Source organism: Liolophura sinensis, chromosome 1, assembly GCF_032854445.1.
Source record: "Liolophura sinensis isolate JHLJ2023 chromosome 1, CUHK_Ljap_v2, whole genome shotgun sequence".
Lineage (NCBI taxonomy): Eukaryota > Metazoa > Mollusca > Polyplacophora > Chitonida > Chitonidae > Liolophura > Liolophura sinensis.
The window spans coordinates 67,659,726-67,803,904 of NC_088295.1; the positions used below are offsets into that span (position 1 = coordinate 67,659,726).

Consider the following 144,179-nt stretch of genomic DNA (forward strand, 5'->3'; position numbering starts at 1 on the left):
GTAATTATTTTGTCAATCAGGTTCCCTTCAGAGTGATTGTCCTTTTGTGTGCACATAATAGCAATATTTACCAGGGTCAGAGGAAGATCTGGAAGAAAAAAGAGGATTAGATATGTAAGCTAATTTGTCCTTGTCAGACCATTAGCCCTGTTGAATAATTTTGTGGCTCAGCTGTCAGATGAGTGTTATTGAAATCCTCTCAAGACTGATAAAATCAATCAGCTGTTGACACGTCTGAAAGGTATCCATGATTTGCTGTGGAGGCATTGATGCCTAAGGACATGGGCGATATCCGGATTGATGGCCCCAGGATCGATTTGAAGCCTTTCATCATTGTATGATTTCTGTCTCTTCCCAACAACAAGCTATAATGTGGTAACCAAGACCATGGTGGTGTCTTTGGGTTTCTTCTGAAGGTTTTTTTTTTTTTTCTTTTCTTTAGAAAAGTTACCATTATGCGTTGGAGTAGAGTAAGTTTTATTGGTCTTCTGAAGACAGCTCTAGACACAGGTAAAGATGTGACCATTTGATGATAGCTTAGTGTACATATGTGGTATGGACCATACTATTGATCCCTCTCTTGATCTCTCTGTGCAGATCCCTGCCAGCTGTATGAAGTAGCGAATGGGAGACACAAGCACCGACCACTGGTGGGTATAAACGCTAGCGTGTTCCTCTGGATCAGCGCATTACACTATTTCCTCTAGGACAAAACTTTGCGGCGTGAGCTCTGTCGTATCTTCAACTTTGGGAGAAAATCGTTACTGGTGCTGTGGTCACAGTGGTGCCGGATCTGTCCAGAGTTGATGTGTGAACCCTGTGCGAATGGTGGCAGATTTACTACATGTGCTCTCATTTGTCACATCTCTACCCAGACTCCTGTCTTCTGTGCTCATCTGTACATGTATTCACACAGGAGATGTTTCTTTGAGAAAATTCAATAATGCACATGCAGACCGCTTTTACCCTTTCTCCTTGGCATCTACCCACACCTCATTTATACATAAGAATGTGTGCCAGTGAATTTGCCCTGGGAGCTGCGGCAGAGCGCCTTGACTGACGCTCGATGACGTACATCGGGTGTTGTTGGTTGAGGATTAACTAACCCCTTACTCTTTGTGTAAGTGCTATTGACATCATACGGGCTAGCAAAGAAAAATTGTCTGTGATAGAATTGGATGTATCGATACGTTTGCGAGGAGCAAGGCTGCGGCCAAATACATGGTGAATGAAGATTAAGGTGGGAGCTAGCTGACTAATATTCCATGCATGTTCCTCGTGTAAACAACATTTTTATTCTAACCTCGAGTGTATGTGTGGAGATACAGGTGTAAACTCAATACCTGTACTTGTCTTGGCCAGCCTTACCTGTGTGACTTACCCGAGCTGACCCACCTGGAAATACCTGTGCGTTGCTCAGTAAATCTCTACACCTGTAGGTAAGTCATGCACTATGGTACAATCACTCACTGTAGTTTCTAACATGGTGGTAAGAGTTGATCAGCTATATTGTTTATTCATGTGCCTGAGCATTACATTGCATGTAGACCTGGAAGCCTCATATTATAGACCATGTTGTGGTAGGCACATCCGTCAGATATGAAAATAGGATATTTCTGGGGTTTCCTTGGCTGCCTGTAATAACCATATTTAACTGTAAGCTTCTATTTTACCATCCTTTTTAACATACCTGACAAAACTTATTCAATGAAAATTTTTTTCTTTGGCTATTCAAAAGACAACTTTGATATTTATCTACAGTGTATTGTGCTAAGATAAAGAATTGTTACCAGATCACAGAATGGCTCTGCTACAGTGTACTTTAATACATCATGAACTGTAGGTGCTGCATTTGTTCTGGTTTTTTTCTTGGATTAAACCCAACTCTTATGAAATTGTTGCACGTTGATTTGATTTTGTGTTTATTAGCCAGTGACAAAAGCCATTGTACCTGTTACTGTACATCATGTATACACAACTGTATGTTATGATTAAGTCTATGAAATTTTGGGGGGCTAAAAGAGGATTGGAAAATAAGCAAGGACGTTGTCAGGCAAAAAACCGCATCTGGTCAGGTGGCAACTATACGTACTACCTTTGGTAGTGGTACCTATCATGGTACATACATGTGTATGTAGATAACTTTAATCCTCCAAACATTAGTTGGATGAGATGGGCTATAAAGCGTGTCATCCATGCATTAGTTAGTTATTTGTTGGTCAGCTTGTTAAACAAGTGACTTTCTTATCTCTTAAACCGTTAAAATTTATATATGTGTGTGTGTATACATGTATATTACATAGTTGTACAAGTGCCGTTTATACTTGTACCTGAGCTTAGTATAAGCCACATGTATGTACACATACATTTGTTTGTATTATGGATATATCAGAACGCGAATATGTGATATAGTCTCCCTGTATTCGACATTACATCATACAGATGTGCTGAGAAGTATGGGTTTATTTCATAGATATATGTACTTAACTTCATGTACGATCATGTAGATATCAGTGAAAAGATTGGCTACAGTTGTACACTTTTAGCTTTAGAAACGAGGGAGAGCTAGCAACTATTGTTTCCTATTTCACAACATTTAATTGAAGAATTCTTTACCTGGATTCCTCCCACCATAACGTAGGTGTCCATTGTATAAATGAAATATTCCTGAGTACAGCATGAAACACCAATCAAATTAATAAATATATGAAGCAATTGCTGCATGTTTATTGTCAGCTTAGTGAACACTTTTTCTGAATTAAAAGACTTGATCCCATGTCACCACTAGTTATTCAGCACATTCAATTCTGTTAAAAGCATTGTCATGTTTGTTTTTATACTGATATGCAGTTATTCAATCTTCAGTTATTATTAAGTGACCTTATCTTTCTTTATTAGAGTATGTGTTTTCAAAACTCCGGCAATCCTTTAAAGTTTTTCTTCCTCAGCGTTTTTGTGAGCTTGAGAGTACCCATTTGATTATGAATTACTTTGGAATTGTGAGAAATACTGGCCCGGGATGACAAAGCGATTTTAGACTTAAGTCAGTGTTTCCGTTATTTAACATGAAATGTTTCTTTCCTTTATTTTTGCTGAAATTTGTTTTACAATGACTTTCTCAGAATTTACATCATAAGTAATATTACAAGTAATATGGTTCTTGTGGTAAAAAATAACATTTTTAATGTGATTTAAAATTTTTACCTAAGTGTAAGATTGCTTTGTGATCCGAGGGTAGGTGAATTACTAAATTTTTAACAAAAACTCAACTCTCATAGTTAGCTACATGTATATAACTTCCATGTACACTGCATGCATATTTGCATGTCGGTACTTGTATGCGTGCAATATTAATAGAGCAGTATTTGTGCTAAAACACCATTTGTATAATTTAGTGAATAAATCTCTGTGTACTGACAAATTTTCACCATCTTGCACCACTAGGTGATATTTGCACACAATTCTACTATACGTGTACATAGCTGTTTGGTGTTTTTATGACATTAGAGAGCAGAATCGTGTGAAAATTAAGAAACATTGTGATGAAAATTGAGGCAATAAAGACTATCACCCTGCTTGCTGCAAATAACATTTCCATTTTAGTACATGTGTTTCATCCCAAGAGAGCCACATTGCAATAGGCTGTTCTTCAGATGTGACCTCTATCGTGATATTGGGGAAGATTCAAAATTTTGATAATTTCATTGATTCAGCTAGAGGGCTTTCAGTGGCGTGTGACTACAGATTGTTGTTATCTCAATGTCATTACCAGCATCAGCAGTATTGTAATGTACCTCACTGTTAGCTGCAGCCTTAATTGTTTTCAGCTGGCCTGTATGAATTAATGTGAGGTATGTAAGAGTTGAAGAGAAATTGGTATTGCTCACGGTTGCCATAGAGGTGGTGACGGTTTTGTGTTTAGCTGCTTAACAGCTAGGTTGAGGCCATCCCTAAAAAACTTATTTGTTGGATGTAACCTAATCCTCTCTGAAAAAAATAGTCTGTCCGTAGGGAATTCCTTTGTTTCGTTTTTTTTTAATTCTGGCTCATGAAAATGAAAAATCAAAATCCCAATAAAAGCCCTTTTTTGTGAAGTTGGTCGGATTACCTCAATGGACTTACTTTTAGTGATGGTTGTTACTCCCCACTAGATAAGGTAAGGATTTAGTTTGATGAATTGACTGATTGATTGATTATGCTCAACATCCATGTCCTATGAGTAGAAAGCTGTGAAGTTAACAATAGCAGATTTCATTACACCACCTGTTAAAACAATCATGTATAAATTGCAGCTGTCAAGAACTCCATGTTTCCAATACTTATTGAGAAAGATCAGGCAAGGGGAAATTGAGGATTCTCTCTCCTGGGTGGGTATTAATCTATAGTCTACATCTTGAGTGTCTTAGCGGATTTGGTGAACGTTTGAGTTTTAGACCACCATTACACTGCTGAACATCATTCTGAACAGTTGGTTGTTTGGAATTGAAAATGAGTACGTGAATCGAGTTTCATGTTGGTTTGACCATTTCATACCAATTGACGACTTTTTGTTCCTTGTGTGTGTTTTGAGCATGTACATGTATCTTATGGCTAATTTTATTCTGTTATAGACTGTATTTGTCAGATAGCTCTATCTGATAGGGGGCATACATCATCAGACAGAGGGGTGAGGGTATTGTCTGCATGACTCTGTGATGCATTTACTTAGACTACTGAAATACTTCTCTCTGTTTAAATAAAGCCTTACATAATATTAGACTAATGATGTTATTAACTTAAAATTAACTTTAAACTTGAAATGTCACAACAATATATACAGACAAATTGCCTGTCTAAGTGAATGTTCATATTTAATGACTACTTACATGTACATGTATGTGTACATCATGAAGATGGCGGTGAAAAGAAGATGTAAAGAAAATTCATACGTATTCTTTAACATGCAGGTTCTGATGATATGTACTCAAGCATGTTTATTTAGCTGTTGTCACCCATCTTGGATGCAGTCCTCATGGATATTTAATTTTATATTTACCCACAGAAAGATAAATTTCCCTGTTGAAAACTGATCTGCCCCATGATTGCATTGAGGTGATCTTGTATTAGTCATCGATGTTTACAACATGATGACATAGATTTATTACATGTTGCATATATAATGTCATGGACCATTATTATTTCTGTCATACCATATCCCGTTATTCTGTATATATATTTATTAACTTTTATCACACAGCCACTTTAAATTTATTTATTTGGAAATTGATCTCTTAGTGCAATTTGAAAAATGAAAAGGAAGTTCCCCAGAAAATGCTTCATGCTGACAATTTCCGCTAGGACAAAACTTTGCTATTTTTTATTGAAGCATGCTTAGATGTACATGTAAGATGACACTTGGTTTTGAGTTTTTGATGGCGTAAATGGTACTACATGTAAACAATATATTTGATTAGTGCTTTAAAATATTTCTGAGAAACTGTTTGTAATTAATGGCTAACATATACGTATTGAATTGTAAAGAAAACTATAAAACATACACCAAGTTTAAGACGTACGTGGACATGTAAGAAATAACTCCTCGCAAACAGCTTAATCTTTGAAAAGAAACACATCTGTGAACTTATCAATATACTGTATTGAGAGGTACAAAGAATAGAAATATATAGCTGTTGCAAGCATGCGTAAACTTACTCACCAGTAATCCTCAATCCTCTTATATCTCTGGAGTAATTATTTTAAAGTGGAGTAAGATTATGCTGTCAAGAAAGCTGTGCAGCATTGTAACACTGCTTTAATTGACACCAATCTATCTGTCATCACCTTATGAAAATGGAATGTAATTACTTAATCTGACAGCCTCTGTGGCCCAGGAACCTCTCACCAATGCAGTCGAGTTCAAGTCCAGCTCATGCTGGCTTCCTGAGACTCCTTCCTGAGGTCTGTCAACAACCTGCAGATGGTCGTGGATTTCTCCTGGGCTTGACCCGGTTTCCTCTTGCCATAATGCTGGCACTATTAATATAGTGAAATATTATTTATCAATACGTAAAGCAATCAAATAAATAAATAAATTACCTGTACTTGATCCTGTCAGTATAGGAGACCAAACTAGGAGGATATTTAGCAGTAATAGTGTATAAAGAAGAACCACAATGCTTTATTACTACATGAGGTCTTCACTTGCACATGTACATGAAGTTCATGGCAGCTACACATACATGTACATGTACGTGTAGTTTACAAGTTTGCTTTTCATCAGTATGGCATGAAACTTTCAAGTTTCCAGTAAAAGATCAGTTACATGTACCATGAAGTTACCACAGCTCCACTGTAGCTTGATCCTAGCTCTACTACATAAAACTGATTTAGGAAAATTAGTATGACATTATAGCAAATAAATGATTGTAAAGTGTTGCTTTTTTGGTTCATTGCCCCGATCTGTTGTCAGTTAGTATTGTAGCTGAGGATTATTGGCTTTCTGATGGATGTTCTCTAGCCTATTTAGAATGATCAGTGAGATCACAGTGAAAGGTTCAAATCCAGCTCTGGTCGAGTGGTTTAGCAGCTACCAGGAGAAATTTATTTTCAAATAAATGAAATAAATGTATTATTTTTCCCCATTTCCCTTCCCCCATAAAACTGATCACCTTTAGAGAAATGATGGAATTCTTGAGTACAGTTTGAAACGGCAAAGAAAACTTTCAAATGAAGTATATGTCAGACTACAGACCATTTAAACTTTAGGATTCAAAACACGGGATTTTATGGTGGTCTGTTGAGAGTATCAGTGACATCACACTTGAAATAGTTTGTTTCAAGGTTCATCAGTGACTGCATCCCAAATGTAGATCTACATGTTAAATTTGGTAGATGAAATCAAGCATTGGATTTTAGGTTGAGAAAGGTTTTTACATGTACAAGTGACGTCACTGGTCCCAATAATGCCGGAAAAGGCCATTGTAGAAACTATGAAATGCAATTTACTAGGTTAAAAAAGAAAAATCTAACTACTTTCCTCAACATTTTTTAAGGGTCATTCATTCAGCTGACATATACTTCATGTTAGTATCTTCTTTGCTTTTAATCAGCAATCAAATGTATAAATATGTACAATTTTGTATACATTGACATGTACGTGACTTCATACAGTGTTTTAGCACATCGTCTCTTCCTCATGCTACCTCATTAAATATTCCATTCCTCTACTGGTATATGTATGATTTAATCTATACAGCTAATGGCTATAGTGTTCACAGTTGTAATAATGATATCAGTGGCTATTAAGCCTCACTACCTGACCTGCTATTTAAGTAGAGCAACCCTTGGGTGACAAATCTACTCTGGCTGGACGTTAAGTCCCTATCCTATCAAACGTCAATATCACCTCTGTGCCACCGTAGAGATTCCTGGATCTATACACTGTCCATCATGTGACTATCATGCAGCAAAACGCACCGTGCTAGCTCGAATCATGATTTGTTCACTTCAGACTGTCAAATCCTGCGAAAATGTGCTGAATTAACAGTAATGAGATTATTGAAGGCCCTCGTTGACATGACTGATCGCTGGAGGTTTATTGAGCGACTGCGTGGCTGGATATTCTGTCAGGCATGTCTCCTTGTGCAAGTGTTCTCGCTGGTGTCCAAAAGCAGTAAATAATTGATACACTTAAACCTGAACTTCTTGGAGAGGGCAGCGGTCAATTTGCCTATAGTCCAACGTTAGGTCAGCTTTGGTTTATTCTTCAAAAGCGTGCCTGGCTTAGTTTGGATACATTTAAGACACCATTGCACCATCAAATAAGTGGGCAGCATGGTTAGTTGTCATTAGTTGCATCTGTCCACTTCTCCCAGTTGTGGTCACAGAGTGAGTCCTTAGAGGTTTCCGCCCACAGCTAAAGGAGCCGTGTTGGCTGAGTGATTGTAAATGGTTTTCAGATTGCCTGTGACCAAGACGGCTCCCACTTCTGAGACTGGAGATGGAACTTAACTCAGGATTAGCCGTTAGTTTGATTATAGCCTACATTATAGGACGTTCGGCTGGGATGTCTGTTTTTGTGTACATTTACAATACTAGGCTGCTGTGTGCAATGAGCTGGTTCCCACATCACACTAAAGCAAAAAAAAACTACAAAGAAGACCCTTGCCAATTAATCAATCAATATAATACAACTTGATGCAGTTGTATCCCCCGTTTCTGTTTTATGGAAAAATCAATCTATTGATGTTCATGTACATTTAAAGGAATGTGCGTTGAGAATTGATGTTTGCTCTACATGTACATGTATTTTGGTTCATAATAAATGTGTCCTCTAGTTTTTGTGCATGCCATTTTGTTTTTTCAAGTCAGTTTTACAACATAAAATACTAAAAATGAATGAGATTAATTTTGGGATTTTATGTAGATGTTTCCTGAAATTGTAGCACTACTCGATCATGGCACGGTTTACCCAGAGCACTCTTTTTCCTTCAACCATAAGCCTGACTGCCAGCATATAAGTCCTGGTGAAAACTTCTTGAACATTCTTGTAAATATTAATTGATCTGTCAGTCAATATAATAATCAGTCAGTCTATCCTACTTTTGTCATGAGAGAATTGAGGAGCTGAACATTTGAAGGTGGCAGACCTTCCCACATAAGGCCCGAGAGAAAGCCAGCATAAGCTGGACTTGAACTCACATTGACCCCATTGGTGACAGGCTTCCGGGTCATTCTACCACCCTACTCGTGATACCTTACAAAATCTTGAATGCTATCTATTTTTGTATGGGCCTTGGAAGGAATGACACAGGACAGTTTTCTTGAGTTTTGAGTGTTTTCTACGTAACTGGCATTATTTGTGCTTCGATCATATCAGTAGTTTATTGGAAAGAGCAAAACCTGATAAAAGATAACAAGTCCTATTTGTTTTGTTATCTATGTACCCAAGTACATAATGTCCTGATTTATTTACACTCTACCTCAGGTCATAAAATCTCTTCAATAGAGAAAACAGAGTGAGCCCTGACAAGCCTTGGAACGTACACATAGATGGCTTTTGTAAGCCTTTAGAAATTAACCTTGATTAACCTTGATTAACTTTGTTGTATGTGATATTCAAGCTCACATGTGATATTGGTGCTTGTAGTTCATGTCATGTACAAGTAACTACTGCTGTTGAAATCAGTTCTCTGTAGGAACGTACACCTGGTGTTATCCCTATACTGTGATGCCCTTTTTAGTACTAACCATAATTGATGCGTGAGTGCATGTTGGGAGTCTTCTTAGAACTCGCGGATATAATGGACAATTAGTGTGAACTTGGAAATCTCACAGTGCATTGCACTTGAACGTACTTATATTTACGTATTGTTTGTTTATCGATTTCACTTTATTAACAATTGATCTTCCTCCAGGGATGACATTTACATGTGCAGTTTGTCAACTGCTGATGGTTCACCATAGACAGTGTGATGTATTAACAGTTCAAGCAGTAGGACGTAGTGAAGTCTAGCGTAAATATTTGGGAACAGGTTAACCAAATACATTATAATATACCTGCTGGGTTACAGTATACAGTTCTGATAGTGTAAATGTACCTACATGTAGATGAATGTGAACATGATTTGGTTCAGTTATATGCATGTAGTTTATTTGTGACCACTTGAATATAAACATGGTACTTGTTGCCGCCTCATTTTGCACTCAGCACTAGGTGGTTGGAGCTAGGAGACAGCCATTCTTGACCTGGTGTCAGTATAATGTGTCAATGTGAGGTGTCATGTCTGGTGTCTTCGGCATGATATATCAGTGGTGGCAGCACTTCAGTGGCATGGACTATGGCTGTGCCACAGGAAGATAATGTACATGTATACATACACACACGCCTAATGAATTGACCTGTCGTCATATGACTGACCAATTGTTAACTACGACACAAACCCCAGCCATACATATATGTACATATACATGTGCCACTTCAGTGTAATGCCTTTTACACACCAATTGCGATTTCCGTCAATTCAGATCAGTTTGCATTCATTTGGAATAGATATTCTGTTAACACACCTCTTTCCAATGCACATCTATGCAGATTGATGTGGACACATTGCATTCACTGCAGTGCGGTTTCAGAAGCAATGTTTTGCGAGAGTTCCTTCCTATTGACTTCACGGTAAGTTATACCTCTGGTTTATCTCTTGGAAATTTGTGTTTTATACACATGTGCAGTGATAATCAAATTTAATTTAGCTGAATGGAACTCTCTACATAACCAAAGTGAACTGAATTGAATAAATTTTTTCAAACCACACACACGTGTAGGTGTAAATCAATGTGCATAAAAAGCACATTTAAAACCGAATATGATGTTTCCACAACCCTATTAAATGCAAATCGACACACATTGTATTTTGGTGTGTCTTGTTATGAGTATTAATTACCATTATTATTTATAAACATTATCTATTGTTATTTATTTAACAGCATTACATACAGTACTTCATAAATATTTCACCCACATGTATGATGACTTTATTAAATAGCAGTCTGGTTTATTGGTGTAGGAGACCAGGTACATGTAGAAATTCAAAGTCAGCTTTCAGAAATACGAATCTATTCTCTTCCATTCATTTTTACGATTGTACATTTTTTGATTGCAGAAAACTAGGAACAAGGAAAATCAATAATGTATTTCCGATTGATTTGTTTTTAAAATGTACTGTTTGGATGTACATGTACATGTGTACTGTTTGGATATACATGTACGAGTGTACTTTTTAGAGGTACATGTACATGTGTACTGTTTAGATGTACATGTACATGTGTACTGTTTGGATGTACATGTACATGTGTACTGTTTAGATGTACATGGACAAGTGTACTGTTTAGATGTACATGTACATATGTACTGTTTAGATGTACATGTACAAATGTACTGTTTAGATGTACATGTACATGTGTACTGTTTAGATGTACATGTACATGTGTACTGTTTGGATGTACATGTGCATGTGTACTGTTTAGATGTACATGTACATATGTACTGTTTAGATGTACATGTACAAGTGTACTGTTTAGATGTACATGTACATGTGTACTGTTTGGATGTACATGTGCATGTGTACTGGTTAGATGTACATGCACATGTGTACTGTTTGGATGTACATGTGCATGTGCATTTGCCCATGCATGCACATACATATACGTTGACATACGTGTACATGCATACAGTATGTGTGTTCAAGCGGTATCATTCAACTCAACTGGTGAATGTGTATTCCATGCCACTAATTTAATTCTTTGTAATTGGTCACTGTCTCGTAATTGCTTCATGCTGGTCTATATCACTTCCATCTGTTAATTAAATCAGTAATTATACCAAAATGCAGTGTGTCTTTTTTTTTGTTAGCCTATTTTTGAAACCGTGCAAGCTGTAGGGCTAAAGATATGGTTAGCTGCATCATGTTTCCAACTCACCCTCATAAATTATATCTGCGTAAACCAAGTTCTAATGAACTCCGAAAACTCTGGGGCTGAGGAAAATTCAGGAGAGAGGAACCCAATAATGTGATAGTTGTGAGGAATTCTGACATTTTAAGACCATGATTAGAGAGAATTGCCGCGCTGACAACCTTAGAAATGAAATTGGCCGTGGTGATGAGGGTTGACCCAGCCAGGCCAGTGTTCTTTATTCTCTGACGTCCACACACCACTAACTCTACTAATTCCACGCTTATAGATTTCCTAGCAAATTGGACATTGCCAGTTAGAGTGTTCTATGCTCTTGGATGTCCCACGTAGGAAGCAGTAGACTCCCATAAGGTCTTGTTCAGCAAAGATTCATTAGAAAAGGTAAATGGAACTTTATTAGGTCATGTCTGTGTTGCAGATCTTTGTAATTAGTGCATGTTTGTAAAATGTGTTTGTATTGGGCTGTGTGTAGGAAGCTTTTCTGTCTTGTCTTTGCTGTGTTACACTACTTTCAAGTACATCAATCAACATTTGTTATTGGATCTGTGTCAGTTTTAATTTTGGTCCTGGTAGTTTCAATTAGTTAGCCTGAAAGAAAAAAGAAAGAAAAAAAAAAAAAACACTGAGAAGTCTGCCAGATCTGGCTGACATCCATGAGTGTAAATGCATGTAGCTGTTCAGCACTGTACAAGGTACACTTTGTGATGAATAACAAAAAGGTACTAGAAAGTGATGTGCAAAGGTTTACTGCCTGCATGTGTATATCCACAGTTCTAAGTTGATATTACATGCTGTCTTCCTCTCCAGCCATATGTGGGAAGGTCTATCCGCTGCCTGCAAATGGTCGTGGGTCACCCTCTAGCTCTGCATGGCCTCCTTCCACCATATTGGTGGCCGCCGTCGTATAAAAGTGAAATATTCTTGAGTACTGCATAAGACACCTATGAAATAAATAAAATAATACTCACTCTTGTACCCCCCCTCCCCCCCCCCCCCCACCAAAAGCACAAAAAAAAACTAAAAAAATATTGGTTTTGGTTCCGTTTCCAAGAGAAAGTTGTGAGGTTTTTGCTAAATTGATGTAACATTTAAGTTGTTAGCTATACTACCCGATAGAACTTAAATGGAGATTTGATCTGTGATAATGGGCATCATCAGTATAGATTTTGACCCTTTAAGTTCACAAGAAAAATATGAGCTGTTTGACTAAATCCAAGACGGACAGGCTGTTGACAGATTTACAGCCTTGTAGCAGCTTGACAGTGGATTTTATTGATTCTGGGCTGGCTACAATGCCTAAGTAGACACCCACGGCCTCCATACAATATGGCTACTTTGTCAGACATCGACACTTTACTGATTTATGTTAACATTGAGCCATGCCTAGTGGATCTGTATAGCTATCTTTTGAAGAGAAACCAAAAATAAAGAAAAAAAGACTGAGAAAGTAGGGAATTCGCAAAGATGCAAATCTATTATTGATGCTGTGGTCTGTGCTGTACACATTGTTGATGTTGGTAAAAAAAATGCTACCATTGTGAATTAACTTTTTGTGACTGTATGAAGTATTGTAAGCAGCATCGTACATTACATCACCTGTCTCTCTTTTCATCAATAAATAACCACGGTTAGGACAGAGAGTTACACGTGTGCATATATAGTGTTAAAAAAATTGTAGTTTCAATTCTGTATGTGCATGTTTATGTATGTAAATATATACACCTTAATACTTGTATATATATGCACATAATACATTAACAAAATCAAATAATGTTTAAGCAACTTTCTTACTACCAGATATGTACATAAATGTAATATATGTATGTCGTATATATAATAACATATAATACACAGAGGCTAGAGCCATAATGCATTCTGTTCTGCAAAGGGTGTGTCTTCTTGCTATTTCAATGGGGTTAGAGTTATCTGAGATCTTGATTCTGGTACCGCAAGTGTTTAACTTCTTTAAGTATCTCCTGTTGGGTGACTTGGGAATGAGAACCTTCTCTGTTTATAGGAGAGATAATCATCATATCCAAGCTAAAGGTCAGTGACTATGAGCTTAAACACTGAACATCTGTCAATCTGTAGTTATTCATTCAGCAGTTCTATAGAGTTCCCGACTAGACAAAGTGTGGAAGTTCTCCTGCAGGATTATAGCTAGCTGGCACAGAATGTCCTGCTTTTTATCCACTGAATCAACATTGCAGTCTGGGTGACCTTATAAAATTCCAAGTACTGTTATATGACTATCAAGCTGATAAATGGACTCCAGGACAATATAGGCTTGGAGAGGCTATTATCCTGCGCCCAAACTGAGTGATAATGTTAGCCAGTCGAGTGAGTTGAATGTAATGTATGTGTAAACAAGTAAATGTACTTGGGACTACATGACTGAAGAGTAAGTTAATGGTAAGGCCTGAGTTCAATCCCTTGGAAGACAGTGACGTTATTGTTTTGGATCTTTTGGAAGAGGAAAAGTTAAGAAAGGTAATTCTGGACCTTCTGAAAAAACTTGATTAATCAGTGTTTCAGAACTCACATCTCACATCTGTATTTTTGGCATTATAATCAAGATAGATAATTTTTGAAAAACTTAAACAATAATTACCTTAACAAAAAGAGGGACAATTTGGACAAACTTACAATGTTTGCTTAAAGTGCTTGGGCTTGGAAATTTTGTAAGTGAAGATCCCAGATGTCTGCCTCTGTGTACCAGTACAGACGTTTGTAATTCTGATATTGCATATAGGGAGAAATGGCCATTCACTGGTTCATTTATAGTAATGGTGTGGGTATGATTACTGTGACTGATTGAACAATGACTTGTTCATTTCTAGCTTTAAATCAGGAGGGTTTAATTGTCAAGTACCAGGTGACGGGAGCTGGCACATGCCTGTACATGTATATATAAACACTCCATGTTATCTGCCCATTACCAGGTTCTTCAATATAAATAGATTAAACTTTAATATATAATACATGAGCATCATTTCATAAGTAAAAATAGCTACACGTAATGATGCAGATGACTACCCCTTAAATTTGTTCTATTTTGAAGTGAATAATTTACAATGAAGGCATGCCATACAGTTATTCGGATTTTCACAATTCCTTTTGTATACGTGGACATTTTTCTGTATGTTTTAGCAGTATAATACTGGGGAATATTCACCTGTCCCTTAATGATCATGACCAATGCTGAGATGATTGTTTTATTACATGCATGTCTACGCATAAGGGACTCTCAAAGTCATCTCATTGTGACAATCGAGTACATTTCTGTGGTGACCCTGTATATTTGTCCTTGCTGCATGTATATGTAGTGATCTGGTGGTATCCAGATGTTGGTCAACTCGGAATGACTATATAATGTGAGTGGAAAGCAACAGGGAAGTGCAGCACTTAAACCTGGCTTTGCACTGACCATTCTTTTGTTTGGTGTGCAGTATAATGCTTACGGGGCATTATATGTACCTACCACTGCAATAATACATGCCTATAAATCTATTGTGTGTGAGGGCATATGTTCAAACCTGACTTTTGTAGCAGTTAATTTGCTCAGAGTCTTTGTCCTAAAGCTTCCCCCAAGGCAGTATGTCAGTCTCATTTTATTAAAGTCTATCCCTCCCTCCCATAAAACAGTCTAATAGACCATTAAAAGCATGTATAAATCCAAGTTACGTCATTTGTCTCAAATTTTATTCAACGTGTTCAAGGTGTTTTATTCAAGGTTTTTTACATACATGCGCATGTACCAACTCATTCTGTGTTTAAAGAAGTTAAGACTTCCTATTAGTGTGTCTGAGGTTTATGGGGTGTTAACATGGAATGTTAGAATCTAACATCACAGACTTTAATAGGAGCATTACTTAAGGTAGGCCTGTACTCATTCGACGGAGACCTTGAGAACATTGGGCCGCAGTGATCCAAGCCAATCCGTTGGCTAACACCGAGGCTTCCTGTTACAAATACAGAGTATGTATGTCCTGCAAAAAGTATACATGTGTCTTTATTGTGATATTTCATTTCATTTTACTGTGATATTTCTGACTTCAGCAAAGTTTTTGAACACAAGAAAGTATATTCCCAAGGAGACCTCTATAACTGTGAAAACAGTGCAATATACAGGTTATTTTGTTTTGTTGTCTAATACCTTTAAGAGAAGTAATGGTCAATCACTGTACATGTTGATCATCATATTTAACTTTCATGTAGTTTAAAATAGATGCATTTGTCCAGAGCTTATGAAGCACAGGTGTCTATAACTACACGTAACTAGCAATTTTATCTTTATTGGAAGTGGGTAATTGCATGTATGTATTCATCCAAATTTGACGATTTGCGATTCCCTGTTTTTTAAGACTAGTTTACAGTTAGCCACATTAAAATAGGTAGAATTAATCTAGTATAACACATGGTTATAAATCTCCTAAGGATAATTGAATTAATGGTAAATTAAAGTACTTTTTAAGAGACTGCATACAAATATTCATTTGTTCATAACATTTTACAGGAGTGAGATGTGATCCAGTGGTAATTGCGATGCGCAACTTTCAAATGTTGCCATGCAAGGCTTTGGTTCAGTGCCATCCTTACACTGACAAGAAATTTCTTGATTTCCCTGGCTTCTAGATTCATTGTTTGTGGAGCCTTTGTGACATTAAAGCCGTAGACTGTGCTCGTGTGGGCAGTGTATGGCATTAAACAACAGTTATGCCATATTTGTGGCTGTTACTGTACATGTGCTGTAATTCTTCAACCTTTTCGCAAGTCTTCAAGGTGTTTTCTCAAGCATATTCTGAATTGAAGACATTATTCTGTGTTTACTGATAAAATGACACATTTTGTGAAGCCCTGAAATTGGCCAATCCATCCAGTGTCATTTTGTCTCTAACATAAACATGAACATATCTATAAGTTGCACAAGTGTGTAAGTTGCACTGAAAGTACCTCTTTTATAAATGCGAAGGTTGAGGAATTAGGGTACAATTTTTCATTGTCATGCAAGGCAAAGTTAAATCAACATGTTCTCATAAACACCAGTAATTTTTGTTCTGTTGATTATTTTTTTGCAGGATAACATACAATGTACAGTGGTTTTTGTCTGTATGCTGCCTGAGCTTATTAAGCCTCGGGCAGGTTATTGAAGTAATCCTATGTAATCAGTTTGGTGTCAGAGCCAAACAACTTGAGTCTACTATAATTTGTCCTGTAGAGCAATGTGAAATTTGGCAGAGTTTGGAGTGGATTTCAGTAATGCGAAAAACATTTGTGGACTGCAAAGGTGGTGATTAAGGCTCCTGAAAATACCCCATTCCTGTAAAGCTGTAGGTTTTTATATTTATAGCGGACATTATTGAACGGTCCTTTTTTTTTTTTGACACGGCTGCCATGGTTATTGTTCTCAGGCCTGACTTAAAGTGCTCTTCTTTATCAGCAGTCGTATTTCATTAAAACTCCCCGACTTTAACAAACACGAAGCCATAGAAAGTTTTCAAGCTGTCTTTTCCACTGCTGGTAAGAGCTAATGACTGCGGTTGAATTCTCAGTGGAATCCTGAAGTCTTGCAGTCCATGTGGAGTGATTCCAGACCGGCCTGAAATCGTTGTGAGATATCTGCTGGTGACCAGAGTCAATAATAAGAATTGAAGTTAGTGGATTTACCCAGCTCTTCACCAGCTTTTAGTCTACGCACTGACATTTACAAACGGAAATTGGCCAACCATATCATTTTTATTACTTTATCGGTTGCTGGATCCTTTTCGCCTTGCTTTTCTATATTGCTTTTGTTAAGACTAGGCCTTCTTTGGTCTTCATTAACGTGCTTATACATGTCTCTTACGTTTGGTCCATAAAAGATTTCAAGTACAAGTATATGCACTGACCCCTTTGCTGATCCTGACAGTTAAACTGAGGTGTACCATTTGACATTCAGTGGTGCCTTTGTGGTGTGGTGTCATTGTGATCTTACCAGGACTTCTCTTGTCCTGCTTGCCTTGTAGGTGGCCTTGTTCACCTCACATGTGGGTGTCTCTTCGGTGAACACACCAGTCCAGCTGTGGTTTTGTCAAATAATTGGATTATTCTGATAGTTGTCCTCAAAATTACATATATTATGGCTCATGAAGGCTTGTAATTATTTTTACTGTTAACTCTTCACTGCTGTTGTGTACCTAATACACCCAGCTGTGTTTGTCTATGGGAGTGAGTTTGTCAAATAAACCAGCAGGCTGACATGTAAATGTACATGTACTTTTATATAGGATGCGGTAATGCTGCGTGGTTTCTGCATACACAGTCTGTTTAAAAGACAGAGTATTTAGCCACTGGATAGGAGTTTTGGAACAAACCATTTTTTGCCTCAACATGATTGACGTACATGTAAGTATTGATCGCACATACTGTGTATGCATATACATACCATCTGTATATAAGGCATGTGCAAAATGGGATTTTGAATGTATTATCCACATTCATGTACATACAACATACATGTACATACAGAGGTATATAATGCTCATATGTACACGTACTTCAAGTTTTTTTCTGTGTTCATACTTGTGTTTCATGTCTGTTATAAATTGTTCTGTCTGTAATAAATTGTTCTGTCTGTAATACCAGTATTGAGAATGTGCACTAAATGAAAAAATTAGAACCTTGCCGAACACATTACAATGATGCTTATATGTAACTAGCAGAAACATGCCTTCATCCACATGCATGTACTTGAACCATTTTGAATGTTCAGTTTTGTACAGGCTGTGTGCGTGTGTGTTTATTTGGGTGTGATTTATTTGGCCTCCCCCACAGTCATGCTCTGACTAAAAACAGCCAAGATGACCTGTATTATTATTTAAATCCTGGGTTCTTTGTAAGATGTATTGGTGGCTCTGTGTGTGTGGGTATGTATGTGTATATATATATATATATATATATATATATATATACACACACACACACACACATATATATATATATATATATATATATATATATATATATATATATATATATATATATATACACACACATATATAAACATGTTGTATGAATATGAAAACAAGTTCTTACATAGGGCATTATAAACTGTAGCTTACTGGCTTACTGCTGCATGTAGCATACACACTATACAGTGTTAATCGTTGGACACGGCCACGTGTAGTGTGATTTGTACAGCAGTATTTGTGCGGTTTGTCTACATATTATACGTAATTGTATAGACTTTAGCATGTATTTGTTATGATCTCAAGAGTAAAGGTTTTTAACGATAAATGTACTGTTCTGTATGTTGGCTGTGCTGACGAAGTGTGGGAATTCTTGATCCACACCCTAGACCTACATTAATAGTGTAGAGGATGTTTGTATCATTTATATACATGTATATATATATATACATATATATATATATATATATATATACACATTATATGCACGTGTACTGCACCTCTAAATATGGTCTACTGGCCATCTATCCTGTGCTATATATACATGTGCCTTAGTTTAAATTCATTCTTAAATTTACACATGTACATGTGAATTTTAAATGATGTGTAATAAACAATACAGTTTTTAATATAGACTTTCAATATTGATGTACACATGCTGAAATTATGGTTTATATGGATAAATTTATAATGGGTTGGTCATTTCTTCTGAGTAGTGCATGTATATAATTGGACATATATGTACTTGTGTACATGTGGGTGTATGTATATTATATACAGTACCATTATGTACATTTACACGTACCATGACTATGTTAAGGGGCCAAGAGTGTCAACAAATTATAAATTGAAAACTGGTGTGTTAAAATCCCACACCCAATTGATTAATTAGCTGTGAGGTCGTGTCAACAGGTGTGTCAAGTTCATGTGCCAGGTGAGCTCTGCTGGTTTCTCTTTTTCCTCTTTAGCCACCATGATAAAAGTGAAATATTTTCATTAAGCTGTAAAACATCCATCATCAAAATAAATGAATAGTTGCAGGTACAGTGCTGCAGCAAAAAAAGGAGTTGGTTATGTTTATTTGCACAGCTGCTCCTGCTTTTGACAGGGAACTTTTTTCTTTTGAACCGTTCTCTCAGCGAACTATATTTGTATACTCGAAGTTCAGTGTCACTAAAACTGCCTGCAGTTTCACGGCTTTGAAGCAGGCTGGCAAATGATTTTTACAGCTTGCGACACAACAATGTCTGTAGCAGTCAATCAGCAACATAGCAATGCTGGTATATTAATACACTGTGAGAAATCATAGACAGTCATCATCATATTTATTTTATTATTTGATTGGTGTTACTCAAGAATATTTCACTTATACAACGTCGAAAGTTACCCTCAGTCTCTAAATGTTTCTGAAATAGGGTAATGTCCTTTATCACGTCTAGAGAGAAGGACAAGTAGAAAAAGAAAGTTACAATGCTATGGATATGTTTTTAACTATATCTCAAAAAAAAATTAAATAGACAGAAAGCAAAAGAAGAATTAGAAGTTCTGCGCTGAAATACACGAGAATGCATCCAAGTTGTATCAAAATAATATTAAAAATTTTGGTGTCTTATATTCTACCAGTGGTAGGCTTCTTAACATTTTCAATGGATTTTAACTTTCTTTTCAAACTTCATTATTACTATTGTTCTATTACTATTGTTCTATATTTTTATAACAGATTTTAGACCGATCTGTCTATTGGTTCTTGAGAAAATGTTGAAGAGTTTTACAAATTCGTTATGGCCAATAAACTAAGTGACCTAGAACAACAAACATGAAAAGGCTTAAAGATAATATCCGTAGGAATTTTGCTGTCAAATTTCAAACAGCTGTGATTTGCTGTTTTGTAGAAAAACAACAGAATGTCTGTCCGAAAAGAATAATACATGTATTCATATTCCAAGCAAGAACAATAATAGGTATCCACTTTCTATATATTAGGTTTAGCTAGGACGGTGTCTCTCTGTTTGTGAGACACCCTAGTCTGACAAAATTTACATGGGAAAGATATGAAAATAAGGAAAAAATTGGAAGTGAGACAGCCTGATTTCAAATTCTGTCTAAATCTATGCTTCTATATATAAAACTCAGATGATTAATGTTGGACTTTTCCATGTAAGGGATATGTACATGTAGATATACATGTAGCTAGATTGTGTGAATGCCTGGAAATGGATGAGTATTAATATCTGTTTATTAGAGCTGCTGTGCCATGAATTATAGTATTTTTGCCTAACTCTGGCAGAATGAGGTTGAACACTGGTTTCTTCAGCAAATGCTCTCAAGTACAAGAACATGTAGGATATCAGCCTGCTACATATATATCAAATTCAACATACAGGAGCCTGCATATCATTTCCAAGTTGTGCAACATTTGATACCAGTCAAATGAATGATGTTGATCAAGAATAGCGTTGTCTGTGGTTACATTTACATACTTGTACACATGGAGATGTCCAGTTTGAAGATGTTGACAATTGGTTAATGGAAAAAAATTTTTTCTTCAAGAAAATGAAGAAGCAGTGGAACAAAGTATTCACTTGCCTTTTTTAATAAATGTACATGTATGTACACTTTCCTCCATCTTTATACTCTGGATGTGAGGAGTTGAAAGTTGGTTTGTGTTATGACCAATCTAACCCATCTATAGTTGCTTTTAAAATCTGTCCAATTCGCATCTCTGGATTTAGAAAAGATTGTCTCTAGATAATCTCCAGATTTTGAAATAAGGGTGTCTCCAGTGAACACACAAATGATCCCCCCCCCCCATCACACTTGAAGTCGGCTAAACATGTGCCAATTCTTGTGTAAATGTATGTCAAATATTGTTTGCAAAAGTAGAAAACACCTACAGTGTATCATGTATAGCATTAAGATGCCTCCTGAGAATAGAATTTTGATGAGACAATTGTAGCAAGCCCCTTCGAGGTACAATTGTAGCAAGCCCCACTGGAGATAAGGAGTTATTGATGTATGACACATCTAAGCTGTGTTGCATGTTATACGTATACACAGTTATTTCTACTATGAAGTGCTGCTCATTTTCCCTGTGTATATATGATTGTTCACTGTTGCCATACATATTCTTATTATTTCTGACATCCTGTCCCTCTCATGCAATATTTATTGAAAACAGATTAACGCCAAAGACAACACTAAAATAAAATATTTATCAGATGAAAGACCAGTAAACACTGTCCAGGAAAATTGTTTGATTTATTTTTTTAGAATTTTTCTGATGGACTAAAATGCATTTAAAACATAGGATTCTATGGTGGTCTGTTAATTGGAACCCAGAGGGTATCAGTGATGTCTCTTGTGATGTTTTTGGCTTGAAATAGTTTGCTGGTTTTAAGATCGATTTGTTGAATGCATTCATGGCTTTAAGTGAAGATTCATTTTGAATGGTGAAATATAGCAATCTGTGTGTGTCAGCTGGCAAAAAGCTGAATGACATCACTGGTCCCAGTGTGGTCAGAAAAGGCCACAGAAGAATCCAAAGTTTCAAATGCATTTTACCAGGTCAAAAAATATTGTAAAAAAAAAATAAATGAAACTGTTTTCCCGGACAATATTTAATAGTTTTTTTTATATGACCTGTACTTCATGCTAGTTTGTTCTTGCCTTTAATATACTATTGTGAATCTTGCAGATTGCATCTAGCGCATACACATTCATGTACTAGTTTGAGAAAAGCTGACTCCTGTTGGACTTGTATGTTGGGAGCATGGAGATTTCACAATTGTCCTTTCCTGAACATTCCTTAGTTAATTATGCGAATCACATAGTGTATATATATATATATACACACACATATATGTAGACGTATATGATTCTGCATGGAGATTCTATTGAGAACTGCCAACAGCAAAATCAAAAATAATATGCTAGGTACAGTTTCCATGATGAGCAAATTATGTGTGTCTGAGTTGAAAACTGGTTAACATTCTTGGATGTACATTGCACAGTATGTTTATTTAATATGGTGTCCTGTGTTTATTGTTATCAGTAGTCCTAACAAATTGGCACCACTTACATGTAGATAGATACATACCAGTGCCCTTGCTGACTCATTTGCTGAAGTATCACTCTAGCAACAGTCAAGTGGACATGGACCAATAAAATCATACACTCCCTTCCAGTGGTTTGTGTAGCTGCACCCTTAGTGTCTTTTGTGGGCCCTGCTTATGGTTTCCTCCTGACCGTAAACCAAATGGTTGTTGTAATTAGCGAAATGTACTTGAGTTTCACTCTGAACCTCAATAAAATTAACAGACAAATGCCTATGGAGGACATATGTTATGTATTTGTACAGGGTTTGTCGTGGCAAAGGGCTACAGTATAACCTTTACAAATGATAGGGATGTGATTTAAAGACTTTATGAACTCAATTTTACAATCTGGTGAGCAAACCTCAACTCCCCTGCATCACGCAGTACAGTACGTATAGCATGTGCGTGTTTGTACCAAGTGCTTGTATAAATGCTGATGTTGTTGATGCCAAACCAAAGGCATATCACCATGCTTTGTTACATCTAAATCAACATGTACAGTATGCGAAATCATTGGTATCCACCAGACAACTAGCTCTGTGACTTTGTTGTGTGATTGTGTTTTCCAGCCATGGAAGATGTGGGCGAAGTGGTGCTGGTGGTAACGGGCTCTTTGGCAGGTTTGATCCTTCTCATCATGGCCGCCTTCCTCTGTGCCTGCTGCTGGAAACGCAAGTACAAGGACAACGAGGATAAAGGTCAGCTCTACAGTCCCGTGGATGAAGGCTACCACAACCAAAATCGACTCTCCGTGGACAGTGGGAGTTCCACCGCATCTCGAAGTCGTGGACAATCGCCAGCAATTACCAGGAAGACAATCAGGTATACCCTTCAGACAAACTTTGACCTTGGACTTTTTCTCCATTATGTCTGTATATATACATCTACTAATTATATGTTATTGTCATGCATTCTTTGCCTGAGGCTATTAAATGTTTTCCACTAACTCTCAATGATCTTTTCATCTCAGTATTGAAAAGAAATCTCTACTTTGATGTTCTGAAAAAATATTGCAAAGATTACAAGAGCGGTTTTGTCCAAGAGCAAGATTATGCATTAAAGCGCATACAGAGATTAATTTAATACAAGGCCCTAATATTGTAAATGCAACAAAGGCGTGCTATCTCAGTTTAGTTCTGTTTGATAGTCCATTTCTGTGCTAGACTTGTATTATACTTGTATAAACACTGTAGTTTAGTTGTGCATGTACATGTATATATGTCCCAGATTTAATGGGGATCAGATCTACATGTACTTGCATTAGATGTACGGGTATGCGTTTCATTCTCATAGACCGTTCATGTAATTTAATTGTTTCACAGTCATAATTCAAGTGGGAGGTTGGGATGCTGTGTAGAAACACCGCACTAACATGAAATTACATATATATATATATCAGTATGTACATTTACCAGCACGTATGGTTTAAATTTTCTGATTCAACCTTGGGACATACTTGTAGCTCTGGGCCCAGTTATTTAAAACTAGTGTTAGGCTTAATACCAGATTTAGCTTTAAGCCAAGATTTCAATTTTGTACTTTGCCCAAAAATAATTATGTAACAGTATACATATGAAATATGAGCTAACACTACTGCTGTTGTTCTTTGGCTTTGGAGAACTGCATTTGCTGCTGAGTTCGGTTAAAATTTTAATTAAAATATGTATTAAAACCAGTATCATCTAATATACTTTTTAGCAACTCATACCTGATGGCCAAGTGTGTCAGGGTGCTATTCCCTGCTACCACATGCCAAACAAGAAGTAGAACCAGAATTGTTGGAATCCACCTCGATGATGATGGTTTCCCAATAGGCTATTTCTAGCTTCTATCCATTCATGAAACCATAGAAGGAAAATATTCTTGTTTTTGTAATTTGTAAAACACCAGCTCAATGAAGTTAATTATTTTCATCTGTATTTGCTGAGCTGTACAGGTATATATACAGAGGTATTCATATGGTACCTGACCCCCCTCAGGCTGGTCGTTATTTTTACTCCCACCTGCTCTGGGATAATGAGTTACCAAAGTCCCCTAACTTCCCCTGGGGTCTGGCCATGAGGACGGTCAGGAGACTCGACACGAGAAGAGTTATTGGATCTCTTTCCTTCAGTTAGATCAATAACGAGGGAAACCTTCGCTCCGCCTGCCCCTATCACTTTGACTTGTCGGAAGAGAGCCTCGGATAAACATAGGTTATCGGCGGCCCGCGGGTTATGTGTCCTGTACATCCCAGCAGATTAGTTTTGTCACAATAAGTGATAGCCAGACAAGCTTCATTAAGAGGCAATTTAATCCTTTGGCCCAGGGTTGGCCTCCAACTTGCACTTCAAACACCTTCATCCTGCAGTGGGGTTGACAGGACTATTTTTTTGAACTTCTCAGTTGAAAATTGATCAGAGTTTAGATAACACTGACTGCATGATCAAAGTGCCCGAAGCTTTGCAAAAATGTGCTTAATTTGCATACAGTTTCTAAAAGGCATTCATGCTGTGAACATGTAAAATATTATTTACTGGTGAAGTCTTTGTTTTTGATCAACCAGTATAAATACTGAACAGTGGCATAGGAAGTGTGTGAGAGTGGATCTTAGGGGGGGGGGGGGAGAGGGGGGGGGGGGCATATGTTCTTCCCCATCCCCACTTTTCAGCCCACCGAGATAAAAAAAAAAAAACACAATAGTGAATGTTCAGTGCTTTCCCTCACTGTTTTAAATTGGATGCTGAAAGATTTCTTTTGATTTGTTGATTATGTTGTTCAATGTTGAAAATTGTTACGTGAAATTTTGTAATTAGCAAAATCAGGCAGTGTAACTCATACGATAACATGTACTGATATTCCTTGCAAAGGCCCATCTGCCAGCCTCCATCACCACTGCCACCTCTCCACCCAAACGGCTTTATGAGCCTGGTTACTCTAGCCAGTGTAAAATCAACATTGTGCAGTTTATCAGCATGTGCTGACTCACATAGCCCATATTTGAATGGAAAGTAAGGGCATTCATGTAAAGTATAGAAGTGGTCTGATAACTAAATTTTGCAAAAATGTGCAGTATACCTAATCACAAACTTGAGGATAGATATGTTTGTTTTTCTTAAAACATGCTCAAATTCGTGTATGGTGACATAGGATCCAAGAGCTTCTGGGGCCTTGGCAGGCGCTGTACCCTCAAAGTCTGTTTAACCACTAAAAGTTTTCTTGAAAATGTTCTTCTTGTTTAATTCATAACCCTGCAGTCATTGCAAACCTGTGTTAAAGGCTAGATTTTGAAGAGAAAAATTGCAGAGTGGATGGTGTAGCTTCATTATTACTAGTTATACAGAAATGTTGTATGTTATTATATAGTCATAACTATAGAGCCTTGACTTGCCCTTTGGTGCTAGCTGTTAGATTCCAGTGTAAACGTGACCATTAATATTAACCTCTGGAAACCACTCAAATGAGCATAGCTACAGTGGTTCATGCATGGCGTGGGACAGCAGTGCTCATGAAGCAGGAAATTACCTAGTCAGCGATAATAAATTAACGGACAAAATTACCTTTTACTGCAAACATGTCACATACATGTCATACTGTACTTCACTGTGTTCTCACCTCTTAAATGTTATGCTCAGAGAAAAAAAAAAGTGAAGGATCCTGAGTGAAAGGAGTTTGTGGCTAGAACAGCTAGTACATACATATGTTGGAATCTGTATATGTACAACTGCATGCATACAGTGTACAGAAGGTATAATATCTTTATTTATCGAACACTAACTCGGTCAATTTACAGTGAAACTGTTCTTCACCAAGGCCTTCACGTGGGTAATAATATACAGGAAATACATGTACATGTATGTACTTCAGAGTCCAGTTAAAAAAATAAATCAATATATATATATAAAACAAGATAAAGCATCATGTAGTTTGAAAAGAGAAGCTATATACATTCATACATACAAAAAGCAGTAACACAAACAATAGTGCTGTTCCCGCAACTGTCCCAACCAGCAAAAGTAGGTTATAGCAGGAGAAGGGTACTATTACATAAGTTACTGAAGTACTTTTGTCTGGCAATTTCTTTAGAATCAATTTTGAATATTTGTGTCTCATTGGATCCAGTTTGAATGATCATAAAATATCCATGAAGCCAAAACTATAGGGACGCACAGAAGCCCAGTATATATATTATAAGATTTTGACTATATGTTTCGCTTTGTTTGAAGAGTCACATGTTGGTCTTTTGTAATGCTGTAGCTATGTATAATATTTAAGAAAAAGGCATCAGAAACATTGTTAGAAATTTTGGCAAATAGAACTGTTTGCAATGAGTTCATGAAATGCCAAGCGTGTTCTCCTCACAGCTGACCAGTTTCTGACCAGTGAGGACAGAAATTTTAAAGAAATTAATATTGAAAAAAAAAAAATTAACTTGCGTCAAAATTCCAATAAAAATAATTTGTATGGAGATTATCTTGTGTTACACTGCAACAAATTTATATTTATATAAATACATGTACGTGACAAAACTGTGTACAGATTACAATACGAGAACACTAATTGTTCACTGGAGAGTTCATTACACTCTTTTTATCTTAATAAGGATTTCACATCTCACATAATGGATAATTTCATGAATAGCATTTTATCTCACTGTGTCCAGATACATGGTCAAGTGTTAGTTTTCAGTAATGTTAGCTGTGGAGGAAACCTTGAAGGAATGCAGTTATTTAAGCTTTGTAATATTCTCTTATTCATTGCATTTGTATTGTAATTTACATTATTAACCAGTGCTTTGAAATTAATTTTATGCAAAGTCGGCCACATTTTATTCTATTTTGGACCGTTTCTGTGACGTATTGGCTATTGTGTCCACATTGAAGTTGGGTGATCTAGGATTATGCCTGGGTTGGGTCGTACCAAAGTTGGGAGACCTAGGATCATACCTGGGTTGGGTCATACCAAAGTTGGGAGACCTAGGATCATACCTGGGTTGGGTCATACCAAAATTGGGAGACCTAGGATCATACCTGGGTTGGGTGACACCAAAGTTGGGTACCTAGGATCATACCTGGGTTGGGTTATACCAAAGTTGGGTGACCTAGGATCATACCTGGGTTGGGTCGTACCAAAGTTGGGTGACCTAGGATCATACCTGGGTTGGGTCATACCAAAGTTGGGTGACCTAGGATCATACCTGGGTTGGATCATACCAAAGTTGGGAGACCTAGGATCATACCTGGGTTGGGTCATACCAAAGTTGGGAGACCTAGGATCATACCTGGGTTGGGTCATACCAAAGTTGGGAGACCTAGGATCATACCTGGGTTGGGTCATACCAAAGTTGGGAGACCTAGGATCATACCTGGGTTGGGTCATACCAAAGATGGGTGACCTAGGATCATACCTGGGTTGGGTGACACCAAAGTTGGGTGACCTAGGATCATACCTGGGTTGGGTCATACCAAAGTTGGGTGACCTAGGATCATACCTGGGTTGGGTGACACCAAAGATGGGTGACCTAGGATCATACCTGGGTTGGGTCATACCAAAGTTGGGTGACCTAGGATCATACCTGAGTTGGGTCATACCAAAGTTGGGTGACCTAGGATCATACCTGGGTTGGGTCATACCAAAGTTGGGTGACCTAGGATCATACCTGGGTTGGGTCATACCAAAGTTGGGTGACCTAGGATCATACCTGGGTTGGGTCGTACCAAAGTTGGGTGACCTAGGATCATACCTGGGTTGGGTTGTACCAAAGTTGGGAGACCTAGGATCATACCTGGGTTGGGTCGTACCAAAGTTGGGTGACCTAGGATCATACCTGGGTTGGATCATACCAAAGTTGGGAGACCTAGGATCATACCTGGGTTGGGTCATACCAAAGTTGGGAGACCTAGGATCATACCTGGGTTGGGTCATACCAAAGTTGGGAGACCTAGGATCATACCTGGGTTGGGTCATACCAAAGTTGGGAGACCTAGGATCATACCTGGGTTGGGTCATACCAAAGATGGGTGACCTAGGATCATATCTGGGTTAGGTCGTACCAAAGTTGGGTGACCTAGGATCATACCTGGGTTGGGTCATACCTGGGTTGAGTCATACCGAAGTCTACTGTAATTCTTCAACCTTTGCACATGGCCACCAGATGTTTAGGAGCCACCGTGGCTCAGTGCAGCGTAATGACCCAGAAGCCTCTTACCAATGCGGTCGCTGTGAGTTCAGATCCAGCTCATGCTGGCTTCCTCTCCGGCCATACAGTACGTGGGAAGGTCAGCCAGCAACCTGTGGATGGTTGTCATGTGGGTTCCCCTGAGCCCTGCCCGGTTTCCTCCAAACTCAATGCTAGCCGCCGTCTTATATGTGAAATAATCTTGAGTACAGCATAAAACACTTGGGTTGGGAGACCTAGTATCAGGTGTTTTTCAGTCAATTTCTGACAACATTATTCTGTGTTGACTGATAACATTTTGTGAAACCCTGAATCTTGCCCATCCAATATATACATGTATAGTTTTGTCTTCAAAATAAAATTAAAAACGTGCACAAATTGCACTTAAATTTTCTCCTTCATATGCAAAAATGTTGAGGAATTAGGATACCTGAAATAGGGAATTAAGGGGGGGTGCTGAGGGATTACCCATCATTGGACTTCCTTTCGTCTGATTATGGAAGTATATCATATTTTTTGTGATTTTTTTTTTCATGGAGGTTGTAATCTTCGTATTAGGTCTTCATAGTGCAAATACATGTAGCCCATAGTATCGGGCTTGTAAAGAGCCTGTTTTTAATTATACATTTGTTATGTATTAGGTGATTCAGTTTGCTGACATTTAAAACAGTGATAATGTTGGAGAAATGAAAAAAATCCATTGGTAATCAATAGCCAGAGTGGGACACAAGTGAAATAGCTTGTTAAAAAATCCTAATATAATTAATTTATTTGCAAGGTATACAATTTCATTAGGGAAAAATCCAAGGCCTAAGGTTCTTCAATCAAGGTATTATTTTCTTCTCACTATATTACAGTGAATCAGTACAGCGTATGTGCAAATTGAGATCTTGTACTTATCTGTAGGTGTAAAATGAAAGACATTTTGTACAGTAGCTGTAGATTAAAAGAGGCTAGTCTGGAGATTCTTAGCAAAAAATCAATAAGCCCAAGTCCAATTGAAATTGTGCTGTTAATATTATTTTAGAATTAGCCTAAATAATTGCCTTTCACAAAATATCAGCCTCACCTCTGCAAATGTGTTACCTTTCAAAATCGCTAGTAAAGCTCCTAAAACTTTTTCAGATATTAGGATCATTGTTCCACTGGTAGAGGGAGGAGAAAGATACTTAGGCTACTGAAGGCAATAATTTGAGCCATTCTTAGTAAATTCAGAAAATTTGATTAGAATATATAGATCTTTTGCCAAAAACCTGTAGCCACTTTAATGAGATTTTGTTTCTTATTATTATTGAGCTTTTATTATGCTTTTATACTGATACAAAAAAGTTGAGGTCTAGCAGCCCAGATTGGTTGATGTCATAACAAAAACGAGAAACATCAAGATGTGTAAAGGGAGGCTACTCATTTAGTCACTGACAGCTTCACTGTAAACTAGAGTTGTGTCTCTTGAGCCTATTTAACTTTCCACATATTCCAAATTGTAGGCGTGGAATGTGTGACATTTGGTGGTTTTGTTAAGGGAATACATGTACTCTATATGTACATGAATATACATTTTAACATTCTTTTCAGATAAAACATTGATTGATGTTTAATACTGTGCTCAAGAAATGTTCAGTTATATATCATAGATGGTCACATTTATTGGTGGAGGCAATCTGAGTGCCTGAAGTAAACCACAAACTCTCTCCATGTGCATGTGTGTGTGAGAATTGATAAACTTCCTGATAGCAAGGATAACGAATTTAAACCATTATCAGACATGTACTTGAATCCATACTCCCACCAGCCACATCACAAATCAATGCGGTCGTGGTTTCAAATCCCATTGGTGCAACATGGGAGGCTTGACAAATGGTGCAGTGGTTTCCTATAAACTTGACTGCAGCCACATACTATAAATGACGTAAAATGTGCCCAGCAAAAAGTGCATTTTTAGAAGCAAATATGTCATAAAATATTACTTTTTGATTTGTAAACTTTGGAACATTTTTTCAGCATGGTATCATGTTACATGTACCTTGCAAATAATTCTCAGGATGGTTTTCTTTGATAACATAATAGAATTCAACAGCTGTAAATGACGTTTTTTTACAGGTACAATTGTGTGAAGTATGGTTGCAGTTTATGGAGAATGATGGATTGGGAGGTGTTGTGCACTTGGGAAGATGAAAGAATAAATTTTCAATTATTGCTGCTGTTAAAATTGTAATGGCATGCTGTAAGGTCAACATTTTTAGCTCCCGTCAGTGCACAATGGATTTCCTGTTGACAACAGTCTTAATATGTTTCTCTGCTATTTTTCTCTTCTTTTTTTTTAAAGTTTTGTATTTAAATGTTAATGTTTCTGAATTTCGATCGTAATTATGTTTTTTTCTTTGCTGATTTCCTATCTTTTTGTTTAGGGAAATGTTCTATTATTTATATATAGTTCCAAATTTTCTTACTATCCTAGATAGCGCAGTTGGTAGAGCATCCGCTTCGGGAGCGGGTCAATCCTGGGTTCTGTCAAACCCAAGACTTTAAAAGAGGAAGCTGTAGCTTCCTCGCTTGGCGTTGAGAATTAAGGGGATAATGCAATGGCTGGTTGACCCGTATCACTATAATGGCTTGGGCGAGGCGGGGTACTTGCCTTTTGTAAGCCGTCTCAGTAAAGCCGCACTAGTTAAAAGAGCGGTGGAAATCCATCCTGCAGCAAGGAGGCACATTACATGCATTCTAAGCACTGCTTCGTTGTTATATAACTGAAAAATTGTTAAGTACAACGTTAAACTCCAAGCACTCACTCACTCCAAATTTTCTTTTAATTGAACATTTCCACTACATGTTGACATATTTGAATGCAAAAAGCCTAAAGCTCAGTGACTACCTTGAGATTTAATGTCAAAGTGTTGTGTCAGTGGGTGTTTAACTACGTGCATAAAACAAGTCATTCTCCCATTAGTGAATCAACTCGGCTAAATACAGCTGTAGGGAAGCACTTCTGTACTTTATTTCAGTTTAAATTTCCACAGTTTAATTTCGGGCTGTTAAGGAGGAAGAAACAGTCTGCCCCTCTGGGCTGGCTTCTTCCCTGAAGCTATTTGCAACCTTAACCTTTAAACCATTTTTTCAAGGGTTGTTTGACGTCAGAACTGTATACATTTTATTAATTGATGAAGTCTCCAGAGCTTTAGGGTAGTTCCGGTGCTTAGGAAAGAAGTTACTAGGGTAATTTATCTGTAGCAGTGGTTGTCTTAGGAAGCTAACGGCTGGACAATGGGTCAATACCGGTCTTGACGGGCAAACCTATAAAGTGTTTGTCCTTGCTGGTTAATCAGTCTGAAATGAAGAAATGATTCAAACTGCTTTGGTGCATTTGCAGTATCTTGCCATTTGTAATGAGTGGTGTACGTGTATGTGCACAGTACTGTAGGTAAAACCTCTGACATTTATCTATTGCTGTGGTAGGCTCTAGTCAGGACACAGGCCTGTGGCTTTGATAGCCCAGTCCCCTGGGAGGTCTCCAGGAATGAGGTAATCACTTTGGCCAGTCTCCTAGACAAGGCTAAACCCATTTCCAGCTTACCTCTCCAACATCTTGTGAATTTACTCGAGCACAATTGCTGCCCATTTAGGCCCCCAAGGACAGCAGTTTTTCAACATCCAATTTACGCTCTTGAAAATTGTACATTTATCTAAATGCACCAGTGTGTTTTTTGTGCGTCTGAACTGATTATGAGATTGTTGTTTTGGCAGCTTTTAGTTTTACATAAGGAAATATGTTATCATTTACTTTTTTTTTTCTTTAAGTTTTCATTGCATTTAGAGACCAGCACATGTGCACGCATAATGCAACATTGCTGTAGTTATTTTCAAGTTGCTTTAAACTTGAATGTTTTCTCTTCTGTCTGATTTTTCATTCCTCATCAGGGAACCCAGTTAGAGGAGAAGTATTTTTTTTTTCTTTCAGTGAAGAGAAAATCAAATTCATGTGTCAAGGCTGGTAACTAAAAGCTATTTTATTGAAATGCTTTGCTGAATGTACAATTTTTCACATACATTTGTGTACATGTGCACTTGGTCATGCCTAAATTTGTATACCTGTAGTTGCATTTATTCATCTTTGTGGCTTAAACTGCACTTATTGAGATTTAGGTTGAAGTAAATTATGGCTGACTTGATACGCAAACCCATTTATTGTATGCAGTTTCTATGGCTTATACATGTACATTTTACTGTTGTGGAAGTAGATCTTTAAAAGGTTTGAAAATAAGTTTGTTGAATTTTACTTTCAGTTTGGTAAATAAAAATGCACTTTCAGAAGCACACACACATAGAGGCCTTAAACTGATGCTTTTGAAGACAATGTTAATTTTTTTTCTGATAAGAAATTAATCAAACTTCATATCAAACTGAACAAATCATTAAGAATTAACCAAAATATGACACTAGAAAAATGCTACAGTTTCAGTGACATAAGGATAAACTTAAATCCTAATATCCTGTGTAATTTACACAGTTAGGTGTGGACATGTTTACACATATTGTCTGAATTGTCGGAAGGGAGTTCAAAGTCACAAAGTTCAAAGATACGTTTGTTGCTAAATTTGTGCTTGTGTATTGTATTACCCATGAAATCTGCGTAGAAGTAATAAGCATGATTTCTCATTTTGTTGAACCCTGTAATAATTATTGTAACGCAATACCTTTGATAAATCATTCCTGGTAATGAAACCATTTACATAACCCATTTCACATTACTGAAGCAAGACAAGAATATAAACAAGGGCAGAATAACCTTTCCAGCAGGATCATTAAACATGTACTGATGTGTGTAATTACAGTCCTTAACAATTTATGTACTACCAATTATACAAAGAATATGTATAGAGCCCATGCAGTTTACATAGCTCTATACACAGCTTATTAAATATGCCATATTCTAAAATTTCAGAGTAAATATTTAGAGATCAGTTTCAAATTGGTACTGTGCATTGTCAGGTTGCCTATTCTCCATATTTCATTCTGTGTTTTCCAACTGGGTTGGACTAAGGAGAGGGATGTCATATGGCAACACAGTTGAGATACTTGTCATCTGACAAGTATATATATGTATAGGCTATATATCTATATGACTTTGACAGGCACATTGTTCAGATTCGTCAGTGCCTCCACTGTTCTCTAGATCAGCCTTGGTTGCAATAAGTGATTGACAAAGCTTGTGGTGCCAGTTAGGTGACATATACTACCTAAAATTCATTGGAGATCATTTGTCGTCCATCAGTATGGTATTGGCAGAGACACTGCAGTGCTTCAGCATTGCTCTTATTGATGTTCATCTTTGAATGTTTGATTTAAAAGATGATAATGCTTTAGCAGATGGAAATGTTGCATACATGTCACATTTGACTGGTTGATTGCATGTTCATGCCCATTTTGATATAAACATTTCTGAAGACTGAATAAAATCATTTTAGAAGACTAAATAGTCAATGCAGTTTAACAAAATGTTGTTTTTACTATGAAAAGTTCACCACAACCTTCACATTAACATATCCTGGCAGGAATATGCAGACTGACGAAAAAGAAATGTTCTGAAATACCTTGCGTCTTTATAGTAAGAGTGGGTTGTAGTTTAATTGTGAAAGGTATATAATACGTGCACTTGAAAGTTAACATGACAAGATACATGTTGTTGCCTTTGGCTGTTTGTTCAGTGTCTAATTTATATAGCCAAGCAAAGGTTCTGTAAAGGTACTAGTGCACCGTGCCTGGACAGTTTGGTAATGTTCCAGATCTAGAAATCTTCTGGCCCAATCCCTGTGTGTACAAACCTGTCATCTGGGTTCTGCCTAAGTAGCTGCTCTGCCACTTGTCCACAGTCTGATGTGATGTATCCAGACTGTGTCCGATTCATGTTCGTACATGATTGTTACAATCAAGTTCAGCGTGGGAGAGAAATGGCCAAGGGAGACACAGAGAATTACAGGACTTGGCAGCGTCCTCTTGTGTTCCAGCCGTTAGAAACACTTCCACTTTACATGAGTAACCTCTTACAGCAGGCTGCTCCCCATGGCCACCTGTCATTATCTGATTAATAACTATTGATCATATAGATTTTCTTTTGTTTGATAATTACTTTGAAGTGACATGCTTGTATAAGAGTTTGAATAGAAATCATGCGTAGTGCAATATGCAGTTTTATTTACCCAGTAAGAGACTCAGCTTTCGAAATCCAGGGAGTATTGCCTTGGAATGTTGTTATATAAGAAGATTTGTTTCATTTATTTGATTGGTGTTTCATTCCGAGCTCAAGAATTTTTTGTTTGTATGATAGCAGCATTAAGGTTTATGGGAGGGGAACCAATGTCTTTTGCCAGGTACTGAAAAAAACTGTTGCTTATATTTTTGATAACTTTGTATTGAGTGACAGTGGGATGCAGATATACATGTACATTGGTGTCGTGTTCTAACTCTGTTTTTTAATCCGCATCAAATATTACACATTTTTCCTAGTATTGCAAGGAAAGATGTTTGTGATAAATCTTTAAGACCGTTTAATGATTTGTCCTGTTTGAATGTGTATTGCCATCACAGTTACAACCAGCTTTAGTGCATATAATCTGTAATAGCTTTGTGGAACAGGGCTTGTGTTTTATGTGTATATACATGTACGTATCTTGTGAATGTTTATATCAACCTCTTGGATCAAAAGATGCTTAGAGAATAGTTGTTGTGGAGTATTGCCCCCTTTCCAAAGTTTCATACCTGTCAAGTTTCTGTTCCCATGCTCACAAGTAGATTAAGCATTTTAAATGGTGAGTTGCGATTTGAATTTCAAAACTTGATGACGAATGATTGTTATATAGGGCGTTATTACCATGGAGTTATTACTACATATGTTCATACAATAAAAAGTTCATGTGGCTGGTACTACTGTACTTGTTAGGAATATGACGTACAGTATTGTATTCTATAATTATAATTATACAGTACTATATAATACAGTGTATTACATTCATATATTATTTCATTGGTGTTTTAAGCTGTGCTCAAGAATATTTTACTTAGAAGATGTTGGCCACCAGCATTATGCTGGGCAGTAATCCTACATACACATACATGTAGCTCTGGGGGGAAACCCACGACCACCGATAGGTTTCTGGCAAACTTCTGTTATAAAGTGGCCAGGTACATGTATATACACATGTGACACATAATACAGTTGTCACTCTGATTGGTGCAAAAATTGTTTCCATGTTTAATTAACTATGATTTTATGTCAGTCAGTTTACTTTGCTTAATACTGCTTGTTTATTTATTGCCAGACCTCCGCTGCAAATCATCAATGGACTTCTTAGCAGGTAACTTGGTCACTTAGAGGTGTAGTCGTAGCCCTAGATGCTTCATTTGTTTAGTTCACATATCGTTGGGTGTGATGCCAACACAGCATTTTGAGTAATTCTAGGGGATGCAGTAATGTGCTAGAAAATTCCTATTATTACATCACTAGATTGGTTTTTACTTTCTCTAATTCTTTGAATTTTTCAACCACTAATGTGGCCAATATCTTTGAACACTCTAAAAGAACTAGTGGGTGCAGAGAAACGTGCACAGTTTTATGAAGCTTGAATATTTAATGACACAATCATTTTTGGTGTCATTTTCATCAAAATTATATGCATAAATTCCATTGAAGAAAGTGCTAAAGAGTTTGAAAAAGTTGAAGATTCTCCTTATAAGCCTTAATGGTGCTAGGGGTTCTGTAAGTAGCTGCTATTAAAGCTGATTACATTAAGCCATAGCTGAGGTAAACCGACAAAAGGCTGTACTTCACCAGTTACCTATGACTAGTGGCCAGCTATCATACTGTCAACCACATGCAGTTCTAGTTTTGCTCACTATGCTGTAGTATTTATTTTTATGTTGTAAATGGTGTTGTAGTGGCTTTAACACTGTATAGACTGTACATTGGGGGCTGGTTTGTGTTACTTTTCAGGATGTTCTGTAAATATTGGAGTCTTATGAAACCTGTAGTATCACAGTTCAGTTTAACCTTGTTTGCTTTTCCACAAAATGTTGGGGACATTCCAGATCATATTGATATTTCTTTAAAATATGATTCTATAAAGGTGAGTGATCAAATACTGTTCATGACATACCCTGTCAAACAGACCAATACATTGCATATTTTGTATGGTTGAGTCTGGTTTGCGTGCGCTTCTCAGTCAGTTTTCTTACATTTGACAAATCGGTTACGGCTAAAATTTGTCTGTGTATTGTTATATTCATCAGAGGACTCTGTGTTTAATACTATGAGGTTATTGTGAAGTGTTTTGTACATTATGGAGTGGTAGTGGATTCGTCCATATTGTGTTGAAAATTTGTATTGGGCGAGATCAGCTGTAAAACATTTCAGAATGACCTATTTAATATATAGCTCAACCTCTCCAAACACTTTCACCTCCCTTCCATATAACAACCAAAGCTACACTTACTGATTTAGCTGGCCTAGAATGCAGGAAGTTTTTTTCAATCAGTCGGGTAATGTAGTCTACCTGACGTTTAAATATATCTTAAGTTGCTTTTGATCTTTGCAGTAGCATTTTGCAGAATTTGGAAATCAACAAATAATGAAATTTATTCCTCAGTCAACGTTTCAACCTGGTCAATGTTTGGAGAAATGCGACGAGCAAAAGATACACACCACTGCGCCTCCAAATGCTGTATAGGTGTAAAAGTACCGCCCTTAATTGCTACCATATAATATCAAAATAATATGGCTTGCCGGAATCCAATATCACTCCAAGTACAGGACAGTCATGTGGTGGGATATACTTGACTGATTTCATTGAACCTCGTTTATAGCTAAACAATAATTGCTGATAAACTGTCCTTTGTGGACAGAGGTCAGCTGCTCATTGTGATATTAAATGTCAGGTATCATTATGTAGTGCATCTATCTTACTTTTACACTTGCCCTTAAGGTTGTTGTCTCGGCTACTCACATTAAAGTGTTCTATTAAAATCCATTTTTAAAAACAAAATTCTAGTAACTCTGAATAATGAAGTCTTAATGGTATAATATTTTACATATTTCTGCTCATAATGTATGTAGCCATCACCAGGAATTCCTGACCATGGCTACATGTCAGAGTGTGAAATATCAGACCATTATGAAGAGTCTCTTTTATTTCATTCCTCACTATATATAAGCCTATATACCGATATTTTGAGTACAAAGCTGAGCCTGTATTGTACATTAAAAAAAAAATTAAAAAATTCCAAAAGAGTAGGAGTATACAAAACGTGGAAGCACAGAAATTACAGATAGGAGCTAGTCTGGGTCAAATGATTCCTAGTGTGATGTTGATGGAAATTGTGAAGTCAGAAATGCATGATATTGTAAAATTGTATGTGGGCAATCTATGTGATATTGTTGAATTGTGCAAGGGCACCCTGTGTAATATTGTAGAATTGTATATGGGCACCCTGTGTAATATTGTAGAATTGTATATGGGCACCCTGTGTAATATTGTAGAATTGTATATGGGCAGCCTGTGTAATATTGTAGAATTGTATATGGGCACCCTGTGTAATATTGCTGAATTGTGTAAGGGCACCTTGTGTGATTTTGCTGAGATGTTGACACAGTGTATGATGCAGTTTTTAGTTTTAATGGTGTGACAGACTGTGTTATCATCCAGTGTTTAATAGCTGCCAGCATGTTTCAGCAGGCCATTTCCTCTTCTGGAAAGCCCTTATCTGGTTTTAATCCACTCAGGCAATATTTAACCCACTTCAGTTAAAGCTGTGATTTCCTTAAGTCAGAAACATGTTCTAGAACTGCTTTGCTTCTCAAGTATTCAATCTGAAATTTTTTGTGAGGTGGTAGAGAAATGTGAGATTTTATTTTTTACTTCATTTTTTGTTCACGTATAATTATCCCAAAATTATAAGAGAAGCTAAGAGCTTCGCAAAAGTATTAACACAATTGGTTTTTTCAAGGAAAAGTTCAGGAAACTGGGGGGATTTTAATCACAGCTTGAGGCTAGAGCTGCACACAGGTTATGTTGGCAAAGACAAGATGTATTATTGAGTGCCCCAGCTCCTAGAAGGCTACCTCTCTACCATGGAAATTGAGATACTTGTGTGTGGGCTCCCCCATCAAAGTAAAAATAATTTCATTAACAACATACAGCAAACAGTAACTAAAATGAGGACACTTTTATATGCGAAGTCATTGGATGAAATGTACACATGTTGTGATAACAATTTCGTATACATGCGCTAATTATGGGTACTGATTGTACCTAAGTCACTTTGTCATCTTGTAAATGCTCCTGAAATGAGATACATTAAGTTGTCAATAGCTCATTCTTTCACAGTTATAATATTTTTTGTTGTTTGCTCGCTTTTAAATACAGGACACCTTCCAGAATTCATATTAGAGAACCCAGCTGATGCTCATTATACTTGTTTGTGTTTATGTTCCTTGTTTGATGTTGACCCATTTTTAGATATCAGAAGTGAAACACCAGTCACTGTGTTCCCCTTTTAAACAGTGTTTTTAACAAAACTGTTCTGATGTTTGTTTAGCTGAGCGATAAATCGTATATCTATCCATAATTTAATTCAGAGTGTTTTACTCAGCTCTGCTGCTTTACAGGATTTTTTTTGTTACAGTGTCAGTTAAATCCTGAGGAAGTGGGCTAATGTAAAAGTAGATTAGAAGAGCTGGAGCACAAAGGAAATTAACAAACCAGTCTGCCTTTAAATCAATGCTAACACCATTAGCCCTCCAGTAACAAATTGGCAGTTTAGCTCTGTCTTGGTAAAAGCCTGAAAAGCAGGCATCGTTTTTTCTGTCATGATTATCGACAACTACTTCTTGGGTATCAATGTCCTTGTGAAGAAAATTGGAATCTGATATGAACACGTTTTCTTTCGCATTGATGCTCAGAAGGCAGTGAAAGAAATGTTGAAAAAAAAAAAGAAAAAACTGGGAGATGAAAGCACATGCCAGCTAGTGTAAGAAAAAGAACGTTTTTGACATCATTCCAATATGTTTTGCCTTAAGTGTTGGTCGAAACTGCTTGTTCCTCAGGAGGCACGCCTTCTTGAGGAGGTTTGATGAAGAACTTTCACTGTATGGAACTGACTTTTTTGTGTAACCTTGGTCCTGTAATAAGTACTTGTTTTAAGGGCTGCAGTGGGTGAGATGAAAGAAAATAAATGGACATTTGAGTTAGTGGCGAATATTTGCATGAGATAAATTTACGTGTGTAAGAGATTGTGGAGAGTGACATGTATCTTTTTTGAAAATCTTGTTATCCATCCTGGTTTTTAGGGGGATAACTTCATTGGAGGACTCGGGTCTTCTACCAGCCAGATTTACTGGTAGAGGGAAATGTAACCATAGCATGGGCTCTCGAGCAAGCAAACACAAAACCGTACAACACCAATCTTCCCATGAAACGCATTAATTCCAACAGATGCCACATTGATTTATCCTACAACCTAGACAGCTTATGCACATTTTTGAACTGGATTGCAGCAAAATTGACAGGTATAATTGTTTAAGCTAAGCATAAAGAAGTTATGTAAATGAATCAAATTCTCCACAAATCATTACATTCAGTTTTATGGCTGACCCATTAATTGACAGCAGACCATCTGCCTGAATGTCAAAGCAGTGCTTCATTAAATAGCTCAAGTCTCGTGTGGTCATGTGCATTTATTGATTTATATGATTGTTGTTTAATGCTGTTTTCAAGAAAATTTTCAGTTATACAGTGGTAGCCAGTTTATGTGTGGATAAAACTTAAGTAAACCACCGACCTTTAGCAAACTTTTTCACGTGTGCCATGGCATGATATTGGTAGAATTCAAGCAAATTTCATGTAAGACCACACAACAGGACACCGCATCTGCTGCACAGGTCTCCAGACCAATGGGATTGAGCCCATTACTCAGGCTACCTGGGGATTAAAAGGCAATTACTATAAAAGCCCAACCCACAGGAACAACATTTGTTGTTGAAAAGAAGATTTTCAGATTATGTGGTTATAGTAATTTGGACTAACTGTTATCTGCTAAATGGGAGCAACATTTGTTTTCTGTTTTTGATATATGGCACCTTCAAGGTCACGAGACTTCACAAAATTGCATTGCTTCAGTTGTAGTCACCATTTTGTGTACACATTCAAAATGTATTTACATGTAAGTATATTTTTTTTTTCTTTTTTATGTCATAATTGATATGCTCATGCTGACATTGCAATGAAGTATAAAGTAAGGGCATTGTTACAAAATGCTTTGACCCACCCAATAGAGACATATCACCTGCAAGTATTAGAACATGCATGATCAGTGCCATCTCATACTGATCACACATAAAATATAAACCAATAGAACTTGTGTGATAATTACTGCATACACCCTTGCATGGTAGTTGATAGAGTATGGCTGAAATCGTTGACGGTATGCCCATTATATATCACATCTTTCTGCATACATGTCTATCAGGATGCTCAAAACTTTTGTTGTTGTTTTTTTTTTCTGAGAGAAAGCAGTCCATCTTTTCCAGTGTTGCTGACCATTTTATTGTTCAAGAGTGTATTAAGCAATAGAAGTGTTGGTCATGGAGAATGCCAGCGAGCTTAGTGTCAAAGCTGAATTATTAAGAACTGTGTAATATATGGTTTTAGACTTCGCATTCAGCCTGGGGTACTTGTAACATTCACCAGTACCGGCATGGTAAATAATACATTTGCACAGTGCAGTTTTTCATCAGGTCTTGACGTTTTTGCTTGTTTCATTGACAAGGGAATCTGAAAAACTGTATTCATTATGTATTGACTTCATGCTTTCTTACATTTCACTCAAGCAAAGGTATGAACATTTTACCCTCAGTGACAAAGACTGTGCATATTTGGACGTGTCACGTTTGGTTTAATTTATGAATGATGAATCTTAGATTCTAAGTTGCAAAGGCCTTTCTGTCAATTTGTGCTTTCTTCAAATCTTGAATACAAGTTTACGCTGGATCACTGGTGTCTTTTGCCATATTATTCTTCTGTTTACACTTGGACCAAACTACCAGAATTTCTCAGCTATGAGATTGTTTTTAAAGAGGTTTCGGCATTCTCTGAATAGGTTTTCATTGTCATTGTTTGAACAGGTCAGTGTATAGTTTGCCTTGAGTCGAATTCATTGCGAAACTGCTTTGTGAATCAATAAAATTAAACATTCATCAGGCATGGAAATTGGCTCGCATGAAACAGTATCTGTGTGTAAAACAAGCCGCCGGTGTGTCAAGGGTTATGTTGGAAGCAACTGCTGTCAGGATTGGCTTAAATTTACCAGCAGAAGATGGCCCTCTTTGAGAAAATGTCTGGCACAAGCAACTGTTGCGCAGACGACTGGATGGATACATAGACAAGGACGAGTGTGATCTCCAGACAAATCCGGAGGTTAGGAGAAGGCAGTTCCGCCATGCTTAATAGCAAGCTGTGACAACTAAAGCTTTCATCATCAAAATGATTTCAGATGAATCAAAGCTTCAATGCTAGAAACTCCAATATTGATTTTATGGAGCCTGACCAGAAAAAAAGCAATATATGGCTAACAGAATCCCAGGCACCTGTAGCTGCATCCTGACTAGATATTTCTGCTGGATGTTTTATTTTAGGGAGTAAGCACGTTGATTTTTACGGCAGGCTAATTGCTGAATAGTGATCCGGTTTGTGACCAAAGGGGGAATTGATTGAGAAGGAAAGCCATAGGCTGGCAGTGGCGGAGATACTCTGGCCTCCATGCACTCATCTACACTCCTGTTGTGTCCGCTTCAATTCTCAATTATCATATGATTTTACTGGCGGATATATAATGGAGGTGTTGGGTTAAGACATACACTGGTTATGTGTCCAGTTACTCAAGACCATTCAGAGTTGTATTACGTTTGGGGTATGCCCAACAAGTCACAAGTTAAACAGTTGACGCCTTCTGTGTCTGTCGTTCACCATTCAGTATTCATCCACTTGATTGTCATTGCCACAGCATTGTGATTGGGGAGTTTCAATCGTGGAGGCAGGATGTTTGCATGTTGATTGGTCTAGACGTGTGACAGGTGTAGCTGACTCCACCTAAGGCTCATCTGCTTGGACCGTGGGTGTGCTGGGACTCCAGACCTGAGCTCCCCGACCCACAAGAGTGCTCTGGGACAACCTTGGTTTTTCAAAGCTGAGTGCAGGGCATCTGGGGCTGTAGTCAAACAAGTGGTGATGTATTGGGATTGTGTCGTGTAACAGTGGTGACTCCGTATGTCCGAGACGTGCAGGCAACCAGAAAACAGCCGGCTCGACCCGCCTGAGCCAACATTTTTGGCATGTTTGAAAAGGCTCTGCTTCATAGAGATGGGCAACTTCATCTACAGTTATTTGTAAGTAAGCTAGCATATGTAATTCTGCACATGCATTTTCCCAATCGAAGGATTGTTGTCAGTGATCTGTGTTGATTTGATTTTGTGTGGTGTTGCGTTGTGCAGTGTTGAGTGAAAACCATACAAGACGGCATCCTCAGCTGGCTGATATCTACACGTAAATCCAGTGGACTGTATTTATGTGTGTACTGATTCCGATTTGCACTGGTGTCTGCTGTATCTGTATATGCTAGCTGTCACAAGAAATCAGAGATGATGGTTAAACTGCAGCCAATATATCAGTAATTTTTTTTGTTTTGTGGCAATTTTCAGGTTTGAGCGTCCAGAGAAGAGGCTTGTTACTGAGCATGTCCAGCCGTCTGTGTCTACGCATACGTCCCTCAACCAGTCGCTGGGGATGTCACCCGATCAGTATCATTCACTAGGAGAAACTCAGGTGAGTCTTGGCTCTGTTTGGATTCTTGTAACGAAATAACAAGCACTAATGGGTATACCAAATCGAGTTAGTAAAGTGCAAGTTGTGATTAGGTGATTTGCAGCAGGAGTGATTATCAAGGGCGCTTCATCCGGCCACTATTGATCTGAAACCCAGCCCCTAGTGTTCATTCATTGTGATTTGCTTCCTCAATTGCTGCGTTTATTGATTGCCCACTACATGCAGGATACTCGGGTGCCCATGCAGTGTCGCCCAGTTGAATTCTCGCAAATTATTAGCTGTGCATGTAGTGTTGAAGAAACAGAGTTCTCTGCCCAGGCCAGTAGTGGAATGCCATGAGCTATTATCACTATTTTTAACTGTCTTGGGATCTAGTAACGGACACCAACAGGTTCTTCACAGACGAGTTATATCGGTCATCTATCAGCCATCGCGCACAAGATTATGCCTGGTGCTGGCTTGATCTGGAGCAGTGCGCCTTTCTGCACAAGGGAGTAGTTTATGTTTAGGTTGGCTGTTTAGGTTTTTATTTTCTTATCAAGGTCGCTTTGAAGCTTCAACACAGGCTAGCAGTATGCTGCAATGGCCCGATCTCAGGAGTCGGTAAGTATTCTACATAACCCTAACATTCTTGTTGGCAATTTTAAGTCCCAGAGGACGCAGCTAGGCGTGAAACTTTTGCTAAGCTATATTGATGTGTTCACATTGAGTTAGACCAGCTGTATCAGTGTGCCGTTTTTAACCATTAACCCTGTATCTGTATTCTACGCCAGTAGACACTATCGTCTTTTTTTTGTGTCCCTCACTGCACATTGTCCTGAGCATGGAGTAGATAGCAACCTTAATGAGGTTTTGAGACACGACCCAGTAGCTTCACACCGTGGGTCGTTTTCAGATGATGGCCCATTGTCTATCTAATATTTTGAAAAGATATCTAATGTGAGACACCAAAAAGGATTATTGTATTAAGCTGATTTAATGGTTATGTCTATGGGCACATAACCTGTAAAATAGTAGCCAGAGGCATTGACCTCAAGGCATTAGTGAGAGAGAAGTATATATATGTAGAAGACATATATATATATGTATATATATATATAAGGAAACTCTTCAGGCTATTAGATAGGTGATTAGATGGGGTGATTTGGTAACTGTGACTGCCATTTTAAGTGTTTAGTGCTGACAGTGAGCACAAATCACTTAGGCTATATTACTGGGGCAGGGGGGTGTGGGGGGTTGGGAGGGGTGATGGGTGAATAATTGATTTAAAATCGATGTATTTATTTCTCCAGTATTTTACTGGCACATTATGTGAGAAGATGAGTTGGTTACTCTGTGAAGGCTAATGCGACATTATTTGCCTATCTTTCATTTTCATTTGCATATTCTTCATTGTCTAATATTCCCAGTTCGGGATGGATCAATAGAGTTCCATTTCAGCTGACATTTTACAGGTTATTGGGTATGCAATTGAAAGCCCGTTGACAGACTGAGCTTTGAAAACACTCTTGCTACTTTAAGGCAAGATTTTGTCTGGCACCTGACCTGTACATAGAATGTATATGCATCAAGTAGATATATATGTAATTTATTGGAACTAATTTCCTCTGGATTTTCATGAAGGAGTTGCATTTTTGTTGTGTACCCTTGGTTGATTTGTATAAATAAATTATGGTACGACATTTTGATCTTGTTGGAAAACCAAGTTTTGCATCTTAAGAATTGATGGCTTCCCATTAGTATCTATGCTCATTGGTAATATAGTATCACATGTTTTTTTCCTCCTCTAACGATAACTCCAATATTCTTCATTACATATACGTTGCATTATCGCCAGTTGAACAAATAAATCCAAATTAAAAGCATGTAGGGTGATTGTCGACACCTTTTGTATGCACCTGTATTTCACGTCATATAATTGCTGCTTTGAACAAGCAGGGTAAAGTTTCCTTCTTATTTATGACCGCATTATTTCTGAACGTTAAAAAATACATACCCTGCAATGTTGGATGAACAGTTTTGGGAGTACATGTAACTTAAATGCTTATTGGACCATTAGTATTAATGAACAGTGTATTAATTACGTCCTATCATTTGTGATTCTGCAGAGATGAATACTAATCTGCTGTCAGCTGTCAGGATGTGTAACGTGTCCTTTGATGACAGAGATAACTGATTTTAGTCCTAATTGGAGAAAAATGTAGATATGCATGGAAGGGAATGGTACCAGGTTTACAGTCAGAGCATGATGCCTAATATACATATGCCCAAAAAAAGACCTTAAGAAATAAGAATGATAATTAATCGAAATATGTAAAAGTATACATGTAGTTCAGTCTTATGATCAAAGAAAATGGCAGCTGTACCCTGTGCAAACCTTTTGAACATCATCCAAGAAAAGAATTAGGTTAAAATACTGTGGACCTTTTGAGTATCCACTGGGGACAATTTTTAGATGGTTACATGCCTAAGATCTGTAGAATCTGCCAACAGTCTTCACCTTGTAAGTGTACCCTAGTTCCTAGACCTCTTCACGTATGAAGAAGCAACTTTCAGTGCAATTTATACACATTTTTGAGTTGATTTTGGAGACAAAGCTACATTGTTTAGATTGGCCAGTTTTAGGGCTTCACAAAAAGTATAATTTTATCAGTTCACACAGAATAATGCCCTCTGAATGTGCGTCGAAAAACATCTTGAAGAATTACAGTACATACAGTACATTGAATTTGTGTAGGTTTGTTTTCTAAATCTAGGTAGTCACTGCCAAGGCTATGGTTTATTTCTTTAACAAAGTTGCATAAATAAAATTGAACCATATCTGAGATTGTAGTGTTCAAACATTTGAAGCTGTATGTAGTTGGTGGCATGCATTCAAACATTTGAAGCTGTATGTAGTTGGTTGCATGCATTCAAAGACTTGAAGCTGCGTGTAGTTGGTGGCATGCATTCAGACATTTGAAGCTGTATGTAGTTGGTGGCATGCATTCAAACATTTGAAGCTGTATGTGGTTGGTGGCATGCATTCTACTTGTTCATGTGAATCTCTTTAATTTGCTGATGAACGAACCATGAAGCTTTGTGGTGTTGGGTGTGGATAGAAATATAAGCGTCAAGTCCGACATTCCTATACCATTCGTAGTCCGAAAAGGGCGTTCCAAGTCGCAAGATCCATTTCCACAACAACATTTAACACTAACTTCCGAAGACAAAGGTATGTAAGAAATTATACAAATAATAAATAAAGCCGGTAACACACAAGAGAGAAGAGGTCATCAGTTTTCAATGATGCCGAGCAGACAATGAATATTCCAGGCATGAATTCCATATCAGAGTTCAAATTCGTAGTCTGTGAATGAGTTCCATGTCAAATAACAGCTAAACAAGTATCTCAGTCGCGCTTTCATTGCAACTGTTCATAAAGGCATCATGCTGATGTAATTAGCATGGCTACCTTTCGGCCCCTAGCCCCAGGTTAAGCGGTATTAGATACAGTTTGAAAAGGACGAGCTTTACAGACCCTAACCGATCAGATTATGATTCAAAAGTAACGGACGATTATGTCTTTCCCGTTAATATGTAAAGATCTCATGCTACAAGAGGCGCCACCTATGATGTTACACATGACATACAAGATAGACGGTTACACTAGGCAACCAGCGCCATCTATGTTGTTAAATACCATGTACGTGATAGATATGTACATAGGGATAACAGCGCCGTCTATGTGGTTGATCGCAATGCTGATCACCAGGGATCCTGAATGCTCTGTCCATACCTGCCAACAAGAGTGTTATACTCATTGTAAAATTTGAGAAACTTAGAATGAAGGCGTTTGATGGAGTATCCTTGATAAACTAGTTTTTGAACTTGCAACTTGTGACGCAGATTAAAGTCATCACAATTAACGCAAGACCTGACAAATGCTACAAGGCGAGATATGTATACGCCATATGCAGGACCCTTTGGTATATTGCTATCTAAATAAGGATAATTTACAATATCAAAATTGAAATTATCCATTTTGTCGTAAAGGCGGCGTGAAAGGAGACCTTGTCCGTCTTTGTACAGATATAGATCCAAATAAGATGTACCATCAGGACTATCTCTTGTCTCCTTTAAATCCAATGAAGGCGGATAGATTTCCTTCACCGCTTCAGTAATATGGGGATTATTTAACGCCAGTAGATCATCAGTATACCGTTTGGTAAATGAAAAGGATCAAGCTTTAAAGATATTACTTTTAAATAATTTCTGCATATAGTCGTATTCATATGAAAACAGGTATAGGTCTGCCAAAAGAGGCGCACAATTGGTACCCATTGGAATAGCTAAGCAAGGCCATTACTGGTGTGTACATGTGTCTCCTGGTGAGGCAGGTAAACTTGTTTGGACAATGATCAATTCCCTGACCATGTCCTGTCCTTGTACATTGATTTCCCTTACGCTGCTTTGCATTGTATCAGTGAAACTGTTTTGAATTCAATTTATGGTTGCCACGTCTTTGCATTGGGGGTGGTTGCTGACTCCAGGTGAGAGTGAGCTGTGATCAGGTTTGAGGGCATGTTGTGAAGAGGGTGTGTTAGGAAATGTCATAGTGTGCGGATTGAGAACAAGGATTCTCGCCAAGGGTTTCGAGGGGTATTGACAAAATGGGATGTAGTCAGATAATGACTTGAGCTGATTACCGCTGCCAATAACATGTCAATATGGTCCCCATAGTAACCCAGGCTGACCGCAGCTGTGCCCTATCAGCAATGGCTGCAATGTCTCCTCATTCCCCTGAAGTCTGGGCCTTTACTACTCCTAATGGATCTTAGCTGCCCAAGAATGGTCGTCAAATATACCTCGCACACAGTTATGAAAGATAAGCTTTTAGCATGAATAATATCACCCTAGCGTGCCGCTCGCCTCATCTTTTCAATCGACTGTTGCATTTGCATTAGCCACTTGTTCATATGAGCAAGGTCTTTTTTCCTGTGGTAAACTTTGTCAGTGTTATCTGACGCCTGTGATTTACTCAGGTCTAAAAGTGACAGCACATATCATTTTCCTTATTCATAGTTCTCTAGTTTAATCACTGCTAGACATCGTACAAACACAGTCACACCAAAAATGAATCTCACTGGCAGGTTTCAATGGATCCTTTTAACCCCCATGAATACGTAGTAAAGCATAGATATTATGAATAACAGTAACCATGGAATTACTATTGGCTGTGGATAATATGGGGGGATTATCTGTTTTTGAACCCAAGCAAAGGTCAGTGTTAAACTTCAGGATTATATGACAATGTGGTTAGAAGTACAGTGTAAGGGTAAGGGCTGAAGATGATAATGTCTGACTTAACCACACACTCTTGAAGCCTTGGTCGTCTCATTATCCCCATCATCAGTTTATGTGTAGAATTGGCCTTGTCAGTTGAGAAGTGTACAGCCACGTGCAGCAACAGGTTTAAGGAATGTAGATTGGCATGCCTTCATTACAGGCTTTATTGCCATTGGAAGTCCTCAAAGTCTAATTAACTTTGGCAAACCTGGGAGTTAATAACCTGGGAGACAATTTGCCTGACGTAAGCGTCCTTGCTGCCTTGTTCAGCTATGACCTGATATGTAAAGTCCATGCAATTATGAGTTGTAAATCCTCATTGGTTGTCAGTAAGAAGGCTAGAGCGGGGCATCAAGTATTGGTTATAAGGTTACCCATGGACTTTGGCAAGGATACCATGGTGGTAAGACATTTGTATTGTTTTGACAAGGTATATGTGAATGTTTACAGACAGGTAAAAGATCTAGATTTCATATGACTAACAGTTAAAGGTTTACCAGAAATGTTAAATAGGATGACCAAACTGCTGTTCTTGTTCTTTAGGCCATTTTGTTTGAATTTCATTTTTTCAAAATGAGTCCAAACAATATTAACTGTCTATTTCACCCACCTGCTTAGACGGATAGCTGACTTACCCTGTGCATTATGTCAGATGGACAGTCAAGACAATCACTGTGAACATGTACAGAAGCGAGCCAAAAACAAGTTGTCCGCAACTCATTGGAATTGCACTTTGTGTTTGATTTTAATCAATTTGTGACTTCTAATATAATAGCACCAGTTCTTTCTCAGAATAATGTAATTTCTGTTAGGCATGTAAATGTGCTTTAGTTGGCTCATCTAAAAACCCCATCAACAAAAAGATGATTTGATGAGTTATGGTCAGCGGTGTTTAAGCATTCTACTGTAGATCAAGTGTCACATGTTATGGCCGACTTGCTCTATTTGCTCACAAATTGGATTACTGAATCTCGGTTACTGAAACAGATTCTTTATCAGTTTTGCCAAGAAAAAGCTACAACCTACAAATCTATTTAGACATTAAATGTTTCAAGGTTCTGCTGGAAGAAATTTAAAGGCATCCACCAATTTGTTGGCTACAGAAGTTGCTGTCTCAGATAACAAATCAACTTCCTTGAGCTTTGACTAAACTACAAGATATTTTATAATTGGTGGCAAGCTTAAGGAATATAGAGCAGTTTATCAGATGGTACAGTAGTAGGCATTGGGCTTGCATGTGAATTGAAAAAGAAGAAAAAATATACAGGTTCATTTGTTCGCGAGTTTTGACAGCTTCCACCTGGCCTAAACAACTATTGTTGCTCTGATTTGATGCCTGTCTTGTCTAGCTCATGTACTTTAGTTGGTTCATGTAAAAACTCCATCAACAAAAAGATGATTTGATGAGTTATGGTCAATGGTGTTAAAACATTCTACTGTAGATCAAGTGTCACATGTTACCGCAGACTTGCTCTGTTTGCTCTCCAATTGGATTACTGAATCTCGGGTACTGAAACAGAGTCTTTATAAATATTCGCCAAGTTTTTTCCTATGTGACCAGATACCTTAATGGCTATGAAGGTGAAAATTGGTCAGTAAATAGATCAACCACAGATCTTCATTTTTGACTGGTACGACCGCACAGCTTTGACTGATAGTTTTGCCATTAAAATGCGTTTAAAAACTTGTTATTTTTATTCATAGTCATCTCCTAAAATTGCAATATCTCCAAAACTGGTAAAGGTAGAAAAAACAATGTTTGCATTTTTAATGGTCAGCATATATTGCAGCTTTTGACGTTTTGTGCTATTTGGCCAGTCACATGATTTAGCAGCTGTTTTGAATTTTATTGATCAGCTTAAACCATTTTTTTTTTCTGTAAGTCAGCTAATGATCTTTCCAGGAAATTTCACTTGCAAGTTTTAGGTGAATCATCGTACCTACATTGTACAAAAACTTTCTGTTTGATATGCAAGTTGTGCTGTAACTGACCAATGAAGTTAGCTTAGAAGTAGGTCAAGTCTAAAAACTGCTCCAAATGATTAAATAAACACAGTCTTGTACTGCTTGACGTCCAGATTACAAATCTGTAAGAAATATTTTTATACTTTTTGTATAGTTTTCTGGTTATGACCAAAAAACATCAAAAATATAGTAGCTAAAGCAGCAATGCCAGGGCACAAGCTGGTACTGCCGGCCTTTGCGGTGTCACTTCAGACTACCTTAATGGTGTCCATGTATAGATACATAACCAGCTAATCAGAAAGCCTACATCCTTCGTAGTCATTAGTGCATTGTAAGTACACTGTATATCATATGTATGCAGATGTACCAAACAGAGTAAATCGACCTTTGGCCAATATTTGAAGGCACGCATGTCCCTCTTTTTTTTAATAAAGCTCACCGATTTTTGAGCATACATAGAGAACATGTATAGCACTTTACACTCAGTGATTTTCAGCTTTACACAGTTATGTAAGAGTTTTCTGTGACGTGGCCGCTAAATATGGTCTGAAATTGCGCCTTTTCGCAATTTGATCGTAATTTGTGGCAATTCTATACATCGCAGGAAAGAAATAAAAGCAAAAGATTCATGATCAGGAAGTCAAAGTATGTAGGGTAGCATGCTTACAATATTCTTACTTTCATCCTAGACATAAATGTGTTTAAAATGCATTATATAACATGGGGACGTCAAAGTGAAAAATATAGTAAATCGGCCTTTGGATAATTTTTCAAGCACTGAAAAATTTTATTAAGACACTTCAACGACTTTCCACACACATACACTACACATATAGCCCTTTGCACTCAGCCATTTTCAGCTCTACAGCTGTAGCTGTCACATGACCTCCAAATATGGGGGGAAATTGCACTTTTTTTGCGGACTTCGTGACAAAACTTTGCATCATAGAAAAAAAAAAAGACCAAATTAGTGATCAGAAACTATGCCAAGCAGCATACTTGAAATATTTAAGTTCAGAAAATTTTAATCCCGTGACATATTTGCTAAGCTGGGATCGAACTCTGATATGACTAACTGGCGCAATTGTTACCGTCCTGGTGCAATCTGCCTAATGTCAATTTCCCAATGTCAATCATCTTTGCCGTTTATCGGCCCGAGACACATCTGCGTCATACCACACAGCCGGGAGATGGTCAGCATTTAAATCCTTCTGTAATTACGTCAAATCAGGGAAAATTTTGCCAGCACCTCCCTTACTATCTACTCTGTTATATTTGTAACTAAGTCTGGAAGGAGTGCAATGGCACTGGGTGACACCAATTGCAACTACTGTGCAAACCAGATAATTAAGAGAACATATACATGATACATATTCTTCGTAGCCGTCCATATATTGTATTGCACTATATTGCATGCACATGTATATGTAAATGTGCCAAACATGGTAAATGTGCCTTTATACATTATTCAAAAGCATGCATGTCCTGTGTTTTTTGACAAAGGTCAATGATTTTCACCATACATACAGTAGATATATAGCCCTTTATGTACATTGATTTTCAGCTTTATACCTGTAACATTTTTCTGTCACATGACATGCAAAAATGGGGAAAATTGCCCTTTTTTGTGTTTTGATCGCAATATGCAAAAAAAATACACATCGCAGGGAAAAAATAAGAGCAAATTTGTGATCAGGATGTCAAGTGACATGGAATCCCCTTGTTCAAAGAGTTTATTGTCTAATGTATTATGTCTATTTTTTTGCTCGTATTAGATAAACCTGGGGTAGTTTCATAAGAGCACAGAACTGATAGATTTGAATGGTCTGTGATGGTGGAAGTGGAAAGTTTAAAGAGTGGACAGGCCGCTTGGAAGCCGTATATCTGCATGCTGTTCTAGTTTCTTTTTATTTTGTTTGGTGTTTTTTTTTATTCTTGACGTTGTTGCCTTGCTGTTCAGCACTAAAATATCACTGAGAACATCTTACACAATCTTATTTGTTTGTTTTTTATCCAATTTTCATGTCTTTATAAGAGAATCTCATTTGATAGTTTCTTAGAAATGAGGACTCAGTCTGTGTTAAGGCAAATAAACACTATCTGTGCCATCCTCTTTGAAAGGTTTGAACGTAGATCCTCTGTAATCTAATCAGTGAATCCCCAAGCTGCCACAGTGTCTAGAGCTCACTGCTTAACATTACTGGCTGCCAATTTCAGCAACGTGGGTAACCTGACTATATGGTTGCCACCTTCAAGGTGTTTAGACAAGGTGTTTAGTCTGATACAATTTTCCTTCTCTGGTGAAATTGCGTGGAATGCGGCTCAATTCGGTAGGTGTCCCAAGAGCTTATCAGTCGGCCATTTCCTCTTTGCCTGCGTGCTTTGCCCTTGCTGGCTTGTCCAATAAATGAGCTGGCAAGCAGGTTCATTACTCTCTGTTTTGTGGGGAACGTTTATATATATATATATATATATATATATATATATATATATATATATATATATATATATATGTAATCCCATGAAGGCTTTCTTTCTAGTAAGGTCATCAAATCACTTACATAGACAAACCAAACCAAACCAATTTACCACTGGAACAAAAAGTTGCCATTTGAAATCAATAGATAAAACCGTTTTGTGTAGAATACTGCTGCTTGTGTGTTTACTATATTGCTATAAAATATGTCTTCTGGCGATGCATATATTGTACATGCATTTTTATGTACATATAGAACTGGTGTAGCCTTAAGCATTCCCAACTGACAGTGATTGGATCCAGCATGGCTGACAAGATACCTTCCACTGTAAATACGTATGTTGTCCATCATTATTCAATTAGGCTGCACCATTAGTAAAGGGTAACAATAGGATACTTCTGCCTATCTCTTTGCTTGGCTGGTTCTCTTTTGCTCGATTGTGTAAATAGTGATGATGATGATGATGATGTGTCTCCCTCTTGAAGACAACATATCAGGTCTATATCCACCTACACAGCTCAGGCTAAGGGAAGGTTCCATATATAATGCATGGAGTTTCTTGCCTGCTGCATCCTGGAAGTGATAAATATTCAAGTATGGGTTTTGTGAGACTAACTTAATCTTTGTTTGTAACTTAAACTTGGTTATCGTTTCTATGTAAGCTGTTTATCGAAGCCTGTCAGCCCTGCTTAGGTTTTGTTTCCAGCTGGAATCAGACTTATGACTCAAAAAGAGATTTGTACAATAAAGTGAAGAAACCAATACAATATGACATAAATATGCAAATGTACATTGCCTTAAAGAGAGCACAAACTCAGATGGCATGCTTTTGAAAGAATGAAAATAAAGAATAACTAAATGGAAAATTTTATGCATTTCAGCTTTATATATAAAAAATTATATTCAACTATTTGTCATTGTACTAAAAGCTAAAGATGTAATCAATCAGCATCTCCATCTCCTCAAGGCATTATTTTAAATAAATTGACTATCCCAAGGTGACTTTTATTACGACAAAGCTGTTGGAGAACTAAGCAGATTTCCCTTGTGGACACTGTTAGACCTTTAGACATTTTGACCCATTATGTCCAGAGGAAGTGGATGTGTCTGCTGAAAGGCTTTCTGCATCTTGGCTCTTGATTTCTCATCATGCTTCTTATTAATAGATTATCTCTGCCCGGTGCTGATGTGTCTAATCTTGATTCTTGTTTAGTACCATGAATGTGTGTCAGGGGACGCCTTTGTATCAGGCTACAGAAGAAGGGACATGATCAGCATTTTTGATTAGCAGTTTGAATAAAAAGAAATTTTATATTATATATACCCATGCATGTTTTTGTTCTTGCAATTGCAGTCATCAAAATTTTAGTAATTTTCTGCGTAGAATGCTGTTATCTGTAGACTATAAACAGCTTTGTTGGGAGCCTTACCCTTTTTAATATTACTTTTTGTACTGAGTGGTGTGCTCCAAATAATTTATTTATTTATTTATTTGATTGGTGTTATACGCTTATATGACAGCGGGCAGCATTATGGTGGGAGGAAACCGGACAGAGCCCATGGGAAACATGCGCAAAATAACATTGAGTAAATAAATTAACAAAAAGTCGAATGTTAATTTACGAAGAAAATTATTCACTATCTACATAAGCTAATTCTATCCAAAACCATACTGCAATATGGTAACCAAAATGTATATATTTCTACATAACTTGTGGAAATTGACATTATAGACAGGTAACTCAATAATCTGATTAAATCTGAATTTTCTGTATGTAAAGGAATTGCCTGTACACTTTGTAAACATTAAATTTCTTTTCTTAAAGCCATAGAGATATATTTATTTATTTATTTGATTGGTGTTTTACGCCGTGCTCAAGAATGTTTCACTTATACGACGGCGGCCAGCATTATGGTGGGTGGAAACCGGGCAAAGCCCGGGGGAAGCCCACGACCATCTGCAGGTTACATAGAGATATAAAGAGATTAGCTGTAAACAAATATGTATATACACTGATTGTACTTATGGGGTCAATAAGTTTCACATTTAAAATTGAATGAGGTGTGTATCACCGATTCTCCCATGGCAGATGTTTCAAAGAGCTTGATGGTGTCATGGATCAATCGGAACAGCTTTGTAATGAGCTTAGGTTTGGCTGCTGATCCCAGTGTTTGTATCTATGATTGAGTGGTTACTAAATCATGAGCTGTTAACTATGTGTTACGGTGTGACTAATGCCTGTAGGTGCGCCCCTAAATCAACCACGCACAAGCTTTCCCCTATGCTCAAGTCCACTCCAGGGAGTGAGCACACACTGGGTGCTAGATTCTTGTCCTGGCCACCGTTGCTGCTTGCTTCTCTAACCTTTGGGAGATGGGCACACCATTTCTGTTTATTAGTTATTATACTGAGTAATTTATAGTCTTGTAATTTAGTATTACTTAAAACCACATTTTGATACCCACATTGAGTAAATAATCTAATATTATACTAATAATTTACTATTACTTAAAACCACATTTTGATATCCACATTGAGTAAATAATATAAATAATACTAATAATTTAGTATTACTTAAAACCGCATTTTGATACCCGTACAGTTTAGAGCATCCGCATGGCCTTAATTAAGAATTCTGGTCTGAAGTTTTACCTAAGATTTTAAATTGCTCATATTGGTGTTTTTATCCTTTCTTGGAGCTCAACTTAATACTGGATACACACGGATTATTTATTTACGTGCATTTATTTATTTGATGTTCTCAAGGTAGGGGCGGTCTCACTCTGTAAGATATACTGTGGCATGTCACATCGACTGTTCTAGGCATGTGGTGATGTAAAATAATCAATTGATTAGGACTACTAGGTTGACCAGCTGGCTAATGTACTTGTGACTGTCATGATATAAGTGAAATATTTTACATAATTTACATATCATCATCAAAGAACAAATCTTTGGTATACATAGGTTTATCAGTGGAAAAACAACAGAGGAATATTGCCCTGACCAGAATTTTTATTTTGTTTTTTTGTTTTTTTTTTTGCTTGAATTATGTGAAAAAATTAACCATTTTCTGTGTTACACATTTTAAGGTTTGACAGTATACGTGTATATAGAGTGAAACAGTGTTGACAGACTATGATGCGCTTGTAGATTCATACACGTTAATGTTAGCATGCTCTTTTGAAGGTGAACATAAACCTGTGATTAGACAAGAGAACACTTCCCAGACACATCCTTTCAAATTTTTTTTATCCATTTTATCCTTTCATATACAGGAGAGTTTTGTAGATATAGTACTACTTGCTTATTGATCGCAAATTGCTATTGTCTCAATGTGTATTCAATTTGTCCATAAGACTTCATCAGGCTTCACTATGTAGCAGTGAATGTATCCAATATCTTCTGATCAGGGTGCAACTTTGCTTTTGAAACGCTCGTGCCTAACAGACAGACCACAAAATGGGGGGGGAATTGTATTTAAGTATATGGGCATTAGGTTCACGGACAATTTTACTTCCCTTACAAGTGTGAATATGTTATATTACTGATGTGTTCAGCTGCGTGTTAGGTAAGATAATATACAAAGCCTATCCTTTGCTGTATACATCATGGCCACTATGTTATAGACCAGTCAGAGCAATTCCCTTTGAAGAACGGAATGGAGATTGTGTTTCTGAATATACGGAACTCGTTTGTGGCCTTTGAAGTTGGGCAATGACCTCAGATGGTTGATCAGCAGGGATAACTAAAATAAGCATCGGTCTTAAAAGTTCCTATATCACAGACGGCCAGTAAGGGGAAAAAAAGGCACACGTGTTAGGTAAAGTCAGTAGAGTGCTTTTAAATCATTTGTAGAGGTATAAGAAAGAAGACCCGTCAAATGGTTGTTTTCAAATGATGCTATATATAGAGTTACCATGGATAAGTACTGAAAAGAGCAAACACTTCGGTAGGATGAGACGCTTTAATTAGTTTGGATCTATACTGATGAAAAAGGGCTTTGTTCTTTGATGTGGCCTTCACGCCATGACTTGTTGTTGTCCCTGAGGGAGAAGTGAGCCTATACCAGAGGTTTTGCTTCTGTTTCCATCCCCAATTGGAGCTGTGTTTTGCACACCACTGCTCCTGTGTGCCCCTACTTCTGATGATGAATTACAAGGTTTACTTTAGACTGTAGCAAGTCATATTTAACCTTAAAAACTTTCCCCTGGCTGTCATCAAAGATTCATAAAGCATAAGTCATTGTTTATTGATTTTTGAGATGCTGAAAAAAAATTATCAGATGCATTCATCCACAATTTTTCTTGTGAAAATGATTGACATCTTGTCCATGTAATAATTTGTCATGATATTCTGTTTGTATTTAATCTTTCGTCTTTTCATCTTTTCGATTTACCATTGGCATACCTGTGGTTCTGCATGAGAACTTGGCCGTGATATTTGGAACCCTGGCTTGCAGCCTGTTCATGAGATTGCTTGATTAGATTTGGTTTGGGCAATTAGCCTTTTGGCAAAGGGATGATAAAATAAGTTAGCTGATATCAATTTAACGTTGTAGACTTGCTTTCTGGTTCCCAGACTTTATCACTAGAAGCTGATGCATCCGATGACTGACCCAGTGCCCTTGATAAATTGCACAGGACAGGCTTGGCTTCCTGATCCTATCTTTGTCCCTCCACCATGAAAGCTATTACAAAATGTCCTGATAGACCGTAGTCACCTGCTTCCCATAGAGATATCACTTATCGACCATGTCTGTTTTTATGCACTGTGACCCTGCCGCAATGTTCAGTGTACGTTATCTGTATTTGCATGGGACACTGCTAGTCTTTGCTTGCCTTTTCAGTACTGCACAATGGTGTTTTTGGAGCATTTGCTCCTCAGTTGTTAGTGACACCATGGCTGCATGGACACGTATCCATTTTGGCCTTGATTCGTAATTTGTTTTCCCCACTGTGGATATGAAACAGGGGATCTATCTTATCGTTTAATTTTGACAACTGTAGGGACAACATTGATTTGAGCTAGTGACATTTGTCTTCTTAACCAAAACTGGCAATTTGAGGAGATTCATTGATGGACAGAATTTCTCAACAAAATGGTTTCATAATTGTATAAAGTTCTTGATGCATGCCTGTTTGTCTGACAATGAGCTTAATCCATCATGACTCTCTGGGGTATACTTGTATACGTTCTGGGCTCATGTGCAGAATACCAGCAGCAGCGTGGAATGTGTCCCATTCAGCATGGTTCTGGCATATAAATCAGCTGGCCCTGAGCATCCTACAGTTTACCACATGGGTAAAACTTCCATTTGTGCAAGCCAATCCTAGTTAGCTCAACTTTCTGGCATGTTAACAAGGATTGTGAACAATGAAGAAAAATGAAGTAATAATACGGTGGGATGTTACAACAAGCCTATATGCACTAGCTTGGGAGTGAGAAGGCTCTGGCAGAAAGCAGTGCAGGCCTGGAGCAGTCAGTCTGCAGACTGGAATGGAGTAGCCAGTAATTGGACATCTGTAAAACTATTACGTCAAATGGATTTCTGCCACTACAAAGCCAGATTGTCTAGATAGTCCTGGGAGAACAGCCTTGATGGCCAAATCAGATGCGGTAAGGTGACTAGTTCCTGTATTTCCTTCTTCTAAAGTTGGCGTGCATTGTTAGAGAATAGTATGGGGGAATAACTTCTGTAAATGCTTGGAGCTTGCCGTGAAAACATTTCTGAAGTTTAACGTTTTCCATGGAGGTTAATTACTTCCTTTTAAGCTTCGCCCATGATATGACTGCAATATTGCCAAAGTGACATCAGGCCATAATCATTCATTCCTTCATTAATGAAAAGTTGAGATCCCATATCATTGCTGCTTTGACAGGTTTGACATTTTTCCAGCTCAACTTAGCCTGACTTCTGTTATTAAGGTGCCAACATGGCAAACACAACTGCCATACTTCATATATATAGTCAGAGTTGGTTCCATGGTAGTTGTGAAAGGCAGAAATTGCGTGTCATTGTAATCAACAAATTCCAGATTTTGTTGACAACTATGTGAGAGTCCGTTAATCCTACCTCGTCACTATGTACATCTGGGCTTGGAATGTTCTAATCATGATGGTCCCTTAATTAGCATAGTAAGATTAGATACAAGACTGATATAGCCTGTTATAGCTGTTGAATCATGACGGGCTGCCCCCTTTGGTGTTAACTCAGTCAAATGAATGATAGGAATAGGGGCATGTATTTCAGCATTAATCAGACGAAGGATGGGGCCGCATACTGAATAGTTGAATATATGCATATAGTCCAGCGTCATTGGTTTAAATAGCGTTAACACCAAGGGAACCTAAACACACGGCAACTGTCATCGATTAATAAGACTGAATTGACTTGACAATGTGAGTATTCCTTTAATTGCGAGTACATGCTATGTGTATTGTCTAATTTGGTATTTTCTGTACATTGTAGAATCTGTGTAATCAATATTTTATTTTTGATGGAACTTTACCTACCAGTTTCGTATAATTGACACAATTAATTGTAAGTGTTTTTAGAATTATCCAGTACAGTGTAATTAGTTAATGTACATTGAAGCCTTTGAAAGTGTATGGTTGACTGACTGAGCTAGGTGTGACGCCGGTGGCTATATGTTCCGAGGCTCCACAGCAAGCTAAATCACTTAGTTGTCCATTAAAGAAATTACATAATCTTGCTGTCAGAATCTGGATTAGTGTCAACAAAAAAGTTTATACCTGGTAGAAAACAGGTGACCGCAAATCCAACTCTCGCCTGGTCTCCAAGCAATCTAATCATGTTGCACGCAGCAAACGCTCTTTGTGTACTTAATCATAAAATGTGTTATCATGCAAGTACATAGGCATGTACGTAATTTATTTCCACATCATTGAAAGTCATACATGCCCTTTATGCATGGTCAAGCGTAATATATGATTCTGAGAATCAGTAGTAAGGCAGTTTTAATTATTTATTTGAATTCCTATCATTTTATGATGGCCATACAGTCTTTTATTGTCAGAATTGAAAGTGCAAAATTGAATTGATAAACGTGCAGTTCTTCTTCAGTTAACCATGCTGTAGATAGAAGTATACATGTACCTGCATATATATGGATGTTGTATGGTTTAATTATCCAGTAACTAGATAAATAATATTTTCTGCCTCATTTCTTCCACCATATTGCTGGCTATGTAAGACAACAGTCAAATAAGTATATTATATTAAAACCTGAGAGGTTAAATAGACTGTCATTATGAATTTAAATTACACACTGACGGTAGTTCTGCAGCCCTCACAATTCACAATTTTGCCTCAGCCAAATAAAATGCTGAGGCAAAACAATAATTTGTCGGCAAAAATAAACTTACCTCGACAATAATATTTAAAATAAATACAAACACATATGGTCGTGGGTTTTCCCCAGGCTGTGCCCGGTTTCCACCCACCATAATGCTGCCCGCCGTCGTATAAGTGAAATATTCTTGAGTACGGCGTAAAACACCAATCAAATAAATAAATAAATAAACAAACACATAAATTCAGCGTTGACACGTACTGGTTTCCTCAGAGGTTTTGCTATATCTCCTCCATTACCCTACGACGGCTTGGCAATGAATTCACAATTTAGACACATGGTCAGTTTACAGAAACATTACATTTCTTGATAATGTGGATACCTCGAATCAAATTGTCAGAAATTTGTGAAACAAAACAGCAGTTTCCTGAATTCAGTGAAGAGTTCTTAGAGTGAAAGTCCCGGCAAATTTTGCACACTATTGAAAGGACTAAACCATCGTCGGCCAATTTACATTCAATACAATCAATCACCCATCCATCCACAGGCTTTTTGTTCACCATTGCGTCTAAAACTTTCAATTCTGACAGTCACCCAGTGTGTCACCTTCCTGAGATCTTGCGCCAGGTGACGTCATTTTTCAATTGGCTCATCCCTGTACTGAGCATTGTACTATTTTTAGACCACTACTTGCAACCCCCGTCCGACAGTGTAGAGGCATTTAGTCCATAATGATAACTAATTTCCACGCCTAAAAAAACATTTTATACTTGAATTAAATCAAATTTTATTTAACAACACAAGAGTCAAAAATTTTGAGGTTCGAATTGTGCACCCCTCGGCAGGTTTTTTTTTTTTTGCCGTGACAAAGAGATCATACTTCGGCATTCACCTCGGCAAGTGCCACGTCAGTTTATATACATAATAACACAATGCGTAGTTACAGTGTGCTATAAAAATAGGTCTATAAGACATCTTTCATTGTGGCTCTTTTATACCTTGCTCATTGGTGTCAGTGTTTATAGTCAGTGTTCACATCCTGTTATCAATCTCAAGGCTTATCAAAAGATATTTTTATTGGGTCTTGTCTTGTCCATATGGAGATATCAATCAGTTTGTGGTGATACTTGTCAGTGGCTGGTGCACTCCTTGCAGTCTAAAATCCAACTGAAACATGTGTCTGGAAGAAGCTGGAATCTGTCAGGAATCTGACTAATTTGAACATGTTAGCTTGATTTCCCTGGCCTTTAACCTTCTAGCTTAGCTTCTGATGTGTGTTCAGCATTGACCTAGGTCAGCATGTTTGTGTTGGTCTCACATTTGACTGATGTTGGTTGAATGTTGACATTCTGATATCATCCTGCCAAAATGGTTTCAGGGTGGGTTGAAAAATTAATCAGAAAGCTGCATGGTGTCTACCATGAGTCATTGATAAAAAAGGATAAAGTAGTGCACAATAGTGTAGTTTGGTCCGTGATTAAACCAATAACATCAAACAGAAGTTTCAGCAAGAAAGTTTCCATTAGTTAGCCCACTAATGTACCAAAGGACCTGTAGACTAGTCAGTCCATGGATGCCATTATGTTCTACAAACTAAATTTTGAAAGCTGAAGAAAGTTGTAATTTCAGAACCACAAAATAAATCTGGGCATAGTGCTCTGGAGTATTCTATACTGACAGTACATGGACAAACATATGTAGCCCTATTGCATAATATCACCAGAAAACGAAATTGATACAGTTAAAAAGTAAGCACTTTTACATGTACAATATCCACTTCAGATTGGAAAAACAAAAGTGTTTTTAAAGAAAACAGAGGAGGAAATGTATTTGAACTAGTTTTTGTTCAGTGATGGCTCTGTCAGACCTTGTTGATGATGTGTATATAGGAGTACCTGTAAGCCTTCAACTGCCCAGACCTGTGGCCAGGGGAGTCAATCGATCATTGGTGTGTCCTACGAGAAACAGGCGTCAGCTGTATGTATTGCCATATGGCTTGTTTGTCGAGAGGCCGATTTCACGTGGCTTTTAGTTCTCTTAGTTTGCAGTTGTCAGCCTAGGCAGATTTTCCTCTGTTAAGAGGTGTAAGGTGATCAGGTCCCATGATGTGGCTGTCAAAAGGCCAGGCAGCTTGCGCATGTATATGGCAAGATGGCAGGCTTCTTAACCTGCCAACTTGTCATTTCAGGGATTAGGCAAAGATGGCAGACCTAATAGAGAAGTTTCCCAATATACAATCTCATGACAACCAAGAGATGTGGTCTGATAGAATATAATGCTTGATTTATAATTACTCGACAGTTATAATGTGCCTTCAATTTATGGTCTTCGGCTTTTTCTGTTTACATCATTATTTTCACAATTGTCAAAAGGCTGGCTAGAGACAAATTACTATGATCAGATAATAAGAGGAAACATCCTATTTGGTCACACTGCCATTTTGTTGGATAAAATTAAATGGCAACTTCAAATGGAAATATGCTTGCATGCTTATGATTTATGAACAGCACTGAAAAGTAGACATTGCTGTTTTCTTTCACCAAAGAACAAGCAAACTTGATGTAGGACAAAGTATGGGTGTAATTCTTAGCTGAGAACTCCTGCCAAATCACGGTTCACATTTCTGATATGGTGCTTCTCTCAGTATTGCATTTAAAACCAGAGGCCCATGGATTGACTGATCTAAAATTGTGAAATTTATGGTTGGCGATCTTTTTCTTTACATTTTTAGTCTTAAAGGCTTTTTTATTTGAATTAATCTTCACTGTGTTTGGATAGCATTGTTAAACTTAATGATTATTGATAGGTACAGAGGGAGTGAAGCTAATATCTACTTCACATGTAATTTTAAACATTCTACATGGTGTTCAGAAAGTCTTGTGTAACACCTGTTATATACATTATGTACTTATAAATTATGATACCTGGTTTTATTATGTATTAGTTTCTGAAACTATTCAGGTTCTGCTTAGCGAGAGAAAGACATTAAAGAAATAACCTTAGGACATGTTCAATAAATACAGGTCAAATATTATTCAGCTCTGTTTCGAGATAAGACAGTTCATGTTATTCACAATACTGTAAGTTACGTGTAAGCTTCGAATCTAGCACCTGTCCATTTTCTGCCTGATGTTGTTCTGGTATCGGGTGACAGACTGATGCAGGTGCAGTGGGCTCGGTGAATGACTCAGCTTCCTGGTTCTGCATGACAAACTGTGAACTTGCACAAGTGTAAACGTGAATAGAATAACAGTGACATTAATAAATTGGATGTTCAGGACTAATCCCGTTTAGACCAGTGATAAATTCCTTGTGGATGAATAGCAGTAGATAATTAATGTCAAGTGGAAAACAGAAATGGTTTGCATTGTCCATGGGCTTGGTTTTGTAGCACTCAGCCCATGAGAACATCCGTTTTCCGTGAACTGGACAGTGTAGGCGGATCTTTCAAACTATTCAACTCTGTGTCTTATTGTTCGTCTCAGTGCTCTAGGTTGAAGACACTTGTGGGTAATCTTGGGTGAGAGAAATTGTGTGGACATTGTCTTGTCAGTGGCTAACGCTGACCACTAGTGTCTTGTGATATCCCGTTCAGTTCTTCTAACCCCTTTATAAACCTGATCACACTTCAATACATCAAATCAGGTTTGTTATCCACGTTAGCTGGACACTCAGCCTCTCACTAACCACCTCACATACAAACCTTGATCTAAAGTCAATAGATCCATGTGCAAGATTGCGCGCTCTAGTGGACAATGGTCTGGCCAGTCAGAACCTGACCTTCTGGTCAGTCTGTTCAACTTGGCAAGTGACCAAAACTCTTGACCATTCAGGTGGATAATGTTCGTCCCCTGGAGGACAATGCCTACAAATTGTCAAATTCATACCCTTTGATATTAGATGTGATGCAGTCTATTCAGGCATCATGTACACTTGTCTTTGTGTTCTTAGGAACAGATTTGCCAGAAACTTTGCAGGACTTAATGGATGATATTTTTATGTGTATAAGAATTTCCATGCATGTACAAATGTGTAAGTAATAATTGTATTTTTACTTCATTATATGTGACTTTGAAGTGAAATTGCTGCACCATAATGACATTAAAAAGTCACTTACTCACACAAAATAACAGAAGAAAAGCAGCTTTATTGATATATATTATAATTCTATCTTCCATCTTCATGCAAAACATTGCATTCATACACATGTACTTGTACACATAAGTTGGGCCAGTTTTCCCCCCTTTTTGTGATTGAGTGGAACTTTAGATTATTGCAACCATAAATAATATCAATGTAAACTATGATAAGTATTTGCGTGTCTGATGTATATGTCCATTGGTACAGATGTTTCATCTTCTGTAGAATGAACCAAAGGCGCATGTATTCAGCCATATTCAGTCTTCTTGAACAAAAAGTGAATTACAAGGATAAAAGATCACGACATCTAATATGTGTATAATCATTTCCATTTTGTGTTTATTGTGATGTACCCTTGGCATGGAAGATTGATATTTTGAACATTGGTGTTGGATACCTGGGTGGTGGTCTGGTTTTTATTACCCTTGTCTGAATAGATTGCTGTGGAAATAACTGCCAAGAGTGTGAATTCTTCATCTTCACATTTGACTTTACTGTGGGATATGGTTTCCCTCTTAGATTGGCCTGGGCATTAACCTGGCCAATTCTTGACCATAAATATCCAACAGAAATTGTTTTTCTAATGATATCCTGTCCTGCTGTCAAAACAGGAGTTTTTAATGAAATCTTGGGTGATTGTCGTTCTTTATGTTTGTGTGGGGTGAGAAATCGTGATGGACAGTTCAATTTATGGGGGAATAGAACAAAACCATTTCACTGAAATGGCACCATTGCTGAAAAGTGGATTAGTATTTATGAGGTCAGCCATCTTTGCACACAAAGTTATTGTGGAAAACAAGACTTTTAATGACTGTTGCTCCATGCACTCACTGTTGGCCATGTAGTATATAGTTTGAAAGGAAGTAAGGAGTAGAGACACTTCAGCTGGTAATTTACTAGTGAGATATGCATGTTAATTACTGTGGGAATCATTAGTTCTGTAAATCTGCTATTCAGCAGTACAGGTACTTGGTGGTCAAACAGTACTCGTCTTCCTCATCTGGGCACATGGAATCTGATGCTCACCAGCAAATACACTGTACATGAAGATGGCGGTCAAACTGTACTCGTTGTCTTCCTCATCTGGGCACATGGAATCTGATGCTCACCAGCAAATACACTGTACATGAACATGGCAGTCAAACTGTACTCGTCGTCTTCCTCATCTGGGTACATGGAATCTGATGCTCACCAGCAAATACACTGTACATGAACATGGCGGTCAAACTATACTCGTTGTCTTCCTCATCTGGGCACATGGAATCTGATGCTCACCAGCAAATACACTGTACATGAACATGGCGGTCAAACTGTACTTGTTGTCTTCCTCATCTGGGCACATGGAATCTGATGCTCACCAGCAAATACACTGTACATGAACATGGCGGTCAAACTGTACTCGTTGTCTTCCTCATCTGGGCACATGGAATCTGATGCTCACCAGCAAATACACTGGACATGTACTATTGTTTGAAAGATAAACTGCAGCGCTTAGTTTTACAAAAATTGTTGTCAATAGGCTTCTGTTATCGTATACCATTTTAATGCTTGAAGTACAGTGACGGTTGTTGAATGTAACATTGTACAGAAAATGTCCATCGCATATCTGTCTGTGTTTCAGAATGTCATGACATCACAGTGATCTTCGTCATTCATGTTTAAAATATGTGAAAAGTTTTGTCACAGTCAACCAATTTGACAGAAGCTGCAGATGGTATATATATACAAAAATATAACCCAAAAATGTACGACAATCATCATCGTGTATTTACTCTGATAACTTTTAGTTTCAGATCAAAACCTTTGCTGTGTGCCTTTAATGCTTTACACTGAATATCCATATCAAGTCAGAACAGTTTATTTTTTCTGTGGAATCATGAGGTTGTCATTCAGTACAGCTCAGGCTAAAAATCAATTGTCTAGCGCTCATATCGCGCTCCGAGATACTGAAGAAGACTCCACTGGCGTGTGACAAACCCTCTACAGGGCTGTGTCGGAGACCTACTGAGGCGCACAATTATTTTTGGAAGGTGCGAATATAGTTCCGTCCCTAGACACATCCTTGTTTCCAGGCGAAGGGGAATTCCCCATGTTTCAGCTGTTTGAACATATACTAGTCGTGAAAAGCGGAAACTTTATTTTACAATATGTAACCTACCTCTGCACAACAAAGTCAACTTGATTAAGGGAGTAAATATTGCGATCAAAGTCATCAATTGGTGTCGAAGGTCAGCACACTAATTTTGATATACTAGTATATTTACATTAAACACTAAAACATTACGGTTCAACTGGAAAAAAAACAACAGTCATCTGTTTATTTGCCTCAACTTTTATGCAAGTTCACAAATACAATTTGAAGTCGGAATTCATCTGGGTGTTGGTGCAAATCATGTACTGTTAAGCATAAATTAACAAAGTTGAATGAATTCCATGCTGGCATTTTGTAGTAACAGAGTGTCAGAGATTAGAAAATGTAAGGTACACTGTGCTTGGTAAGCCCAAAAATGTATTGGTGGAAATGAGAACTTTTTCTGTGAGAAAAGCCTTTTGAACGAATCAGCTTTTTTCCCTTCATGCATTTGCTTACATGGTTTCATACAAACTATAAATCCTTAACAGTCATATAGACAAAATTTAACTTGTCCTGTAACTTGTTTTTATTTTTTACCACTTCTGTACATGAAATTCATATTGTAATACCGCGTTATTGTTGCACAGCGTGTCAGCATCAAAGTGTCAATTTGGTTTTCTAAATCATTGAGTGGCAGATAATTTTTCACTGGCAGATGACTCCCAGAACAAGGAAAACCTTAGCCCAAAGCTAAGCTGGACTTTCCTATCGTAATGCCCAGCTTTAGTCATATAGACTTCCACATGAACAATTTCACTGAAGAAACCTGCTCCGACCCTACCTTATTTTTGCTATCTGCCGATTCCGTAAAACGCCCATAATGTAATACGTCAAAGCCAGCGTTGGTAATCCATCTTTCAACGTTAATATAGCTGTTTAAACTTTCGAATTGGACAATTCAAATCAACGTCTGCCATGTTTAGATTTTTTTTTTTCATCTTTAGGCAGGGTGCTGGACAGCGAAAATTTTATCCCACCCAACAGTTTGTTAAGAGAATATTTGTCCGTTTTTTAACTTGTTATGACAGACGAAGAATGAGCTAGTATTAACAGTCGTGGTGATCCATTACAAATCTTACATGGACTCACTCGTAAATCACTGCTTTAAAGATGATTGCCACTTTACAATCAAAAACACAAACATCAGACATTTTCCTTCAGTTTCGTGTATTGTGTTAGTCATTCAAACAAAAAACTATTTTTTCCATTGTCAACTTCCCACCACCAGTGCATAGGCGTACCAATGCTCAGCTACGTGTGTGATCAGTCACAGGTGACTGTCCATCTACAGGCTGTCTACAAACCCTTTATAAACTCTCTACAAGACTTCGAGGATCACATTAGTCTCCTGTCTGGATTTGACTTTTAGCTTGAGCAGTACTGTGTATGTCAACTACAAATCAGTAGCAAAGCATTTAAACCAAAATAAAGTAGATATATTCTTTTGCTTTTTAGAATTATCACATGGACAGAAAAGAAGCTTTTATAATATTCATTAACTTAATTTACATTAAGCACTGATGTATTTCCCAGGATCCAGTATGTAACTATACGCATTTAAATTTGAGAAAGGCTTTACATGCTGGGCCTAGTTGTTCAAAAGTGTATTATACCGATATGAAGTCATATAACATACATGTAGCTACGATTTTAACAAAACCCTAGTGACCAACATACAGGTTGATGCCCCAGCCACCCTCATCACACACATGTACATACATGTACTTTCCTATTTGGTCTGGCTTCCTCTCCGGCCATACTCAGGAAGATCTGCCAGCAGCCTGCAGATGGTCGTGGGTTTCCCCCACTCTCTGCTCGGTTTCCTCCCATCATAATGCTGGCCACCGTCATATAAGTGAAATATTCTTGAGGCGTAAAACACAAATCAAATAAGTACATATTTGGTCCTATTGAATATACTGATATACCCTAAATCCTCACCAAATTTGACCAGTAAATTGTAACTTTACCTGGAACTACTAGTATGTTTAACAATTTGAACATAATTGTTTAACGTAGTTCAAAGGATTTTAAGGTCAAAAGTGCATAAGGACAAATTTTCCAATGTAGATAACGTTCGTCTGTTACTCAAAATTCACTGCAAAGGTGGAAATTTCTGTATTTATGGTATGTTTATGTACATGGATGTCTACTTAGGTCTTGTGTACATATAAGTGCCTGGTCTAAAAATATGTCGAACCGAAAAATCAATTCTGACATCTTAGATTTATGTAGAATCTATGGGCTCAGAATAATTAGGTATAGATGTGGATATCATCCAAGCAGCTGTTTTGTCATTGATCTGCTATACCCATCCCCTCAGGCACAGCAGACCCCTCAGTCCCCCCCCCCCCCCCCCCCCGCCCCAGTTCTCTCAAGCAGATAACATTTCATGTGTAAGGACACAAAACACCTTTGCTCTCCCTTCTGTAGAGTGTTTGATGTTCAAACACATTGGGTTGGGCCAAGCTAAAAAAAAGCTGATAAGTATGATGGTGATATCACAGGGATTCAGTGACGCCAGCCAGTCTGAAGGCACCAGATCAACTCAAGCTAGCTGGGTGATTATATACTGCAAGAGGTGTTCATTGGATTTCTGCCCAGTTTGTTTGAAGAATGACATTCTCGCTGCAGGAGGATGCATGTTTAATTGTGCAGGTCAATTCTGTTTTTGAAGTTGTCTTGTTTTTTTTTTGTTTATTTTTTTTTCTTCGTTGTTGTGGTTTTTTGGGGTTTTTTTTTATTGATCTGCATGATTTAGCAGATCTGATGACAGTTCTGTCTGCCATATCTGTACCAGCTCTATAGTATAGTGTCTCTGAGACGGAAGTGGCCACACATGGCTGACATTTAGGAAAATTGATAACTCACTGGGCGTGTGACAGGTTTGATGTGAGCTAGCTGTGGCCACTCAGCAGCTGCTAAGGCCTTGAATGTAGTCAGCCCAGATAGGTGCATGCATGAGGCACTACCCCGTGCCGGACAGAAGATCAGGTACATGTATGGGACATTCCCCATCATAGTGTTACAGACAAATTAAATGTATGAGACATTTTCATCATAGTGTTACAGACAAATTACATGTGTGAGACATTTCCATCATAGTGTTACAGACAAATTACATGTATTAGTAATTTTCCATCATAGTGTTACAGACAAATCACATTTATGAGACATTTTCCATCAAAGTGTTACAGACAAATTACATGTGTGAGACATTACCCATCATAGTATTACAGACAAATTACATATATGAGACATTTTCCATCATAATGTTACAGACAAATTACATGTATGAGACATGTTCCATCATAGTGTTATAGACAAATTACATGTATGAGACATTTTCAATCATAGTGTTACAGACAAATTACATGTATGAGACATTTCCATCATAGTGTTATAGACAAATTACATGTATGAGACATTTTCCATCATAATGATACAAACAAATTACATGTATTAGATATTTTCCATCATAGTGTTACAGACAAATTACATGTATGAGACATTACCCATCATATTGCTAGAAACAAATTACATGTATGAGACATTTCCATCATAGTGTTACACATAAATTACGTGTATTAGACCTTTCCCATCATAATGTTGTATAGACCAGTAACATGTATGAGACACTCCCCAACATGATCACACAAATCAGACATATATACATGAGTAAAGGATTCTTCCTAGCACGTTCTGGCGCACTGTGTACATGTGTGACACATTTCATAAAGTGCTCACAAAATCACATTCATGAAGAATATTGTACATCAGGCTATATTATGTATATTATTATACTACATACACATGGTCCAAAGTCAGATTGATGTATTTGTATAAATATATGCTCATATGGCACTATTAAGAATTTTTATTTCTCTTCCATTTTAGTGGTGATAAGGAAGTTTGAATAAAGATTTGAAAATTCAAAAGATTTTTTTTTTTTTGATTGGTGTTTTACGCCGTACTCAAGAATATTTCACTTATACGACGGCGGCCAGCATTATGGTGGGTGGAAACAGGGCACAGCCCGGGGGAAACCCACGACCATCTGCAGGTCGCTGGCAGACCTTCCCACTTACGGCCGGAGAGGAAGCCAGCATGAGCTGGACTTGAACTCACAGCGACCGCATTGATGAGAGGCTCCTGGGTCACTACGCTGCGCTAGCGTGCTAACCGACTGAGCCACGGAGGCCCCAAAATTCAAAAGATAGATGTTAACTGCATGAACCTTCTTGTATTTAACATATATGTAAGCTACATGTACATTGAGGTCTTACTTCTTCAACTTTTTGGCATGTTTGTGAAGTGTCTCCTGCATATTCGGGAAGTATTCTTCTTTGCAGACTTAAAAATTTTAAAACATCAAACTTTTTAAGAAGCCTTGAAACTGGCCAATCCAACCAATACGTAGTTTTGTCACCAGATCAGATTTCAAATGTGCATAAATTACTGTTTAATTTCACATTTGAAAAGATTGAGGAATTAAGGTAATTGTCCTGCCTTAGATTACCAGTTTACAAAGCCATCAACATGTGTCAGAATATATTAAGCAGAAGTTAAGTCAGAAAATGACAGGAAATATTGAATCAGACAAATCTGTCATTTTCTAAGATCAAAATGTCACATTAAGGTAATCAGTGCAATGTTTATGGCAGTTAAGCTAATGTGACATGTACACATAAATTAATACATGTTCAAGAAAAGCTTTTCATATTTACTGCCTTCTGTATTCTAGTGAAGTACCAGCAATATGGTGTGAACAAGTGCCCATAGAATTGTTCATGTATGAATTAGGAGTGGAGCATTTTGTTTACTCTATTTTTTTTTTCAGAAACATGTTGTTTAGACAATGAACTTAATATTGAATAACTTACTACAAAGAGGCAGGTAATAGGAAAGAAACTAATTTTACTGGAGTCCTCAAATATCAGTATTTTCATTCATTTGCGTTTGATGTGGATTCGGCTTTGGGTGCTCTCTTAAAGAACAAATTGTTTTGTTGAAAATCGGCAGTAAGGAAAATAAAGTGTATATAACAACAATTGTGTAGACCAGACTTAAATCCTATCACTTCAGGAAAACGTTTAGGTTGAATTTCCTAGTTTAAGGTCAATCATTGCTCCGGTTTCTTGATTTTATTAGGTTCCTGCATTCATAGATTTGTGAGTTATGATGGCGGAAAGCGTACTTAACGATAAAGGGCTGAGAAAATGAAGGTGTTGAAAGTACATTGAGGTAGTAGTGATAGAATTATAGCCACCTCTCTGAGCAACGGACTGCCAGATTATTCCCAACTTTCTTCACTTATTCCCTCATACACGTTCTGATGTGGCCCAAAGCTTACGAGTAAATTGAAGTGATGTCCTTTCCAATTGCTGTAATCGGGACTGGCGAATAGAGCGGATATCAATGCTTGACCTTTTCAGGATAAGGGATTTGGATAAAGAAGAAATCAACGTCTGACTGTTGTATTTAGTATTGACGCAGACGTTGTAATCAACTTAGCGCAATGGACACCTGACCAGAATACCCAAATGGCAGGAGGCCACGCCAGCGTTTTCTATCTTCTTCATCGACCCTCTTCTGAGCTTACCTTTTGGGGCCTGGGATTAGCAGGATGTGGAGTAATAAAAGATATACTACACGTTTGCGGATTGTCGCTAGATTGGATCGCCAAAACCTGGTGACATTGAATACAACTGTTTGATGTATAAAATAGGTTAAGACTGTCATGAAGTTCGCCAGTTTTTGTTTATATTAAGAATATACAGTTTCTAACCACTTTTGTGAGATCTTTGGATTTAAAAGATTTACATATTTTATGTTATATTAGATAAGAAATAACAGTTGGCAATTTGTTGAACATTTTCTCAATTTGAACCCTTTTTCCATTGGTTGTATTTTGTGACTGTCACCATTATGTGTTATAATCAATACAGGTGCATGTTTTATATCTACATCCTGATCCATGTTTTTGTGTGTGTATTGTCACGTATATTGTGTACACTGAAGGAATCAGACAATCAACACCTATTGTTGATCATCAGAGTTCAATTCTGGTAGTGTCTTTCACTGCATGCATGCATGTTCGAAGCATTTTTACATTGGTGATGATAATGTTGTTCGACAAGCAGGTTTACAAAAATTTACATGTTTACACAAGACGTAGCTATGTCACAGTAAAATGAATTAAAGATGAGTTCTGCAGTGAAGAATATCTATAGCAGTCTCTAGATAAGCACCTTTTGATCTCTGTAAGTCATTGTACCGCATACATGTTTCTAATTTGGAAAAAGTATTAAACTTTGACATCCTCTGACCTGAATTTGGCTTGTTGCGTTACAATAAGGAATGATTGCGATACATTCATGGAATGTATATATTTTGGTGTAATTATGGCAGTGATAATCTATGGAGACTGATTGTCCAAAAAGAGATGAAATTCCATAGTCCCTGTGGGAAACCATGCTAGACTCATCCCAGTCTACAAATTAACTGGCTTCCGGTTGGTTACCTCTGCTCATGCCAAAGCTCAAAGGGATTGTAGGCAGATACTGGTAGGGAAATAGAATCGGACAGGTCTGGCTGCATTGATGCTGTGCCCAGGAAGTACACTGACTTGCTCGCAAAGTTGTGGTTTTTCTGGTGCTAAGTATTTTTCCCTTGAAAAGCGGCACGTGAGGTTTTACGACTTAAGCCTTGTTATTGGAACTGTGCCACCGCAAGACGTCTGAAGGTAATGAACATTGAAACCTGTCCTCTGTTCAGTACAGTATATGGGAAAGGTTACTTCTATCGTCGGCAATTCTCGTCTTAACACATCTGTCTGGTGGACCCATGTGGGTCCTATACTTTGAGAAAACAATCAAGCTAAACTTGAGAAACTGTTGAAACAGTATCTAAAGTGAGGCTAAATATGCATGCAACTTAATGACATGAAGATTGCATAAACAGGTTTTTACAACTTCATTTTCCTTTTGAGTGGGGGCCCCTCTGGCCTTGTTGTTAGTGTGGTAATGCAGCACAATGATCCAGAAGCCTTGATTTCAGCTGGATGTGAGTTCGAGTCCAAGACATGCTGGCTTCCTGTCTGGTCGTGTGTGGGAGGGTCTGCAGCAACCTGTCGATGGTCTTGGGCCTCCTCCAACCCATAATGCTGGCCGGTGGGGTATAATTGTTCCTGAGTAAAACATCATGCAATCAAATAAGTAAATAAATCCATTAAGTGTCAAATTTTGGAAGGGAGGAGGTATTGGGAGGGGAGAGAGGGCATTGTTATTGTGGGGTTTTTTTTTAATCAAGCTGAATTTGGGAAAAAATATTGGTTTGTTTAACCAGGTTTTAGCTACCTTCGGGAGCAATATAGATTTAGTGCGTACATCACATTCCCTCAAGGAAATCCTAGCCAATTCCACTCACAGCATGGAATTCATTGCTATTTACACACTTAGCATAGAAGTCTGTTTACACAGTCCTCATCCTTTTAACCTGACAACCATCAATCCTTAAATACAGCTATTACACATCAATAATATGTGAACTATGAAATGAGTAAATAAGCAAATACAAACGAGTAAACAAAAGAGTGTTGGGGTCATTCTGTACACTGAATTAGGCATTTCCTCTCAAAGCATTGATAAAGAGTTCATCTCTGAGATCACTTCCCAGCTTTGCTTTCGCATATTGGTCTAAATCGTAATTTCCCTTCACTACAACCTGCAGGAACTTGGTTGCTTTAGCTGTGTGGTTCTTAAACAGGAAGCTGATCATGATTCGTGAAACTGTAAAACACTAGTATCTGTAAGTGTTAACTGAATTACATGTGAGAACTAATTTTGACCTCCTTCCAAAATAAGAGTACAGCATCATTGTATGAGATTTCAACCTTGAGTAAATTTGCTTGCAGTCAACCTATTTCTAACTGTTGACATCAGGCAGCAAAAAACCTTTGTGACGTTACCAAACCAGCCTTTTCGTTAAGTCAAATGTCATCAAGGTTACTGCATAATCTGGGGGCAGAGCTGTACCTATATTAAACACTAATATTTCCCATTGTGACTTTGAATTTTTCAAAAGTAGATGTTACCAAAAACAGTTCCGCTTTAATTTATCAATTAAGCTTGCCTTAAATTTAGAAGAACTCCTGGGCACATCGACTTGCCCAGCATGTAACCTTTGTCAGCCACTATTTCCAATTTGCCATTTACATATTCAGCACTGATGTCATTGTGACAATTTACAACACTGGTAATTTACAACAGAGGTCAAGGCTGTCTACATCCACAGCATAGAGGTGATGACCTTTCACTCGAAGAGGGCAAAGATCATGACCATCATAGTGTCTCGCAGATTAAACACAGCTCCTTTAATGAACCAGATTGATTTCATTCCAGAGTTTGCTGCTGGAAAAGGCTTTGTGACAAATGTCACTGTCTGAATGTGGAATACTTTATTATGCTAGTCGCTTTAATACTAAAGCCCAGTCTCCATGACCATGACCTCGATGAATGACCATCGCTGCACCCTTTTGGTACGCCTTGTCCGACGGCCCATAGATCAATCTGACATCTCTGCTGCCATTCTGGTCTGGAGGGTAGCTGAGGTCCTCGCCAAATGGACTATGAGCGAACTATTTATTTTCCCCGCTTTAGAGAGTTGATGTGTTTCTGGGGAGCTGTTGGACTGGAGAATGTTTGAGATAGCCATCTAGTGCTCTATCTAGGTTCTGGACCTAGATGCTTCATGCACATTCAGCTACTTTACACATAGCTTTCCTGACTGTACCTCTAGGGATTTTGTTTGATTCTGAGATAAGCACTACATAAATTCAAGTACTAAATAGAGTATTATAATTATTAATGAACCCCCCATACTTTATTTTTTTAACCGGTCATCTACCGGTTGTTGTCATCAACCCTTCGCACAATGAGAGCAGTAGAATCCACAAAATTCCCAGCCCACTGCCGGAATTGAACCTTCAAATCCTGTATCCTATCGAAATATAGGAACAAGGCATAGTATTGGAGTTATGTTGCCATGAAGCATAGATTTGTTTTAACATCCATGTTTACACTTATGCAAGTAATTTCACTCCATGTTTACTACCCAAGTAAAACAAGAAATGCTCGCATATCCACAGTCTTCAATTGGTTGTTCTACTATTTTGATCTCTTAATGTCTGAACAGTGCTGTGCAGTTAATCACAAGCAGCATTACAAATATGGGTATTCTAAGTTTGCATCAATCTTGTATTCTCAAGTTCGTAAGTCTGTGAGCCAGTTGCCTAAGGTTGGTAATGCCTAGGACACTCGTAAAACTGCCCGCCAGCAAATAAATGCAAAAATTCTTGATTATTAAACAATCAGTGAATCAATCTACCATTTCACAGAGGTTTCTTGTGGATGATTTCAGTAGTGCACAGCTTCACCCATGGATGATGAAAGACTGTGTGGCCAAAGTGCTACCTGTATTACTATAGATATGTATCTGTTGTATACTGTAGCTAGTAATTGGAATATCATCATGATATCATAGAAGTGATGATTGTTAAGTATAGTCCTTTATTATCCTTTAATAAAGCATTTGACAGACCGTGGTTGAAAACCAAAGAAGAAATCACAGAAATGTGGAAGAAATTATTAATCTTGTTCATGTGTAAATAGTAGTCCAAACCGAAAGCTTTCTGAGGCATATCCCAAGCATTTTGGGGCTGTAGTTCGAATGGCAAATTCGACAAAAATTGGTAATGACAATATATAAAATATATATATAAATGTCATTAATATATAAAAAAAATCTATATATATAAATGTCATTAATATATAAAATAATGACAATAAAATGGTAATGACTGCTGATTTTGACTGTGGTACATTTAGTACAATGTAAACCAAAATTGAGCATCCAGCTTCAAATACATGTATTTTGTTTTATAAAGAAGATGAAAGTTATGGATTTTTACCTGAGATGGCTTTGTGAAACTGTATAGTCACAGAGAGTATATCTCCTTTGCTGCATTTGCTGTGTTGTTTTCTTACTTCACCAAGTCTGACCATCTGGTAAGGGGTCACAGGTGTTGAGTGCACCCCATAAAAAATGATCTACCGCCACTTAAATAAGACAAACATAGGCTTTGGAGGAAAATTTATGAAGCTTGTTTGCGTCTTTGTGACCCGAGATAGTCCCAAGTGGATGGCTTTTAGTGCAGACAGAGGTGCTTTCAATCACCATAAATTATAATTTCATCCTTTCTCTTTTTCTGTTAGAAAAAGATGCTTAGATTTTATGTTTCAATGAATAAAATATGATGGTTAGAAAGGGCTGTAAGAACTATTCTTAGTATATGGGTGTTATCTCAAATCCAAATTGGCACCATCCTGTACAAGCTGTCGGCCTGGAATGTCGTAAAATGTCGTCGTTTCAAAGAAAGGTACATTTACTTGTTTTGAAGGATATAATACTTTCCACAGTTAATGCTTAAGGCATGTTAATTATATTTGTATGTTTTCTGGAACTTAGGCCAGATCAACGCACTTAAATTATTGCACAGTGTAGCAAGCTGTGAAGTGATTTATTGTTGTTTGTTGGATTTCCAATATGTTTCTATTTTCAGACAATAGTAGGGGAAGTTTTGACTTGATTATTGTTTATTTGTACTTCAAAATGAACTTTCTTCAGTACGGCGTAACACCGATCAAATAAGTAAATAAATCAAAATGAACTTAAATCTGCTGTTATTAAATAGTTTAACAAGTTTACAACAGGATTCTGGTTACTCAGCATTTGTTAGATTCATGTGACTTTTCTATTGAAGACATGAGATGTTCATGATACTCCTCTTTTTTTGTGTGTACTAAAATGCAAAATACCCAATTTCAAAACCTTTTTTCATTGCAGTCGTTGCATTCAGTGGACATGAAGTCAGAATCTGGCAAGGGTCTATGGAAAGATGTGCAAAAGTTTACAGCCATGTTTTTGGAGGAGGGTGCAGCAGGGGAGGGGCCCGTGGAGGAGAACCTCGTGGAAGGCGTCGACTTCAAACTCGGGAAACTACAGTTCTGTATCGGCTACGATTTCCCTACCTCCACTTTGACTATAAAAATTCTGCGGGCCATGGAATTACCCGCCAAAGACTTCTCTGGGACAAGCGATCCTTATGTGAGAGTCATGCTCATGCCTGATAAGAAACATAAATTTACCACAAAAATAAAGAAGAAGAACCTAAACCCAAGGTGGAATGAAACGTTTGCTTATGAAGGTAAGACTTGTAAAGTGATAAGCACAAAGTTGTGGTTTTTAGTATGTTGCCTTTAGTTTGGTGGAGTTTTTCAGGAACTACTGTAATCACCCCTACTGTACTAAAAAATAAAAATCTTGTGATTCACAGTAAATAACCTATAATTTCATGTAATTTTTCACAGGCTTATAACTCTTATGTACTACATTATATACAGTAGGGTTTTTATTTGGTCAGAAATTCCACAAAATGATAAGTGATTTATTATTGATGCCACTGTCACCTTTAAATTGCAAATTTTCTCAAATACATTGAGAGTCATCAATGAATGATACAGCCATACACATACATCTGCATATCAGTACTAACAATACATCTTGCCCACTGCTACATTGACATGCTATAACCAGGCTTTGTTTTCTGTTTGAATATTCTCAAAAGACTGCAGATATCAGTATTCCCTTGAAACTGATTAACACAAACTTGAAAGTATTAAGGTATTCTTTGTGCACTTAGACCAACAACCTGTAAGTGTTGTAATTAATGATTCAAAGTTGGAGCAGAAATTTATATTACTGCAAGGATAAATATCCAAATTTTGCTACCGATCCTAATTTTAAAAAATATATACTGTTTAAACGGTATATTACCGAGAGAGCTTCTGAGAAACATAATAATGACGTCAAATCCAGCAGAAACAATAGATTTACTGCCCTAGCCGATCTTCAGCCGGTCGCCCGGTATGGCTCACATGCCCGACAGGGGGACATCACAGATGGCCGACCCCAGGCTATCTGGGCTATATAACCTTCATTCAAAATGAAAGGAATTCATTTCAGAATGATGTCATTTTTGAGATGGATTTTAGATACACCAAGGCAAATATACTGCTGTATCAATTTGAACCTCTAGTGTTATAGGCAATAGGGACTGGTAAGCTATAGCTTTTTTTCTGTGTTGGTCTATACATTTTGTGTGATTTTCTTAAAATTTACTCTTTTACCATTCTTTCTCTCTGTCTGCTTCACAATAAATATCATTCTATTCCTTGAGGTATTCAAAATCCATACCTACATGTATATGCGATGATAACTGCATGTGTATCATCAGCCGTGGGAATAGTCAATGCCTGTATAGTCATGTACACACTACAGTGTAAAGACGTACCATTTAAACATTGGCATAATAGTGTACACAGACTTGGTGTCTTTCAGTTTTCAGTTTAGCTTCAGGCTTTAGTTGACTGTGGCCCCCATAATAGCCAAATTCTTCAAGTTCAGCTGGCCGTATTCCTCTTGTAGCTTTCAGCTGTAAAATGGCTGTTTGTTGTTGGTGGGTACAAAATTCTTCTGTCTTGTACTGTAAATTCATGCCTTCCTGAAGGTCAAATCGTCTAGATATCGAAGGAAAAAAAAACTTAGGGCCCTTCGACGACCTTTTTTTACACTCACATGCAGAACAGCAAACCATTTCATGGAGAAATTTGACATGCCTGTAGTCACTCATGTAGCTTTTTTAACACTGAACTGAAATGGCGAAGCTCTGACAGCTCATAAAGGTTGGACTTGTATTATGTAATTTGGTGGAGAAAACTGAGTGTTGGCAGAAAAAATACATAAATCCAGCCTCATTATTTAGTGCCATATTACTTCAATTAATGTACCTTTTTTTAAATATTTTTTAAAACTCAATTTAACAATATGTATACATGTACAGTGTAGCAAATTATGAATAAATAATAAATCTGGATAATTCTTAACATACTGTACATGTGTATATCCCAATTTCCATATGACATTTTTGACAGAATGATCATTGAATATTTAAAGCGATGTGACGGCAAGGAGCAGTCTGCTGTTTAGATTGGAAAATTTTCCAGAGCTGTTCACAGACAATTTTTGTGACACACTGAATATAATTACGACCTACAGCTTAGAGAAAAACAAAAACATAGCAGCAATGAAGGTGTGATGGCTGGCAAATGATCACACATAATTGGTGAAATCTGGCGCCTCTTGTCGATGTATTTCAGTTAGTGTTTTTTTCTAACTGTACATGTAAACACATAAATAGTAGTAAATTACACACCCCCTATAGCACTGTGGCTTATGCCACATTGGGTAAAAAAATGCAGTGATGTTAATTGTAATTTATTAGACGTTACTGGTTTAGAATTACTTTAATATATGATAAATACGAGGGGAAACTTTTTTTATGACTGAATCCAAAGATGAGAGATTGAGTAAGTTTCCCCAGCTGATATGAAAGAAAACACTTCAGCATATTTCCCAATGGTATTGCAAATACATAGATCCGATTTTATGGAGAGACAGCCAGGAAATATATCATATGCAGTAACAAATATACATATCTTTGTAAATGACGTAAAATTTCGCCCCAAAAAGTGGAAATTTAGAGACAAGTGAAATATTACTTTTGGTGTTGGAACTTACATTTTTCAAGTACAGCATCATTTTACCTTCCCAACAAACCTCAAAACAATTTTGTAAGATCAGCAGAGCTCTCAGAATCAGGACAAGCCAGCAGTTGAGTCATGGGTGAAATTTTAAGTCATTTACAGGGAACCTTGTCTCACCACATGATACATGATGGTACATGTGTCCTTGTGGCACTGTCTTTACATCAGCAGCTTATAATAATGTAGCAACCTGCCACTGCTACTGTATAAACACCTATCCTGTGAGAGAAGTTGGCTGTTGTCATGCTTTAGACCTGCTTTCTTTGGTTATTACAAGCTGAAGCATCAATATAAAACTATAACCTACAGCCTCAACCCTTTCGATCACCATGGATGGGTTGGCCACCTTCAGTGCTGCACAAGAAATGTACATTTATCAATCTAGACAGAATATTGCTGTAGGCCTCAGGGTATATAGAGTATGCTTTGATACTGTTCATAGCACTGCCTGCAAAAACCACAAAACTATAGTATGTTTCCATTGGAACTGGCCTGCTTCTAGAAGAAAATCATGATGTGATCAAAATAACGATAAACCCTAAGACATTAATCAGTCAAATCAAGTGAGACTTAAAATGTAAAATAATGTGTATTCTCAACAAAAAATATAAACTCACAAAGTCCTTTTCTCTGTGTATTAAATAACATGTTAACGCAACAACTAGGATAAGTATTCATCATGAAGTATTCTTCCCAATGCTAACACACTTGGGCACTCTGGGCACTGAGTGCCGTGAACTGTGGATCACCAACCACTCTGTTCCAAGCTGCTAAAGCTCCTGGATTATTGCCCTAAAATGTGAAAATCTGGTCGAAATTGAAGCCACAATTGATTATGCATACTTACCCTAATTGTTGAGTTAATGTGTTATTTAATACTGAGAGAAAATAATATAAAATTGATTCATGCATTTATATTTTGTTGAGTTTAATAGTGCGACGTTGTAATGAATGCCGTAACACATTTCCTACATTCTCATAAGTTTTTCTCTGTTGTTACAAACGTTATATTCTAAGAAGGATGTAATCACAGCTGTGCAAACTGACAACAAGCGGTGTCTTGTACATGTATATTTCCTTTGTCTATTTGACATATATTACACATGTACATATATTTTTGTTGACAGTCGGCACAAAAAACATGCACTCAATATCAGTGCTGAAATAAATTCTCCTGGATTCAGATAAATTAGCTTTTCAATCCTGCTCTGCAATAATTGAACCACACAGGCATCCCAAAGCATCTCTTTAATGTGAAATTTGAAACTGGTATTATGTTTTTGGCCTTGCCAGTTAATTGTCAGTGAAATGCTGTGTAAAATTTAAGCTAAGAAAATGTTCTGACGCCACTAACAGAAGTGGATGAGCCTGACTGCTGAACCATGTGTTTATTGCACATATTGTATGCCGTAATCTGTTCAGCAGTCCATATACAGGCTGGCATAGGATGCAATACCATAAAACACATTAGCACCTGCCAGGATGGGATGCATCAGATATATCTGTGCAGGTTGTCGGGTCTACAGAAGTGGAATATTGATTTAGGTTCCATCGCTGTATAGTATGGAATTCCTGGTCATGGTGACTGCATAAGTATGTAGATGTGTGGATCGAAAGCTTATGTGAAGCAGCGCACAGGGAATATAGAGCTGAGAAAACACGGAGCCAGTAGATAGTGCTGATTATTCTTGGCAGAAATTGCCCAAATTTGTAGAAATCATTGTTGTTTTTTTTTCTGGTCCTAGTGTCGTAGGTGTATTCCTGTAAAAAGTGGTGATGATGAATTGCCATTGGATACTTTTATCCTACACAAGTTTGCTGGCTTCATATTTTTTCCACCTTGGAAAAAAGCCCTTACCTTATGGATGGATCAGGTCAACAGCCTATTTCAATTCATTATTCATCCTGCCAGTAGCTCCATTCACTTATTTACATCTGTGCATGGTAACTAATTGTGTTTGTGCCATCAGTAGCTATGACCTCCTGTTGTGCAACATGAAGGATACATTGCATGCAGTTCTTCTGCACAATTTCATGTGGTGTCTCATTACATGAAAGAGTCAACTTTTACAGAACTGATAAATATTTTGTGGTAACCATGCTGGAAAAAACAAATCAAACTTAAGCAAGCCTGATATGTTGCAAGCCCAGTTTTTATTTTCAAGCTTTTTGTTCCATTTGTCTTTTTATTTCCGTAATCCGTTATTCATCTGGCATATTAACACGGGCCTGTTTCTCTATAAGGCCTAATATATTGTTGCTTTCAGGCAGAGAATAATGGCATTATTAGGACTTACAGGTCTTGATAATAATATAAGTGGGCTCAAAAATAGCATACCATCAGTGCCTCAGGAGAAATGTAATCTGATTGTAAAGCAGAGATACTGTGCCTTTTCGTTTTTCTCAGAGTGGACATTTAACAGGTCTGGATTTCCGGATAGCCCTAAGTGACGTGGAACACCATCCATTGTATAGAGCTGGCATGTTGTGGTTTGATTTCTTATTGCGGTTTTTTAATAGATTCACCTGTACCCTTTAATATTGAGCTGAGCATGGTAGCCGTGATAAAGGGATTCTGATGAATCTTATTGCGTGTTCTGGTTTGTCAACATAGTGACAGGTTCTAGGGTGTAATATGTGTTTTTGGGTGGAATGTAACAAACAGACTTTTTGTGCTGTGCGGTTTTTGTCATGCCAGCCTTGGTTTGTATGACTTGTTACAGACAATCATTAATGCTGCGGTCCATTAGATACAGACCAGGGCTTGGTTGAACTTGCTTAATTGATTCAGTGCTACTGCACGAGAAGGGTTTAATAGCTTGTTGCCATGACAACAGCAGAATTCTAATCATTCCACCAAAATGAAGCCCTTGGGCGTAATCATTGCATTCCATTTTGAAGTTTAAACACATTACAGATCCATTTGGAGGGAGCATGAGTTAACAAGACCTTTGGATTTAACTGCAAGAGTGTTTTTGTTACCTTAGTTCTTTTGTGAAGGTTGAGGTTTTTATTCTTCAGGACCTCTGACATTTTTACGTTTGATAATATGTGCCTAAAAAGCTTTAAAACGAACGTTATGCCTCTATAAAGAAGCATATTGTTCATTCTGATTAATTTGCTGGCTGCTGAACTGCAAAACATACATCGATCATGATAAACTATTTCCTGGAAAGTTCAGTGTAGTCTCATGCAAGCTAACGTCACTTTTTAAGGTAAGAAAGACTTAATAACAGTTTTGGCTTACCATAGCATTCTAAAAACATAACATCACCAAAACCATCAACATCAAATAAAAGAAACAAAATTCTGTAATTAGACAAGAAAACATAAAGTTTTTTGACTTATAAATTCTGACAACAAATGTCTTGAATTAATATAAACATATAGATTAGCAGTGCACTGTTTCAATAAAGGTCTTTTCCCAGATTATTTAATCATAATGTAAACTGAAAAGCATTGACTGCATGCAAAAAATAGAGTAATAAAGTTTCAAATTAATAAATGATGTGTTTATTTCTGTTTTTACTGATCGATGTTAAGTGGCACAAATACAAGTAGATATCAGACATAAGCTTTAGGTTATTCATGTCAGGTATCTGATCATGACCATGAACAGATCTGCAAAGGAGTGGACTCCTTTGTAGTGCATCAGTGGCATCGCCAGAACGATATAATTTCACTGAAAATTAATCATCTGTTGAATGAACTGAAGCCGCTTGATTTAATGAAATCAAACTGAGCAAATTTTCGATTTACCAAGGCTATGCTGCTTTCAGACTGAGCAGACTTTGATAAATTGATTTAATCAGGATGTTGTGGTTTTAGAAAGACTCAGGAACACGTGTTCTCATTGTCCAGTGATGGTCAGCTTCTATCGTCTCTTCCCAAATACGTCCATTACCAAAACGACTGATACAGGCGCCGGCAAACCAACACTGTTTGACAAGCCACTAAGTGTGGTCATTAAAACCCATCAACCCAGACTAGCATCGGTCGATTTGGCTCTATCTGACCAGTGGTTTCACCACTCAGTGGCTAGCCTGTGTTTAGGGACACACTTAATGCAGAGCTGGACAATTTAGCATTGCCATTGGGGGATCATTTCAAGTCTTCAGTGCTTACCCTTCCACAGTACATGCAATTTGCTGGCTAGAAAATGTAAATTAATTCGTTGGATCTTCCTGTAGAATTTGAGTTCTCTCTTGAAATAACTGCAGAGTCACATTATCTGAGACGTGTTGTAATGTACTCCAGTATCATAAATTTTGGCTATTAAGACTTCTAGTGGATTTTTGTAGATTTGTCATTGAGCTAAAGATTGAGGTCTCAGGTGTGCTTCTGCTGAAATATTGATCATGTATAATTATTATATAAACTCTCCACTATTTGTCAAACAAGCTGGGTACAGTGCTTATTAAATCAAGGTTTATACAGCTGTATGTAGTTCTGTGTAGATTAAATGTTGGCTGTTATAATGAGCTGTCAGAACTAAAAGCCAAGTAAAGTATTCGTATTGTCATTATTATTGTTATTACAGCACTTTAAAAAAAAATGGTGCATTGTCTCCACTTATACACACATGCTCATAAATAGAAAAAAAAAACAAGAAAAGATACTGCGTAACTATAACTAGGTCCAAAGAATACATGTTGTTAAAGTATGATGGTAATGTATGTGATTTTCCTGGTGCAGCAAATCAGAGAATTAGCATTGAATGGACCGGCTGATTTGGGTGTCAGATATGTTCTGCTGAGCAGGCCATCCATTCCAGTAAATCATGGAGCTTTGTGCTCTGTGGAAAGTCACTGTGGACATAAAGCCATCCATTGACTTTGTTTCCAGTAATTTGCAGAAATCCTCCTGAGCTACGTTTTAATAAATCCAACGCCACATAATGGGAATAATGCACGCTGTGAAATTTAACGGCAAACCCATCATCAGCTCTGGTCAGTGTTGTGTTCTTTTTTTTTTTTGTGGCAGGCCAAAAAATCAAGGATTCATAACTGGATGATATTAGCAATAAAACTAGAACTGTAAAATGCAGGAATGATTTATGTCACTGCTTTCACTTTTTTTCTCCTTTATCATTGGTCTCTGTATCATTTATTTCATTTGCACCACAGTGCAGTTTTCTTGTAGCCTTCAATTTCTACACAAAGACTTTCATCAGAAACATCTGTGACATTGCTTTATAATGTCATTATCACTGCAAAATGTGACCCTAATGAAATTGATTTTTTCTGCTTTTTTGAGTAGATCTAATGTCATGAGGCCAAAGTTATTGACAGGCGTATGCAGCTTGTGTCAGAAAAGTAACACCATGGATAGTTTGTAGGTCATGTCCCATCATTGTAACCCTTCATCGGTCCAATCAATCAACATAGTAATTCGCTGAAAAATTGATTTCCTTGGCAGTGGTTGTTTTGTTATAAAGCATTTCGTGATGAAGTGCTGTTTGGAGCAGACGGCTGCAGTTATCATCATGAATGTGCTATGTATGTCCAGGTATGGTTATTGGCCTATACCCACTTATAACTCATGGAGCCCACAAACATCTTAGGCAACATAAATCCTTATGCCCTATTCCTTGGTTGGATGCGGATATAAACAGGTGCTCGAGTTCAAGGCTGTTCACCAAAAATGCACTTGTTCATAGATTACATTAAGACTTATTTAAGTGCTTTTACATCAAAAATGAAACAAAGTTGGAATATCCTATTCATGGCCAGTTCTTTGAGATAACCTTAAATGAGAACTACATGAAGCTGTACAGAAACATGTACTACATTCAGTGTACTTGCGAGAGATTCACAAAAACAGATAGCCGGGTATTCACAGATGTATTTATTTGATTGTTATTTAATGGATACTCAGGATTGCGATTGGTTTTCTGGGTGTAGGAAAGTGGATGGCTTGGAGTAAGCCACTGTCATTTGGCAAGTTACTTTTCCATGTGTGATTTACAAATATGTAGCACACCAAAATGGTGGAAGACAAGTGAAACAAAAAGCCTCTGACTATTTTCTGTCACCCAATACACCACAAACAGTGAGAGCGGGGGAATCCATAAATACACATTGTATTGGAGTCTTGGATTGATCTCACATCTTGTTTGTCTTAGGGATGAGAGGTGTCATAACCATTTGACCATGACCCACTCTCTGTTGCAGGATATAGGATCTTGTAGACCTTACAAATATAAACTCTCAGGTTGACTGCACTGTATTAGCCTTGTCATGCTCAAAGCTAAAGCATTCAACTTGCAAACAAGAAAGCCTAGGCTATTAGTTGGAAATGTTGGATAAGTTGCGACACTTTCTCTAGTGCAACACAGTTTTTAGTGTGTGTCTTTCCCTTTGCATTCCAGCAAAGCAGAGCTCTATGTTGTGGTTTAATGGCCGAAGTGATTTTGAAGGTGACATTAATTTAGGTCTAATAACACACATTCATATTTTAATCTTCATCAATAATGAATGTTCCAAGTCGATGATGACAAGACCAGTTTATAAAACAACATCCAACTCTAACCATCAAACTACCTTTAAATGAACAAAACACTTCAGTCTTTTCGGTTGTTGTGAATACTCTGCATTGAACCATAATAGGGTAGTTTCTAGTTGTAACCCTTTTCTCATCAAAGGTAAAAACAGTCCGACTGTATTACGTAAATGGTGAAAAATGTTAGGCTACCTTTGCTGATATTAATTTACTGATCACCAGCCTCACCCTTTTCCAGAGCCACAAATCACACTTCTTTCCTTTGGGAACTTCTTAAGTTCAAAAACATTCAGATTCTCAATCTTCTCTGTCATTCCTCCACTCTTAATAATTTTACTTACTTTCTGTGACAATGTTACAGTCAACGTGCTCAAAAATAGTTGCCTAACATATCACATGATACAGTTGGACTTTTTCTACCTCCGGCGATAAAAGAGTTCAAACTTGAAACTCCCCATTTACTGTGACAATTCTTGTGATAATAAAGTGAAAAAATGTATGTAAAGGGTGCGTTGAACTATAGTATCAGATTTGCCATCCCTGTTTACATGTCTATGAGATAACTGAACAAGTGTGTTGAAGATTATCTGTTCATGATCATCAAGCCAAGAACCTCAATGATGTTTTAAAGTTTTCATCGGTAGAATTGGCATACCTCTGCACACCTCATAGGGATGATTGAACACATGTGCTTAAGATAATCCCTGCATAATCAAGCCAGGAAAAGACTAAGAACAAGCCATGTTCTAAATGTTTTTTTGAGCCAGTCAAAGGTCGTACATGTCGTGTACTAAGGAGCTCCTTCGCTGTCTTAATCTGCACCAGAGGATGTGAGGCTACATGTTACGTCAGGCTCTGTCAGAATATTAATCAATCTCAAACCCCGATTAGCTGATCAGATTACTGTAATGGGTGGTATTCTCCAGAAGATGAAGCTAGAGCAAAATCCTCTTTCACATTTCTCGGGCAATTTAATGGTACAGCAACAGGAATGTTCTCAGTGAACTTTTGAAATGTTTGGGATGTCATGAACGTGATTTTATCTCCTGATGCAATTCTCTTTTGCACTTCTGATGTTGGTTTTAATGAATGCCATGGCATTTAAACATTTATCCACAAAGGCAAATACTTTTAGTGTTTTTTTTGGTTTGACTTCCAGTGCACAGGGTCAGATAGCATTGGAATAAGAATTTAAACCCCAGTCCTGACAGTTTTGATGGTGCTTGATGTGCTTTGATTTATTTGGTTTTCCCTTCACAGAACTAAGAATCTTACAAGAGTCTGTGTTCAGTGTTAAACACTCTATGAAAAACCATCTGGAATATACAGTTTATCTGAGATGACTTTTATTTCGATAGAGAAACCAATAGGGGCATACAATTGTGAATGCCTTTGTCATGTGTACATTCATGAAGTTGTTATAATCATACCTACCAAGGGTTTCACCAGCATTGGTTGAAAAAAAGTTGATTCGCACTTCCACAAAAAGCCTCAGTACATTTTAAGTGTTGGAGAATCTACATTTTACAGATATTAACTAATATTTATATTCACATATACACAGCACCACACTTGGGAAACTATACTAATGAAAATTTGGGGAGAATTTTTGCCAGAGATATTGTGGTTAATATCATAATAATAACATCAGAAATGTTCTGATATAGGCTTAAAATAGGTATTGAGAGAATCCTGCACCTATATCTATGACAATATTGTTCTGGGTAGGTTGAGTTTTCGGGAACCCATCCCCACTGGAATGTTAAGATACTTGTATACTAAAAGTGTTTTGTGTCTTGCACAGGTTGGCCCCACAACAAGCTGTTAGAAAAGACGCTGTACTTGCAAGTGGTTGATTACGACCGCTTCAGCCGTGATGACCCCATTGGAGAGCTCTACATCCCCCTCAACGAAATCGATCTGTCCATTTTCCCCACAGTGTGGAAATACCTCCAGCCTTGCAAAGATTCCAGAGTAAGTACTTCTGCCTACGACTTATCCACTAATTATTATGTCTGTCTGGTGGCCAAGGTTATATTCCAGTGGCCAGGTGTCATGCGAACAGCCTGGCCACGTCACCAGTGTACATGCATCATTCAATAAAAGCCTTCGATCATCAACACCTACGTGTAGTCCAACCTTTAAGTTGTCTGCAGAAGGTTTGGTTCCCTGTGGAACTCTATACTTGTATGTCAGCCTGGCGTCAAGCAGTTTTATAGTATTATGTTCATGTTGGGACTAAACCCAAACCAAACCATGACAGCATGATAAGTGTCTTCCAATTCACATTTGAGATGTTAAAAGTATGCTTAGTGCATTAAAAGCATGGAATTTATGAGGACTTGGTATAAATGTCAGTAAAAGTTTTCCTTTGCAAAATGATAACTTACAATTAAGAGACATCAGCTGGAGCTAATGTTTAGGCAAATTGCTCTTGAACTGCCTTTTTGCAAGAATCTGTGGGCAATGAAAAACGTAATGTCCACATATTAAAATGGTGTGTTAAAATGTGGGATCAGACAGACAGGATCTTTACTGAATGCCTCCGCCATATTATCTGACAAGACCGGCAGCCAAGCTTAAATGCCAAGCGAAACCTAGGCTGGTTGGAAGTTTTACCATGCATAAAAAGCCTTAATTTTGTGTATGAAATTTACTTGACCTTGGCATTTGCTTGTTGCTAACAAGGTACAATTTTAAAAAAATACTAGTGTTTTGATATCAACTTATGTGCAAATGTTGATGTGCTATCTTGACTCATTATTCTAGTTAACCTGAAGTATAACTGCAAATTTTCATTAGTATAGTTTCCCAAGTGTGGTACTGTGTATATGTGGATATAAATGTTAGTTAATATCTGCAAAATGTAGATTCTCCAACACTTAAAATGTACTGAGGCTTTTTGTGGAAGTGCGAATCACGTTAGACTGTTCTCTACTGTTCACAAAGTGGATGACCAATGTCGTGGAAATCCCATGAAACCTTTAAAGAAATGGTTTATGGACTTAGTTTGTTAGTTTATAGTGAACATGATTAGCAGTAGTGATTTCCAGAGGTGATATGCAGGCAGCTTGTGTTGATGCGAATTAGAAAAGCGATCATCCTTCTTATTGCTCCTGCATGTGACCACATACAATGTTCAGAAGTGCTTAGGGATTGAGCTCTGCAGATTGCCAGCAGCAAGGATTATGTGAAGCCTGTGATTAAGATGGGCATGGCTTGTCGGTTATGTGGACAGCAGTCCAGTGTTGAGTCTGTCACCAATGAAGTGTATGATCAGCCAATGGAAATGACAAGCCAGCCGAATGCTTTATGACCATGACCCTCTGGATTTCGAGATATCGATCAGTTTTGATTAGGATCCGCACTGGGACCTCCCTAAGGTTTAATGATCTTGCCCAATGAACCTTCATGTGCCATTATCAGCCATTACACTTTTGACTGAGCTATGCGGCGCTGTTAGTTGTATGGAAATATCAAGTGAGACACAGTTTTATGGGTTGCGAATTCAGATATTGAAAAATTGACAAAATGGGCAGTCATTAGTTGCCATTGGCAGGGTATCTGTCATTACAGCTGACATGGGGGGCAATTTCCAGCTGTTAGAGCGAGGCTTTCTGAGGCTTCTGACTGTGAGACGTAACCCACAGAAAAGTCTACCATTCATAGATGTTCTCTCTGTAAACAGTCTTTACAAAGATGGCCCAGTCTATGATCACTGACAGTGCTAACTCATCTGCCCACTAAACTGTTTGTCCTGGCTGTGGAGACAGTGTATAAACACTTGCTGGTCATAGGCATCCGGTCCTTCATTGAGGAGGCCTATTCTGGAATGGCCCTTGTGTCCACAGTCAATGTCTGTGATGGCTGCTCAACATTATTATCACTGACTACATTCATATGTGGCTGTCATTCATGATGCTAGCTGCTGTGTCTTTTCCTCAAACCGATGCTTGCTCAGACCTGACAGAATAATTAGCTCCACCATAAACGTCTCGCTTCATCTTCAAGTGCTGCCTGCATGAAAAATTACTTTCATTGATGTAAAGGTTTTATTTACCATATATCGCTGGAAAGTTAAATGTATCCTCATCATTTGCCTCCAGTTGATGAAGGCATTAGCTGTGAACATAATGTCATCATAAAGTTTAAGCATTGTTTCCTGCTTGCAAAAAAAAGAAAAAAAGTTTTTAAAGTTTCATTTATGTGTAAACAGATGTGATAGACACTTAAAGTAAATACTTGGGATTTGCATGGGGAATAATGAGAGACGTGAATGTACATGAAGGAAATCTGCCCAGCACAACTCATAGTATGTTTATCATGAAATAAAATGAACGTTTCATTGTTTGTATTCTTTTTGTCCGATAGCATTTAATTTATGAGCTGTAAGTTAAATATTACACTTATCATACATTTTCCTGAGTTTTCGCTCAGCAGAAAGATTTGGGTTCGTAGAAGCGTCTTGATAACGGCGAAACTCTTTTTTTTTTATGTTGCCTCATTATCGACCATACCAGTGTGTTTATTTTGAAGCGTGCTTTTACATGTATGCATTTGACATTGTGTGTATTTGCAGACTGGATTGAGTTGTCTGCAAGTCTGTTTAATACCCTACTTCTTACAGCCTGTCTCGTTCCTGTGATGCACACAGCTTAGCCAAACACAATTAAGCTACATCATTAGACATCAAAGTTCTGGCTGTACAGTTCTCTAAATATCCTATTGGGCTAGTACACATAGTCAGAAAGAAAAAAAGATATTTGCTGCAGTTGTTTTCATGTTTAATTTGTGTGTGTGCATGGTTTGCAGGGTAGATTAGGAGAGTTGCTGGTTTCCCTGTGCTATCAACCCACCATTGGCCGTTTGACAATGGTAATCATGAAAGCCAAAGACTTGAAAGCTAAAGATTTGATAGGAACATCAGGTAAGTAACATATACAACCTGTGTAATGTTTTTGGAAAATAGTAACAACCACATCAAAGAATACTGAATCCTTAAGTCTTCCTTGGACTAACAGGTGTTTTGTGAGGTGCATTGGTTTCTCCAGAGCTCTATTTGGTTTATTCCACTAGTTGATCTGAATGCTGATCAAATAGCATACTCCTTACTGCGCATGCGTTGCTCTCTACCTTTCGCTTTACATCACTGCCACCAATAGTAAATTTTGTACAGAAATCTTGAACAACGCCAAGGTTACTGAGGTCACGTTGATGAGACAGAAAGTGATGTAAGAAAAGATAAACAATTCGTCTCAACCTTTGCCTTATACATCAACTTTATATACATACATTCTCTTTATCTAAGAATATGTACAACATGAATCTAACCAAAACCTAAAACAATTTTAAATAGTTCCTCATAAGAACACAGGTGATGAGGCCAAACGTAAACAAGTGTACATGCTTTGGGAGTGACGCATGCGCTGTAAGGAGTATGATCTAATAGATAAATCCATCTGCCACAGACAGATCCCTCAAGTCTCCCCACTTACACAACAAAGTGAAGGATAAGTCATATCTGACATAATTTGTGAAAAATTTCACAAGGAAACATGTAACTTTTCATGTGCCATGGAAGTGAAAATAAGGTATGATGAATAAAAGATCAAAATATGAAGAGTAAAATTTGGACCTGTCACTGATGTGGAGAATAATGCTGCCGATGTGTGGAGTGCTATAAAGCGGCCAGGTGGACTTTACAATGGCTTTTATATGGCTCCATCAATGGGTAGCATGCGGTCTGAAGAACAGACTGAGATGATTTACTAATTCCTACTGTGTTGAAGCTAATACGATTATCTCTGCCAGATTTACGTTAGATAGCGTGGGAGAGGTGGTCATAGGAAACCAGTGGGACATCACTGCCATTATTGACATGACATTCAGACTACAAAAGTAACCCGGAGACTGCAATAAAATCTTAATGACTGATCTGCAGTAGTATAGGTGGGTGGGTTCTTTTGAAAATGAATTTATCTAAGAGGGTTGGACAGCTTAACAAGAATACCTCTAACAGAGGGATTTAAATATGTTCAGATAAAAACCTTTTTTCTTTTTGTGTACATACATTAAATTTGTACACTTTGAATCCTTTCTTAAAGGAATACAGGATCGATGTTGATATAGACTGAACAGTTAGATTCATGCACACAGAATGAAAATAATAAGAAAAAAGGTACAAAACGTAACTGATATCAGAGTAAAATTCATTTTGAAAATTAATGTGTGTATTCCCCTGCGGTAGTAATATGTTAATATGCTCCGAATCACAAGAAGGAAATGAAGTACACTGATGCATATTAAATAGCATAGGCTGCCTGCAGCACTCTTAGCAACCAATAAAGTTAAGAGGAAATAAGCATTTTTTAGGTATATTTTATCAGGGTTTAAATCAGATTTTTTATCTCTTATGATGAAAAGCCATTATGAATGCATGAATACAATTTTACCTACTACTTATTTAATTTCGTGTAGTCAGTTAGCATTGATTCCACCCTTTTAACACTGTCATTAACAGTTAGAAAGGCCCACTTTTATAAAGTTTGGTTAATCAGTTTTTTGTAACTTTTCCTGTAAATGGCACTATGGCATGTAAACAATGTCATTTGTGAAAACTTTAGGAAAGTTTCAGAAATAAAGTTTTGTGAAAGTTTACCCAGACCCATATCTGACTGAACAGGCATTAAATATATGTTACCTGAGAAATTACAAGTAATTCTAGAGCTACTGCCTTCAAATTTGATACATCTGGTTGGTGCTTTATTATAAACTGAGGTGTTCTTTCTTACAGACCCATATGTGAAGATGTGGCAGTTTTTTGGGAATAAGAGAACAGTGAAACGGAAGACGGCTGTTCACTTTGGAACCCTTAATCCAGTTTTCAACGAGACATTTATTTTTGACATTCCATGGGAAAAAATCCGTGACTGTAGTATAGAGATCACAGTGATGGACTATGACAGAGTAGGCCGTAACGATCTCATAGGCAAGTTCACGCTAGGGCCTCGAAGCGGACCAATGGAAACTCGGCACTGGAATGACATGTTGTCCAAGCCGAGGCAGCCAGTGGCTCAATGGCACATGTTAAAAGACTGAACGTCCAGGCTCGAAATTTCATTAGGCTGAAATCTTACACCTTCAGGGCACAAGAAAGACAGACATTGTGAAGAGTGATAAGGATACAAGCTGTTTGTCTGATACATCAACAGAACTGATGAAGCCAGTCTGACAGAGCGACCAGAGCAACGGCATTTCGCATTAGATAATGTCAATTATCCACAGCAGGATTCCATTGGCTCTTGCGTGTTCCATGTGCACATGGAGAAAGGAGATCTCTGATTGCTTCTCCAGTCCCAGCTTTCTGATGTGTCAGCAGACCTAATTGGTTGGTTTGCAGAAGTTCAAAGTAGACCATGAAAATGGTGTAGAATCAAAGGAGACTTAATACGCATGAACAAAGGGTGTCTTTATATAGACCAGGAATGAAGTGCTATATAATAAGTTTGGGAAATTTTCACATCTGTTGTAGAATTAGGTATTTAGTGGCAGGGCTACCAGTTCACCATAATGTCATTGGTTTACATATTTGTATGGTTTCACATATTTTTTACAATAAATTGCTCTATGTTGTTAGTCCTCTGGGAAGAAGTGTTCCCTTTGTTAAAGAATGGCCACAGGACTTAGTGTCTTGTCCTTACCCTGTCTCACTGCAAAGCTCTGTACTTGTCCCAGTACTGGTCTTCGTGAAGAGCCAGCAAATAATGTGAAAAGCCAAATGCTGTAATATATGTATTACATACCTGAGCAACTGAAAGATTCTGTTTTAATCTCATTAAGAGTTTAACTGTTTCCTGTATTTGGGCCAACCAGTTTGAAACATACAGCAGCTGGGCTCTGAAGGTATCCTTAGCTCATCTATTTTTTCTCTTGGCTGTTGAGAACTGTTGTGTATTTGTGAATAGTATATAAACACATACATATATACATAAATATATATTTGTGTGCATGTTGGTTGGTATATGTTAATGATATAGTAATATATAGAGAGTACATTGAAGACGATATAGAGAAACTCTGACCCATTTCATCTGTGATCTCAGAGTATCTTATACTCTGTTCTCTTTAAGCTTTTACCATACACATACATGTAGATGAATATTTTACAACATGCATCAAGAGTTTTTAGTCAAGGTACAGTAGCAGCAGTACAGATAAAATCTGAATGATTATCACGATGTATGTATGCCGGACACAAAATTCAGGGGAGATCACTCTGGTCACATTGGCTGGTTGTGTCATTATGCTACATGCTATTGAGCACAATCTACAAATCAGACAAAAAGTGCTTGTGCCGACTGTATGTTGCTGACTCCTTCACCAGGGACTGGTGATGACATACGGTCTTTACAGTGGGATTACATCAGACTCTGTCTGACACCGGGAGCAAAGCACTCTCTCAATCTCTCTTCCTCTGTGTGTAATGGCCCTGAAACAATATGTCACAGCTGTTTAGTTTTTAGTCGAGGGCTTAGGCACAATAAATTCTATCTGAACTTACATGTATGTTTCTGATTTATCAGTTGACCTGTCACAAGTGTACATTATGTATTCTTTTTAACTTATTTCAGTTATTATATTTATTGTGGACTTGAGTGTAAAATCCTTTTTATTGTACCATATATTATTTAATACACGTTGCCGTAAATGTCTTTGGGTGATTCTGTCAAGCTGTATTCCTTCCATCGTTCTAGTATATAAAACCGTTGTGTTATATGGCACTGAATTGCTCTGTTTGCACAAAAAAAACATACATGGCAATGAGTTTAGTGATTTATTCCTTTTTGCTAAAAAGGTTTTCTTTTTAGTTTATTCCTAGACATTCCAATTTTATGTCTTTTGTGCAGAGGTTAAGAGGTTTGAGACTTTTTCCAAACTTTTTTGATTTTGATGGATTTGTATATATACTGTTCGTTTATGCTTCTGCTATAAGCCAAGTATACCTGTTCGTTGTGCGTATACGCATGCCAGTGTATATGTAACTTAGCAGGATAAACCCTACAACTTTTAATGGCGGATTTTATTTAGATGTTTTGATACACGGTCATCATATAACAGGATAGTAATTTAATAGCCTTATTTTTCTAGACTTGAAAAAAAAGGACTTCTACCTCATTTTAAACTTGCATGATGATCAGTGAGAGGAATTCGCTGTCTTGATGCAGTTTGAGGATGGCATGTTAAATCAGAATAGAAAAGCAGACATTGTTGTACTTCAAGGACAGTAACCCTAGTATGTTTGCTGTAGCAGTTCAACTTGTGTGCTCATGGTGTTTATACTGCACTCTTGCAGTATAAACACGAAGAAAGTTTCTTGCAGTTTCTTACACGAAGAAACTTGAAACCTGAATCAGAGTACCTTTGTGTCAGTGACATATGACTGCATGAAACACCATTCAATATAGAAAATATAAAGTAAATAAATGAAATACCTGAGATGGATAATGAAATCAAATCTGTTGTGATGTAAAAAGAGAGAACAAATCTGTCGATGATCAAGTGGGTTTCATCCAATGGGTTCAGATTTATTGACACATGGGATAAGACTACATAGTCCAACTTTAGGTATGATCACAATCTGCACAGACTGTACAGTTACTGAAGAGAAAGTTGAATTCTGTTTTCCAGACTTGTTCTTGAAGCTGATATTGGCACCTTCTTTGGTGCTACCAAACCTCTGTCATCTCCCTTTTCTACGTGCAGTTTACCTCAATGTTCACTTCTCGGCCGATTTCAAAATAAAAGGTTGAATGCTCACAGCTGACTACATTTACTACTTTGAGGGTGTTTGTAAGGGTTTTTGTTCTCATCAGACATTGGAGTGTTCTTACTATTTCACATAAAACAAGGATTTCTAAAAAAGTATGATCTAATCCACATCAAGGCATTTCATGATTTCATAGACCTGTATTTAAGATACAAATTTATTTGGCAGATTTAATTATTTTATTGTTTCAAGTGTGTCACTAGTAATTTTTGAAATTCACTTATAGCCTCTGTAAAACCTCTTCTATGTGCAAGGAATTTAATGGGACTGTTTATCTCAGTTATCTCCCCTTAATTGATTTGTTGCAGTGGAAAATTCTGAAAGACAGTGAACTAAGTGGGAACACTTTGACATTTTCCCCAGGTCCAGCTCTGCTTGTTGAAACAAAATTTTATTCCCTGTTGCTATCCGTGCTGTTTGTTCTCATGAATACGTATTTACATGCATTAGGCAACAAATATTGTATGACCTAGGCCAGGATCTGTGAGCCTAGTTATGTGATGACTGCTTTTATATGAACCTCTTTGGCTTAAGCTGATTGAGTTGTAGTATAGACGTACAAAATATCTGTGACCAAATAGTCATTGTTTAGTTATACAGCTAATAAGCATTGAGGATGATACATAATGGTGCATTTACTGAGAGACTAGCAATAAAGTGGTGTTCAAGCAACCCACAGCAGGTTAATTTACACTGTGCTATTTATCTCACTTTTTTTTTAATTATTTTTATTATATGTTGATAGTGTTACATGTCGTAGTGGATGAGGAAGCAAATGTATGGTGGATTGTAAGGGATTGATTTAATTGTATATTCTGTGAATATACCTACATCCATAAACATGTATTGGTATATACAGACATTTTGTACCATCACATTCCTTATTTTCCTTTATGCGACATGTTTTAAGTGGCAGAAAAATGACTGCTTGAAATGTCTTCTGTTGGATGTTATTGTCCACTTCTATTCTCACTCACAACATTCCTCATATAAAGATTACACCTACAGTGTTTGTTCAGGAACCCAGTGGTTGAATAGGCTGATGTCCGCATTTGTCACCTTATGCTGATGTCTGTATTAATGATGTCTGTTTTAATTTTTCACGCTAGATTGGTGTCTGCAGGTGTAATGTCTGCATATGACACCTAGGTCTGATGTCTGCATTTGCCACCTAAGGCCGATGTCTGCATTTGCCTCCTAAGGCCGATGTTTGCATTTGTCACCTTAGACTGATCTTTGTATTTGTCACCTAAGGCTGGTGTCTGCATTTGTCATCTAAGGCTGATGTTTGCATTTCTCGTGTAAGGCCAATGTCTGTATTTGTCACCTAAGGCTGATGTCTGCAATTGTCACCTAAGGCTGATGTCTGCATTTGTCACCTAAGGCTGATGTTTGCATTTGTCACCTAAAACTGATGTCTCCATTTGGCCTCCTAAGGCTGATGTTTGCATTTGTCACCTTAGGTTGATGTTTGCATTTGTTACCTTAGGTTAATGTTTGCTTTGTTACCTAAGGCTGATGTTTGCATTTTTCACCTAAGGCCAATGTCTACATGTGTCACCCAAGGCTGATGTCTGCAATTGTCACCTAAGGCTGATGTCTGCATATCTCAGCTTAGGCTGGTGTCTGCATTTCTCAGCTTAGGCTGATTTCTGCATTTGTCTCCTAAGGCTGATGTTTGCATTTGTCACCTCAGGCTGAAGTATGTATTTGTCCCGTAATTCTGATGTTTGCATTTGTCACCTCAGGCCGATGGATGTATTTCTCCCCTAATTCTGATGTTTGCATTTGTCACCGTAAGCTCATTTGTTGGCTTGAGCTGCTGTCAGCATTTCTTACATTAGGCCTGTACCTGACGTCTGCAATCGTCACCTTAGGTAGGTGTTGCTATGAATGCCCTGGTTGTTATGTACATCTTCCTGTACTTGAAAGACACAAGGTTTGGACTGGTCTGAAGTTATCCCTTAGCTGTTTGATAATTCATATTAGCCTTGTATTCCCATGGCCATTGAGTTTTGAGAACTGATCAACTGCATTGGTGAATTATTTCCCCAGTCGATTACACATCATTGATGAGTTTGACTTTATTTGAATTCCAGAGTCAACCAAGATTTCTCTGGTCAATTTAGATCTAATCCCCAGGTTAGTGTCACTGAAGCTAATACATATTGGTTGGATTTAACACAAAGGTTATGATAAAGAAAGTTTTGAAACTATTAAGACAGGTTCTATAAAATGTCAAATTTAAATGTGTAATCCTCTAGGTGTTTTGGTTCATAACATACGCAAAACATGGGGGAAGTAAAATATTAACAATTGCCTCGTACCCTGGGAAGTGGTACTGTAATAATGTTGTGATCATTGGAAATCCATACATTGATGAAATACTTGATTTATTACAGTCGAATTCAGCGTGCCCCCATATCTATGTATTTGATTTTAAAACAAGTATAATAACTTATTGCCACAGTTTGGTGACAAACAAATGTGATTTGTTTAGTCTGGAGGTCGGATTTGAAATTCATAACAACTTAGCAATGCCAATATTATTTCTTGTAATCTTGTTACGTTTCCTTTTTCAGAATCCATTTAATTCATCAGAACTTATTTTACTGCACGTAGAAGTATTTCTGATTCTGCATTGAGCTACCGGTGGAGTTAACTCATTCTATGCCATAGGTTTAGTTAGCCCAAGCTGTGATGTCACCGATATTCCTTGTTGATGTTTTTATCTATTGTTACACGAGAAGGGAAAATGTCATGCATGAGCTTGCATGTTTGTTTTGTTCTCCATTTTGTTTGTGTATATTTACATAGTCGTGACCCTGATTATATTAAACCAGGAAAAACAAAGGTGTGTTTAATTAAAGACAATTGGATATATTTAGAGTCAGAATAAGCCAACTTTAATTGTTATTTATATTTTGCTGCATGGGGAGGTTGAATTCAGAAGACAGGGTATTGGGTACATAACTCTATAACCCCCTCAATCAACCCATGGCCAATTTTGTTGTCCCAGTTCGAGTCCACAGCTATATTCAGTATGGTCACAATACTGTTCTCATCCAGTATAGATGTTCATCATCAAGCCTAATGTTAGAACCCTTATCCTATACGCCTGGTGCATTAATAACTCATCCTGTAATACATAGCTATTTTTGGTAGACTGATGGGTACTGAAGCATGTCTGTTACAAAGGTGTGTTATACAGTAGACGATGTAACCAGCCTGTCTGTACTGTAGAATGTGTAGGTTGTTGCTGCTGCTGTAATATGTTATGATGGTATCCCTGTGCAGTTTTGGGTCACCCACTGCTAATGTCCTTTTTTTTTTAAATAAATTCAATCAAAAGAAAGCCACCATGCTATTGTTCTGTTTTCTGAACAGTGGCTCTCTAAGTGGGATGAATTAATCAGAATCTAGCAAAATGTATCACGTGAAAAAAAAAAACAATTAAACTTTAGGTGAACTAAAGTATTATGCATACTACACAGTAACCCTATGTAGGATAGCTTATTCCAAATCGCAGTACAACCTCTGGAAATAAGTGCATCGGGATGCAAAACTGTTATATGACCTTCACAGAGACATTGCAGTAGTTCAGTTGTGTATATCTAGCAGACCACAAGGTAACCGGCCTTAATACTCAATGACCTCCCCGTCCTTCAGCGTGAGACACATAAAGAAAATATAACCCATCCATTATACCGATATGATGGCCACAGCTAGCAAATTACCAGCAGCCCCATTTTCATGGCTTGGCTTTAAGTTGGGAAGTGCTGGATGTAAGTCTGACATATCTCAAATACATCATGAAGAAAGCCAACGGGGGGTGTGCAGAGCAAGGCAGATCAACAGATCAATAACCCAACACGATTCTGGCACTAATCAATCATCTTCAAAGCTGTTTTAGCGCCATGATCATCTTCGCTTAAAGTGTTGTGTAAATGTATAATGTGTACGGTTAAAAGGACAAAGATATAAACATAGGTAGTGTGCCAGCACAGCACAATGACCCCGAAGCCTCTAACGAATGTGATCGCTGTGAGTTCAAGTCCAGCTTGTGCTGGCTTCTTCTTTGGTTGTATATGTGGGAAGGTCTGCGAACGGTTTGCAGATGGTCATGATTTTCCACCTGGGCTCTGCTCGGTTGGCTACCACCATAACGCTGGCCACCATGATATAAGAGAAATATTCTCAAGTCAGTTCAACAAATAAGGAAGGACATGAGTAGGACATGCCCAGATATGAATGATGACATTAACATGCTCACATTAGTGTGTAGCTATAATAAACTGATGATGCAGTATTACAAGGAAATTGAACAATGGCTAAGCTGGCCAGGATGGTATGTGATGGTGTGCAGTAGTCCCCCTTAGCATATCCACAGGACTTCTCAATCACTTACCATGGTAACATTCATCTAAGTGTGGTAACATTTTGAACTACAGAACAGTTATTTATTTCACAGAGATTTTTTGGCCATGCTCCAAAATATTGTTCTTGCACAGTTTGCAGGGTTTTGTGTTTGGAACGTAAATAAGGCCATGTGGTGCTGCTTCACCATTTATTAAGGAGGGCTTGCTTGTGCAGGCACTGATTTAGCCACACCTAGCTCTTTTCAGCATGCTACAGGTTTGTTAACCTTCCATACATATAGTGCCCTACTTGGCTGTATAAGGCAACACTGTATACTTGTGTATGGGTGACCAGGTCTGTATCCAGCCTTCAGAGTTGGGGCATATGCATAAAGGTAAGGGAGTGAAATATTCTTGAGTACAGCATAAAACACCAATCAAAAAAAATAAATAAATAAAGGCAAGTTGAACACCTATTTCAGTCATGGTCTCCTGAAACTGTGACTCCAGAGTGCTACAAACCTGAGTGACCCAAACCCAGACAGAACACAGAGATCCATCTTCAAGCACTTTCACTGGACATTCAGTTATTTACTTTCTGGCATTTAATTGGTTTTCTCTACTCAAGAATTTTTCACTAACAGCGGGAAGGTTTATAAGTGGATGTAACCAGAGTGTTCAAAGTTAACCACTGCTCTTCATTTTGTCTGATACCTGAGAAGCCTAATGATTACAAGCTGAACCCAAATCAGCAGGAGGTGCATTCCAGTATGTGACTTCCCTGGTCAAGTACTAGACAGTCGCAGCTATATAGTACTTGAACCATCTGAGCCTGTGCGGGCATTGACACACTCAACCAACACGAGTCAAAGCTGCTACCAAATCCCCAAGAGCCGGATTCCAACACACGACCTCACGGCTGAAGGGCACTTCAAACTACAGAATATACCCCCCACGATATGATATTTGCTCGACAGTAATGTGTCATCTAATACTTGAACCAGTGAACCTGTCAACAGCTAAAATAACCGTCATCTATCATGTGCTTCATTAATAAACTTCAAATCATTATACTAGTATCACTAAAATCAGCTTATGCAGACGAGAGTCTCATAGTGCTATTTAGCGGACACGAATTTTACTTTGTGTTTAACGAGTAAGCCACCACTAACAATCCAAAAATGGAATAAAAGTTAAACTGAAAATCCACCTTCCTACTTTGCCAAATCTTTATATGTTTTATGATATTTCCTGTTGTTTAAGGCTTTTCCATCATGTAAATGTCTTTAACAGAAAAAAACTGCTGCGACAGTCCCCATTTCCCACTAATTAGACAATTTTTAAGTTTTATTTTTATAAGCTCCTCAGTATGACAACCTGAGTTGAGCAATAATCTGCTACACCATCACATCAAACAGGTTTTTTCAACGAAAAAAAAACAACAAAATCCACAGAGAAATCATGTGCAAGGATACACAACTTTAATATCAAATGAAAATGCACAGATTCAAAATCACCAGTGAGACATTGTAGAGCATTATATTTACCCACATATGATAATGGTATAAACAATCCTAACTGTCTACAGACTTGTTATCACATGCACCAGGACTTGTCTCAGCAGAGACTTTGAACAAGTCATTTTAATTTTCATGTCTTCACCACACAATCAATGATGGCAGGGAGAAAAGCAGGTGTAGCGATTATTTCGTTACATTTGATAGATTATTAACAAAAAACTTAGTCTTCCATTGTCCCTTTGGTACGCAGTATGATGCATCAGGCAACTGTGTAGGGGAGATAACCTATACCTGACTGCAGACAAGCATACAGACAATTATCTCCCCTACCTGTAAGAATGGTCAGATGATTATACATGCACAAGTACTAGATTATCTGATGTAATTACTATTACTATAAATACAACCTGCCCTTATGTCATACACCCCCTTTGACTATATACACTGATAAATCTGTGACATATGATACTTATAATTTGTACACATTTAAATACCAAGGAGCAAGAAAAATGTAGATACCTTAATACCAGAAATAGAGATGGGGTTAAATGTAGTCAAGAGGGTATAGGAAGTTAACAGGTTTAAATGTATTATGTACAAAAATGGATAAGCCTGTTGCTGACAGATAAATGCAAGGTAAATGTAAAAGATAAACTGAAACTGCTGAATAACACAAACAAGCACAATAATGTTGGCAAGGCAACCTTAACAATTTGTCATTTTTGTTTTGTTTTTTATGAACTGAATTTAATCAATATTTATTTTCTTACACATACACTCCAAAGCTGCAACCTTCCTGTTAAAATAATATGGTTTCAATCTCAAAGAGAATAAATTACATCTACCACAGATAACTGGTCACAACTCTTTATGGTGTCTACCTGCAATTTGATATACATGTATACATGGTAACAAGAATAATCTTGTCAGGTTTTGTAAGGGAAAAAGCCTGACGAATCCATTCATCTCAAGTAGATGCAACTTATCAGAACACTTTTGATAGTATGCCCAGGCTTTCCTCCCAAGTGGAGAATCATAACCATCAAACTTAAATAACAGATTTCATGCCAAAATCATTTCTTCATGACATGGTAAGATATGGTTCCTTAGAAATACCATTCTGGATTCACTGCATATATTTGTGAGGGCTTCATTACGTGCACACTGGCACAGAATTTCTGACACGCTCAAACAGAATCGATGGCGTGAGAATGCACACTGATCCAGGAGAACCAAATGCTTTGTCAGGCCCACTACACTGTAACATATGAATAATATTGGCACTACACTTATCACACTTATCAATTCCATTTTAATATGGTCATTCGCAAATATTGTATAATTGCAAAACAAATATCTTGATCAGTATGGACTATTTTGGCTAGAGATACCATCATAAACAGCATCACAAACTTGTTTGACATGATAAGCTCTACAATATGAGGACCGACTTTCTGTACAGACTGATTACCAATGCTTTCACCTCTGAACACATTTCAAACCTTGTCTTCTCAGCCAGACATATATGGTGCCATACAAACCAATTCCCCCAAGAGCCAGACCTTTTTAAACATAAATATATGACTGTATATATAGTAACACGTAAACACACTCATGATAAGAAATCACTACATACAAGGAGATTCCCTTTATGTTATACACAAGTCTTCTAGAGAAAGAAAATTTGACTTATCACTACAGATGTTCAAAACCAAAATTCCTTCAGCCGCTTGATTTTAATAAAGTTCTGAAAGATTAAACAATAAAGGCACAGGTTGGATGTAAACAAAACACTGGTGAGAAACTTGCCAATTCTGGTCTCAGAACATTTTAAACTTAACCTGTTACAATAATGCTGGCCACGGAAAGAATGAACAGGAGAGCAGTTTCATCTGGTGCATCCGTACAGATCTGCACTACAGGTCATACATGGGTCAAACAAAAGCACATGGTTATTTATGCTCATGCTATAACATTGTAGCATGATTCCACTTGGTTTTTGTTTTTTATTCTCGTCTGTATTTTTCTAAGTTTTCGACTTTCGAAGTTTTCGAAGTCCCTGTAACTATTTCACTTGTCATTAAGATTCATATAAAACGCATGAAAATTTGCTAATTGTGCAAGACTGGTGAGGGTTCCAGTGGTATGTATAGTTAGCCATGTGGGTTTGTTTGTTCCACAGCCAAGACATCTGGTTCATGAGCACTTGGCACAGCGATCTTGATGATTTGATACCATTCATAATTCACGATAGATTTGACCACATCACAATTACCAGCATGTTTGGCGGTTGTAAGCACCAGCTGCACTGCCACCATACATGTACAACTTTGATAAAGATAAAAGAAACATTAGCGTATTTACACGTTCAAACTAAAGAATGCATTATTTCAGTATAGTGACAAAAGCCTCAGCAGAGACAATCCTCTTCTTCGCGTAGACTATAATGCATGAGAGATCTCCTGGTCTAATTCCTGTAAGTCTTCAACTGCCGTAGCGATCCTGTCAAAACAAAAATTGGCATGTGAAAAAAAAGGAATGCATCACTGCACATGGGGTATTCTCATTTCTTAAAGAACTCATCAATCTTAAAATATTTCCTTCCTTCTTTTCAAATATAGTTGAACAATTATAACATACTTTTGTATAATACAGACGTTCAGTTAATGAACACAGCTTTCTTGACAAGCCCTGAATTTGCGCTGTGTGACAGTAGCTAACATGTGAAAGAATAATAAAAAAAAACTCCTTCCAGTTAACAAAATGGTGTACAAACTTCATATACACATACTGGAGCTGAAATAAATGACATTGTCAATGAAACCTGAAACTTTCAACAGGCCTTTGTATCTGATGCTGTAGAGAAGTTGTTACCTACACACAAAGAAAACGTTCCTATTAAAGACGAATAAATATTCTACACATGTATCTAGTCATGCCATTTGTACCCGGGCAAAATGCTATGCTATCACTGAATATGTGGGACTTACACATACATGAGGAGAAAGACCAGAAATGGATACCAAAATGTAAGCTTCCAAGCCACCAAGATGGGGAAAGACAGAGAGCAAGTGCATAGGACATGTATTGTGACAAGCACAAGATATTCACCTCCCAATAGAACAAATACTGCCTCAAGCATTGTTCACTTATTTTGGTGATGGCATTAGACATTATTACCAAAACTGAGTGGAGAACTAAGTCTTAAAGTGGAAATGCGCACGTCAGAATGGGGAATGTGACCTACATGTAAACCTGCTAAAAAATAACCGATGGAAAAAATGCGAGAAATAAACATGGTAAGGAGCATGTTGGTCAGTACAGAATTACACTTTTTTCAGGACTACAAAAAGCTGTTCTAACTCGCAATCTTGTTTTGTGTGACAGACCTAAATTTTGCTGTTTTCTGCCTTTAGTTTAGACCAGGGAAAGACTGTTACTTTTTCCTGTGGTGAAGTGGTGAAGACTTTCCAATTTTCATCGTAGTTTAAATATCATCACAGGATTTTTAATAATCAAATCAATAAAAGTATTCCTGGTCTTTCATCTTCGAATCCTTAACGATCAAAGCAACACAGACAAGAACTGCAATGAGGCTATTTGGCTGACCGACCACCCACAGTATCAACAGACATGGTGAAGACAACACAATTTGTCCAGGACTGACTCAGTGAACAAAACAGCTACACAACTGTACAGACAATGACACCTGAAGGAACCCATGTACAGCAGTCATAAAAGCACTCCACAGTTCTTACCACACGCATTAAGTCATGAATTACATCTGGCAAAAGTGTGTCATTTTCGCTGTAAGTGAAGTGAACAAAAGGTTATCAGTAAATAATATGCATGATGTAAGTTGTTCAGTCAGACTTTGGCACCAATTAGATGCTAAGATATCTACTCGGATTTTTGCCTCACTTTATGGTAGATGCATTAGTGTTAGTACTTGTAAGTACATGTAACATGAAGAGATGCTGTTTTATCAATATTAGACTATGTATATTTATTGAGGAACTTCCACTGCGGGATTGTGAGAATTTGGATTGGCATACATGAATGCTGTCATAAGTTTAACAAAACAAACTGTACAAAGGTGTGCACTTGTCTAGTAGAGTTCAATTCATTTATTTTATTGCTGATTAAACTCAAACTAAAGAACCAACATTTAACGAATGCAGACCAAACTCATTAGAGTTATTACACATGAGATCACAAAATTCAATTGTAAAGTGTAAATGCTGGATAATAATTAATGAATTATATTGTCTAATATTTTTACTAAATAGGTATAACTATTACATTAAAAGACAGTACACACCATGTACCTTTAAAATGGTATCTACTGCTTTCCTGCTATCCAGCTATACATATCACATTCCCTACCCCCACCCCCATATGTACATGTAAGTTGCACAGTACAGTAGAACTAGGCATGCTCTATGTGATGATCTATATAAACCCTGGAAAGTGTTAGAGAGCAAACCGAGGGTAGGTCTACAGGTTGCAGGTGGGAGGGTATGTGTCAGGGGGGAGTAGTAGCCATGCCAAATTTATACCTGTAGAGAGTTCATCATGCCATTGGCCAAACTGGAGAGCTTGCCGGCTACTTTGGTCACTCCCTGCTTGACCCCCTCCTTAATCTCAGCTAAATCAGGCCCACCGCTCCCGTAATCCCCGCTGCGGCCTCTCTCAGCACCGTTACCAAAGAAGTCTGAGCTGGATATACCTGTACTGCCCTCAAACTTACTTAGGTTTTGTTTCGTTTCAAACTGTTGGGTGGAAACAAAGCACAACAGTTAATTCTCTATATTTCTACGCATGTACGATGTCAAATGTTTAATTTTAGCGAACTTTCCCTAAACAACTTTAAATGCAATGTTCCAGGTAAAACTGATGCTTCAGTGATTATGTTTCCCTCCAATTTACACCTCAAATAGTGTGATATGGATCAATCAACAGCCATACATGTAACATGTTTGAATACTGAATCAAATCGTTGATTACGCGTATATGCTTGTGAATGTGTGTGTAACGCTTTTGTGTAAGCCTGGGGCCGGTTTCATCAAGCATACTTGGAGCTAAGTAGCCCTTAGCTAAGTGCACTTTACATTTCTACAACATACGTTGTCATCGTAGTTAATGACAAACTTAGCTATTAAAGTGAGCTTCATGAAACCGGCCCCTGCTAATTGTATAGGCAGTCAATGCAATTGAGCTAATGCAAATAGTGTATAATGTATTTCTAAGGAACTGTACATATGCTTACATCTGGGTCACTGTTACCAAAATAGGCAGCTGATGAGATTGCTTTTGCATTTCCAAATTTCTTCTGAGCATCTTCAGATGTGGAAGTCTCTGAGTATGTCTTTCTGCTCCGACTTTGCCTGCAAACACAGTAAGATACTTCAATACAAAATCTTCGCTAATAACTGTCATGAACTCTTCATCTACGTATTTCACTGCTCACTTGCAAAAGTACTTCCTTCATCCAAAAGCTTGCTACATATACACTCACACATGAGCTATTTGATCTAATATGTATAAACAGCAAACATGTCATGCATGCTGTATCCTGTTTGAAATCTGACAAGCAATAACCTCTGAAATTTAAAGTATAATTTTACATGCTTGCTTTTCACACTAAGATTAGTTTGTAAAACTAAAAATGTAAAAAGATCTACATCATATCTTATTGACAAAAGCAAATGTATGAGATTTGTCTGATACTGGCTCAATGTGTCATACATGTATGAATATTCATGAGTATGACGTAAAACACCAATCAAATAATTAAATAAATCATACATGTATGTGCACTTCTATCATACACCTTTCCAAAATGTGTTTCAAAAGCAGCCACAGTATGAAAATAAATGTTTAGAAGACAACATTTTACAACAAATAAAGCAGGTGTGTTTAACTCATCTTTAAGTACCATAAGTCCTCAACCTTTTCACATATGAAAGAGCAATTTTCAGTGCAATTTATGCACATTTTAAATTTGAATTTGGAGATGAAACTACATTGGTTGGATTGGCCAATTTCAGGGCTTCACAAAGAGTATAATTTATCAGTCTACACAGAATAATGCCTTCAGAATATGCTTTAATAAATACCTTACAAGTACTCTATATGCCTTTTTATTCGCATGGTACTAACATTTGCGGATTTCGCAGCAAACGCATTTCCGAGAAAACAAGTGCCATCGAATATAAAACCTATGTAAGTAATTTATTAATGTAGCATGCGTTACAGTTATAAATTTGTTAACAAACACTACAGTTGTAATTCTTTTTCAAATATGTTAATTAGAAATACCTAATTAAAATGTATTCAGTCTTTCACAAATCTAACTTAACTGATCGTCAGTTAATATCGTTTTCTTTTAGGGAGGCTTAGCTCTGTCTAAGTATCGCCACAATGCGACGTTGTTGTTGTTGATGATCTATTGCCGCGGTGAGAGACATACAAATCGATAATTTGTACTGGCGTGTGTACATGATATGATATACATACGATGAGTGAGGCTGTTTTTTTAATCGACTGTACTTGCCTTCCAGTCAGATCACCTTTCCGATGCGCCCGATACATCACTGAGGGGTTTCTGCACTTTAAACTGCCCTTTCATAATGATAATTTCTGAGAAATTTACTCAAATCTGTCACAGTTCACTCAAAGTTTCACTCGCAATATTTGCTAACACAGCAGGCAAGGGCTTCGTCTTACAAAGAGTAACAGTCTTCAAAAGATTAAAAAATGCTGTTAAGATCCGTGAAAGTTTACGCCCGCGAATAAAAAGGCATTTTCAGTATGCGAAAAAGTTGAAGAATTACAGTAGTCAATGGAGAAGCTCGAAGGCACCAGTGCAATCTAATTGCCACCAGTGGTGCTACAGCCATCAAAGGTGATTAAAGTGCAAGAGTGTATTTGCCACCAGTGGTGTTACAGGAGCAAAACTCAAACTGCCATCAGTGATGCCCACTTGAGCCACACAGTATGATGTCATTTTAGCCAGTGTTCTTTAGTTACAGTGGCCACTGAATCGGTCATCATGGGCCAATTCTGTAAAGCAATTTTTTACCTAAGTCAACACCTTAAGCGACACTATACCCACCTAAGGGTTAAAAATTTTTATATAACTTGTCTTAACATAACACTTTTTAAGTGTTTCCAATTTTAACTCACATTGGGCTAATTCCACAAAGCCACTGTGTCCCCAACATCAGTGTTCTCTTAAGACAAATGTGTCCAAGTTTCAACTTCCAGTACCAAGAACTAAGCATCGTACAGAGTTTTAAAATTCTTACTTGTGCATGTCAGGAAGGGCTTTGTGCAATCGGCCTACGGTCCCAAAAAATTCATACACAGGGAAAGTTTTAGGGTAAAAGTTTAATGCGAGAAAAAAGATTGTGGGGTAGGGGCGGGGGTGGGATTCATAGTCGGGGAAAGATTTGAGGGTAAAAGTTCATATGTAGGACAAGATTGGGGGGGGGGGGGGGTCATGTAAAGGGAAAGATTTAGGGAGGACTCATATAAAGGGAAAGATCGGGGTGGGGGATTCATATATGGGGAAAGTTTGGGGGGGGATGACCCCCCCCATTAAGATGGGAAATTTTAACTCCAATACCACAAACCGTATCTACCGACATAACCAAAATGCTAATATAAAATTAGGGGATGTATCTTGTGTTGATGTGTCATACAGTCCCCTTAACCTCAGGCAGCGACAACCTTGACCTTAATCCATGGACTCTGAACTATCCACCATCAACATAAACCATACAATACTGAAAGCATACCCATCCATGTCCTTTGATGTTTCATCTTCTTGACTACAGGAACGATGATAACAGGTGTGTTGGTAAAAATTAGAAAATTAGTGATGTGTATACTACACAATATAGTGTCCATGTTGATTTTTGTTAGCTGAAAGTTAGGTGATTATTTGTGTGAGTCTGTTTGATTCTCGCATACAACAACATCACCACATGCAACAAAATAACACTCAATTCATTAACACATTCAACAATTTCATGAATTTTACACTTGTGTAATCATAATCATTTCATCAAAACTTCAAACTTGAAGGACTCTTGTATAGGAAACATTATTAAGTCTTTATGCAAATGTCGCGCCTTCCTTCACACTTGGTCTAGTAAGAACATACCTGTCATCATCTTTGGAGGATATCGTCTCTGAGTAGCTAGACTGTTTGCTGTCAAATCGGTCCATATCCCAGGAAGAATTGGATTTGCCACTCCAACTTCCATAGTCATCTCGCTTGTTAGAACTGAACGGGCCATCATTATATCTGAGGGAATAAAACAACACATACAATAATCATATGTCAACGAAGATGCAATAAACACATGACAAAAGAGACGTTCCTGGACATATTTAACTTCCCAAGACCTAACGTATTGAGGACGTTTGTCAGAGCACTGCTAACATTGCAAACAGCTAAAGTGCTGGGACAATGTAGGTCTTCACTTAAACTGGGACAAGTTTAAATGTTCAGACAACACTATCAGTTTATTTTTTTATATTTTGTTCAGATCAAGATGACATTTCAATCTGGGATGTGCATAATTTCTTGGTACTTCTGAAGGAATCAAATGGTATTATTAACCACTTCAGCAGTATTTCAGCCAAACAGTGACCATGAACATTTACAACAGGGTTTAACATCTTATATTAATGAGTTTGGCTAAACATTGCTCAATAAAAGCTTTGCTTCATGTTGTCAATTGACTTGCATAACAAATAAATAAAAAAACTGAACACTTCTATTGATTGACTGATCCAAGTTCAGCATCTCTTGACATTTTAAAGTAGGAATACGATACAAGCTCTGTGAAGAAAACATCCTTCATCCAAACTGTACAGACACTTACCTCGGGGGTCCTGAACTAAAGCCACCTATCATCTCAAACTCGTCATCAAAGAAGTCCCTGTTACGTGAAGACTGTCGCTCTCTGTAGGAGTTGTCGTAACGGCTAGGCTCACGCCCACTAGGCGTCTGCTGTTCTATCGTCTGCATGTCACTTACAGCAGAATGGCTGATTTCCCTGAAAGTGTAAAAAATACAGTCACTGAAAATCACCATCTTGATTGATTAATCTATTCATTTATTCCATACATGTATGTATTTCATACAGATGATTCTATTCATTAAAGAAAGAATGGCAATACCAGGATTAAAGTTAACAAGACTGGCTCCGTACAGAAATATACATACATAGAATATTTTGTATAAAGAAGATATTACTTTTCTATAAAAGAATTAATTTTAATTCCTTCAATGAAACTGCAAGCCAATGGGAGCAACAGTTTTAGGGCCTTACAAACGAAAACATTTTTAACAGTCAAATCTGCCAATGCTTTGTGAGTACAGAAGGTCTACGACAGGGAACATTCTTCTCCATTGTCTGATTTTCGTTCTGTAACGGAGAAGATTTCAACAGAACAGGTTTTTGTCTTTTTTGGAGAACGTGGGTTTTGTGCTTCTGCGAGCAACAGTGACAACTGTCTGGTATTCAATGTTACAGTAAATGTCTGAAGGCACAGTTTCTAAGGTTTTATGCACACCAATTTTATGATGATTTGGTAATCTGTGTTACAGTAGATGCCAAACCTAGAGTAAACATGAACATGTACATGAGAGTAGCCATTACCTGGACCCTGTAAATCCCATGCCAAGCCTTTCCATCTGAGCAGCCTTCTTTGGATCTGACACTTTTAATTTTTCTTCCTGTTTTTTCCTCTCAGCGCCCATGTCTTTGTATGCCAACCTCATCGAGGCCCTGTGAAACAAATATTGCACCATCAAAACACTCTGATTTCTATTTTGAACAGTCAATACCTGACACATCCTAATTAACCCTGTAAACAGAGGACGACCCATTGCATACAGAGATACACCATTACTCTTTGTCTCTATGACAACAAATTACACTCCATAACTTGATTTTAAACAAATATTTAAAGTTTATTTTATCACACATTAACAGATAGTTCTTTGCTAGTGGTATGTAAATTGTTCCCTTGACGAGAAAAATACTGTGTACAGAATGGAAAGATCAATCACTGTCTCTATGACAACAAAACACAGCTTCTTCATCAATGCATTTAACAGAGAAGATTGTAAAGAAAAGAAAAACACTGTTTAATTGATCTGAAAACAAAACAGAAAGATTTTGCTGACAGTGTGAAAATCTGCCAATCAAGCCACAGAAAAATTCAACAAGAAATTGCCATGTACGTGACTGGACAGTATGGAACACATTACAAATCAATCAACAATTGAGTCAATCACTTGGTGGCCACTTTATCACAGTAGCATGTACTCACTGTCGTTTCTCCTCCTCTTCCTTTGTCTGTGCCATCTGCTGTATCTCGGCCGCAGCCAAGGCCTCCTTATGCTTGTCATGCTCCTGTGCCTGGCTCTCAATCTCAGAGAAATTAGTCTTCACACGCTGTGCACCCAGTCCTTTCTGCAAGTCACAAATACACACAAGTACATGACTCAGCAAAATTCTGTACGTCAATTTCACAGTAATTAACACATCAAAATTTGGTAGCTTACAGCATAAGAGCCCCTGAGAACCTTTAAAATGCTTTTCAATGATCTCAGAACTCAGGAATTAAGAATTACAATCAAAATATTAATCGAGGAAATACAACCAGTACAAAACACTACAGAGGTAATACTGATTAGTACAGTAACAGATAAAGCGTAAAAACTGTGGCCACTGTTAAACAGAGCTCTGACAGTGACTAGACACAACTGTATTTCACACCAAGTGAGGATTTTATAGCACCCTGTCCTACAAAGCTTCAAAACAAGCAGACCTAAGCTGCTGTGTCCTTTAATACAAACATTTAAAATGACACATACACATATACCACATTACCGACAAAACAAACATGAGCGCAGGTGTCTTACCCCTTTCTTGGCACCAACAGGTCTGCGTGCACCAATGGTCGTCTTCCTGGGCTCTGCCTGAGCCTGGGCCTGTGTTGGTGACATACTTAGGGCAGCTTCTACACTGGGACCTTCATTGGGGTCTACAGCTGCAGAAACAATACTTTTTCTCATGCAAATTATCATTAGAAAAAAATGCATATGTTAATATGCATATTAACATATTTATTTGCTAACTATTTAATGATGGACATATCTATGGTCATGCCTATGGGTGGAGGAAACTCGACTGCCTGAAGCAAACACCGACATTTTGCCTTATATCCGACAAAACTCCTGCCCTATTTATTTGATTTATTTCATTGGTGGTTTACCCCGTACTCAAGAATATTTCACTTATACGACATCGGCCAGCATTATGGTGGGCGGAAACGACCATCCACAGGTTGCTGGCATACCTTCCCACTTACGGCCGGAGAGGAAGCCAGCATGAGCTGGACTTACAGCTGCAGCCCAAACAGCTAAAGCTGAATAGGGACAGTGATCTGATTGGTCAAGGGTCTATCAGTTGTGCCGGGTCAACGTTTTGATCATCTGAGAGGCAGTAAAGACAAAGTATGATCTTGTGATTCTTCAACCTTTTCACATGCTTGCAAGGTGTTTATTCATCACATTCTGAGGGTATTACTCTGTACAGACTGATAAAATTATACTTTTTGTGAAGCCTTGAAATTGGCCAATCCATGCAGTAGTTTTTTGTCCAAAATCAAATTATAAATGTGCATTAATTGCACTGAATGTTGACATTTTACATGGGAAAAGGTTGAGCAATTAGGCTAATCTAACATTTCATTCTGATTCTCAAACTTCAAACTAACTGTCAATGTTGTTGTTCAATGTTGAAATTAAAATAAACATTAGAAAACAGTACAAATGTACTCACAGGGTTGTTATTAACTTCCCTTCAAGATACAGTTACAATACAAAGCAAACATGGGCATGTACCTGTTTCTGTCTTGGAGAGGCTGCCATTTTTAATAGGTTGAGGGTCAGAGATGACGAGCCTGGCTGTGTCACTGATCATCTCTGATTGGAATGTGCTCTCTGCATGTTCTTTGAAGAAGTCTACATCCTTTGCCGGTGGTGGACTCTCAGGCAGAATTGCATCTATGTTAACCTGTGTAAGGAAACAACAGCAACAATGAAAACAAACCGAAGAATACATTATGAAGTTATACGCGCTGGTACATGAAAAAGGTTTTTCTAGAAATTTACTCTACATACATGTATGAACACACTGGTGATCCCTCTTGAATGACCGACTAATTATTTATTCAGCTATCTACATCCATACATACATTACGTACTTGCCAGTAGTGTAGCCTGGCTTTCTCATTTTCTTTTCAGGCATAGAATTTACAGTCATATTTTCACTCTTTTTTGTCATTCTGATTCATGCCATTTTAGCAAAATAATATTTCATTATCCAATCAATGAACTTTGTTTTAATTTATTTTTTAGATACCTCAACCCAAAGATTACAAAACCTCTGCGGTAAACTTTATGCTGGAAGAGATTTCTTCAATGCTAAACTCTTTCGTAGTGGTTTATTTGTGTGAGCCACGTTATTATACAAGTTAACATTTCTGGTGGTATTAACATGAACCCTGAAAATATGCAGGGGGTCAGCTTTACCCTACTTCTCTATCAAACCATAAACAAGGTGTTAGAGTTAAAAGCACAGTTAGGCATTTGCAACTGCTGATAAACTCCACCTCTCAACTACCCATGATTAATGTGTGATTAACACACTCGCTAATGTGCCTACCCAAGGCATATACATGTTGTATGTGCAAAGTTATTAGCTCCCCAAAACCACTTTAACAACAATCCAATATTTTGATGCTTCTGGCTGTGATAAGTAGAGATGATATTATCCTGTATTCATCTAATCCCAACGATTATGCATCAAAGAAAGATGATAGCCACCAATAAAGAGAGGTTATACAACATAGAGCTATCACATATGCTGGAACATGTAGACCTAGATACACAACAGACATATCAGAATACATGTATCTACGTAGTAATAGCTCAGTGGTTCCAAGCTGGGGTGCACACAGGCAGGCCAGGGTTGAGGCACATGTGTAGGCAGATAGTACATGTATACCCTTGATGTACTGGGTGAAATACAAAACTAAACTAGTCAGCAAAATTTATAACATAAATAAGTTTCAGGATAAATAAAAGTTTATAAGCATAAATCAATGTAAAAATGATGATACAGCTGCATAACCTTGCACTTGCTGAGGAGAATTTAACAAATCTTTTTGATACCGAGTTTCTCACTGTCGTATGAATAGCATGGCAGTAAGCCCAGTTTCCTCATTCCGAACATAACATGAATTAGAACTGAGAAGAAAAAAAATACAAAAATGATGCTTTTTCTTTCTGAAATCTTGAATCTGAGAGACTTCATGTACATGTTTAATAGTAATATGTTAAATCCTACTACAGAACAAGTATATCTTCTCATCAACAATACAGTGCTTTGTTCAGCTTGAAGTACTTCCCAGATCTACATCTGAAAAACTGGTGGCAACTGAGATACACAGCAGGGAGTACAAATAAATCAAGGAAAAATATGGGTGACAAAGCTAAACAATGATCTCCAAGATCACACTTCACATAGATTTTGGTTACATGGGCTAATGATAAATAAGTTAACTACATGCATACTGTATGAGATAGTTTCACAGTGTCAAAACTTGTTCTTTTTCAACTGGTGTCCACAGAAAAGCGGTGGGCTCTCAATTAAGACCACTTCAATTGAAATAATGGCAATGTTCAGCTACAGAAAATGGTCATGTGCACTGTCACACATACACAGGATCACTTTTCTGGGTTACTTACTGTGGAATGCAGAGTGTACTATGACAAAGAATTACACGAAATGCTCGCATGTATTTTGCATCACATACACACAGGATGTAAGTTAGCAATTTGCGGCAAAGCAAAATGTCTTAAAGATTTCTAGGGTGAACATTTTGTTTAGCATCCCAATCATTGCATCAGGTGATTTACAAGCATATGTCATTTATGAATGCCACTGCTCTCTTTCAACCAAAAAAAAAAAAAATTATTTACAGTAGTATATCACACTATGCTGTATAAATGCTTCTGTCCCACAAGGCCATTAAACTGAGATATTTGACACACAATTCCACTTCCTGCCCTGGTTGTGAAAGCCAAGTGATCACTTACCCTCACTTACCCATGTAATGACTTCTCACAAGGCATAAAATACATTTTTAGTGTATCAGCACTTGAAAATATGAGTATTAAAGAGTACTAGATAGCAGGACACCTGTTGAAATCGTTCAGATTATTATTATTATTATTATTATTCTTAATCAGCTCGTAAAATTGCAATATCTTGAAAACTGATAAAGGAAGAAAAACCAAACTCCTGAATCTTAATGAGGAACATATGAAGCTACTTTTGACCTTTGGTACTGTTTTACCAATCACGTGATTTAGCGCCTATTTTGAAATATACTGATCAGATAAAAAAATCCTCTCCAAAACGGCTAAACCTATCGAGATAAACTTTTCATTTACACTTTTTAAGTGGATCACCCTACCCATACTGTAAATAATACTTTTAATTTTGTATCCAAATAAGGCCAAACCGACGAATGAACTTGGGTCAAAAGTAGGCAAATTTTTAAAACTGTTTAAAATCATTAAACAATCACACTATCTGGTGTCCACTGACATCACTATTACAAATCTGCAAGAATTATTTTTGTACTTTGTGTTTTTTTTAATGCTATGACAAAAAAACAACAAAATCATAAACTTCTTGAATACCAGGCTACCATAGTGGTAAAAGACTAGAGGTGTGAACCCCGGCAATGCTGTTGGATAACAGCTTTAATTTACATTTTAGCTGGTAGATGATCTCTGTAATTTCTAAACCATACAAGGAAAAGTCAGGTTCAACAAGTGAAAGTGGAACAAACCAGGAAGACATTGTGGCATCCTGCTAGGTACTCAACCGTCCTAAAGTACAACTTCCTACTTTGTTTATTACACATTTCAGTGGACTGCTGTTAGTGTGATAGTACAAATAACCCACAATGTTCTACATAATAAAACTGAAAAAGTGATTAATCTGATCTTCTGGAGAAGACCATCCTTAAATTCTTTATTTGACTTAGCCCGACAATATCAGAAAAACTAGAGCTGGTTGGCCAATAATTCTTTTCCCTTTTTTATTTCTGGTAAACAAAAAAAGATCTCAGATTTTAATGAAATTAACATAGTGAGAAGAGAATTCTGAGCATTACCAAAATCCCTGAGTTGCTCCCACAAACATCTTTTTAATGATGGCTTAAATTGGTATATTTCATAGTTCCCTATTACTGTCCAGTAATCCTCGCCAACCTCATTCTGCAATTCAGGAGCTACACAATATACATGTTTAATCATAAACAGTTTGACTTATAATTTCAAATTCCTCCTTTTTTGCTATCATAGATGTCTAACACCCATATTTATTATAAGTTTATACATTTTTCAAAAATCAGTAAATGAGTTTAGAAGTCAGGGATATACGTACCAATAGATACTGACATTTGTGAGAAATGACACTGAGTAAGCAGCAGGGTAATAGGGAGTAAGTGTCCCTGAGCCTCACTAAACATGGCAGCATGCACAAAAATATATACAGATACAGTAAAATAAAATGCAGCAGTTAGAATCACACTAAATATAACAGGCTGACCTGTCCAAAAGCTTTGTCGTCTTTCCCACGGAAAAACTGAATCAAAACAGGAAAAACATGTTCATTGTCAATATGGCGTCTTCCCGATTTATCTACAATTCACTACAAGTAGTAGTGCTGCATCACTATCAGACTGCATTTCAAAAATGTAAGTGTTACAATCAAAGGTATCACTTTAAAGCCTTTATGTGCTTCTAAAAGTGGATACCACCTGCCAAACTTGAAAATGAGGTGAAATACGGCAGTTACATTCAAAATTGCACCACTCAAATCTACTGCCAGGTCTGCATAATTATATCTGTGCACAAAATGTTTCACAGTGACCTTTTTTTATACATATACATCTATACCATTGTATCAGTACTGCTATCCAAACTGGAAGATGATGTCCTCACTATGAACTCAAACTTGTCTGATTCTACAGGAGATCCCACATCATTTAGTGCATGCACACCACAAATGAATTTCACTCAGGCCAAGCCATTGGAAAAAGGCCCACACCTGTGGCATGAACATATACATGTATGTGACGATTTACTAATAGCACATGAAGTTTACCTGCGTTCCATGAAGACGCATGGCCTGTGTGGCAAGATGGTGAAGCTTATCTCTGTACAAGCTGGCTGCTCGACTGTGGTACTTCTGCTGGGAGTCCGAACTGGTGCACCCATGCTGACGGAAAAACGCAGTCTGCAAATAAAGATAACAGATTGTTTTAACAAGGCTGAAAACCATTCTGCTGTGGCATGGCAGCACTGCAACATTTAAATTTTTTTTTTTTTCTTTTTTTTAATTACTTTTTTTTGTCATCTCTCTTTTTCGCTGGACAGTCCCAGCAATAACACACTAAAGATAATTTGCTGCAGAAATGACACTTTAAAAAATGGTGACCTGTCATAAAGAAACAGCCACTGTCACGCACAAAGTACAAAAGCACCTACTGTAATTCTTCAACCTTTTCACGTATTTGCAAGGTGTTTATTTATATTCTGAGGGCATTAGTTTGTGTACACTGATAAAATTACACTTTATGTGAAGCACTGAAATCGGCCATCTCAACCACTGTAATTTGTCTTCCAAATCACATAATAAAAGGTGCATACATTTCACAGAAAGTTGCTCTTTCATGTACGAAAAGGTTGAGGAATTAGTGTACTAGGCCAAAATTAAAATATTATATGTTTGATGTCATGCGACTGACCCTTCAAAAAGGCCCTGACTGAAATTCTTTTTCCGTGTTTTTACACAGGCAAAATTATTTTATTTCATTTTTTTTTTTTTTTTTTTTTTGCTCAACGTTTGAAATGTCACTTTGTTCATACAAGTGAAAAGTCAGATCATGAGGTTCCACTTCACTCTGTAAAAATTATCAGCTGGGCAGGATTTTGGTTCTACTTTCACATGCTCGCCCCTCTGTACAAGTTCTGATCAATGCTGAGAAAGTTTATTCTGATCAATCATTTGAACAGGATTCAACAATTGTTCTTCCTTTCCGTGAAAAAAACAAAATAAACGCCTACCTAACCTCTTTTGTTATAAAGTGTAACATCAAACAAACAGTATTCTAATTTAGGCCCTGAGTGAGTTACTCAAAAGTACTTCTGATTTTTGAAACGGGTTTTAATGCTTATGTGAAGGCACGCAAATAACAATGGCATTTGGCCTAAGCCTTCATGAATGCCTTACTAAATTGAATTTTTGCTCGGCCAAAACAAACAATGCAGACGACTACAAAACCGTGGTGGCTGGTAAATGAGAATATGTTGTACATGTCTTGCATTACTGCCAACATTGTCATGGTGATCCTCGTCTGATGCCCCCTTGTTCTGAAGATTAATAAATACTGACAGAGTGTTTTTGGCTTAGCATAATATTACACTGAAATTTCAGACGTGTGTTTGTTAACCACAGCAAACCGTCAATCCTGTCTGGCATCCTCCAAGACACGGGTGTTGTGAATGGTACAAATCAAAGTTTTTTAGGGGGTCAATCACTTTGGTCATTACATCCAGTTTTCATACAAATAATTAATAATCACGAGCTGGATTGTGAGACCCACAAGAGAAAGATATATATATACATGTGACAGAAATCTGTTCAAGTCCAGCTCACGCTGGCTTTCCCTCTGGCCATATGTGGGAAGATCTGTCAACAACCTGTGGATGGATGTGGGTTTCCCATGGGCTTTGTCCCATTTCCTCCAACCACAAGGTTGGTCACCATTGTGGATGTGAATATTCTTGAGTATGGCGCAAAACACAAATCAAATAAATAAATAAATAATACTGTTTGTTCATCTTACTCTGTATGCAGGTACACCTGCTATCAGGAAGTGATTTTAAAGGTGTTGTGGTATACTCCAATTTGCCGTTGTAAACTGGTTTCTGATGGCATTTTTTTTTTCCTTTGCTATTTTTCCTATCTGCTAGGGCTGCTACTAAACAGATGTAAATTTGAGCGCCAAAAGATATATATTATGACTGTTATTTACATCCAAAAATTCATTTTGAGGGCAACTTTACAGGTCAGATACAATGCATACAAAAACATGATTGGTCTACTTACTGCATTTGCATTACCGCCTACTTGCATTGCCCGCAGCTGTAGCCATGTCCAGTTGGTATCTAGCTGAGTGGAGCGAATAAAGGTCACATGGACCCCAAGAGATCTGTGAACTGCAGAGCAGTCTATACACAGGAACACTCCATATGTAATACTGGCCCAGGTGGGGTTACTGCTCCCACAGTCAAAGCATTGCTGGAATGATAAAGAACACCACGCATAATAGAGTGAAACATACAATGTATGTATAATGTACCCTAATTCCTCAAACTTTTCACATATGAAAGAGCAACTTTCAGTGCAGTCATTCACATGTTTAATTTGTTTGTGGAGACAAAACTACATTGGTTGGATTGACCAATTTCAGGGCATCACAAAAAGTGCTATTTTATCAGTCTATGTACAGAATAATACCTTCAGAATATGCTTCAATAAACACCTTGCAAACATAAGAAAAGGCTGAAGAACTACAGTATCTGTCTTGACATAACTTATAACATAAGTCTTCACATTTGGAAGAGGCTCTTTTAAGAGATACATGTGTATGTTGAAGTTGATTACATATCTTACATAACTGATTGCATCTATGGCAGCTCAATCACACCATTGAGCCACCATCTAGTGTGGTAGAATGGTCGAACGTTGTGTTCGGCAATTCCACTTTCGATTAGAAATAGAAATATCAGACTTGACCCTAGGGTTGTTAAAAAAAACAATGACGAGAAACTATAACTTGCTCAGTTTGTGGTATTGTTTTTATATGGTTTTGGTTTTAAACTGATCAAAGAAGACAAAAGGTCTTCACAGCCAATGACAAAATGATTTGAAAAATCAGGCAAATGATTATAACATGTCTAAAATTGAAATCAGCAAAAGTTCTTTTAGAAACTGGGGCAGATACCACCTCAGGTATGATGTTTTCATCTGGGTTTTGAAACTGCCATTTGTTTCTTGCCGTTAACTTGTCAAACCTTACACTGTTAGCCTGTGGTCAATGAATAGCAGTGTATCATTTGACTCGGTGCATTATACTTTGGTCATCGCCTCATAAACGCCTCTAAATGAATTCACAAGGTAAAAGTAACAATGGAGAAAGATAGAGGAACTGTGGTGTGAAGTAGTTCTCCCCAATGAAAATGTGACCTATACCTCTTGACGTTTTTACATGCAGTGTAGTCTGACTCAAAACAGTCAAACCGTAATTAACTAGTATGGCAGGTCAACACCAATAGCTCACATTATGTTCAAAGAAGACATCTTCATTTACAGAACATATGAGATTAGAATTTCCACGTATTTCTGAGGACATGTTAACTACTGTCAACCTTCTGTTAACAACTTCCTAAACCATATGTGTCTCTTGCCAGTCCATCATAAACATTGACAACTGTAAATTAAATTAGAAATTAAACTCCACTTAAGGTCAAATGATTTATCACATAGAGTCATATGCTGGAAATTAAACACGTGTCTCGTTTATATCTGTCTTAAAACGCCTACTGATGTGAATACCTAAAAAGACAGCAACACAGAAGTGTTTAACCAGCGTGGACCTGGTAACCCGGCACGTCCTAGTCAAGGCGCTCGCTCGTTTCAGCCAACCTGGCATTCTGTGTGACGTGCGTGGTCATATCATCCGGTCACCATCAACAGATGGAAGGCGACAGAAAGAGAGAAGGACACGACAAACAGGCACCAAAGCGCGTCCACTCTGAGTCAGAATACTTAAAAATCTAAAAATACAAAATATACTCACTTTGTTGGTCGGGATGGATCTTAATCGCTTAAAGATCGCAGTGATATCGTGCTTACTTGGATGGTCTGCCATTTTTGGTGACGTAAACATGTAGTGTCACATGACCCTCAAAACTGCTTTTCTGCAGGTGTCGGATTTGGCACAAGCGGATTGGTGGAAAATACTATGTTTGTAAACAGAACATGGCGGGTGCGAGTTCAGCTTGTGTTGGTGGGTGGTCGAATTGTGCGACTGTGACATCTTTATTGCAGAGGTAAAGTATTTAGAAGAACACGCCACCGCAAAACGAACCAGTGTCTGGCCTTTTCAAGGCTTTTACAACTGACATGTTTGGTTTAGCCGGTAAAATTCGCTTAAGCAATGACATTCTTATCCAGAATGCGGTCAACAGGTGGTTCTTTCAAACATTTGACGTTGTTGGTTTATACAAAGTTTAACTGCGTGTGGCAAAAGTATATCTAAGTGTGTACATTTCTTCTCATCAATCAGCCTATTTACAAATAAAAGAATGGGTTTCAAGTCACAACTCTGGTCGGCAGTTGTAAAGACACGGGTGACCCTATTGTTAATCAGTGAGTTCCTTCTCAGATGTTCATTGTGAAAAGCTTCTTCAATGAATTGACGTTACTTTACCATGTGGCACCAACATCAAGTTTTAAATTCCCTTTGTTTGTTCTGTAGCCTAAGTATCAGTGCTTTGCACCAACGTAAGTCTTAACATAGAATTACAACCCGAAAAATTTGAACACATAAATATCTCTGGAAGCAGGGGAACACATGCATGCATGGTGTTGTGTTGAGCATGTCATAGGGGGCCTACAAGACAACAGCACCTTGTTTTGCAGTCATTTCCAATTGTAATAACCAGGGCCTTGATTGGCTGACAACTGATGTCATTGAACTGTATATGTCATGTTTTGGAAGAAAAGGCAGTTTCACATGACCTTTATTCTACTCAAACCGTATGTTGAAATGAGAGACTGAAAACAACAGACTGATCTTCAGACTGCTGGTTTGGCTACAGCTTTATGTCAAGTGGTTTGTTGATTATCCATAGGTGGTTTCCTGCTAAGTTTTCTGTGTAAAACCCAGATTAAATACATATATATGGATAAATAAATCAAAATTACATGTACTTAAATGATTTGTGTTTGTACTTTGTTTGACTGTGGATGGATATTGAACATTATATTGGCTGCTGCAACAGTAACACCGTCTAACTGTTTAGCAGTGACAATAATGTTAGAAAAACCTTTTAACTCCATACTTGGAAGTTAATGATCACAACCAACAAATGTTAATCAGTGAAAACTCATTCATTTCAGATATACCCGTGTTCGTAGTTTTCATAAACTAAAATGCAACCTTTTCAAATGTGTAAGAAAAATGAGCTTTTCCAAATGTTAGAATGCATTTCAGGACCTGTCCTTGAGGTATGCATTCCACACAACTTTATTGGCAGTCCAAGAAAAGGTATTGAAACCAATGTTTTTGTAGATTTTGCATTACATATGTGATGTCACTGATTTGCAACCATTGTGTTTCTGAATTGTAAGATAGAAATCAAATTTCGGATTCTTTCAGATCACTGGAATCAGTGGTGGTTAATTTACCTGTTTGTTCTGACAGCCTGGAATGTCTGCCAACAAACCTCAAGGGGAAGTGTTTGTATTTGATGTGTAAACGAGGCCTCATCACTGATGATAATATCAAGAAGGTGCTGAAAGTGTTAAGTTTTCTCAGTCTCAATAAATTGTTTTGTATCTTTTGTAATTACATGTTCTTAAGATGTAGACATTTTTCTTCTCGCACCCAGACTCTTTTTTAATTAGTAAAGGGGATTTTTGAAGAGCTTAAATAGGGCAGTTTATGAAAGTCATATCGTAAGGTGTTTGGTTTATGTTAGGTTTTCGGTGTGTAGGTTTCCCTCATGGTCTGTTATGTTTGCTTCACAGTCATCTGTGTGTAGGTTTCCTTCATGGTCTGTTATATTTGCTTCACGGTTATCTGTGTGTAGGTTTCCTCCCTGGTCTGTTATATTTGCTTCACAGTCATCTGTGTGTATGTTTCCTCCATGGTATGCTAGGCTTTCATTACGGGTAACCCAAAGAAATATTCCTAGATCTAGTGTTAAACACTGTTTTATTAGCCAAAAAAACAAACAACAAAATACTGTAATTTTTTAAATAATGTAAAAGAAATATTCAGGTAGTCAGGTACTGTATATGGATAAAACACCAATAAACTAATTGAGTATTGAACATCATTGTTTACCTGTTATTTGTATCATCAGGTACTTCACGATAAATTAAAAGTGTTGGACTTAAGCGAGTGTGATATCACAGATGCTGCCCTGGAGCAGGTTCACATTTGCCCACAACTGAGGAAGATAGACCTGAATTCTGCCAAACATAACAGGGTCAACATTACAACTACAGGTAAGCTGATACAATGTACAAACCTGACCAGGCTATGCATTTCCCTCTACAAGGCATATTTCAGTAATTGCATGTAATCAATTATTTACAATTTCTAAGGAGGAGAAAATGGATTTTATCTGTCCATATGCATTTTAAAAATTTTTCCCCAGTGGAAGGAATCCGTCTCAGAATGTATGATCTACCCTTGTTGTCGTTGCAGAATTTTCATAGCACTGAAAAAATCATTATTTAAGTAACAAGCTCAGGTGCAAAATTTATTCATTATTGCTTCCTGTCTTGTTACAGGACCTCAAGAAATCGAACTAGGCATGTCTAAATCAAAAGAGGAAAGAGTTAAAGGTGTTCAAATATTTGATTTCCAATGTGGGCTTTTAGGAACTCTGACATCATAGGAAGTTGTTGGAATAACTCTTTTTTTTACCCATGAGTAAAATATTACACAAATAATGTTCCCCAAAATCCCTTGAACATCAGGAAAAAAAGGTGATGTGCGTCAATATGGCTCTTAAAACCCACCATAGTATTCAGATATTTGATTGCCTTTCAACACTTAATAAAATCTCAAAAAATAAATGGAAGTATTATTATGCACAGTTTTCATTTGTCTGAATTATGAGTTCATATTTTAGCTTTCTTTTACTCTAAAATATGTATGTGTCTGGCTTATAAGTGTTCGGTAATTACTGTAGTGGTAAATCAAATTGTTGAGTATTTCCTGGAAATGTTGTAGGTGTTCTCTCCCTGGCACACCACTGCCCCTATCTACAGATTGTGTATCTGCGCCGCTGTGAGAACGTGACAGATGAGGCTATCATCAGCCTATCAACGAGCTGCAAACACCTGAGAGAGTTGAATGTGGGTGGCTGTTGTCAGCTGACGGATGTGTCACTCATTGCTCTGGGCCAGAACTCCAAATATCTCACCTGTGTGAACCTGTCCAGAACAAATGTAAGTTTAGCTGAATTGATTTTTTGCTGTGTCTTTTTTTTTTTTTTTTTTTGTTTGACGTGTGAAATATTTTAACTAATTTTTAACATAAATGTGTCTTCTCTTTTGGTCCAGCTTACAAACAGACAAAAATTGCATAAATGTATTTTGGTGTTAATGCAAAGATAGTACTGATTATGCAGAATTACTAATTGAATTAATAAATTTTACTATATACATCAAGCTAAAAAATCATTTGATTTGTTCATGCAGAGGTAGATTTAATTGTTCCTAACCACAAATTCAAGTGATGTAACAGATCATTAGTGTTTTATGGGGAAACATGTACTAACAATGATCGTACCAAAGTGAGAGGTTGTCTAATTCTCTGAGACTTTTGGTTTGTGAGTGCATCTACAATCACTTCTGTGTTCCATCTGAACATGTATCATTTCTACTTCTTAGTCGTAATGTTTTTTTCTTAAAACTGCATACATGTTTTGTAAATTTTTCATCACATTTTTGTGTAACTGCAAATAATGGAAAACTATCTTGTCAGCTTGTTACTGTCTGTCATTAGTTGATTTTTTCACCCACAGGTGACAGATGAAGGAATACTACGACTTGTGAGTGGCTGTTGCTCTCAGAATCTTAAGGTAAAGATCCTCTTTATTAGACTGGATCCAAGATATTTGTACTCATAATGTGTTAAATGTCTTAAAATGTCTTATGTATAGCTGTATGTAATATTATACATATATGATAAAAAACCAAGTTTGTTCTATGCCTTGGAAGTGTTTACCACATTGCACACACACACAAAAGAGGGCGTGTTTATGATTTTATGATTATGGTACTCTTGTTCATACTTTTCTTGAAGATACATTCAGTATTTTGTTAATATATTTCTAAGAGAGCTCACAGATTAGATGTTCAAGTGAATTTAATTGTGTGTATTGTGAAAGTCTGCTAAGGAACAGAATGAGTGGTAGGTTTACGTACCTGCATTATCTAGTCTTTATAATAACAAACTATCCGTTGACAGGAGCTGCATATTGACAGCTGCAAGTCGTTGACAGATATGTCTGTGGAGGCTGTATTGAGTTATTGTCCACAGATATCCATTCTGCTCTTCCATGGCTGTCCTAAAATAACAGGTGGGAACTGTTGCCAAATTCAATTCTGCCATTTCTTTAAGTACAGCTGTTCTGAAAGCAGCAGATTGAGATGACACATGTTGACAATATTTCAAATGTTTCAAGAATTACTGATAGAAAATAGCTTTCTTTGTCCTACTGTTTTCTTTTTTTAATTTAAAGAATTTTGAAACAAATAACTTGATAACATTCTGGCTTTGTTATTGGACCTATGTAGGAATAGATAATAATCTAAAGTTTGTGTTTAAAACCAGTGATTAAGTTCCATTATTGACAAATTTATAACTTCTTTTTTGTATGATTCCTTGTTTTCAATTGCACAAGTATGCTCATAGTATTTGCAATCGTTTCTTCTAATAAACCGGTGATCCTTTTTCATGAATTAACATTTACAGATGAATCTAGGCAGGCTATTGCTGACTCAATGCAGGGGCAGAAGAGAATGAAACAAGTTACCTGGACAATCTACTGATATATTAAGGGAATTCTGCAGTCAGGAATTAGGTGAAGAGCTGTGACTTACAAAATACAACACAATTTGAGTTTTGGAGATTTTTGAAAGTTGGACTTTATATCAGAACTGTGGTTGTCCCTCTTGATCTGCTCTTGCGGTGTTACCTCCCCTTGTTGGAGAACTCTCTCCATGATGAATATACTGATCTCGTATACACCAAATACTTTATTGATCAATATTTTATTATATTTGTGTATGTTTTGTATTTGTCACTGTTCAAATCTGTTGGCATGTTTACCGTTAAAACCTCTGTAAAGGCAGCTGTATACTTTTAGTTAAATCCGTCCACTAGATGAATTTATTGCTTAGGTCTTGAAACTAGGGAAGGCTATTTAAGGGAAAAAGGTTATTAAGAGAACACTGGTCAGTACTTTTTGCAGCAAGGAATGTTTCATCATGTAAAAACATTAATTGTAGTTTATTTAATGTGGTCCAAAAGTACAATATGCATTTTATGGACAGACTATATTTATTTGTTCACATACACAATTAAATAATATGAAAGGTATCTCATTTCCTTCATTCGACATACACAATTAAATAATATGAAAGGTATCTCATTTCCTTCATTAGACATGTTACAAAGTTATTTCTTGATTAACTTGGTGAAAGTAGAAAAAATTGGATTTATAAAGGTATATAATTTGGAAATTGGATAGAACAACATTATGTGTGACATAACCTTTTACATTCCTTCAGTATATTCTAATCAGTATTCATAGTTTACACCGAGTGACTTGGTGAGGATCAGACAATGTCTGAGGAGTGTGTAGTCAAAAAAACATGGAATACATTAGCTCACATCTGGCTCGTAAAGTCTATATATACATGGTGGAAATGTTAGTATGTGTCAGACTTTAATAAAATGATATGATCTCGGGGATAGAGATTACCAGAGTAATCTCCCTTACTCTACTTGCAACGTGATAGCAATTGGTGAAAACCATTTCCCACATTATTGGAGAAGACTTTATAACTATGTACACTATTAAATTTGAAGGAATCAAAAAAATGAAGAATCTGGGTTTGGCTTGTAAATTATTGTGTGCTTTACTTTCTAGCTCCATGTGAGTCATGTTTCTTTTCAACTTCTTCTAGTTGCAAGTGCATGTCGAAAAGTGTTCCTAAGCATTTAGGGAAACACATTGCATATGCTTGCCTGAAAAGCATGGTTTGTACATGTACAGTAAGTAGCCATACCAAATATTTTGAATTTTATTTGAATTTCAAAACAGTTTAAAGTATAAATATATAAATATATTTATTGGTTTATGTGTCCTTTTCCTGTTTGAGTCATTTTGGTTATTTATAGTTACAGTATATTAGGTATTTGAGGTATGCAGTTTGCAATAAAAGTGCTTTTCTAAGTTTATACATGTTGTATCTTGGTTCCTTGGAGTTTTGACCTTCTAATAGTTCTCCACATTCAGAGTTTGTTTATTGGTTCATTCACATGATGCCTTAAGATGCCGTTATTTCAGTCTTATCACATCAGTGTGTCCTCATTCCAGGAGAATCCAAGTTCTGTTGTTTTTTTACAGCTTGCTACTTCACTGAATTAAGGTATTTATTTATTTATTTATTTGACCATTGTTCCGCCATACTCAAGAATTTTTCACTACACAAGTCAATACCGACAAACTACCCCATATGGTCACATGTGGACATGACCCAGGAGCCTCTCACCAATGCAGTGGCTATGAGTTCAAGTCCAGCTCATGCTGGCTTCTTCTCCGGTTGTACGAGGGAAGGTCTGTCTGTAACCTGCAGATGGTCGTGGGTTTGCCCCGGGTTCTGCCCAGTTTCCTCCAACCATAAGGCTGGCCACCGTCATATAAGTGAAATATTCTTGAGTACGGCATAAAACACGAATCAAATAAACAAATAAATAAATGACATGCGGACATGCACATCATCCCTGTAGTCTTCCACATACATATGGCAAGGCCAACAGCCCTGCAAGCACCATTACTTCTTACATTTTATTGTCAGAAAGTTACCACAAACAATGAAAATGCCGAAATCCATAGATTCCCTGAGCAATGCCAAGACTGAACCCCCTATCTCAACACCAGATATCACCCCACCTAGAGAGCAGACATGTCACCCCTCTCAGAGACAGACATGTCACCCTACCAAAGATCAGACATGCCACTCCACCCAGAACCCAGACATTACAACCAACCCAGACACCAGACATGCCATTTCACCCAGACACCAGACATGACACTCCACGCAGACACCAGGCCTACCACCCCACGCAGACACACTGCCCTGTCCAGACTGTCGCTCGCGATTGTCATAAATCAGTGGTTGTATGAATTGTGATATTTTCTACAGTCTGGTGCAAGAATTTTGGGACTATCTTATGCTTGTATTACCAGACCTTTCAACTTTATGAAAAGATCCAATTTACTTCATGCCATAATATCAGTATAAAAGGTTAAATAGGTCAAAGAACTTGGATAGGGGTGGAATATCAGTAGCCTGAAACCCGCAGCTCTCCTGAGTGCAAAGCCTTTCAAAGCAGGGTTGTTCCACATGTTATGTGTTCATTTATTTATTTGATTGGTGTCATAACATTTAAATGTTGTCCTTGTGACCTAAGAAATAACAATTTTAAAGCGATTTGAAATTTTTACTTAAGCCTGAGATGGCTTTGTGATCCTGTGGCCTGATCTCCTGCTATTTCTGTCACTTCTGAGATACTCTGGCTGACCAGCAAAGTAATGCCGCATGCCTCTGATGCAGTCAAATATTAGTTTATAGCTCAGTACGAATTACATGAAAAATGCTCCAGTGGCCAGCCTCAACATATTATTGTGATTGAAACCTTTTGGAATTTCAACCTTTTGTTAGATGCTCCTGAAGATTCTGAGGTGTTTCACCAGCTTCTGCTCCTAAGTTTCTAAGGTGTTTCACCAGTTAAGCCAGTTTGTTCTGAATTCCTTCAGACTTGCAAACTAATAATTTAAACCAACTAATGTAATCGAGAGAAAAGGAAATACAGTCAGGTGTATGTGTAGAGCAGGTGAAAAATGTGTAGTGCAGGTTAAACCAGCTGAAAAATGAATAAACAAATATTTCTTTCTCATCACAATTTTATTTGAAACAATTTATCTCAGAAATGCACACATTGTAACAATAAAAATATGAACAGAAAAGGTACATGTAAAATTTAAAACCAGCGTTTTAATGAGAGTGAACATTTCAACAATATTCAGGAGACACCTGAAGAATTAAGCACACAATTTACATCAACATCTTGTAACTTGAACATATATCACTTTCTGGATTGACATGAACAGGCTGCCCCTGTCATGATTAAAACCAACAGCCTTAAATGCATCCTTGTTCCAACCTTCAGCGACTATTGTAGATTAAACCGCAGGGGGAAGCTGGGGAGGAAGTGAAACCGTTTTAATGTAATAGACAATATTTTGGGCTGTCAGCACAATACCAGTCAAATTCAATTAAAAAATGCTGCTGATTGGAGAGCTTTTGAAGAAAAAGAATACAAAAAAATGATGAAAAGCATCAAGTAGAAATGGTCATCTGCTAAAGGCCTTAGGGCAGCACCCTCTGACACCATTTTCTTGATGTCATTTGTTCTTTCTTTGCACTGTAATCAGTTTTTGATGTAACAATGACCCAACTAAAGTCCTACTTCACACTAGTGCCACCTCACTCGATTACACAAAATATGCAGCTTTCCCATTAAATGCAGTCAAATGAATTGTAAAAGGAGCTTTATGAACCACTTTAGGTGTCAAAAAAAAACTGACACACAAATGGCCTCTAACTTTTCCTGAACACTGACCGTGTAATGGCTGCAATATATTGCCAAAACGGCACAAACTTAAAATAAGTATTTTACTTTTCTGTAATGCTTATTCTCAATTAAAATTCTTCCAACAGCTCTCTACCATTTAACCGGGCTTAATATTATTTCGTGTCATCTCAGCAGTTTAATTTTCTTAACGAATGTAATTTAATATTGCTGCATAACTTTTCCAAAATTGCCTCTGTGTGATATTGTAATATAAGAATCGCAGTTGAAGCACAGGGTACATATGTGTCTAGTTACATTTTGGGATATGCTTATTTTGTTATTGCACACCAATGAGATGCATAAGGTGGTTGGTGTAGAACAGTTAATGAATTATCTCCCTTTAAGTCATATTATTTAAACAACGCTACAGCAGTAGCCTATGCATTTAATTGTAGATCCACAGAGGCCAAATCAATTTTGCTAATGACACTTCCTATACAATTAATTCCACAGAGGCCAAATCAATTTTGCTAATGACACTTCCTATACAATCAACAATTCAACACTTTCAATTTTAACAGTCTCACTTTGTAATGTAACAGATATAAGTTAACCTTGCAGTATAATGGTCATATCCTTTACAATGTTTGACCATTTGTGATGATACATATTATAACTATGACAGTCTCGTTAAGATAACAATTAAAAGATATCGGCTTTACCTGGTTCGAAAAGTTAATTAACAGAACAGCAAAAAACTCTGAATATTGCAACTTGTATTGCAGTCTTACAACATGTACCACTCCTAATTTGTGCAACACAACATTATTCTCTTAAATTACATGAACTCTCAACAGTCCAATCACAGTCCAGTCACAACTGGGCTCAGCAGCAGGGCACAGCAGTGACTGATAACAAGCCAACAGGTAGAGCACAGCCACAGCCAGGTCAACAAATAGGGTAGAACCCTAAATGAGTCAACAGGTAGAGTACAGCGATAGCTAAGTCAACAAATAGGACAGAACCCTAACTGAGTCAACAGGTAGTGTACAGTCACAGCTAAGTCAACAGATAGGGTAAAACCATAACTGAGTCAACAGTTAGAGTGCAGCCATAGCTAAGTCAACAGGTAGGATTCAGCCATAACTAAGTCAACAGGTAGAGTGCAACCATAGTACAGCCATAACAAAGTCAACAGGTAGGTACAGACATAACTATGTCAACAGACAGAGTACAGCAATTACTAACTCAACACATAGGGTAGAACCCTAACAGAGTCAACAGGTAGAGTACAGCCACATCTAAGTCAACAGATAGGGTAGAACGCTAACTGAATCAACAGGTAGGGTGCAGCCATAACCAAGTCAACAGACAGGGGCGAATGATAACTGATATGACTGAGACAACAGGTAGACTAGAGCCAAGTCAATGGACAGGGTACGGCTATAGCTAAGTCAACAGACAGGATAGAACCATAACTAACCGGTGGAGTACAGCCATAACTAAGTCAACCGGTGGAGTACAGTCATAACTAAGTCAACAGGTAGGGTACAGCCATAGCTAAGTCAACAGATAGGGTAGAACCCTAGCAGAGTCAACAGCCATAACCAAGTCAACAGATAAGGCAGAACCCTAGCAGGTAGAGTACAGCCATAGCTAAGTCAACAGATAGTGTAAAACCAGAACTGAGTCAACCGGTAGGATACAGCCAAAACCAACTCAACAGGTAGAGTACATGCATAACTAAGGCAACAGGTATGGTACAGTAATAACTGATGACAAGCCATGCAGGTATATGTATAGCCAGGTCAACAGAAAGGGTAGAACCATAACGAATTCAACAGGTAGGGTACAGGCATAACAGGCAGAGTACAACCATAACTAAGACAACTGGTAGAGTACAACCATAATAAGGTCAACAGGTAGGGTACAGCCATAACTAAGTCAACAGGTAGAGTACAGCCATAACTAAGTCAACCGGTGGAGTACAGCCATAACTAAGTCAACCGGTGGAGTACAGTCATAACTAAGTCAACAGGTAGAGTACAGCCATAACTAAGTCAACAGGCAGGGTGCACTCATAACCAAGTCGACAGGTAGGGTACAGCCATAACTAAGTCAACAGGTAGAGCACAGCCATAACTAAGTCAACAGGCAGGGCACGCTCATAACTAAGTCAACAGGTAGAGTACAGCTAAAAACTATAAGTCAACAGGTAGAGAACAGCCATAACTAAGTCAACAGGCAGGGTACACTCATAACTAAGTCAACCGGTGGAGTACAGCCACAACTAAGTCAGCAGGTAGGGTACAGCCATTATGACTAAGTAAACAGGTATGGTACAAGCCATGTAGGTAGATGTATGTGGTAGTATCACAGCTGAGCCATGCAACTACATGTTTTTGCCTGTTTTTTAATGCAAGCTCTGCAAAGTCTAAAGTACTGCTACATCCATGGCTAACACTGCAGAGTACCATCTGTAAGTGTAACATGAGCACTAAGCATACTGCCAGGCAGCACACAACATTAACCTCAGCTGGGTCTGCTAAACCCACCTGCTGTACCAAACAGAATACATGACAATGCTATACCAGATGGAGAGTGTCATAAATAACACTTGAAAGTTACATTTTTTTCATTAACTCTATGAAATGAGGCCTGTCTTCTATAGCACTAACATTACATGCCAATATTTAAACACCAGCTGACCTGAACTGTTGGCATTGCTGTTGACACTGTCTAAACTTTTACTGCCATAATGCATGTTTTATGAAGTTCAACCCAGATTTGGCTGTGAAGCTCAATAAATCACACTTAAACACTGATATCAACACAGATGTACAACCAAGCACTGATAAATAGGATAAATATTGAATAAATTCCTGACAAATTTTAATATATCAATTGAATTGAAAATGGGAATGTAAATGTAATTTAGATTTGATGCAGCATGTTCTGATAACCAACAAGGAGTAATATTACAATATTCTAACCACATTTTTGAAAGCTCCTGTAGATGTTTAGCTGTTTTAATATAAAGCAGCCTTGCACATTACATCATAACAATAACACAAATTTACACAAACATCATCTGCAATATTTTACACAAACAATTAAAGTTACATCAGTTTTATTTGAACAGGTAAACACATTTAATAAATATTTGACACAGAAATATGTTTACTACCATTATTAACTCTGTTGCGGCATGTACAGTCTACTAGCAACCTATGGATGGTCCTGGGTTTCCCCCCGGGCAGTGCCCTGTTTAATCCCACATAATGATGGCCGCTGTCGTATAAGTTAAATATTCTTGACTACAGCATAAAACACCAACCAAATCAATAAATAAATTAATAAAACTCTATTGTGGCAAAGTGCATTTAGTTTCACTTAGAACAATTTCGTACAAAAATATAAATTGGGTAAAAATTGGGTACGGCTCCAGAGGACACAGGGCAGAACATCTGGTGGTTTCCATAGCTACCAGAAATGACTGGCTGCACAGTGGTGTACTGTTGAAAAAAACACTATCAATCAGAATACAACAGAAGAAAAGTCTGACACAGACGCAGTGAAACAAGAACTTGGATAATCTGTGTTGCACAACTGAATATATTCATTTAAAAACCTAGAAGTGAAAAGAACTTTGCAAGATACAGGAACCAAGATACCTATCAGAAAGAATATTTTACTTTTCACAAGACAAGCGCTTATGACCAGAACATGATGCAAAATGACAATTTAAGGACCCATAATTTTGGGAATAAGTAAATGCTTTAACAAAAGGATACGTAGTCAAGTATATTAGTATGTGAAGGTTCATTCTTAATGTATAGCTATTGGTATTTATTCTTTTCTTATTTGCAAGAACAAATTTAAGAATAAGTGCATGTACAATGGCACTGCTTTTTTTAGAGACCCTGTCTTCACAAATATATGACTTCAAGACTATTTCAGCTTCTACTTAAAGCAGATCTAATTCACAAACTGTTTTATCACAAGATTTTCAACACCACCTTAAATTTTTTAGTAACACATTATAGTATGTGTACAACAGTCAACAGGTGTCTTCAGAAAGACAGGTGTACATCAAACAGGAGACATGATGATGTAAGAAATTTCAGAATATGCCTATTATTACAAGCATAATGTCCAACAGATTTTAGAGTTGACTTAATAAACATCTACTAACAAATTCTAGGAAAGGTCTAACAAAATATCAAAGTATAAAATCTCCCAATGTTAGGAGTATCGTAGTTAATGCATGGAAACCAACCCATGAGAAGGACAGATTTCATTAAATATGCAAGACAGATCAGGCTGGATTTCAAACTTGATCGGATTGGTTCCCATAAGGTGAACTGCGTGCACACAGAAAAAATGTATCAAAATCAGACAAATATTTAAGGAGTTATTGCACAGGTATCAAAGCATGACTGAGGACAGACAGAATCAGTCAAAGTAATATTCCTCACTATTTGAAAGGACATGGGATAAGCAAATATTAGGAAATCTGATACAATGTTTCATTAAATGTTACATAAAAGCTTGAACAAATCGGATTGAATAGGAAATGTGCATAATAAGCTGTTAGTAGCTTGCACAGATGCTTGAAGGCAAACACATGAACATGTGAGAAAAGTGATAAAAATATGATCAAATTTATACCTGAAGAATATTCAACATAGGACAAATAAAATAAACTTTTTGAATGCACAGCTTAGACAAATGGCATATGAGTATAATTTATACTGGTATAAGGAGAGGGCATGGATCAGGGTACTAATAATGTATTATGTCAATATGCCCAGATCACACGCACAAAAGTAGAACTATTAGCACTACCTACACGCGAAACATATCAATTATGGTGCTTTATCTTTCTGAAGGTAGTTCATGTAATGAACCAATTATAAGCTTGAATAAATTAAACGACATACCCAACGCTTGCCGGTTTACTGGATGTAATCTGACATGTGATGCATGTGGTGTGACCGCTGAGTAGCCATTTGACCTTTAGACAAAAGATTTGTACAAGTATATATAAGTTCTCAATAAGGAGGTCATTTCACCAAGCACAAAGCTACCTGGATACAATATCATGATGATCCAGGCAACATGTGGTATAGTATTTGTTACCATGTAATTTCTCACTACTTACTTCAGTGTTAATTCCTTCTAATGACCCTCCACACAACATGAATATTTCACTTAAAATAATTTGAGTTTGACTGCATTTTAAAACCATTTTTTTTTTTTCAAATTCATATACATTTTATTTTGAAATTAATAGCTATGACCTACTCCACAGAACATATTTCCTAAGCAGGATCATGGGGAACTATACAAAAAAATTAAAAATGGCCTTTACCCAGCACGTCCTTTGTAAATAGGTTACCCATAGAGAAGTAAATTAAATGTCCCACCATTCTTTAAAGCATGGAACCCCAAGGGACTTCAATATTAATACGCTAGAACAAATATTTCCCCAATAACAACTAACTCGAAACAGGTTTAAAACTTTGTTGGTGTAATCCATAAAATGTGATCCATAAAATTAAGTAATGGTCCCTCTTAGGTTTCATTGAATTCCTGTGGCAATTCTATTAAGCTCTACAATCTTAATTAATTAGGTTATATCTCATCCACCCCAGCTATAAATTTAGTAGCTTAACATGCACAAGGTATTCAGGGGTATAAGAATATATGTGTGAGCAGATACAGATAGTTATAGATACATGCATTATTAATATTGATATCAGTAATAGCAAATATACTTTTATGAAGAATTTTTTTTTTTTTTTTTTGCTCTTTACTAATGCAGCAAGTGTACAAACTGATTTCACCTAGGTCTATGTTGATGGCATGTTTATTATCTAGGCTCAACTTTAGAGAATTAAAATCTTGGAATTTTGTGAAAATATACATGAATACAACCTTCACTTTTTTTATGAACGCCTACAGCAAGAATTGATATTCCATATCAACGTACACAGAGACAGAAGCAAAGACAAATATGTGTAAAACAGTAATATATAATAATATCTGTCCTTAAAATATTTATATACGTTACTCCCCTTGCTCATGTACCTTGACATATCTGCTGTAATAAGTAGGTATATCAATAGCTCGTTTGTTAAAAGCCTGCTCATTCATTATGGATGGTTGCCATCACGACAGTGCGATACGCTCCATATACCATGTATATCCATACGAAACGGATACATGAGCCACTCTCGCACTCGTGTTTCTCTCCAAATCTACGGAGGATTCACCAACAACAGAATTAATGCGCAACATATCCGCAGCATTTGTGCCATGTGGTGGTCAGAAATGATACAGAAGAGCTTCATCTTCACAGAAGCAAGTCAGCCTCCAAAAGACAAATTTGAGTCACCAGGCTTGGATTATGACAATATTCATTTATTCTTGGTTTTGAATGTTCTTTCTCGATATCCGTGTTGTTAACAGAACGACTCGCCATACCTCAAGCCAGCTACGTAATATGACTTCATGAAAACTCGTAGATCGGGATACAGATACGATATGTCAAATTATGCTGGCACTGACATTGTCTCCATATGACAACCTTAAATTCAAACTGATACAAAGACCTGATAAATTTCCATGTGTATAAGATTTCCTCTCCTATCAGTAACTTCTAAAACTCCATTGCAATCTCAGATGTCCTACTTTAGCCGTCATTATTTCCATCCTTCAGGCTAGCACTTTAGAATTTTTTTTGTAAACAATTCACCTAGAGTTTATGTCATTCTCACAACCAAATGAGGCTCAGACATATTTCATCAAAAGCCGAGATGACACAAAATGTGTCGAATTTCAATTTTCTTTCCTTTTTTCTCCAACATATTCACTGAATTTCGACATCTGTTTCACAGCGTAACTCTTAGAAAGGACGGCAGGAGTTGTCCAATCAAACACTTCATTAGCTGAGCCATGGCAACTGGCTGCAATATCTCACTCCAGTGTCACATGGACCCTAGTGACGTCAATTGCCAGGACTGAACTGTTACTAGGGTCACGAGGAATCCACTTGTCTGTCTGTCTCTCCGTCTGTTCAAATAAATAATGCACGGGCATGTTTTTAGGCATGTGTTAATTTGCCTTAGCTTTCCACACATCCGCCAGAGACCATCTCGTTCAAAAGGTATAGTATTTGGTGGCAAATTTATTGATCATGTGTGCAGCACAATAAACCAGGTTTTGTCTGTACGAGTCTTTAGGCCACGCTGCTGGCTTCACTGGTTTCTGACAGTAGCCTCATTTTGTTTTTCCCATTGGGAGTATCTGGCAGATTGGCCGCGCCTGGAATGGTCTCAATTAAGGGATACCATTGGGCGATAGGCTTGCGTGGATTCTCCAGCATTTCAAACCAGTGATCTCTTCCCGGACCACAGTACACTGGGCCAACAGCACAGCAACCAATAATCTCATTGTTTCCAATCCTGCAACAAAATTATCAATCCAAAAGCTAAAAAAACACTTGATAGAAAGGTTACAAAGAGCTTTACCAGTAGGAGACACATGAATGTAAAACTACAGGTCAGTACATAAAGTGCTGAAATCGTGAATTTGGTAATTTCTGATAATTAATATGCAAAGACAGCATCAGCGATAAGACATCCCCCTTAGATCATGTTCCATATACATGCAGAACTTCAGGTCAATACATGCAGAACTTCAGGTCAATACATGCAGAACTTCAGGTCAATACATGCAGAACTTTTTGAGACACCATCCTTAACATTTATTGCACCATTGATTCTTATATACAAACACAAATTCACGAATATTTTAATTTACGGTAATTGATGTGCAAACAGTGAAACAACAATGTAACATCTGGCTTCATTAAACCTGAGCTCAATGCAAATAAAATTTCATTTTAAAACATGCAGTAATTTTAAACATATCACGTCATCCTTAACATTCTGTTTAATACTGATTCTGATACACAATACACTAAGACATGAATTATGTAATTTACAGTTAAGAATGAAACATTGTCCTCGAGGTATTGTGCTCTATACGTGGGCAAACCCTAATCTCAATACATGCAGTACTTTTTAAGATACCACCCTAACATTTTAATGTTCATTGCTTCCCATGTTATTGGACACAGAAAGCAATGCTCAGGGTATGACTTATCCTACATGTATCCCTTGCTCTGTACAGGAGAGCTAAAAATTACTTCTATTTTGCTGCAGCAAACAGTTTACTGTCAGAATTCCAAGATGCAAATTCAATGCTCTCTTTGTGGAGATTACCTTCTATTTGAATGTGCACAAAATTAAATTAGTGCTTCATGAATTTGCAAGCCTCGCATGAGTTGAAGACTCAAATCTTTTATGAATGAATTTTTTTGCCTTTTCTCGCTAACGCTTACATCATGTATATTCTCTTTCCAATTTCTCTGTGTAAACTGTGCTTCTATCACAATTGTGACATCACAAACAAAACACCAAAGAATAATCTCAAACTCAAAATTCCTACATGTACTCACAACTTTCAACATGTCCACAACACACCGGAGACTTACACATGCCTTTATCATCATGACAAATTCTGTTTTCAACTACTGACTGAACAACAAGCCACAGAAATTAACACAACATTCTTAAGGAAGTCATTTTTTTTTTATCTCATCTGGTATTCCTAAAATACTACATGTATGCTAAAGTTCTCAATCATTCACTCGTCATCTTAGTGGCCTAATAGGTAGAATATCTGCTTCAGTGGAACCTGTTGCCGCTCACTTAGCGCTCACGCTAAAAAGTTAATTAGATCTTTGGTGGTCTAATAGTTAGTGTCCACCTCGAAGGTGGCAGATCCAGGATCAAACCCTGGTTATGTCAATAAAACACTAAAATAAGACTTCTTGCAGCCTTACTTGCCACACAGGACTGGTTGGCCTTGTGTCAGTATAAGGTGACTGGGTGGGTGTCATATCTGGTGTCTTCAGTATGATACTTCAGTGGCAGCAGCACTTTGATGGCCTTGCCACACCTAATTGCTCCTCGCCATCAAGTGACTGAAAAACCAAGTACTTTCTTTGGCCTAAACCTTTTGTCTGTGACTAAAGTTACTCATATTGCCTGAGTCTGAGAGATCTAACGCTGTTTAATGGAAATGTGTTGTGAGAAATCTTTGACAGGAATCATGATATCCTTCAGGAAAAACATTTCATGACCATTATTTGCTTCTAAACATGCACCTTTCATGCAAATTTGTAGGATAAATACAATACATTATTTCTTTCCTGAAGCTCTGAAGCCACCCATGCAAAAACTAAATTCCATGCACTTGCTAACCTCTTCTTGAGGGCACTCAGACGTCCTGTTCCCTAGAGACACCTATAATCCACAAGCCTTTCACAAGATACAGACCAACCTTACGACGTGTGTTAGACATACTGACAAGTGGTCTTCATCATGCACCAATGGCCACTGTGACACAAGTTTGGTTGATCGCCAAAATATTGATCCCAGGCAGAATGCACTAATTCCAATATAAAGCAAGGCCGAGGACTATATGATATCTTTCGTTTTAGACTGAGAATTGTTGAAGGGACGCAATATATCTCCTAGCAGTTATCACCCTTCTTGTGAGCCCTCAGGTAGCAATGTTATCGAACAGGTAATAAACTCACCTATCATAATCAATAACCTTAATGATCAATCCCACTTCCTCCACATTCTCCTGGGGTACGTCAAACACTATGGCTTCGTTGTACACAGGATTCAATGTGTTTTTCTTCACAGACGTCTTTTTCTTTTGATTCTCTTCCCTTGACACATCAGTGACACCTTCACATAAGGATCTGAAAACACAAGTGTAAGCTTTTACATTCAAGATCGAAATATCACAGTTGGCACCTTATTCGTTTATTATCTGATTGGTGCTTGATACCTAACTCAAGAATTTTCAGGTATACAATTAGCGTTTGGAAAGCCAGTTTTCATTTAGTTCACATGAGAGAAAATTCTAGTGCAATATACTGGCATATAAACATACTTCAAACAGGGGTTCATTAAAGATGATAAAAACTAAAAAAAAACAACAAAACAATACTCTTACAGGTCAGACATAGTTTGAATTACATCTTTAGAATACTATATAATTCAATTTTTTGTTTGTTTTCAAATATAAGCACACTTGCGAAAAATAAACTTGTTTTCACGTTTCATCATTACAGAAGCAGAACGACGTCCCAAATGCAGGACGACATCGGCACTTCACAGAATCGCATCTAGGGCTAGTTACCTGTCTTTAACATGGCTGTACTGTTGTTCACATTTAGAATAAACTACAAGCAAAGCATCATTATTTTTATAATACTGGAAACCCAAACCTACCCAAGAACATGATTCAGAAGATCAGACTAATCAGTTTAATCAGTTTTTTATGTTCTATCCAGCACCACTTGTTAAGTTTGGCAGGCTGATCCTATCATGCCTGAAATCACTTTGTCTCAAGTCATAACACTGTATCTTTAAACCTGCAGGTAAACTACCAAAATATAAAGTACAAGTGCTTACGTTATCCAGGAGAAAAAGCAAACTGTGTAGATGTATATGACTAAATTAACACCAAAGCCATATAAATCTAGTCAATAACATGTATGTAAGAGGCCAGAAGTCCTGTATTTATCTGTTTCAGTGGCATTCATAGGTTAAGCTAAGTATTACCTCTTTCAATCTTTTGAAATGCAAAGCCTAAATACCATAATTCCTCAACCCATTTGCATATGAAAGGGCAGCTTTCAGTGCAATTTATGCTCCTTTTTCACTTGATCGGCTTATTTTGGGCTTCAAAAAATATCTAATTTTATCAGTCTACACAGACTAATGACCTCAGAATAGGCTTAAAGATACACCTTGCAAACATGTGAATAGGTTGAAGTATTACAGTATCTCAAATGTTATTGTACAATGTTATAATCAATTTACTCATGGTGTACTTACAAGACCCTCTCATTCAAACACAAAATTGGAAATGTCAAGCATAAAAGTGATTTAATGGCTGTCGGTACAACCAGACGGTTAATCAGGAAGACAACTGGCAATCATTGGCCAGTGTACATGTCTGCTGGCTTCACTATCATAGAGTAGATAGGCAGACCAAGTTCAAATAGTTCTGGTGTCTCAGGCTGATTGCCTTTATCATGACATGGCTTTCACTTCCGAAAGAAACAGGGCCGCTAAGGTCTGTTAGAGCCTAAGACTATTTCTCATGTCACTTGTTGAAATGGTTAACCAGCGCTCGGGCTTCATTGCTCAGGCTATCTTGACCAGACGATAAACGCCAGTTAGAATTACTGCCGGCACCTGTTCTGTAATGGTCATCTATCATGCTAGTAGCCCATTCGTGATCCATCTGTTCCCGTCTGTCGATTCAATGGTGACCACATCGCACACATAATCCCTGAGGGACACCAACAATAACCCAATAAACAGTCGCAATTGCGAGCAAAGTAAATAACGCTTAAGTCCCCGAACATCTCCTGACAACCAGCAAATTACATGGCTTTGGGCATGCAAATGTGTTACAATGCGCACTGAATCAAGAACAAGAAATGTAATAAAACGTCAACATGGTAGGTAATTTATTATTCACATGGCACCAGGTGGATACAGAATCCATGTACTTTAGCTCTGAGATGAACCAACAACCAATATCATACTATTAAACCAGGACTACATCGCTGTCACCCATCCAGTGGGTAGTCCATTCCATCAACGTAAACTTTGACAGCTTTAAGATTAATGAAACAGGGTCATAGTATCGCATCCCTGAGTGACTAAGGCAAAATTGTCACCAATGAAAACTCTCGCAAGTCTCCACATTGGCATACAAATGAACATGTACTTGCAAAAGTGTACCTGTTAAATGCTACTCAAAATAATGTACATGTCATCAAGGATACAGGGCAATGTCCACAGTAATTATGTTGAAGATCATTTCACCTCAAAGCAATTTCACTGGCTTATAAAAACAGATCTACATATATTAGATGTGCTGGCATTGTAACTGGTTGACTTGAGTTCAATAGCAACATTTTAACTCAACAGAGCAAGTAATCCTAGTAGTCAGGGTCAACCCCTTCCTGATACAAGACTTGGTGTTAAGAGAATTCCCTTTCGAATTATCAAATAACTGAGGCCATTCACACCAATTGTTTATTTATCTGACTAGAATTTAATGCCGTACTTATTTAGAACACAACTGCTGTCAGTTTTTAATAGTTGGAGGAAACAAAAGTGCCTGGAATAAACAATTGACCTCTGGCAAGTAACTAATGGACTTTCTTCCACATTTTCAACTGGGGAGCAAGCTCAAGATGAAAGACATTAGTGTGATCAAGTGCAAACTTCAAACCAGTATTTCACTGCAGCCAAGTAGGCTTCACACCCTGTCAGGGATCCTCACGAATTCTTCCACTGACTGTGCATTCTTTTTCTTTTTTCTTTTTTTTTTTTGCAGACAACACTGTCTCGAGGCAGGATT

General features: G+C 37.4%; 4 protein-coding genes across 9 annotated transcripts in view; 2 read left to right on the forward strand and 2 right to left on the reverse strand.

Annotated features, from left to right (window-relative positions):
• The first annotated feature begins 715 nt into the window (after positions 1 to 715).
• Positions 716 to 94,934, forward strand: LOC135482142 (synaptotagmin-7-like). Of its 3 annotated transcripts, XM_064761991.1 has the most exons (8): positions 716 to 1,439; positions 23,062 to 23,314; positions 35,963 to 35,998; positions 43,390 to 43,513; positions 77,780 to 78,140; positions 88,904 to 89,073; positions 91,912 to 92,026; positions 93,893 to 94,934. In XM_064761991.1, exons 2-8 carry the CDS (start codon positions 23,064 to 23,066, stop codon positions 94,195 to 94,197), a joined length of 1,362 nt encoding a protein of 453 aa, XP_064618061.1. In that variant the 5' UTR covers positions 716 to 1,439; positions 23,062 to 23,063; the 3' UTR covers positions 94,198 to 94,934. The 3 variants fall into 3 exon arrangements, with proteins under 3 accessions (XP_064618061.1, XP_064618062.1, XP_064618063.1); XM_064761992.1 differs by lacking the exon at positions 35,963 to 35,998; XM_064761993.1 differs by lacking the exons at positions 716 to 1,439; positions 23,062 to 23,314; positions 35,963 to 35,998 and adding an exon at positions 42,908 to 43,077.
• A 9,169-nt stretch (positions 94,935 to 104,103) lies between these two features.
• On the reverse strand, positions 104,104 to 122,939 carry LOC135482145 (ADP-ribosylation factor GTPase-activating protein 2-like). 3 transcript variants are annotated; one of them, XM_064761997.1, is made up of 13 exons: positions 122,838 to 122,939; positions 121,085 to 121,276; positions 119,078 to 119,209; positions 118,520 to 118,555; positions 114,736 to 114,907; positions 113,752 to 113,879; positions 113,157 to 113,299; positions 112,481 to 112,609; positions 111,701 to 111,874; positions 110,974 to 111,117; positions 108,073 to 108,190; positions 107,363 to 107,575; positions 104,104 to 105,305 (listed from the first exon to the last, which is right to left on the reverse strand). In XM_064761997.1, exons 1-13 carry the CDS (start codon positions 122,925 to 122,927, stop codon positions 105,288 to 105,290), a joined length of 1,689 nt encoding a protein of 562 aa, XP_064618067.1. In that variant the 5' UTR covers positions 122,928 to 122,939; the 3' UTR covers positions 104,104 to 105,287. The 3 variants fall into 3 exon arrangements, with proteins under 3 accessions (XP_064618067.1, XP_064618068.1, XP_064618069.1); XM_064761998.1 differs by lacking the exon at positions 118,520 to 118,555; XM_064761999.1 differs by lacking the exon at positions 107,363 to 107,575.
• Positions 122,884 to 129,208, forward strand: LOC135482146 (protein AMN1 homolog). Of its 2 annotated transcripts, XR_010446207.1 has the most exons (8): positions 122,884 to 123,090; positions 124,422 to 124,554; positions 125,131 to 125,275; positions 126,009 to 126,226; positions 126,805 to 126,861; positions 127,251 to 127,362; positions 127,758 to 128,381; positions 128,429 to 129,208. XR_010446207.1 is itself a non-coding variant. In XM_064762000.1 (7 exons), the coding sequence occupies exons 1-7, from the start codon at positions 123,020 to 123,022 to the stop codon at positions 127,832 to 127,834; spliced, it is 813 nt and encodes a 270-aa protein (XP_064618070.1). In that variant the 5' UTR covers positions 122,884 to 123,019; the 3' UTR covers positions 127,835 to 129,208. The 2 variants fall into 2 exon arrangements, 1 of the variants encoding a protein (XP_064618070.1); XM_064762000.1 differs by having other exon boundaries at positions 127,758 to 129,208.
• An 8,989-nt stretch (positions 129,209 to 138,197) lies between these two features.
• Positions 138,198 to 144,179, reverse strand: part of LOC135479024 (synaptotagmin-6-like) — a 20,266-nt gene continuing 14,284 nt past the window's right edge. The window contains 3 exon segments of the mRNA XM_064758731.1: positions 138,198 to 139,117; positions 141,322 to 141,448; positions 141,451 to 141,492. Of these exon segments, the coding sequence (XP_064614801.1) occupies positions 138,892 to 139,117; positions 141,322 to 141,448; positions 141,451 to 141,492 (395 nt within the window). The 3' untranslated portion in view covers positions 138,198 to 138,891.

Bases quoted from the DNA above. Each gene is read 5' to 3' on its own strand.
- LOC135482142 (XM_064761991.1), top strand. From the start codon at position 23,064: ATGGAAGATGTGGGCGAAGTGGTGCTGGTGGTAACGGGCTCTTTGGCA. The intron at 23,315-35,962 runs GTATACCCTTCA...ATTTATTGCCAG, and splicing joins ATTACCAGGAAGACAATCAG to ACCTCCGCTGCAAATCATCA. The intron at 78,141-88,903 runs GTAAGACTTGTA...TGTCTTGCACAG, and splicing joins TGAAACGTTTGCTTATGAAG to GTTGGCCCCACAACAAGCTG.
- LOC135482146 (XM_064762000.1), top strand. From the start codon at position 123,020: ATGGCGGGTGCGAGTTCAGCTTGTGTTGGTGGGTGGTCGAATTGTGCG. The intron at 124,555-125,130 runs GTGCTGAAAGTG...TTGTATCATCAG, and splicing joins CTGATGATAATATCAAGAAG to GTACTTCACGATAAATTAAA. The intron at 126,227-126,804 runs GTAAGTTTAGCT...TTTCACCCACAG, and splicing joins TGAACCTGTCCAGAACAAAT to GTGACAGATGAAGGAATACT.
- LOC135482145 (XM_064761997.1), bottom strand. From the start codon at position 122,927: ATGTTTACGTCACCAAAAATGGCAGACCATCCAAGTAAGCACGATATC. The intron at 111,875-112,480 runs GTAATGGCTACT...TTACACTTTCAG, and splicing joins ATGGGATTTACAGGGTCCAG to GGAAATCAGCCATTCTGCTG. The intron at 107,576-108,072 runs GTAAGCATATGT...TCCACCCAACAG, and splicing joins TTGGTAACAGTGACCCAGAT to TTTGAAACGAAACAAAACCT.